Source organism: Alosa pseudoharengus, unplaced genomic scaffold (assembly GCF_046254945.1).
Source record: "Alosa pseudoharengus isolate Yale_2024_CS ecotype anadromous, Long Island Sound unplaced genomic scaffold, YU_APseudo_1.1 YU_APseudo_1.1_scf_11, whole genome shotgun sequence".
NCBI classification, from domain to species: Eukaryota; Metazoa; Chordata; class Actinopteri; order Clupeiformes; family Clupeidae; genus Alosa; species Alosa pseudoharengus.
Window position 1 is genome coordinate 21,655,423 of NW_027468576.1, and position 144,179 is coordinate 21,799,601.

Genomic DNA, 144,179 nt, shown 5'->3' on the forward strand with positions numbered 1-144,179 from the left:
GTCAGAACCAGCTTCCTGAAAAACCGTACACGGTGAGGTCTAATACCTTGTATTTGGAATCCTGAAAGCCCTTGGTTGTCTGAGACAGCAAGGCGAGATGGCTGATCTTCTGACCCCCGGTGACGGGATCCTACTGAAAGGGAATTCTCCTAAGACGTCGGAGTGAGAACCGTGTGAAAGGTGAACGTTCGGTGAGTAAAATAAAAAATAAAATAAATAAATAAAAAAGTGAGTAAAATAAAAAATAAATAAATAAAATTTTCCTCCGTAGGGAGTCAAGGCTATTTTGTAGTAGTAGTCTTTGGATGAAAAGAAAACCAGAGCGAGCAGGCTCAGGGTTGACTCATCCTAAATAGAAAAACTACTAGGAGGGCTATTTGGTAGCAGTAGTCCTGAGATGAAAACAAACCCAAAGCGAAGAGGCTCTATTCATCCTAAATAGAAAAACCTAGATCCTTTTGACATTTATAAGGACCTCTACATAGTGCTCATTGGTGAGGGAAATAACAATTTTGCATGTTATTTGTGATGATCTAAAGTGTATATTTACATGGTTAGCCTCAAATTGCATTGATTTAATCAATGACTAAAATGTCATAGGGTCACAACCTCCTACATCATCCTCCAGTGTTTTATATACATTTTGATATCTGATATCTCCACCTAGGAATATCTGTTTTAACTAAATTTAGTGAAGCTTTGCAGGGAAAATGGCATGCTGTGTGCTGTGCTATAAAGAGTGTTGGATGCCTGGACCAAAGCATCAAGGCCATCCTTGCTCTCCCCAATCCACTACAGGTCACAGGAGCACATAGGCAAGATGATGGGTATTTGAATTATTGAATAATAATTTGAATAATTTTCCATTTGTAAAGGTAATAAAGGCCCCATAGAAAGTATACCATTTTGCTTAAATACAGGCTAATTGTTTCTCCAAGCTTCCTGCTCCCCATGCTACGTGTAGGCCGCAAACACTGGAAGCCATGCGGTTGCTATGTTCCTGCTTCAAGGTAGACACAGATGTGTTTTGACTGTTGATTGGCTAGGTGTGTAGGCCTTGAGCCCTGCCAGGTCCTGCTTTGAGGCCACCATACACTATGGTGAGCGACTGGCTGAATGGGCGACAGTGGAAGACAGACAGGTTCTGAGGGCAGAGAAGGTTCTGGAGAGGGGCACAAGTGGCAGAACTTGTAGCTTGGACATATGTATTAAGCATTGCTCCACAATCTCGTGCTTCTGGCAGTGACAATACTGACAAGAGTTGAAGCATATAAATTCATACTTGGGGGCCAGTTTAGCAAAGTTGTAATCTTACCAACAGCAGTGAATTTATCAAATTGTTGATGCTATGACGCACATAGCTCTTAATAGGACACAGTGTTATAGGCGACAACATTTTAGCTAATGGGATAATCTTGCAGCCCTGCTGCAGATCATAAGGGGGAGTTTGATTAAGAGTAGTCTGATAACATAGACAGCTAGCTCTTGCAGTGTATCAAGTTATTTATAAAGATAGCTTTTTCTTTCATGGAGGATGAAAGGTTGTTGATGTTGACTTCACTGCACTGAACTAATATTGAACTAATAGGTTCATATGTTTATTAACAACACACCCACTGCAGTTATATTGGAATTATTTTTTTTTTCTCTTTATTGACATGGAAAAGGTTTTACAACTGTTTTACAGCTATGCAAATCAGTGTCAATATGATAATGTGGTATGATGACATACATACTAGACCATATTGTTTACAATTATTTTGGGTACAGCAAAAATAAAATAAAATACAAATTCACATTTGTTTCAGACGTTCAGAATATGTTCAGAATAAAGTGCTAACCAAGTTCTTCAAAACACGCCTTTATGCCCGCTTTAAACAATGTCGAAAAAAGTTAAGATAATTTAGCTTTGCTGTATGATAAACAATTCTTGATATGAGGCACACAAAAAGAGTATCCATGAAGATCATGACCATGTGAATTTATATTTCATTGCTAATTACTAATTTGGTGACTGATCATAGTAGTATTGCAATTGAAATCTTTTTAATAATGTTAGCTGAAACTTAGGAAGCATTACTGGGGCCTTGGGCCCATATATATATATATATATATATATATATATATATATATATATATATATATATATATATATATATATATATATATATATATATATATATATATATATATATCTGTGTTTTGTTTCAGGTGCAATCAGTGGTCAAAAGGGGGAGTCTTACAGACTCTATTCCTTTTTCTTTTGTCTATTGTTTTTCCCCCGCCCTTGAACTGTTTGGTTATTACTCTGTGGTCTGTAAACTTTTTTTTACACCTTGTGAGAAATCAAGACAGTCAGGGCCACTTTTATACATGCAAACATGTTGTTTCATTTGATTAATTTCCTTTAACCGAGAAAAGAAGACGTGCTACTATTTACGTGGCTGTTTGTGCTGCCAAAGGTTCTATAGTAGCCTACACCAGCTGCTTGTGCATACGTCAGAATTACTGCAACCACTACCAGAATAAACCTGCAGGCCATTACTCAGCTGTGGAGAAACACCACTTCATTCTCCGGCCAGTAGCGTCTGCAGGTGTGCACAGCAGTGTGCGTAGGCCTACTATCACGGAGTGGGCTACGAGAGACTTACGAGAGATAATTTCCCCTGTGTGTGTATATTCACTCCAAGTTGGCCTACCATAACTCATCACTGCACTGTAGCCTATATTCTCTAAGATAAACAAATGTATTCTTCAATAATTGTATGCATCAGAATTACAGTGGATTGTGCACACAAGCAGCACTTAGGCTTTGTTGCTGACCCAAGTCTCCAAGGCCACCGTGGATATATGAAACTTTGCAAACAGCAAAAACAGAAAGGAAGGAGGCAGCAAAGCTAGGAGTTATTTTAGATGGACAAGAAGGTAGGCTAAATTGGTATGTTTGTCAAAATAATGTTTAAACATTAAAGTCATACGACAGTAGCTATACTAAAACTAAAGGTACATTTGTAGCCTTTTTAGCACTTTATAAAGTTGACTAAATTATTAGGCTACTCTTTAGCTATAAACCTAAGAAACAGCTTCCTTGCACTTGTGTTTTCTGCTCAGATCAGGAGAAACATTTGGTAGGCTACAGTTTGGGACGATTTGGCCAGTGTGTGTGAGACTGATGTCATGCGCATAGCAGATAGAACTAGGCTAATGTAAACATATAGTTACAGAAAACACATTGATGGGCTGGGCATCACGTGTAATAAACATAGGAGAAATGTCGGCGCAATCAGCACAAACGATTGGGTAGGCTATAGGCCTAGGTTTGGACATTGATGGAGGGCCTGGGTGATGAGCTAGGCTACAATTGCTGGACAAGGCCGCTGGACAATTTACATAGTAGCCTACCCTACAAACGTTTATTTAAATGGCACAAATCAGCGGCTATTTTGAGGAGATTTGGACACTGATGATGGGTTGAATGACGTCACACATGTAACAAAGCGTGTTAACTTAAAAAACATAGCTGCACAAATGTTATTTTTAACGACACAAATCAGCACAAACATAGCACAAACGATTGAGACCATTTTGGTGAGTTTTGGACATTGATGGGGGGCTGGTGACCTCACGCGAGTAATAAATAAACCATAATAACTTAGAAAACATAGTAGCACAAATGTTTATTTTAACGGCACAAATCAGCACAAACCTAGCACAAACGATTGAGACCATTTTGGAAAGATTTCGACATTGATGGGGGGCTGAATGACGTCACACGTGTAACAAATAACGTGGAATATCTTAAAAAACATATAGCACAAATGTTACTTTTAACGGCACAAATGAGCACAAACGTAGCACAAACGATTGAGACTATTTTGGGGAAATTTGGACAAGTATGGGGGGCTGAGTGACGTCACTGGCCAGAAAAATGTAAAGTTTAATTACTTAAAACCCTTAACAGCACAAACGATCATTTTTACGGCACAAACCGGCACAAACGTAGCACAAACGAATAGCAGTGTTTTTAATCATTTTTGAGTAACATGTTTCCAATTTTCTTAGTGAATGAATAATGTATCATAATTAAATAAATGTTCTTCCTTAAAATACAGGGGTCATAAGTATTGACACCCCTATGTTAAATTCCCATAGAGACAGGCAGATTTTTATTTTTAAAGGCCAGTTATTTCACGGATCCAGAATACCGCATCCTGTTAAAGTTACCTTGGCCTTTGGAATTAAAATAGCCCCACATCATCACATACCCTTCACCATACCTAGAGATTGGCATGGGTGTTATTTCAGTTAGCCTATTAGCTGGTTTGATTTGCATTGAGCTCAATGAGCATCAAACCAGCTAATAGGCTAACTGAAATAACATAAGAACATTTATTTATTTATGATACATTATTCATTCACTAAGAAAATTGGTGTCCTTAAAGGTTAGATATTTCCTAATTTTTCACTTAAGGCATTAAGATCAATTTCCAAAAGATGATTTTATATTCCTCTTTTCAGTCAACTTTAGCATGGGTGCCAACACTTTTGGCCATCACTGTAGAAATGATATAGACGAGTTTCTGAATAGTTCAGGGGGATTGACCAAATATATTCTTTTTGATTTACTGTGGTTGTTATTGTACACCAATCATGTAGCTATTTTTCATAACTTATGAAGAAATCAGTTAAATCTAGTCATGTACCTGCTTATTTGGATCTGACTAACTTTAATGAAACAATTGTATAATCATTTATATTTTATATAGTGGCAGTATTTGATGAAATGTTCCAGCCATAAAGGCTGAAAAAGTGGGACTGAGAGAAAGTGGAATAGAGCATTATATCCAATATTCCAATATATGGTTTAATGTTCTGCTTTATGTCCAATATTCCAATATATGGTTTAATATTCTGCATTTCTCATTAGTGGGTCACTTTGATACTAAAAGTATGATTCTATGTAATGACTGTATGATATCTGTACTGTCCCTGTGTATATCTTGTGTGTGACTGTATTTAAGCGGGAATATGATGACTTAGCAGTGTTTCACTGTTCTGCATGGCTGCGTCAGTAGCTATCTGCTCCGGATTGCCAGGTTGCCACTAATCAGAGTCTGATTCAGTGTAGTCCATGTGAGATGGGATGACCAACGCCATCTCCCGTCAGCCTGGAAGGATACTTAAACCCTAAATATTTCCTTGTCTAGTGAGAGCAGCTGATGGATCTTTAGGTGAAGTCATGCTGTCTCTCCCTTGATGTGCATCATTGTAAATAAACTCTGTTCCTGATTTTTCATATTATTGGTCTGACTGGGTCTCTATTAAATCTATGGTATCAAAATTACCATCATTTGGAGCACAAGATAGCAAGGGTGGCTGCTGGTGAGAGTGATTTTCGGCCTAGCCAGACAACACAAAGTTACTTGGTTACTATTGGTCAGCTGTGTTGGCAAAGTGTTTGAAGGGATACTATAAGAGATGCTCTTCTGGAAGACACCATCTCTAAAATGGAACCGCAAAAAAAGCAGTTTTTCCTAAATAACTACCTGAACCGTGGCACTGAGGATGAAGAATCTTTTATGGTACGTTGGTCTCAAGGGCCCACATCAACCTGGCCCATAATCACTCATTTGCGATTTGCACCCCCCCGGTAAACAATGAAAATGCAATATTATTCTGCTTTAATCGCCCCTATCTTCAGTTAAGATGTTCAGAACTGCACCATTGACCTGGCATTCTCTGGGGGTATGCCAAGTTTCGTAGAATTTCATCCATGGGGGGGGGTCTAAAAAAATTAGGTTATGTGTACATTTAGTGACTGTACACTCATTGGCCTGTAGATGGCGGTGCACACATATACACATGCACACACACACACAGGCACCCACATACTATCGGTATTAGAACGGCCGATACATAATTACAAATTCAGTAGGATTAAAAGAAAGCCAAAATAAATATTCATCATCATCATCATGGCTGCATTTCCAGTATTGGCGATAAGTAGTCGTTTGTCCACTAGATGGCGCATCGTTGCAGTGAGACGTAATTTTGTTGGAAGTTAAAAGTAGGTTGGAAAAACAAGACGCTTCTACAAGGACTGTAGTTTACCGCAGAGAACGTCTAATAAGGAAAGGACGATGTTCACATGAAATGTAATTCCCATTTCTTCTTGAAGCCGAAATAAATCTGAGGATGTTTATCGGACATGCTTGGTTTTTACTGCAGGTATGTTAATCTTATAATATCAATAAGGACCTAGGTAATGTTACCGTTAGCGTTGGTTGAGTGATGGAGGCCAATTTGATTGATTGCATTTGTAGAAAACTATAAATGCCGTTATACCAAGCAAATTGATAGCAGCACTGTAATTGTATCTTTCGACTATCATTTGTTGCACGTGCTACAAAAATCATTCTGTGCAATGGAAGATTTACCAACTTTACACCGGTCTGATACAGTTTTGCCTATACATGCGTGAGACTGAGACGCCTGTTTATTTTGTTTTAAGTGCGTGCAGGGTGTGAGAGGGGAATCGATGTGCTTTGATTCCAGCTTAGTAGTTGTAGTCTGTGAAATTAAAAAGCACGTGTGTGTGAAGTATCCAAACAATGACACCTTCATGTTATTATGACCGCCGCTAGCGAAGCTAGCGAAGCGGTCATATAGGGATTGTCAAAGTTTTTTTTTTGTTTTTTTGTTTTTTTTCGTCATCTACTTCCTGAAATTTTGGTCAAAGATACCCGGGGCACCGAAACACCGGGGCACATGAAATTTGGTGGGTATGTAGCCCCACTAGACTTTTACGGAAAAATTTCGTTTGGTCCCCGGGGGCAACTCCCCCTCTGCGCTGGGCCCCCCGAAACCCAAAAAATGCAGTTTTTCCTAAATAACTACCTGAACCGTGGCACCGAGGATGACGAAATTTTTATGGTATGTTGGTCTCAAGGGCCCACATCAACCTAGCCCATAATCACTCATTTGTGATTTGCACCCCCCCGGTAAAAAATGAAAATGCAATATCATTCTGCTTTAATCGCCCCTCTCTTCAGTAAAGACGTTCAGAACTGCACCAAATTTTATGTGTATGATTAACCTGACATTCTCTGGGGGTATGCCAAGTTTCGTAGAATTTCATCCATGGGGGGGGGGGTCTAAAAAATTAAGTTATGTGTATATTTAGTGACTGTACACTCATTGGCCTGTAGATGGTGGTGCACACATATACACACGCACACACACACACACAGGCACGTATACCATCAGTATCGGCAATTAGAACGGCCGATACATAATTACAAATTCAGTAGGATTAAAGGAAAACCAAATATTCATCATAATAATAATTTGGCTGCATTTCCAGTATTGGCGTCACGTAGTCGTTTGTCCACTAGATGGCGCATCGTTGCAGTGAGACGTAATTTTGTTGGAAGTTAATCTAAAGTGGGTTGGAAAGACACTACGCTTCCTACAAGGACTACAAAGACTGTAGGCTACAGTAGTTTACCGCAGAGAACGTCTAAGGGTAGGATGATTTCTGCATGACATGTAATTCCCATTTCCTCTTGAAGCCGAAATAAATCTGAGAATGTTTATCGGACATGCTTGTTTTTTACGTTAATCCTATCAATAGCATCAATAGCAGAACGTAGGTAAAATAATGTTACCGTTAGCATGGTTGAGTGATGGAGGCCAATTTGATTATTGATGTATTTGTAGAAAACCATAAATAGGCTACCAAGCAAATTGATAACAGCACTAATTGTATCTTTGAAATCTCATTTGCTTATGACTAACCTAGGCTACTAACAGGAGTGAGTTAGCCACAACACGTTTGCTACGTGATGGTTTTTTAATGGAAAATATATAGGCTACCTGAAAGATAACCTGTCTATGATGCATCCTAAACACCGCTGGGACATTTCTGCTCAAGGTCTCAAAAAGCATCTGAGTCAACGTTCATTCCCAAACACCCATATAGGCTACTTCAATCCTCTATTTTCAAAGGTGATTCAAGTAAGGAAGAGCATGGCTCAAAGTAAAGTAACTGAAACTACATAAATTCGTCAAAGTGAATAATTTGTGTCAACTCGCCGCAATGTAGATTTATTAACGCACCCGTGATGATCTACATCTCCATTTAAACCAGATGTTTTACCAGTAGCAGTAACAGCAAAAAATGTCCTGTCCTGTTAGTACTGTCCTGAGTAGTGTCCCGAGACAGTTAGACACTGTCCCGGGACAGTTAGCCACTGTCCTGTGACCCCCATGACTGTCCTGTAACACCCAGATACTGTCCCGAGACACCCAGACACTGTCCCGTGACACCCATGACTGTCCTGTAACACCCAGACACTGTCCCGGGACAGTTAGCCACTGTCCTGTAACCCCCAGACACTGTCCCGTGACACCCAGATACTGTCCCGAGACACCCAGACACTGTCCTGTGACACCCATGACTGTCCTGTAACACCCAGACACTGTCCCGTGACACCTATGACTGTCCTGTGACACCCAGACACTGTCCCGGGACAGTTAGCCACTGTCCTGTAACACCCATGACTGTCCTGTAACACCCAGACACTGTCCTGTGACACCTATGACTGTCCTGTGATACCTAGACACTGTCCCGTGACACCTATGACTGTCCTGTGACACCCAGACACTGTCCCGTGACACCTATGACTGTCCTGTGACACCTAGACACTGTCCCGTGACACCGACTGTCCTGTAACACCCAGACATTAGACATTTTTATTTGTTTTGTTTTAGATAAAAGATGTAAATTGTACATGTAAAAATCCTTCTTTGCTTTATGATTTTTGAATTTTCAAAGTTGTTTGTTAGAATTTTTAATAAAGATGACTTGTGCTTTAAAGTAGTAGCTCTGGATTTGTGTTTTGTTATCAAGTAATGTTCAAGCACAGCTGACATTCAGCCAACACTCAGTCAGATCAGTTAGTGTGTGGGCCAGTGCATGCTCGGGGACCCAGGCAACCCTCAGCCAACACTTTGATAAACAATAACACCCACACCTGGGCCGACAGATAGATAGATAGATAGATAGATAGATAGATAGATAGATAGACGCTTTATTTGTCATTCACACAACATGGGAGTATGAAGAGAACAAAATATCAACTCAGGTCTCGGTGCAGACCAAGGACTATAGTGAATAATAAATAAATACAATATAACATAACATAAGTGCTTGTTTATGGAAGTCCACAACAACCATCTCCTTGGTCTTGGTGAGTTTGTTTTCCTTGAATAACAAAACATTTTACGGCGTATGGGCCACACTTGGGGCAGAGCAAATCTTTATGTCAGTTTCCACTGATTGGGCCATGGCTGGGCATGGGCAGGGATGGGCAGTATTTCTAATACATGTATTTAAAATATGTATTTCAAATACAAAATACTATTTTGTAATTTGTATTTTATTGAGATGATGAAAATGCCTTCGTATTTTGTATCAAAATACTTCAGTGTTGTGTATTTTTGTATTTTCAAAATACTTTAAAATACTTTCTGTGAAACACTGTGATGACATCTATCTAACTATCTATACTGTAAAGCACGAAATGTCTCTGTCTGTTTGTGGCACCCTTGCATGGTCAAGCTGGAATGATTAACAGGCCCCATAACAACTATAAAATATAAAAATTATTTTAGATATATAAAAAAATAGTCTGAATGCAACACTGTTTGAGAAGTTGTGCTCAAAGGCATCAACTGAGAAGACACGACTAGCTAAGGTTACACACACTCCTTTGCTCACACAAGGACAGCACAAGGACTTGAATTCACAAGTTTATATTGCAACACTTGAGTTTGCTATTTTCCTTTCTTTTTTCAGTTTTAGTTTTTTTTCTAGACTTTAAATTTGTCTATGTTCTCTGACCTGTGAAATATTTCAGTGCTATGGTAACTAAAAAGGTTTAAATAACTTAGAAGGTTAAAATGCTACCTAGTTTAAATTTCTAAATCAGTCATCTATTTGGATTGTTTGTCTTTCAGTTATTGTCACTGATTCATAGTGGGCAATCTATTACACCAACTGGCTGGAAAGTGCAACAGTTGTGGAGTCGGCATTGCATGTCGCTGCAAAACAGTACATCTCCAAACTTATAAACAGTAACTGTCAAATAAGGAATTTGAAGATGACATCCGAAAAGCATTAGATTGCATAGAAAACTGATTGATATGAATACACTTCACAGTTTATGTAGTAATAATGCACTGGTTATGAATAACAACTATTTTAAGTAAACATACAATTAGTAATGCAAAAAGTTTTATAAGATTTATTTCTCTTTTGTGGCCCCAATTAGTCCAGGAAACTGGCAAAAATGATACAGACTGCCATAATCTGTGATGAAGATATCATAGATGTTGACCTTGTGCTCGACGTAATGATGCAAGGAAATGTGAATATAAAAGCCATGCCATATTATGATCAGTGTGGTTTCTCCAGAATAAATAAACCAAACCATACCAAACATGCATATTGTCACTACATTCTCATGCTATTTCCAATTTGAAATCTGTTTGCATTTGAAGGTTTCCATTAACATTGTCACGAACCACGAGGGTTTCTGCAGGTTTCTGGCTGAGAGGTTCATGTCCATGCATCCGGCATTGGAGTAACAAGCATTGCTGTTTTTTCTGTATTTATACATTCTTTTTTAATGTATTAGTTTTTTATTTATTTCTTTATGTCTTATTGGATTTCAATGTATTATCTTCATTTCATTATTATTTACTATATGTGTGTACTAGGGAAATTTGTTTTTTTGGTATTAAGTTAAGTTTATGGTGTATTTTGTTCTGAGAGAGAACATGAGCTTGAACCATGCAAGGTTTTCCGTATTTAGATTTACAAAGCTTTTTTGTTCTTATGTTTAGAATTAAAATGTGTTCTCCAAAACTGTCCAGTTGTCTGTTTTTGTGATCATCTACCCATGGATGGCTACAACATTTGGTTAAGCAAGCCTATGACTTAACAGACTTGGTAAGATGCCTCAATATTTACACATTTGCCTATAATAATTATCTAAACAATTATTATTTATTCTTAAAATTTTGCTGGCACAAGGAGTTTCATTAATTATATTTCCCTTTATGCGTAGCCTACGTGACGATAAACTACTTGAACTTGAACTAATGCTGCTTGTGGAATATCAACAATATACATTAAGTGTTTAATATACGTATGCTATTTGTTGTAAGTAAGAAGTGATTTATATATTTCTTGGTTACAAGTAGCCCTGGCTACAAGTTAATAACAAATAGAACAGAAAGAGGTGGAAGGTAGCCTATAGACCTAGGTGGCATAACAAAACATTTCCAAAGCAACTGAGGTCGACAACGGATACTTGTGTTTTTTTATTTGGCGTTTTACCTAACTTTACACTTTCCACGAGACAACCATCATGACAGCGCTACACACCTAGCACACCTTTACACAAGACAGTTCTGCAAGGCACGTAACTTAAGCAAGACAATGCTGGATAAACAAAAACATGTTTTACAGCAGAATAATATTGGCCAGACGTCGCCCTACATTCAGCGTTGTAAGTTATGAATCCATTTTCTACAAGCCACATGTCTTCCTAACATCCCGACACTGAAATTGTATTTTCCAACGAAACAAATAAATACAAAAATAGCTTTGTTCGTGATCTGTCTAGAATCTTTGATACCACTAGCCAACTTCCGCAAGACAGTACGCAACTTCCGCAAGACGGTGCCGCGAGACACTATGCAACATCCGCAAGACAGAGGACAGGACAAAATTACCGGTGTTACCGGATATACGGTTTCTGAGATTCTGAGTTTCCAGGGCGGAGTTTAGCGTGAATATTTATGAACGGAGGATGTCGTGCGCGAGTGTCTAGACGCCCATTGCTGAAGCGTGAATGAATGGAACTGAAAATGTTGTCAAAGAAAGTAGAAGATCACGGCGTTTTAACACGTTTTTGGATGTTGTCATGTTAATGGAAAGTATGACTATGTCGTGTTCGAGTTTAGATGCAATTTGGCGTCAATGTTGTTATCTTGTGTCACAGCCAGTCAAACAAAACTTTGTGTCAGATTCAGTGGGTGGCTTACCATTAAGGATATTGGCGATTTTTACACAGTAGGCCTTGATGGTAGTCTTAGCCTAGCTAGGCTATTATGTTTTTTATCGTTTTGATTGTAGCCTAGGCTCTGTGCATCTGTAGTGACATGTTAGCCCAGGCAGCAACATAGCCTACATCAAATTGACCCACTGTATAGCCTACAACACAAATGTCTGTGCAATAAATAGCATGTTATACACGCCTGTGTGTGTCCTAACTCTGAACAAATGGCATCCTGTCATGGCTCTAAAGCACATGTGATATGTAATTCTGAGACATAATCTATAGGAATTACTACACATAACTAAACACACAAAAAGTTGTGAAAACAATTTATTGTATTAGTTATTTACAGCCAGGGCATATAAACTGTCCTTCAGTGTCAGGCCAGTTTACACATTCAGTGGTAGGCCTGCCAGCCCTGGCAGCAATCACATTTTATCTTCAAGACAAAAAACATTGAGTTAAGCTTAATACAGATGTCAAGCCAAAGTTGTAAAAATATATATATTACCATACCAAAATACCCACAGAGTATTGTGTGCAAGGATAAGGATATACAAAATAAAGTTTGGGTAATCAGCCTTCAAAGGGCAGAAATGGGGTGCCCTGTCTATCTATTGTAGAGCAGTTTATTCTTTTCCATTTTAATTTTACATAGTAAGAGGGAGTCTGGCCATGTTAGCCTATATTCTTAGGGAATAGAATATAACAGCAGATTTGGTTGAAAATGTAAATTAATAGGCATGCATATAGAACAGCATGATATGAGCCTGTCTGGCAATACACAAGTGGAGTGGTGTGTTTCTCTGTTCCTACCTGAACAGTAAACTTTCAAAGCGATAAGACCTGCTCAAAATGCCATTAACTCTATTAAGAGTTCATGGGCTTTCAAAATGATATTGGAAACGTTATTTTAAGGTAAAAACTCCTCTGGGGTCCTTTATGCATCACATGACTAATTTGGGGTTAGAAGGGCCAGATTACTACCTGTTATAATCAGCCCATATGTAGTCATTCACCTCAATCTGATGACTGATGAACTTTACGTTAAAGCCCCCCCCCCCATCATCCACATTGAGCACATAGGTTCTTGTAAAGTACTACTTAATTTGTAACCATTAGCCATTCATACCCATTCACCACACCATAACTTCATCTTGTGTATCTGAAGGACTTCTCTTACAGAAGGCATCATCCATGTAAAGCTAGACAGTGTTTGTAAGGTAATAAAGCATATTGACTTAATGCAGTTATGACCTTTATGGATAAACATAACCAATATACTGTAAGTGCATGGCCCATATTAATGCCCTGCTTCCCTAATGGTACAATAACAACATGATTGTATAAAACAAGTTTTATTATTTCACAAGACTACTCCAAGATATCAGAATGTCTAATAAAGCATTTTTGGCAACAGAGGTAGCTGGGCATTGTAATGCAGCACAAGTAAATTTGTCAAACTAGGCTAACATGTTTATGTAGGCAGTCAAGCATGCATGACCAAACCTCGAAACTCATTGGACATCACACACAAAAACAGATGATGTACTAACACTTTCAAGACATCTACCATGATGTCCCACTGACATTACAACCTTAAGTGCTAAATAGCCCATTTAAACAGGGCTAAATGAAAGTAATGACAATTTGATAGGCTGTAGTAGGCTAGCCTGTCTAAGCTACACAAGATCAAAACATAGACGCCAAATTGCCTAAATACACTTACTCGACCACCAGTGGTCGTCGAAATTGTCACGTTTTTCCACAATATCCCATATCAACATTTAAAAACGTGTTAAAATTGCTGTAGTCTTCTAGCTTCTTTACCAACATTTTCAGTTCCATTTGAGTCACGCTTCATGAATGCTCTCTAGGCGCGCGCGCACGTCAACCTCCGTTTATAAATATTCACGCTAAACTCCACCCATGGAAACTCAGAATCTCAGAAACCGTATATCTGGTAACACCGGTACAGTACAGTTTCGGCTCTAACCGCCTCTCTGTTTTAGAGCGCACGTTGAGATGTATTCAGGGCAGGGCTGTACCTACACATATTTGTTGCACGTGCTACAAAAATCATTCTTTGCGATGGATGATTTAGTACCAACGTTACACCGGTCAGATACAGTTTTGCCTATGGCTATTCCGTGAGACTGAGGCGCTTTTTGTTTGTTCGAAGTGCGTGTTTAGGGTGTGAGAGGGGAGTCGATGTGATTCCAGCTTGGTAGTTAGTCTATGTGATTAAAAAACACGTGTGTGTGAAGTATCCAAACAATGATAACGCTTTCATTATGGCTGCTTTAGCCACAGACCTTGAGCTACTGTACAGTGGGTTGGGTTCCATTTAGAAGTGTCCACTTCATTCGCCCTTTCCGTGATTCGCCAAGAGGTGGCAGCTTGATACTGTAAGGTGTAAGCCATTGGTTCCAAAGGAGATTTTATTTGGGTCGCTAGCATAGCCTAGTGAAGTGTTGTGTAATAGGCCTAGCATAGGGCCTACCTTATATAGCTTATAGTTTGTTAACAGTCACGGTTTTGTCATAACTCCCTCTATGCATTTTTGCATTTAGCTCTGAAACCGGGGGCCGAACACGTCGCAGGGGGGGCGCCAGTGCGTGGATATCTCAATCGCAAAATTAAACAATATTTCTATCGGGCGCATACCATGGACTAGGCTGGGTGAAAATCAAAAGATTGAGCTTAACCATGGACCTCATAGTTGCAAAATGCAAGGGAACATGAATCAGCATATTATTTGCACAAACAATAACAGACAGCTCTTCAACTTTGCCTGTTAAAATGTGTATGAACAGTCTCGCAACGCATTTCATGAAGGCCCTTTTGGACATGTCAGTTATTTGCACCACTGGGTAAAACGGCATTTTGTTTTAGACTACTGGTATTTAATTTGTGCATTGACAATAAAGCTGAATATCATTTGAACTAGATGACTAAATTTATGCATATGTAGAAGAAGAAACATTCACAAAAATCCATGACATGACCTCTCTTATAGCTGTTGAAAACTGCATGGAACTGACAGGGATTGTTTTGTTTAATAATAAATAAATAAATACATTATGCTGCTATCTTCTGCTTTTCCCAAATAGGCTAATGTAGCCTACAGGTGTACCTTTCATCAGTCCAGTTGCAATGGATGGACTGTGATGAACTGCCCTACTTGTGATTGTTTAGAGATTTTAAAGGTTTTATAATAATGCTACAAATTTTTTGGCCCAGAAACAAATCTATTCACCTTTGCAGCGCCAGTAGGCTACATTGTGTGCGGAATGTGTGCAAACACACATTCCAAACAAGCATACACAAAAGTTTCAAGAGTGGGGGGTGGAGTAGAAGATGGAGACAAATTCATTAATATGATTTATTTTCGCGGAATGGACAGGACTGAGCGGCGGTCATATTTTGTACCGCTATGCGGTACATCTAGTTATGGCTGCTTTAGCAACACACCTTAAGCTACTGTGTAGTGGGTCCCATTTAGAAGTGGCTACTTCATTCGCGCTTTCCTTGACTCGTGGAGCTGCGTGAATTTTATTACAACTTTTCGCCACGATATGGCAGTTTAAGTCCGCTTGATACTGTAAGGCGTGAGCCATTGGTTTCCAAAGGAGATTTTATTTGTGTCGCCAGCATAGCCTATTGACAATTTATGTTTTAAATAGGCCTACCTTATAAGCCTACCTGTAGCTTAGAGAAGCTAACAGCTTTCTATTAGGATCTAGTTTGTTAGTTACAGTTTTGTCATAACTCCCTGATGCATTTTTGCATTTAGAATAGGCAGAGGATATCTCAATCGGAAAATTAAACAATATCGGGTGCCTATGGACTAGGCTGGGTGAACCCAGCCAGCCTGATCTGCCCGCTATTTATTTTTTGATTTCTTAAAAGATTGAGCTTGGTCTGGTGAAAGCCAGACTAGCCATGGACCTCACACAATGCAAGGGAACATGAATCAGCCTATATTTGCACGAACAATAACGGACAACAGCTCTTCAACTTTGGCCCGTTAAGATGTGAACAGTCTAGCGACGCATTTCATCAAGGCCCATTTGGACATGTCAGTTATTTGCACTACTGGTTAGATGTAAAACAGCATTTCGTTTCAGACTACTGTTACTTAATTTGTGCATTAACAATAACGTTTCAGACTACTGTTACTTAATTTGTGCATTGACAATAAAGTATCACATGAACTAAAGATTACTAAAATCTTATGTAGAAGAAGAAACATTCACAAAAAATCCATCCATCCAAAAATGACCTTTGTTTTAGCTGTTGAAAACGGCATGGAACTGACAGAGATGTTTTTGTTTATAAATAAATAAATAAATAAATAAATAACATTATACTGATACCTTTTGCTTTTCCCAAATACAATGTAGCCTACAGGTGTAAGTGACCTTTCATCAATCCAGTTGCAATGGATGAACTGTGATGAACTGCCCTACTTGTGATTGTTTAGAGATTTTAAAGGTTTTATAACAATGCTACATCTTCTTTGGCTATTCTACAATCTATTCACCTTTTCAGCACCAGTAGGCTACTTTCTGTGCAGCCGCACACACACACTCAGGCATGCCAAACAAGCATACACAAAAGTTTCAAGAGTGGGGGATGGAGTAAAATATGGAGACAAATTGAAGTGTGATTTCTTTTCGCGGAACGTACAGGACTGAGCGGCGGTCATATTTTGTACCGCTATGCGGTACATCTAGTTATAGTATTTTTTTTCTTTAAATTTCATGTTTTTGCTGTCTTTTTCCCTCTTGTTTGACACAATTCAGGTTGCATTTTTCTTTTTAAAAAGTTTTAAAACTATTTAAAAAAAACTATGTTGTTGTTGAACCCTGTCATGTCAAACTTTAATAAATTATTCTATTTAAAGGCACAGTTATGGATTTCACAGGAAGTCACGTTTGCTTGTGTTTATGTTTATATTTACATTTATTAGCAGGCACTTTTGTGCAAAAAATAGTACATTGTAGGACATTTTAACCAAAGACCAAACAAAACATGCTAGCCAGATAGCTCGCCCTTACCTTCAGTATTCCTAGAGAAATTCAACACAGGGTTTTGTTTTTGTTTGGATGTCAGGCTGCCCCCATTTTGTTGTTTTTTTTACGCTGTATCTTCAGAAGTTAGGTATCTACTAATTATGTACACAAGTTATCTACATTTCATAAAATGTCTAAATATTTTATCTGCATTTCATAAAATGTCTAAACATTTTATCAACATTTCTGAACATGTAGAATGTGCCCTGTAATTTCTGTGAGTATTTTCCCCAGTGCACACAGAAATTACATGGCACATAAACTTTCAGGTCACTTACCCCGTCATCCTACCACCCACTCAAACTCCACAGGATCCCCTGAATATCCATCCCCTGAATACCCATCCCCACCCAAGCACATGATGTTCCCTGCAAGAATGGAGAGACTGCTACCAGTAGCCATTACAGTAGCCAGTAGAGTTTTACTAGCCCAAGATCTTTAGCACCAAAGAAGCAAAGGGCACCTCCACCCCCTCGCCCTCCCCCTCCAGGTTTAGAAGGATCTCTTAAGCAGCAGCAACCTCTTAGTTCATTTTCTCAGCCGGCATATAGCATGGAATGTGCAGTGGAAAATACAGATGGCAGCAGCAGGGGACAATTATATGATGCCTGTATTGCACGATATTCTCAGGGTCCCTGCAATATAAATGGTACTGACAGTAGTTTTGAGAACATGTCAGGACCCAGTAAGCCCATGACATTCTCTATTCCTGTATTGACAAGAAATAGAACACAAATGCATCGAGCTTATAGGGTAAACCAGTCCAATCTCCTACCCGTACCACATCAACCTCAGATTTCCCCCATGGATCATATTTCCCCAACACTTACAGCAAAACTAGCACTCCTAAATATCAGATCTCTTTCAAACAAATCATTCTTAATTAATGATCTAATTTGCACACACAACCTTGATTTTTTACTTTTAACTGAGACATGGTTAGATCAAGCAAACAGTGCTGCTACTCTCATCAAATCAGCTCCCCCAAATTTCAGTTTTTTGAGTGCTACCAGAGCAAATTAAAGAGGTGGGGGGATAGCCACAATTTTCAAGACGTCTTTTCAGTGCAGTCAATCGTCATTCGGTGACTTTACTTCATTTGAATATCTGTGTGCATGCATTAAGTCTTCTCCTCAGATTTTATTACTGACAATTTACAGGCCTCCAAAACATTTAGCAAAAGTTTTTCTTGAAGAGCTAGGTGAACTGCTATCAGTCGTTTGCATTGCAGTTTGACTGTCTTATTATATCAGGGGATCTAAACTTGCATGTGGATAATGCTGAAAACAATTATGCCAAGGAATTCACTAATAAAAGACAAGGTAGAATAAATATTGCACTAATCGATACTTTCTCCCTAACACAGCATAACAGGGGCCAACACACTCTCTCGGCCATACCCTCGACCTTGTTATCACAAAGGTTCTCGATGTCTCTACAGCTGTTAAAGACCTGGCCTTATCTGATAATTTCTGCGTGTTCTTTGATGTGTCTATGTCCCCACACACTTCCCCAAACACAGCTATGATGGTAAAAAGGAGAATCATAAATTATCAGACAAGTGCTCTTTTTGAGCAAGCACTTTCACCAAAGTCAAGTCAACTGTCAGACTCTGTAGAACACTTATTTGATGCACTTTAAAGGTAAAATTGACAAAATCAGACTCAACATATCTGCTCAATTACAAATTCAACAACCTGAACTTCCAGCAACAAACAGAGGGAAACTAAACTTGATGTCAGAGTTCAGCTTGATAGACTACGAAACACTTGAAAAAACGGTACAGAATCTCAGCTCTTCCACATGTGTCTTAGACACTCTGCCTACCAATTTCTTCAAAACTGTTTTTCACCTCACAGTGGCGGATGTCCTTCAAATTGTAAATGTATCACTGCTGTCTGGCACTTTTCCTAAGTCACTGAAAACAGCTGTTGTAAAGCCACTTCTCAAGAAGAATAACCTGGATGCCTCCATGCTAAACAATTACAGGCCCATATCCAATCTACCTTTTATTGGCAAAATTATTGAAAAAGTAGTCTTTAATCAATGAACCACCTTCCTAACATCAAATGGGTATTTTGATTACTTTCAGTCTGGTTTTTAGGCAAATCACAGCACTGAAACAGCTCTCATTAAAGTTTCCAATGACATCCGCCTCAACACAGATTCAGGTAAATCAGTCCTAGTGCTACTGGACCTTAGTGCAGCATTTGACACTGTTGATCACAATATTTTACTACACAGACTAGAACACTGGGTTGGATTTACAGGCATAGTTATCAGCTGGCTAAAATCATATCTACAAGAAAGGAGCTTCTTTGTTGCCATCGGAAACTGTACCTCAACACCAACGTCCTTGACCTGTGGTGTTCCCCAGGAGTCGATCTTGGGACCACTATTATTCAACCTCTATATGCTCCCACTTGGACAAATCATCCAAAATAATTTAATTTCATATCATAGCTATGCAGATGACACACAAATTTACTTAGCTCTGTCACCAAACGACTATGGTCCTCTTGAATCTATGTGTCAGTGTATAGAACAAATCAACACCTGGATGTGGACAAAGAAAAAACTGAAGTAATTATATTTGGTAAAAAGGAGGAAAGACTTAGGGTTGCCACTCTCCTTGACACAGAAGGGTTGAAGGCAAAGGATACAGTTAAAATCTTGGTGTATTAATTGACAGTGATCTAAATTTCAACAGCCACATGAAAGCGAAAACTAAATCAGCTTTTTACCACCTCAAAAATATTGCCAAACTCAGAGGGCGGATGTCAAAACATGACTTAGAAAAACTCATTCATGCATTTATCTCCAGCAGGGTTGATTACTGCTCACAGGCTTTCCTAAAAAGACTATTAAACAGCTTCAGGTGATACAAAATGCAGCAGCTATCTAACAAAAACTAAAAGAACTGACCACATTACTCCAATTCTTAAGTCCTTGCACTGGCTTCCAGTAAGTCACAGAATTGACTTTAAAGCACTATTGCTTGTTTATAAATCAGTAAATGGAGCAGGACCTAAATACCTGTCAGACATGCTTCAGCAGTACACACCTTCTCGTCCTCTCAGGTCCCAGGTGAAAAACCTGCTAGTAAAACCTACTGTTAGAACTAAACATGGTGAAGCAGCTTTTAGCTGCTATGTGGCTCAGCTGTGGAACCAACTTTCGGATGACATGAAAAAGGCCCCAACTGTAGCCAGTTTTAAATCTAGACTTAAGACCAAACTGTTCTCAGATGCTTTCTGCTAACTGTGCCGAGTTACAAATTCTGAATCTGCCATGGTAATTATTCTACCTTGTCTTTTATTACTTTTTTTACTACTTTTGCCTTTGTTTTTGCTTACTAATTATTCTTTATTTTTAAATGATTTTACCTTTTTATTTTTATTATGATCTTTACCTTGTAACTATTCTTTGACTTTAATGCCTTTCTATGCTTTTATTTGTTATTATTGTTTGGTTTTGTTTATGTAAAGCACATTGAATGACCTCTGTGTATGAAATGCGCTATATAAATAAACTTGACTTGACTTGACTACGGTTTCTGTTGCAGGTATTCTTTCATAATTCATTTGTTATAGACAAATAAGCATTTGTCTTAATTGTTATTCTATGTAATTACTTGTTTGTTTGACATTTGATGTACTTTTGCTCTGCCACCAGCAGGTGGTGCCATCATACATTAAAACGTAGGAGTTTTTCTCCAACAGAACAGTCCTTTGTTCACCCCACTTCAAACAGGATGTAGATCCCACATGAAGGCCTACCTTTCTGAACTCTAAAAGCCAACACTGCAGCTCAGGCTGCTTGTGAGAAACATCAATACCCCATCAATTACTGTCACTTCAAGCCCATAAATGGCATGGGCCCCTAGACCCCATCCCATCACCCGGGGTCACTGCTGAAAAAAAATAAATATACAGCTGGCTAATTATTAGCTTTCCAAAGAGTGCCTAAAAGCTGTAGTTAGCCATTGGCTGCTGAGCAGGTGAGTTAGTGCGCTAGCTACAGGTGTGTGGGGTAGTGTAAGACAGTCTCCCCTTGGGCAGACATTCTGAAGGGATGAGTCAGACAGCCAGGCTTCCCCCCAGGGTCTCTACGTCACTACTGGCAACTATGAATAGGAGGGTCTGATGGCCACTACCACAAGCTAGAGTCAGTGTGGGTGATGGTGTTTCTCTTTCTTTACTTCTCTCTCTCTCTTTCTCTGATTATGCTGCAATTATCCATGAAATTGTTTCCTTAGGGGGAGGACATGACAGTACCACAGCTGTAGATGTTGAAAATTCCTGTTGATCATGCACGCATGATCTTAAGACCTTGATGCGTAACCTTGATGCTACACCTTAATCAACACTACAACGATACCCTCAAGGGATTGTAGCGGGACTTGAAAAGTCTTCCCATTTTTCCTTTGTGAATGTTGCTTACTCTCTGACCTTTCCTAAAGAGAGCAGGAATGTGGTCATATACCAAATATGGCAATGCGGTGCTTGTTTCATGAAAGACACTGATGGCCTTTCAGACTGAACGTCAATATCATGCTATTTAGAAATTTAGGTTTGTGTAACCTACCAAATGAAAAAAGCCTTGGGAGATTATCACCTCTGATACAACAACACGCAGTCTAGCACAGGAAGCTCGATTGTTACCACAGGAAGTGTGTGACTATGGCTGCTGAGTGCTGTGTGTTGTGGTGGAGAAAACCAACAATGGTGGTTACCGTGGTTTCACACAAAGAGGTTTTCACTGCCACAGGGTTCACCAAAATCCCTCACTCAGACTGATCAGTTTTGGTGAACGCACATTCCATGTTCAAATTCCAACCGTTTGTGGTCCAAACATTTAGACAGTTCTCTCTAGCAGTTAACCATTTCTTCTTACCTCTTCAGTTCATCAATGACTTCGGCATTGTTTGAAGCTTAACCATGCTGAAGTCTGTGTGAACATTAGGGGGAAAGTAAACAGGCAAAAGTGACTATGGTAATGGTGTGACCTGTTTGGGGGAAAAAAGGCCTTTCGTGTCAAGAGGGAACTGAGGCGAGCCGCTGACCTGAAGTACACTGACCTTTAAGTAAAAAGGCTTTGTTACAGAATGCAAACACAGGAGCACAAAGGCCACAGCAACATCCACTCAGATCCAAACAGCCACATGTTCACTCTAACTCTGGGCCCACAGCTCTATGTATTCACTCAATAATCACAACACAACTAGAGGTACAAAGCTAGGCATTACTAAAGTAATATTCGACCATATGAACTAAAAACATAGCTGGGAATTCTATGCAGCTGAACAAAAAGCATATTATGACACATCTGACTCGCCCTCAATGTTTTATAAAGGGAATTGAGAAAACGATATTGTGATGATGCCCTCTCCCTTGAAGTGCATGTCAAGCTAAAAACCCATGGACCAAGACATCTCATTTGTTCTAAGGCTTGAGACAATGTGGAGTGTCTGACTTGTCCTTAATCTTCAACAACAGAACGGAGCCTTATCAATGTCTGACTCACGTTTCCAGCAGTGACCAGCCGGTCTGCTTAGGCCTCCAAAAATAAACACCCTCGGGAGTGGACAGAGAGCCACGGTCTACTGATAGCTCATTAAGAGAGGGGCCCTGTCTACTTTGAGTCACTGGCTGATTTCCTCATACTCCACCACAGGGAAGGAGATCATGCAAACTAGACACAGCACAATGTCAGCCTCGTTGTGGCTAAAATTATTCTGATCTCGGGATTGGAAGGCATTTTTGTCTTTCTGTTAGGTAACACGGCCAGTGTGGTGTATTAAACTGCAGCTGAGCACGAGCTCCACCAAATATCTCATAGTAGTGTATTATATACATCCAATTTTAAATATCAACTGTTAATATGAATGGGCTTCTTTGTGCTAGTGGAAAGGAAAACAAATGCCCATTCAAATCAAATAACTGTGTCAAATAGGTCAACAGCGTCTTTAAATCATTCATTAGCCACGTGGATGGCCAGACAAAGGTTAGAAAAAGTCCCACAATACATTTCCTTTTGACATGAATGTCGACAATGTTACTATATATATATATTGGCAAAAAACATACAAATGCAAACATGATTTTATATCATGGTATAGTATATAGGCCTATGTATTATATTACACCCCAAACACCCCAACCATTTAATAAATGCCTTCCCCTTAGACACACATTGACTTATGCCATAAAAACATATTTACAACATATTTAAAGCAGATTATTTTTGCTATTATTATTATTATTATTATTATTATTATTATTATTATTATGCCTACATGTGGATCTTCTTTTCCTGTTTCCATGGGTCTACATCTAAACTTTTTTTACTGCACGATATGAACTGAATAAACAACACATATGAGCACTATATTTGGCACCATACGCGAACTGCTCCTCCTGGGAAAGTGTCTGCCGCATGCTTGCATAGGGTTTATGATCACATGACTAAAAGTGGATGAATTGACTCTAGCTGAGAGAAAAAGCTTTCCAGAGCTGGGCGCTGCGTGTCTCGGGTGGAGTTCCCCGCGAAGACATTTATATCACCAGCACTCCTTCCCAAAGCCTTACTTGTGGACTGTTTGGAAAATAACTTTTTATTTTAACGAGTGTTTATTCTTTATTGTTTTACCTGTTTACATTACTTTTATAAAAGGGATTACTGTGAAGGTATTGTCATGGAAGATCTCAGGATTCTCAGCTGAACCATGGACACGTCGCGGGAAAGCTGATGGTCCCGTTTTTATCATTAAAAGAGGAGCCGAAAGGACTAGTTGGAGAGAAGTTGCAAAGCTGCTACTCTCCTTTGTGACTCACCTCCCATCCACTATCCCGAGTTTGATTCAAAGTTAGAAGGCAAGATGGCGGCCGATTCCGTGCAGGTAAGAAAACAAATTTCTTTCTATAAACAGAGTTTTACACGTTTAACCACGCGAATATGTGCACACGGAACTTATTTGAACTTTAATTGACAGTCGCGTAAGAGGTTTTGTTCATATTTGTGCGCTATTTTAGAGACGGGCTAACCGATACTTCCAGCGCGCAGTTGTGAAGGGTTAACTGGGACGGGGGGATATCTACTTGGGCCTAGGAAATAACCAAACAGCGAACAACTGTTGCTTCACCGCGTTCGCTCGAACAGGCGGAAGAATATAGGGCCTATAGGCTACAATTACATATGTAGACAAAGTAAATCGTTTATTATTCTGCTCTTGAAGATATGTTAGGGCCTACTGTTTGTTTTAGATACGCTCAACAGACATTTAGGTTGGTTAGCTCACCCGATGTTACAGAAACATAACGTAAAGCGTAGGCTATAACGTAATGTTTATGACTTAATGGTATTTCTGGTAGTTTTGGTTAGGCGACTTGTTGTGTTGCAAATAAACTATTTTTTTTGGGGTGTTGGTTAAAAAATGACCATGTCCAGTTTACTTCTCGGGTTGTTTTTGACAGGGCTGTCATGGCACCACGTTTCATGAACGAGGCGATACTTTGTTACTAGCTGAGATTGTTTTCCCTTTCTTGCTCATGCCGAGGAAAAGTATCGCGCAGCGAAACATTTCAAAGGAAATTGTTTGTGGTTGTCGGAAACTTCTTCAAAATATTGTTCAAATGCATAGGCCTATGTTGCCCTGCTCTGTTGTAGAGCAACTGGGCGTTGGTATATTTTTACCCTCTGTCAAACTGATCAATATATTAGTCTGCATTGCAACATGCGTTCGAAATAGCAATAAAGTTGCTTATGGAAATTCAGGTCGGAGATATGTTCAGTCACGCTTAGTTGTGTATGAATACTTCGACCTTGGTGAGAGGAAATCGATGGTCAAGTGGCGTTTCCCTTCCTTTGCGAGGGTATACTGCTGCTGGAATTGGCTAGCAGTCCCCTGCATGTATAGCCTAGCCTACTGTATTGCTCTAGAATTAGCTCTAGAATTTCTCATTTGAGTAGAACAGGCATCTTCAAACAACATTAAAAGTATTAGGCAAGCATTTAATTTCATTTTTTCCCCAGTGTACACCGTCCTTTAGAACCATGTGGTGTAGTCTTAAACAGGCCCAGGTCTGGTATAAAAAGGTCTACCTCTGCATCTGTGCTGGAGTTGTAAACACTGATTCAGGTAAAGTCCACTGCTATTCAGACACCCATCATGTCAGAGATGCAAGTGTTGACTGGGACCTAAATAGAACAGGGCTCGCCTTGTGAAGCTTTTATGGTCCCATTACAATTATGTATTACTCACTTGGTAGTGGTGTTTCTGCCTGGCGTATTTACATTTTGTATGGTGCTTCAACACTGACTCACCCTTTTTTAGTATCAGTTAACTTGTTTGTTGTCCTGTAGCTATTATGGGTTGATTTGATTTCTGCTCAGCAAATCACAGTGCTTCCCCTCTTCATTCACAACTAATTTCTGGTATTTTGTGTTTGGTTTATGGTGTAGATCAAACAGTTGCTGCAAGGGGGCACCTACAGAGGCACAAAAACAACTTACTCTCCTTTTAGCAACTGGTTAACTCCATCCAAAATAGCAACAGAACCAGTCATTAGCGAACACCATGAAATGGCTCTATACAGCAACAAATTCAAAAGCTTGTGTCATCTCATTGACTGGTGGACAGTAATTGCTGTGTTGGAGTGGGTCACTCCACCCCCTCCCCTTCATTCTAATTGCATTGCCATGTTGGGCATATTCCATACCCCAACACATTAGCTGATACTCTTGGCGTAGGTTTTCTCACAGTGAATGTGTGCTTTCTGCCCTCTGGAGCTCTCTTCAGTAGTGGTCCTTATCTGTGGCGGCGATCACCTGGGTTACCTAAAGACTGCGGTTCATTGACTTAAGATGGCCAGACCCTGAGGGTGGGAAGCAGGCGGGTGTAGGATGATTTAGGCTGGGAAGCAGTAGAAGTTCAAGGACAAGGAAATGGCTTGTTAGCCTCTTAGAAATTACATTGGCCAGTCACTGACATGGGAAGGTGTACGTTTTCAGTCTGGCTGTTGTTGCTGGATTTGTTGTGGAGTTTCGTGAAGCAGATGTTTAACAGTGGCTGAACTGACATGGCTCGTGCATGAATTTGTAAAACAGCACTGCGTAATTGTATCATTTGTGACAAACTTTGTATAATTTTAGAACAGCTTTTCCTGAAGCGGAGGCTGACTTCTGTCTGACACTTCCTTTTGTGGAGATTCTTATCTGCATCTTTTTCTTATGATGGCATAGAGAGAAAAAACAGAGGTAATTTCAAGATGGCAGGAGAGAACTCCAACTGGTCATGTGGTGGTGAAAGGTGATCATCAACAGGTCGCTGCCAAAACGTCACCCTATTTTTGAGAACTACATGGCTACATCTTTTTATGGGCTACTACAGTTCAGTGACATAGTGATCCTGAGAGGGAAATGATTGTCCCCAGATGGCTGGTGTAGTCCTCTTAATTCTATGCTAGGGAAACATTGGCATAAGGGCATTACAGTACACACACAGTGCTCTTTTGGGGCAAGATGGGCCTACTTTGTTTACACAGCATGTAATGCAAATTATAGCAGTACCTTTATCTGTATATCAGGACAAAAAAGGTTTCTCTTTTTTTGTCAGGAAGAGTGCCAGAAATGCGTAAGCCTTTTTGATTGGAAGAGTCTATAAGTCGTAAAGAGTGTGTAGAGCTTAAACTCCCTGAGTTCATTCATGCTGTGCTCTTTGCTGTAATTAGCTCATGTGTACGGTGTTTCACTTCACTAGTGTTCAGGGTTGTCACGAAACAGAAACAGCTGCTTAAAGCTGCAGTAATGTTTTGTCAAAAACCAACTCAGCCAAACCTAGCCTAGCCAAAAAACAAGAGTTGTCAATCAAACGGCAACAACAACCCAGTTGGTAAAGTTGATAAAGCTGTATTTGCGCAATATATTTGGTAACATAGTGCTGGAAAAGTTGCTCTTACTCGGATCACAAAACTACACAATAAATAGCCTCGGTAGCTAGAGAGAACAACAGGTGTTTTTAGCTGTCTTTGATCATGTGCCATTACATTTTTTATTTTTATTTAATGCATTATTTCACTCAATACACACAAACTACATGACCTTTCTTTTTTTCTTTCTTTCTCTTGCTTTCTTTCTTTCTTTCTTTCTCTCTCTCTCTCTCTCTTCTTTCCTTCTTTCTTTCTTTCTGTCTTTCTTTCTCTCTCTCTCTCTCTCTCTCTCTCTCTCCCCTACCTACCTCCTCTCTCTCTGTATACTATCCATGTGACTGATTGTCCGTCACCACAGGCATTTGTCACCATGCCACATTCAGTTTGCCACTGGAGAATTACAAACCAAGGTGAAGGTTCTCTCTTGAACGTAGCCGTCCTCTGGCAGGCTGTGGGCTTTATGGTCCGAGTACGTGGCCACCTGTTATCCCTTGTGTGGGAATTAGCCGGTTATGCAATGCTCTGTCCGCTCCGCTCCTGGATCTGTGCGCTGGCCAGGCCGAGTTGCTGGGTGGAGTCGACAGGACTTTTGGGGTTTCTGGATTGGGAGGGAAGCCCTGGCTAACACCATCAGCCCCCCCCCACACACACACACACACACACACCTCATCTGTGCTCTGCTCTCCACTCGGTAAAGAGGAGTGTGAGTCATGGTTGTCTCAGCCTTTCTAAGAGCCCCAGCTAACTGCTGCAGAGGTAGAGAATGTCAGTTTGTCTCATTTCGGATTGTGTCAGCATTGCCCCGTTTGTAGGCATTGTGTTTTTTCCCCCTTTTCTCTCAGGACCTGTGGAGTCACGTATGGCTTAGGGGAAGAGTGACATTCAGGATGAAGGAAGTAAAATGCAAATTAGTCTAAGTGGGATTTACCTTACCTGAGCTGAAAGTTACATTCAGGTTCCTTTCAAACTTCCGCAGGACCATGTTTTGTGTACTGTGTAACAGGTAGCCCAGGGATACCTCTGAATGTGGAACTCTCCCACTTGCTTTAGTAAACCAGACTATATGGACATTTTAGCTAAATACTGGAATGCACAGGAGATATATATTGTTCTCTTGGCATTTATTTAGTAGTGGCAATCAATGCCAAAGAGTTAAATCTAAAAGTTGTTGACTGTTCAAAATTTGTGTCACTTTCCTTGGAAGCTTTCCATGCACCCCCCCCCACACCCTGTGTGTTTATGTGCACAATACAGTACACCTTCTATTCTTGACATCAAGATGGGCCTGGAAAGAGCTTAAGACGCCCTGGAGGGCTTGACGTACACATTGCACGCAGGATGTTCAGACACATGCACACGCAGTCAGTATGCACATGAGGGGTCACAAATGTGCTGTACCATTTCCTCTATGCAGCTGTTATGACACTAATAGCATGGCATCTGCAGGACGAGGGTTGCAAAGGGAGTGTCGTGTTTTTTTTTTCTTCCAAAAACGAAATTGCATTGTGTGAACAGTTACAGAAATAAAAGTCTCCTGGACCTTAAACAGTTCAAAATAATATTCCATATGTTCAAATAAGCCAGTCTTTCAGAAACTCCCAATGTAATATACTTGTTTTAGAAAATTCCCTGCACTTGCAGCTTCGAATCTCAATCTGCTCCATCCCAACCACTAGCCAGAGCCCCCACCGAACAGGAGGGTCACCTATCAGGTGGGCTCTTTGCCAAAAGACACCTTTGTTTACGTCAGGTAAGGAGATAGAAGCCAGGCACGGCCATACATCCGAGGTCTTTGGCTGGTTTTATTTTAAGAGCCGTGTTAACTTTCCAGGTTCTCTCGTCACTGATGTCCTTAACTAGGCCACCGGCCAGAACAGGGGCTTAGGAGGATTTGTGCTCTCTAAACTGTGGTCATTCTGATGTCTAAGGAACAGCCAGTGCGGAAAGCCCAGTGCAAGTCTTCCCTCTTAGTCTGGCACACAGTGGTTTGTATGGGACACTCTGCAGATTCATAGTGAGATCGTGATCCTAAAATCGGATCTTTGCGGAAGCCTAGGAGACGGTTGACTGTTTCAAAGAAGGTTTGGAAAACGACTGAAAATGCGCGACGCTGTTTGTGCAGCTGGAGTAGTGGAGGTGTTGGTAAGCAATCTGACGTATATGCCTTTGTGATCATGCTCTGCTGAGCTGCCCTGGGCCCATTGTTTATGTTTTAAAATAGTTTGATCTTGGAAGTGGAAGTGCGCTATTGTATGCTATTGTATGTTCCAAAACTCTTGGTCAGCTTTGGAAAGCGTATAGAATACTTATTGAACGGTTTCCAACTTTTTATCCCCTATCTTATGCATAATTACAGCATTCAGAGCGTCTGAAATGCTACACTTAGCATGCCTGCGTTGTCTGAACACCTATTATTTTTGAACATAGCAAATTTACCTGTTATTTTTAGTGTGCTGTGGTCGTGCGGGGTCAAGTTTTCTAGTTGGTGTTTTACGCCTGGAGTCAGAAGCCTGAAGCCTGTCTGTGCCGCACCCTATTGATAGCAGAGGCGGTGGATGCCAAGTGGAGTGTTTGCTGTATGCCTGTAAATCAAGCAGAGAGTTGGCTGCTTTAAGGGGGCTCTCTGTGTGTTGTGGAGGTGGGCTGTGCACTCCCAGTTCAAGGAAACTACATGTTTGTGCAAACTGCAGTGGCAGGAGTTGAAGAGGAGAAAGGTTACAGACCAGCAGATGCACTGACAGGAGTTCTAGCTTCTAGCTAGAGATACAGTTGTGCCTAAGTGCTATTAAAGTCAAAGTCTTCAAAACATTACATTTAGTTGTTCCATACAGGTCTTGAAATGAAATAACTGAAAATGTGTTGGGAATGGGATGTTCCAGGTTGAATTACACTGAACCAAACTATTGTTAGGTGACGCACACCTTACGTGTGTGTGTGTGTGTGTGTGTGTGTGTGTGTGTGTGTGTGGTGTGTATGGTGTGGGTGCTTTGGTCATGACGTGTGGAGAGGGACCGCATTCCTTGGCATTGTCTGGTCACTGCTGGCTTTTGTTAAGGTCACCCGGTGTGTTTGTGTGCTCGGCCTAGAGCTCGTTGTGGCACTGACAGAGGCCCCCCTGTGCCTTCCCAGCACACAGATTAGCTGTCCAGCTTTATGCCATTACATAATGGTTCCGTGGCTCCAGACACACGCAAGGCTGCCGTGTCAAGGGCAAAGTCGTCAAGAACCTCTAAAGGGGTCCAGAGACCTGCATAGACTGGCAGCCATGTTGCCCACTCATGAGATCAAACAGAACTACTGTTTGGGTGGGAATTACTTTGCTATGGCCACAAACATTTGTGAAAGATTTAAATGTACACTGACTTCATGTTGTTTTTTTCTTGAAATACTACTTTTGTGTCTACTTTTCCTACCACTTTGTTTGTTTTGTTTCTCTAACATCAGAAGCCTAGTCTAAATGCACTGGCCAAGGACTTCAGCTTTTAGCATTGCAGGTTTATTTTCAGTTGCGGTTATAGGCTAGTTGTTTTGTACATCATTTGGCTCTGTTGACCGTGCAGTGTAATGTGAGTTTAATGTGATTGCATGTGGACAGAAAGTGAAAGCTTAATATAAACTTTAAAAAGCTTTTTCTGGCCTGGATTTGGAGTCATATACAATGTTCTGGAAAGGCAACATTAAATTAAATGTTCATGAAGACGCATTTAGTCGTAGCACAGTTGCTATACTACCTCTTTGCTTGTTTTCAAATGATTAAAATGGATGACTGGTACATCATAAAAAAAATCATTAGTTCCTTGTGGTTTGTTTACGTATATTGTAGCTGTTCAGTTGATATACCTTGTTGTATTTCATAATCCTCAGGGGGACACATTGGGTCACCAAGTGTCCGAGCGCCTCGGCCTGGGCCACAACCTGGACCTGTCCGACACCATGGTGCAGCAGAAGCTGGACGAGATCAAAGACCAGATCAAGCGTGAGATCCGCAAAGAGCTAAAGATCAAAGAGGGTGCCGAGAACCTGCGTAAGGTCACCACTGACAAGAAGAGCCTGGCTTACGTGGACAACATGCTGAAGAAGTCCAGCAAGAAGGTGGAGGAGCTCCACCAGGAGCTGCAGGAGCTCAACGCCCACATTGTGGTGAAGGACCCCGAGGAGCTTCTAGGTAAGGCTGTGGGCTGCGTCACTGCTGATGGTTCAGGTTGATGTGTTCAAATTGCAGGTTTCCAATCACATCTAAGCATGCTCTGCAGGGTGTCCACTAAGTCTTGAGATCATAGTGATGTCAATAACTGTATGTTTTGTTGTTACTTTTTGAATATATTTAAAGGTATGAAAACTGAAATATTTCACTTATGAAAGTGGAAGTATCTTACATTATGAATACACCGTGGGTTTTTCTCAAGTTTGGTTTGCAAGGTCCAGGGGATGTAAAGTGTGCCAGATTGGGGCATCAACAATTAATCGCTTAGTTGTCAACTGTTACATTAATCGGCAGTCATTTTGGTAATTGATTTATCAGTTTGTCATTTTAAGAAAAACACTTAAATTCACTGATTGCACTTTACTGACAGTAAGTGAAATATCTTTTCCATGTGGATAGAAAGCACGAATGTAATTTTTTTTTCACCTTATCGATTAATCGAGAGAATAATCAACAGATTATTTGGCTATGAAAAGAATCGTTAGTTGTAGTCCTATGCCAGATATACGAAAACATGGGTCTAGTTGACTCATTTCTCTTTAACATTTTCACCTTGGCCAAATGGAGCTTTAAAGGCACAATAACAAAACTGTTCCTTTCCACTCATGTGTCAGCTGTCATGACACTATGATCGCAATCACCGTCCAATCTTTTTGATAAATGGTTATGGCATAACTCCTGACCCTTAGAATAGCTACTACAAAGGAGGCTGAGGAGAGGCTCATGTCATTATGCCAAAGGCCAGTAAGTCACTGGATGAGTCTCGACAGGGAAAGGGCTGGAGCTGTTGTTGAAGAACTGAGAGAGAGAGAGAGGGAGAGAGAGAGAGATGCCCCGAGTGTGTTTGTGATCCATTAAGCGAGAGCTGGCTATGGGTGGGGGAGAGTGCTGTGTCTGCTAGACGTAACGAGGGCGTGAGTGAGGAGGATCCCTCTGGGAGTTGCAATCAGTGCCAGAGTGTTATTATCCAGCCCTATATGTTAGTCCATGTGTGTTTGCCTTTCTGGGATTGTATGTTTTGGACACCTTGTGTATATCTTTACTTATTTGTTCACAAGTTCTTTTGGTGTAAATGGATAGCTATTGGACATGCGGTCTGAGGGTGAAGTTTGTATGTGAGTGTCACCTATTAGATCTCTGATGGCCTATTTCTCTGCTAACGTGTGTGTGTGTGTGTGTGTGTGTGTGTGTGTGTGTGTGTGTGTGTGTGTGTGTGTGTGTGTGTGTGTGTGTGTGTGTGTGTGTGTGTGTGTGTAATTACACATATGTCTGAGTTTCCCAGCAATGGTTGCAGTCACAGTGCACAGAAAGGCTGTTGTAATTGGCTGGCTAAAGGCAGGAGTGTACCACTCCTCTCTTCAGCCGGCTGTTTACCAAGAAGAGGAAAAGACTGAGAGGGGGCAGTAAAGAAAAGAGGAGGGGGAGGGTCAAGTCAGGAGGAAGAGGTGGAGAGTTAAAACATGGAGAGAGGTGAGTGAATGAGATAGAAACAGGGCAAGAGAAAGGTAGAGGGAGTATGCCAGAGAGAGCGGGAGAGAGGAGACTTAGGGAGAGGAAGGATTGGGGTTGTTGGCCAGCTGAGGAGATATCTCGCAGTCACAAGGCCTGGCTGGCAGAGAGGGTAAGTCCTGCCTTGGATGTCAGCTGTGTGTGTCAGCCCCGCAAGGCTGGAACCCTGATGAGGAAGTGATTGCATTGACGTGAACAAAGCCATTCCCCCCTGTTGTCCCTTGTCGGTGAGCTGTCATGAAAACCTGAGTGCACCTCATTCGCTATGCGTGCCTTCGTGTCGCCATCTCCACTTCTCAACCGAGTTTCCTTTCAGTTTCTCCTGTTAAAAGAAAAACAATTCCATTTTCTTAAAAATGTAAATGCTTGAAATGAATGCGAAATTTGAATCCAGTATGATGGTTGCAGGTAGTGTCGCAATGGTACATGGAAAGTATAAGCACTGTTTTGTAGTGCTGCCACTAACGACTAATTTTCTAACGACTAATCTTTCGACTAATTTTTCGATTAGTCGACTAATCTAAACGACTATTTTTTTTTAAAATCAAGTGTTTGTTATTTTGTTGTGTACGTTTTATTTTGAACTCAACTAAAGGGAAAACGTAAAATATATATCACCCTACTTTTGTTAGAAGCTGTATTACTGTAAGTAAACTGTTCAAAAACATTATGTATTAAAAAAAAAACACCCATTTAAAATGCTACCTTCAGACCTTTGATAGACTTTATTTGTATGCCAGTGTTGCCATCGACATAGACAACTTCTTTGACCTGAGGCCCGGTCATGGCATACTTTGGGGTCATAGGGCCCACCTACATGAACCCACCCCCCATCAAATTATCATTATATCACATCACAATTATTATTGTTATGCTATATTGTTATACATGCACTTCAAAGCAGCCAGTGTTTAAAGTGCTAACATTGTTCACAAAAAGTTTGAAAACATGCACATCAGAGGACTGCTTTACTAATGTAAAATATAATTAGAATAGTTCTATTGCTTTAGCATGGTTGCATGATAAATACTTCTCAAAACAACAGCAATTATATGGGTGTCATCGTTTTGGGATGTTTCCCTCATGCAAGCATCATATACTGGTAGGCAAATGGAAAGAATATTTACATATTTAATTATGCCACAAGCTTTTGGCCACGTTATTCAAATTTGACTATACAATACTCTAGATAGTGTATTATAGTCTGTGCTCTGTTTTTATGGAAGTTGCATAAATCCACATTGTTCTATTAAATGTAGTTTCATAATTAAATAGCTTTCCAATAGGTTGAATTGGAGATTTGCTACCAACGTTATCAAGTGGTTTCAGTTTCTCTCGCGCATTGAATGAACGTATTACCACCATTTAATTGTATGCCTCTATGTTTGATGACACCAAATTAGCAAGTAATTCATACTGATTGCAGAAAAGTTTGTTTTCTTTTTCTGTCGGTCCGCGGTTCCTTGATCAATTGCGCAGCAAATTATCAGACGAAGCCCCGGGAATAATTTCACTCCGCGGCTCCGGACCAGCAATGTCCACGTTACGGCCGGTGCTGGTTAGGTGCTGGTCCGCGCGGCCCATAGTTTGAGAAACGCTGGACTTTGAAAGGCGACAGGAGTTGAGGACTTTGCAAATGAGCCTAACATCAGCATGTTCAAAACAAGTAGGCTACAGGCACTTTGCGCGTCTTACCACATAGGTTACTTCACTTTATCAGTTGGCTTGAACGCTAAAAAAATATGCGTTGTGACTTATTGACCATGGGAAATGACGCGCACCTTGATTGTTGATATCACGGGCGGCGGCATGTTCGGTTTAACGTTTTTTTGTATGAATGAATTACAGTAATGACACGCCGTTGCGTTGTCAACGTGAGACACTTTATTTCAATTTCCACAATAGGCTACTATATTAGTCAGAGTCTGGACTAGCGTAACCTACTAGCTTAGCTCCCCCCCACTTAGCTCTGTCTAATAATTAATTGCGCTGAAAGCAGGCAGGCACGCAGCTTTGCTGCTGGCATTAACACTTGCGTGCATAGTGGGGTTTAAAACATGCCAAAGTCTTAGTAGCCTGTTTAACATCCAAAGACAGTCATTGTACTTTTCAAGAGTTAATAACATAGAGTTAATATAACATTACAGCCGTGTGAGACCAAAAATAAATAGGCGGTCAATAGTAAAACGACTCTTCGACTAAAAAAAATTGCCGTCGACTAATTTTCATGGTCGATTAGGTCGACTAAGTCGACTAATCGCGGCAGCACTACTGTTTTGAAAAGCACAATTCAAGTTACATGCTGTGGTGTGTGCCCTTTAGCACTTCTTGATGTAAAACTAAGGCCCTATTTCTACCCCCCCCCCCCCCCCATGCAAGTCAGCTGCATTTACATCATGGATTTAATTACTCTAGGCAGTGATTTCAGTGAGTTTGTCTATACTTACAATTGAACTTTAAAAACTGCAAAAGAGTAGTGTAAAATCCTATCCTTGGTGTCGTATGCCAATTTTAAACACACGCACACAGACACAGACACACATGCACACGTATGCTCTCTTTCAAAGGCTGCAGTAGTATGACGAGCTGCTTCTGCATTGGTGTAGTCTGGATGTAGTTAATCCCTCTGCCCACCACAGGGCAAACAGGGTACTTATTAGGGCCACTTTATGGCACACCTGCCCTTTGAACAGCACACGCTTAATTGGGAACTTGTAGCACTTACTTCTCCTAACAGGCTGGCAGACACAAAGCCAAAGCCTCGTCGCCGGGCAGAACACTTCCCAAGCCCACGCCCAGGGGAAGTGTGAAGCAGTGTCATCAGTGCAGAGCCACTCTGAGGAGATGGCTCAAATTCACTTTAGGTTGAGAGAAATCCAAACTTGTTCACAATGTTTTTGTGAATGTGCTGTTCTTGTAAATGATGACACAGACTTAATTTGTAACATTCAGTTGTTACGTGTTCTCAAAACAACAACAAAAAGAAACTACTGGAGCAAAGGTTACTTATTTCAGTGTTAAAGCATGTTTTTTGTTTTTACAGTACGTCTCTGACCCTGACATACTATGCGTTCTCCACTCCGTTGTTTGTCGTTCTGAGCACGGGCTGCCTTTCATTTTATAACCTCCAGTTAAATCACAAGCTGTCAGTCCCTTCCCACTGAAAACGGATTATTAACGGGCGTAATGATGGCTTGGCCTGGAGCTCTCATCCTTCACGCAAGAAAACAGCCAGGCAAACTCTATATAGCCCCTATGCCTTAAACTGTAGGCTCCAGCTTTTTGCCCTACATTTATGTGTTTTCATTTTTTTTATCGTCGCCCAGATTACAGGAAGAAGGTCTGAAGTGTTTAGATTTCAGGGAGGTCTCACGGAGATAACGAAGATGGGTCCCGCTCCATTTATAGTTCACTAAATCTGACTCCGATCTCCCGACGGTGATTGCGGTTAAGTGTGTGAAAGGAAGGAAGGCGCGGGTCCATACACGGTTACTGGTGACGACGGGCAACGTGCTAAAACAGAGGCCGAAACTGCAGCCTTGAGATGATCCATTTCCATTGCGTAGTTAGGCATGGCGACTTGGTCTCCTGGGCTGTGGTGTGGGAGTAGCCGAAAAATGGGAGAGAGAAGGGAGACTCCCATTTCCCTGTCCATGTGAAACTCTGCAGTGGGACACTGACGTGTTCCAAGTTTAACAGGGGACCTAATTGAAGTCTGATCCTTTTTTGTGTGATTTTTGTGGTTGCGGGTAATGAATGATTCATTGCCCGTGTGACACGGTGTGTAAATGTGTGTGTGTGTGTGTGTTTTGCTGGTGCTGGTGTGCCTGTCCTGACACGAGGAGATGATCTCATGCATCAGTACTGCGGCCCCTGCGGAACAAGCTGCTGACTGAAGGTGCGCTGGAAGCCCCGTGAGGGCCGAAAGAGTGCACACACACACACACACACATGAACGCCCTCTCCTCTCGTCTCCCTGAAGACACTCTGTCCCTTGCGTGTCTCAGGACTCACTCCCTGATTTATGACTTCAATACTCTCTGTCCATCTGCGTGAGCTCAGTACAGTACACCACAGTGGCTTAATGGGATTTTTCATGGAGCAATTGTCAGTGCATTGGTTTAATAAGAATTCAGTTTTGCTGTTCCACTGTTATTAATAAAAGTTAATTATTGTGATTATGCTGTGGGTATTCGTGTGAATTATATAAAGGCATGTCTTGTATTATATGAATTTCGTTGGCATGGTGTGTATTTTCTCCCATTGCATCATCACTGCAGTGTTGGGTTGTGTTGCGTTGCGATGAGCATTGTGTGGCGTTCGCAGCAGTTTGTTTGGCTCGAGAAAGTTACTGTTTACCCAACCCTCGCACGAGTCATTCCACCCTGGCCAGGACCAAGGTGGTTGTCGGTTCACATAGAGCGCCTTTCACAAACCGGCTTTGGCTGTCGCCTGCAAAGCCGCACGCGCGGGTCCTGCCTGCACACGTCCACCCCCCCCACCCCTTCCCGACCCGCCATACACACACACGCGCACACACATACACAATATACAGACACGCATACATCACCCCATCCTCCCCTCCCTTGAACACCAGCTTATTAAAGCTGTCACGTATTGTGTTTTTGTTGCGCAACCTCCGTTTTTCTACTTCAAACAACAATGGAGGTGTCGCCCTGAGGAAAGCCCTCTTCTATCTACTGAGGCCCAGGAGGCAATTGTTGGAAGTGAAGGGAGTACGGAGTCGCTGGCTTTAACCGTTTAATGGCCCTGTGGTTTGGTGGTGTTTTGGCAGCTTAACTGTTCAGCTTAACTGTGAAATGTTTTCTTCATTTTTATTGGTGAAGAGCCTCTCTCTCTCTCTCCCCCCCCCCCCCCAGAGGGGGTGGTCTTCATAAAAATGTCCTTGTTGGATGCCTTGTTTAGACTGTGTTTACTTTTGTTTGGACTTAGTTAGAAGACGGCTCATAATGCCGGGCGTTTTCTTTATTACAGTTGATCATAATATAATGTGTGTCCCCATCTATTTGCTTTTTGCATCTCTGGTTTTGATTAGTTCTCTGTATAAAGGCCTTGTTGCTTTGTAGTGTCAAACAAAGCCTTATTGATAATTAGTTCAAATAAGTGAAATAAACAATCTGTGTGAATCATACTGCCTTGGTGGCAGTTTTTTTTTACACAGCTGAGTCTCCGTTCCATTTGTCCTCATTTCCGAGAGCTTTGTTGTAGTTGTCGTTCCAGCTTCATGTGTATCTTCATTAGCTATTTCTGTGTGCAGTAAGTGCTGCTTTCATCAATGTCAAAGTATGCTGCTTTTACCATAGAAAGTTTTTTTTTCTTCTTCTTTTGACTCCTAACGGAGCTCTTGTCTTTGTCCTTGTAGTATCTGAATATCCCATGACCCCCGACACCCTGAGCAGTGAGGCCCGGACCTGCACCAACAGTAGCCGCCTGGCCGCCCTGAAGAGGCAGAATGACATTGAGCTCAAAGTCAAACAGGGGGCTGAGAATATGATCCAGATGTACTCCAACGGCTCCTCCAAGGTAGACTGCCTGGCTTTGTGTATCTCTGGGTTTCTGTGTATGTCTATGTATGTGATGTTTGACTGAGTGTTTTCACTTTGTATATGTGTGTGTGCATGTGTGTCTTCAATTTGTGTATCTGCGTCTTTGTGTCTGCCCATGCATGTGAGGTTATTTGTGTGCGTTTATTTTTCACATGTTTATGTCTATTTATGTCTTTTATGAGTGGTAAAGGGCTACGATCAACTGCAGAGGCAGCATGATTTACATAGAGCAAAATGTCTTTACGGGGAATAAAAAGGATCAGCAGCACTTGAAAGCCATTCTGAGTGCAGAATTGTAAACACACACAGCAGACACTGGAAGGGGGAAAAAAGAAACTCCTATCTAAAATAGCAACCTTAAATGTGAAGAATTCAGTCCAACTCAGGAGCCGTCTGTACAGAGATGAGTCCTTTGAAGTGAAGGGGAGATTGTTTAAGTTCCATCCCAAAGAAATGGAAACAGATGGGAGAGAAAATATCCAATAAACCTGGAGAAGTGGTGGAGGGACCTGGATATGTTGGAGAGATAGCAAGTCATCAGTCTGAGCCTGAAATGCTGTGCTGAAAGTGTCTCCTTGTATTAGAAGTCTCATTAACCCTGTTGTACTCTGTGGTTCCTGCAAAGGAAATCTGAGATGAACCCTATATGTCCTCGTACGTGTCTTAGCGAGTGGATCATGAGTATTTACCTCATTTTTATTTTCAGTGTGCATGGAGCCGATGTTGTTGTTGTTGCTGTCACTGTTGTTTTTGTTGTTGTTTACAGAATGATGACTTGCTCTAGTCCTGTAAAGGGAGGCCACTGTGAGACAAGAAAAATAATATGTGAAGAATTTTCCCAGAGTAAAACCCAGCCTTGACCTGTTGCTTCCTGTAACTGCGACAGCAACCCCCACCCCCTCTGACTGCATCTCACTCTCTCTCTCTTGCTCTGAGCTTTGTTACAGAGTTAAAAAGAGATGGAGAAAAGGCAGCAAGAGTAAGCCCACAGGCCCAGACAGTGGTCTAAAATTAGCCTCTCAGCTTGAACTCAGGACAGAGGAAGTGGAAGAGGACAGGTGATCAGTTAAATCTGTTTACACTCGTTTTTCCCCTCCAGCTTTTCTCTCTCTGTCTTTCTCTCTCTCTTTCTCTCTCTCTCTCTCTATCTCTCTCTATCTCTCTCTCTCTCTCTCTCTCTGTCTATCTTTCTCTCCCTCTCCCTCTCTCTTTCTCTTTCTCTCTGAGGCCCAGAGTTTCTCCAGCGAAGCTGCCAGTGAGGCATGACCAGGGATTAGGGTGGATGCCACTGTCCCAGAACAAAGCAGTGATCACTCAGGCTGGGATATTGAACCAGATCAGTCTGTGGATCCTTTATGACGGATTAGGATTGTGATCGGGGTTAGGGAAGCCAGATTAGCTGCGTATGACATGAGGAAATGTCGGTCAGTAGGCTGTCAAGCAGCCCAGTCGTTCTGTTTTTGTTTTGTCGTCGTATCTTTTTCAAATTAGCTCACTTTCTGTTTTTCTGTGCTCGGCATGTCGGGGCTTTTTCACTCTGTCTTGCCTGCTATCAACAGAGCGTCATTTGTTGAGGAAGTGATATAAGTCAGGAATGTCTGTCATGCGTGGCTCTTGAGCACCAGGAAGAGGGCTGAGGCAACAGGAAGCTCTTTCCTACCTGACTGTGACACGAGCTAAGTGACCCGTGGCCGCTTCAGTCACCGTTGCACCGTCACGCTGTTGACAACACACCTCTCAGTCGCAACAAGTATCTTTCCTCCGTGTCTCTCCCCCCATTATTTCCCTGCAGTTTTGGGTTTCTGAATGGAGGCTGTGGGTGAGGATGTGGGCGCGGGAGCGGGAACATGCGGGCTGCTCTTCCCCTCTCTCTCTCTCTCTCTCTCTCTCTCTCTCTCTCTCTCTCTCTCTCTCTCTCTCTTTCGCTCTCTCTCTCTCACTGCTCCACTGCACGGGCTATTCTAGGTTAGGCCGGTCACATGCTTGGAGAGTTCCTGCAGCGCGTCCTGCAGGAAGTGCCTCCCAGCTGGCGTCAGCAGACAAACGCGCCAGCCTCAGGAAAAGGGCCCACTTGCTTGTTCTCCACTCTACACCCCCCCCCCCCCCCCCCGGCATGCTCCGCTCCACTCTGTGACACCGACCGCTCAGCTCCCAGTCAAAACAGAGATTGGAGGATTGGGCCGGACATGAAATCGGCCACTTCTGCCACTAAATTCCATAAGCTCAATGGCATTGTTCAGCAATGCTGTGCCCGGATTGGAATGTTGACCTTAGTCATGGGTTGGTTCCCAGAAGCGGGTATTTCAGTGCACTGGTGAATAAGAGACAAATGACACATTTTCAGTGTCTTTCCCATCTGTGGACCGTGGGACATGCATTGCCATTGTTTTGAAATGGTGACTTCTCAAAGATGTTTTGTTTGCTTAGATACCATAACACTGCACTAAACATTATGTGGATTAGCCATAATTAAGATGACTGGATGAGTCATCTGTCTCATAACAGTACTTAAAGTTAGTAAACAGTGGTCTTTTAGATATAAGGGATTCATACAGTTTGTAGACAGTGCTATTTTAGATTTAAGGAATTCACAAAATTTGTTGACAGTGGAGTGTTAAATTATGAATCCCTTATATTTATCAGCTTCTACATTAACTTGTCAGTGAGGCCCCATGCAGTAGTTAGCATGACACTTGTTTAGTAATCCATGTTGTTTTTTTGAGTAATTTTATTTTCAAATCAACTTTGAAGTTGAAGTTTTTTTGCTCTGTCTGGTATCAACTCAGTATTTCATGGACACATGCAATTATCATTTCTAGAATATTTGACTGAGGCTCAATGTTGTGTGCACATAAGATTAGATAGTCAAACTAGCATGGCTGACAAAATGGAATATCTTTCAGTAAGTGTTTTTGTCAGAAATTAAAGCAATAGTGTCCCCGCTTTTGTCTTAGGATCGCAAGCTGTTAGCTGCAGCCCAACAGATGCTCCAAGACAGCAAGACGAAGATTGAATTCATCCGCATGCAAATCCTCAAAGCCACCCAGGCTAGTGAAATGGGCTTTGAGAGTAATGATGGTACGTATTAGTCCTCTTGCTTCCTGTTCTCGGGGATCAAGAGAATTGTTGAAATATGAAATTACTTTCTACACTCTGATGCTTTACTCATTAGGATAATTGATCATGATTACTGTGTTGGGATTATCAGAATTATTTCTGAATTTTCTTACAGAATTTTTTTTCTTCAGAAATGCATGCATTCTTGAAACAAAAACATATTTCACAAAAGAACATTGCATTAGCCAGTTATTTAATTACAGCAAAACCAATATCCCACTGTTTCCGTATTGAGAATATTTAATAATGTGTGATACTGCACAATTCAACACTTGATGCAGTAAAACATTCAATAGTATTATGACATTATCAGATAAAGAATAGACTCGGTATGCCTATCTTGTAGCCTGGGAACACCCACACCTTCACAACTGTACAACAGAGTGGGTCTGGAAAAGGTTCATTGACTAACGACTTCCAGTAGGGGCATAACTAGCAGTGAAATTGGTAAATTGGTACATTAAGCTCTTACCAAATCGTTTCAAAAGTGTAGCAATCTTGTAAAGGAAGGTTTTAAATGCAGTTGTTTACGCAGTTCCAAGGTAATACACGTCCATGCCAGATTAGCGATTGTATTTGTGTGCCCGTGTTTTAGGGACATTTGAAATGGGCTTCAATGGCCTCTTGGCCAGACGGACCTGCAGAGCAAATCCCAAATTTGCCAAAAGTTTGTATGGGTATTCCCAGGCTACCTACCGTCGGCTGTGACCGCTCAAGGCCATGGTCACCGCTGCCCCAGGCTCTTTCCCTAGCCTGTATTTAGAATTAATTATCTATGTATACTATTGCGTAGTGCCTGACAACACCCCTTAGTTGTTCTAAAGTCACTGTAAGCTACAGCCTCTTGTGGCTTATTGCTTAAACACACACACATTAACCTAACTGCTGTCTTAATCTCAGTGGTTTCTCAAAACCTCATCTACTTGAAAGAGAGAATCTAGGAGGAATCTAAGGAGAATCTAGAATCTAAAGGAGAAAGTCTGTGAGTGCTTTTGTGTGGGTTAGTGTGAGTTCTTCATGTGTGTCATGTGACCCCTGTGCAGTTCCTGGCACCAAGCCCATCATCAGTCCGCTGGACCTGCGGCTGGAGGAGCTGCGACATCACTTCCGGATAGAGTCGGCCTTGGCAGAGGGCGCCCGCAACGTCATGAAGCTGTTGGACAAGGTGGCCGAGAAGAAGGGACACTCTGAGGTGAGAGGTCATTTGGATCTGCCCTTAATCAGTTCTCTAATCAGTTTAGATCAGCCTCAGTTCTCCGCACTTCTGAAAAAGGGGCCATCCTAGAGAAAGAGAGAGGGAAATATTCAGGAACATTGGGACTGGTAGCTAATAAATGTCATGGAGATATGTAGCTTCAGTATCTACATTATACCAAGTGACCGTTCTCGTGCTTGATGTTTATGAGAAGTAGGAGGTTTTATTTTTGTTTTATGGCGTTACCATTGCTGGGTCTTCCCTTGACCTTTAGGATAATGAAGATGAATATTGCATGTGTGTGTCACAAAAAAACTGTTCCCCACCTTAGTCGGCTGCACTGTTAAGCCACCAGTCAGACTTTGGTCGCAACGCCGTGTGAAATGTTACAGTCAGGCTTGTGTAGGTGGGTGTCGATGTCGCACGCCTCCATGGAATGTTCTAGAGCGAGTGCAGCATACTGCAGCCCTCTGTGTCCCATAGGCTCACCCCAGCCTGCCAGTTCTCTATCTTGGTCTCAGCTGCCCAGTGCAAACGGCCAGGGCAGTCATACGGCCGTGCAGTGTGTGTGAGTTTGCACATGCCAACGTGCCGTGCAGAGGGTGCCTTCAGAACCGTAACTGCAGTGAGATGAGGTTTTGTATGCAGGCCTTGTAGGCTGCTTTCATGGTATCGGTCGATCCAGGTGTGAGGGAGGGGTCATTACTGTTGGCTGCCTGTGGTTGCAGTTTTAGACCTTTGACCATCACTTCATACACACTGTAGGTTGAAGAGATAAAACATTTGACAGACCACAGACGACTGTAGGTGTGTTTGCTTGCCAGCAGGCCTATAAAACAGGCTGCCTTTAGCCATTTCCTAGTGCTTAATTTGTCTAATTACCTATTTGATTTACTTACTATAAGTAGCCAGTATGAAACATAGCCTAAATGTTAATATGGAATTGACCGCTTGGGTATGGCAGGTATATGAGTATGAGTATAACTGTATTAGTGTTGGGTATTAGGAGTGAGTTAGATCTCTCTTTCTCTCTGTATTCACTCTGTTTTTCTTAATTTTTTTCTCTCTTCATCTCTTCCTTTCCTTTCTCTCCTGTCCTCTCCTCAGGCCCAGGCGGTGCTGAATGACTCCAGTCAGAAGCTGGACCTGCTGAAGTACTCCCTGGAGCAGCGGCTGAGCGAGCTGCCCAAGAACCACCCCAAGATCAGCGAGGTCAAGGAGGAGCTGGCCATGGTGGTGTCGCCTCCGCTCAGCCCACGCCAGAGCATCATCTCCACACATACCCAGTACAGCACGGTGGCCAAGCCGGCCGCGCTCACTGGTACGACACGCCAAGCCACCTGCACGGGCCCGTGGGCATGCACACACACACACACACACACACACACACGTACATCCTGTCAGACACCTGTCACACAGCCAAAACTGGCGCCTCTCACCTGTGCAGCAGCACACAGAAGAACACACACGCGTGCACCACACACACAGAGTTTTGAATGGCCAAAGTAAGCTTAGCCATTTTATATCCACCTTTTGAAAGGCAGGGAGTGGAAAGGAGACTTCCTGTTAGTTTTTATCTTATGATCCAGTTATTCATTGAGTTATATAAATGCTAAAGAGTTAAACGTTCAAACTTGACTGGTATTTAGCAGACACCTTTATCCAAAGCGACACAGACTCGCAATGGTGTGTTTGGGAATCAAATCCACCAGGCCTGCTAAAAAAAGAGTGTTAATACCTGTATATAATGCGCTATTCATACACCTGTAAGGCAACACAATAAATCAGACTCCTTTCATTAAGTATTGGATACTGTGTGGGTTTGCACAACAGGTACATTGGATGTGAGGCTCATGGGCTGTCAGGACCTGCTGGAGACCGTTCCGGGCCGCGCCAAGGGAGGGACGATGATGCTGCCGGGCTGGAGCCCCAGCGACGCCCGCTCCTCCTTTATGAGCCGCAGTAACAAAAACCGTGGCAGCAGCAGTCGTAACCTCTCCAAGTCCGACGAGCTGACCAGTTGAGTGACCACCCGTCTTTCTCTCTTTCCCTCTACAGTATTCATTTAGATCATTCTGTCTTTCCTGCATGTCTAGCGTAGAGTATATCTTAACGTTACTCAGTAACTGGGTTTTTAAATAGATTTAAATCATTTTTGTAAGTGCTCAGTGGGAAGGATTTTGTGTTGGGGAAAGTGGTGACGACAGCAAGGCCTGAGGTACACATACTGTAGATGTAGAGGGCTTTGGCGTCCTCTCAGCGTGAGCCCAGGCTTTTCTTAGAGACTGATCCTACCCTCTGCTGCTTTGGGGATGGTTGAACTAAACTGTGTGTCTGTGTGTCTGTGTGTGTGTGTGTGTGTGTGTGTGTGTGTGTGTGTGTCTCATCCAGATGAGATCAGTGCTGTGCTGAAGTTGGATAACACCGTGGTGGGCCAGACCAGCTGGAAGCCTGTCAGTAACCAGGCCTGGGACCAGAAGTTTACCCTCGACCTGGACAGGGTATGCGCACACTCATTCTGCCGTGCATATTGACTCCATTGTACTTTATCTCTCCCTCTTACTCCCTCTTGAGCACTCTTGACTCTTCCGCACACACATAATTACGCACAAGATTTACTACAATACAATCTCTCTGTCTCTGTCTCTCTCTCTCTCTATCTCTCTTTTCCTTTCTCTTTCTCTCTCCTCACTCACTCTCACAAACACACACACATACACACACTACTCTTTCCCTTTGTTCCTCTGACCCATCAACCATGAAAAGCACACTACTACACAAAACTCCCAACACTTTAACTCACACAGTAAGTGGAACAACCACGGGCCCTTCTCCACAATTAACTTTGGCAGTGTTAATCCAGGCTTTGGCTCACCCCTCTCACATCCCACCTTCTGAAGGCAACTTAAAAAGGAGTACCGCCGTCGTCACTCCTAATCTGTTTGTTCTCTCTCCTCACGCCCCGCGCCCCCGCACCCTCCCGACGTTCTTAAATCCTCTGGCTTGGACAACAGTTTGAGTTACCTGAGCGCAGGACTGTAAAAGTAAACTCCCTGGACCTGAGGCAAACCATGTGTTGATATCCTTGTGTTGGAAGAATAGATGCAATTGGCCACCTCCCACCGGTGTGTCTGCTTTGATCAGCTGGCAGGAGACAGGCAGGAGTGAGGGGTTTTAAGCATGGGGGACTGGGTGGTATAATGGAGAGAAAAATACATGGTAATTTTCCATTAAGGTGTCTGCTCCTGGAGAGGGGATGAGTGGGGGGTGGGGGGGTCAGATGACGTCCTGGCTTTTGGATGGGAGAAAAGACGTGAAGGATGAGTTCAGTGGGTTTGCCTTGAAGTTGTTCCAATAGAATGAGCTCATTGCACCGTGTGTGTGTGTGTGTGTGAGTGTGATAATTGACATAGCCAACACACACAGGGTGTCTATCCAGGTCTTCTTCTAGCCCCTGTGTGAGCGAGAGTGTGTGTGTTCTTACTAATTTATTTACCCTGATTAGCTCTTATCAGCTATATACTTATACTGGATATGCTCTGTTAGTGTTAGCCCTTAAGCTAAGTGAAGTTGTGTAATGAGGAGAGACTGGTGTCTGGGACGGCTGACTCCTAGTCCTCTCACAAGCTGTCATGGGTCTAGTGCCAAAGTGTTAAGACGTTGTTATTTTGGTCCACAACCCCACACCTCTGCTAACCTGGTACTTTGCTGTACACTACAGCAAGTGGTATCAAATAGAGTGCAATTTATAATTCTAATAGTCCAACATGAGTTCTGTCGACGACGAGAGTTGTGACGCGAGCAGGGAAACCTGATTTAGGAGTGGTGTTTTGCATGATGACGTTTCTGCTGCTTTTCCTTTTGTATCTGTTTGGCAAGGGCGAACATGCAATCTGAGCCAAATTGTCAATCTGAGCCAACGGTGCTTTTGCTGTATCCATTCACAAGTTACCTAAACTGACCTATCCCTTTAGCTGCAGATGCAAGATGTCTTGGCCAACGTGAACAGTGTTATGGTAACCTGAGCAGCAACTTATTCTACTGCCATGAGGGAACATGGTTGTCCAAAAACTGTTGACCAGGAAGAATACCAGCTGGCATAGGGGACAGGACAGAAATATGATCAAGGCTAGTTGCAAAGGAAGTTGGCACAATGTATTACTCCGTGTATTACTGCCTGATGGCTATAGGTGATTATAATGGAAGTTCCCATTAACTTGTAGCATTCTAAACATTTTAGTTAAGGAGGATATTTTGACCTGTGTCTGTCTGTCTGTTGGTTGGGTTGGTTTGTCACCAGTGTTGCACTTTACTGGCCTGACTTTCATGAAACTTTGTGGAAAGGTGTGGCGTGGGCCAAGGAAGACTCGTGTGGCGCCTACACGAATATGATTAAGCTTCCGCTAACTCCACTAGATGCAACATTAAAGGGGACTGTTGGGCCTCGGGCAGTATTTTGTCTACGGAGTGCTTTTCTAGTTTGGATTTTGGTTATGCTCTCTGTATTTAGTGTCACATGTGATAAAGAGAGTGGACCACAGCTGAGAGGGAATAGTAATTTGATTTCATTAAGTCAGAAGAGGTCATGTGAAACTTAAGCTAAGAGATTTTTCAGCTGAATTCACAATGGCTCTGAACCTGTATATGAGACTAGTTTTTAGAGATTTTATAATGTCCCCTGGGGATAATCATATACACACATCATTCCATGTTTCACAGCAAGAGAGAGTGGGCACAGCACCACATATAACATATAACAGAGGAGCAGCACATATAACATGTATCATAACACCAGTCCACACTCCATACATCGCATCATAACATTCAGGTAGGCACAAGATCCTTTGGAACACAAACCACATAACAGACAGGGGTAACAATTGTCATGCAGAAAGTCAGTAATGTACAATACAAATGTAATATTGAAAAGTCATTGTCCCTTCTAATAGTAGTAGTGTAAGCTACTTCCTCTTGTGTGTTGGTCATGAACCATGTGGTTTTCATCAGTTGTGGACTTCTTTGTTTTTGTGAAATGATCAATAGAGGCATAGTTGCATGTCTTGTTGTTGGATGCTGTTTGTGCTTACATGTTTGTGATTGCGCCCACAGTCACGTGAGCTGGAGATTGCGGTGTACTGGCGCGACTGGCGCTCCCTGTGTGCTGTCAAGTTCTTGCGACTGGAGGACTTCCTGGACAACGAGCGCCATGGCATGTGCCTGTACCTGGAGCCACAGGGCACACTGTTCGCTGAGGTGAGCAATCCACTCTAGGCTGACCCTAGATCAGTACCCGGGAGTAGCTCTCGTATTCATCATGTGCCAATCATCATTTTCATTTCCTAGCATGAGAAGACCATTGTTTGAGTCTATGAGATCAGCCTATAAAGCCTCCTCCGTTTGATCTTGTTTGCTAGGTTACCTTTTTCAACCCAGTTATTGAGAGAAGACCTAAACTACAAAGACAAAAGAAAATCTTCTCCAAGCAGCAAGGTGAGTTAAATTGTCAGGTGTATTGTGTTCTGATAATAAAAGCTCCTGGCCTGCAGAATGTCCACATCAGTCTAAATTAAAAGAAAATTGTCAAAACACACACAAACCTCTGTCTTTCTTTTCACTTTTCCCTCCTTCCACGCTGCAGGAAAAACGTTCCTGCGCGCGCCACAGATGAATATCAACATTGCCACATGGGGTCGGCTGGTCAGGAGGGCCATCCCCTCGGTTAACAACTCCTACAGTCCCCAGGTGCCCGACCTGTCAGAGCTGGGCCCCGAGAACACCCCTATCGGCCCCGCAGACTCCCCCACACTCTCCAGGTACACACACACACACACACACACACACACACACACACACACACACACACATACAGGTATAGCTCAACAGAGTCCCTGATTCACGCTCTCAATTCTGTTAAATGTTCTATTTGCAAGTACTTGTAAATTAGAGGCACATGCACAGAAGGGATTCAGTCCTGCTGTAAAGTGTATGCTGGCGTTCAAATAGTTAAAAAGTAATCACCCACCTGTTTAATCTCCAGCAACACTACAGTGACCAAACTTGACTTTGACAAAGAGGACACCCCTCTACACAAGCGTCACTCGATCGCTGTGGACATGCCCGAGGCGCTGGCAGAGGGCAAGCTTCCGGATGGAAAAGCAGTGCAGGTACACAGACAGTGTCTCATGTGTCTATGCATAACTCTGAAATTGACGTCTGTGTGTACCCTTGCATTGCAGAGTGATTTAGTGTATTTAAAAATGTGCAGTTAAAGGACGTTACTATTTTTGTTATTATTATTATTAATTTCAGGTAGTTTAACTCAATTAGAGTAAATTAACTGTATTTTGTATTTTCTTTGTTTTTGTTTGTGCTTCTTTAATTAGATAGGTAAATGTCAGCTTCCATTACAGTAAATCTAATAAAGAAGCCCATGTGTCCATTCCTGGCCTGTGTAAACTTGTCGTTCCACTGTGTCCCAATCACCCTAACAGAGTCGTGCTGTCCCCTTCCCACAGGATGCACTGGCGACCTTTGACTTCCTGAACGACCGGCGGAGCAGCATGGTGGTGGGGCCCCCAGGCCACGACAGTCTGGTTGAGGACGAGACCCCGCAGCCGGAGCTCGAGCTCACCGCCGTCCAGCCCAAAGCAGAGATCAAGTATGCAAACACACCACTGAGCAGTAGCTCGCAGCAACACACAACATGCTTGTCTGTGTTTTTAAAGATTAAAGGATGCTTGAAATGACATGAGACAGATTGCATGTAGTTCTGGTACATCTGGTAATGTGTGAAATAGTGGTAGAAAGGAGGGGGTTGAGAAAGGGAATGTATATGGAAATGTACAGCAACGTTCTCAGTACATAGTGTGTGTCCCTGTCTGTCTTTGAAATTTGATCCATTCACTGGGCATGGGAATATGGTGAAATATTCTTGCTCTTATGTTGTGTGTGTGTGTGTGTGTGTGTGTCCTGTCTCTAGGGAAGAAGAGGAATTCCAGTTCAGCCTCAACGACTTCAAATGTGTTGCAGTCCTTGGCCGTGGACACTTTGGGAAGGTAACCACCATCAGCTGCAAACCACATTTGTGACGCTTAATTTAATTTTGCTCACTGCTCAGACCTCATGGTTTCTCCTCCCTCTCACCCAGGTCTTACTGGCTGAGTACAGGAGCACGGGGGAAATGTTTGCCATTAAGGCTCTGAAGAAAGGTGACATTGTGGCTCGCGATGAGGTGGACAGGTAATCAGAGTGGACAGTGAAAGTATCAGGTTGAGAATCTGCCCTGTAATCTGTAGCCTTGTGCACATGAAGTTTACTTTCTGGGTATGAAATATGTTCATGCAAAGGTAACACTAACTGACCATCAGTCACTAACTGACCATCAACACAATATTGATAGATGATAGTCTATGATTTATGATATAATTTGAAAGCTGTCATTTAAAGTCATGTACAATGTATTAGAAAATTACCAATACTATTAGTAATTTGTTACTAATTGGAGTCATTGCTGGATACACTTGTGTTTGTGCATTTTGTTAGTAATTTGTTGTTAGTAATTTGTTTAAATTCAAAATGAATAGGATTGAAAAGCATCTGTGTTCACCGTAAAATGTGATGGTCATTTCTTCTTCTCCTTCTCCCACCCCCAACCATTCCCTGTTTAGTCTTATGTGTGAGAAGCGCATCTTTGAGACGGTGAACAGCGTGCGGCACCCATTCCTGGTCAACTTGTTCGCCTGCTTTCAGACCCGAGAGCATGTGTGCTTCGTCATGGAGTATGCTGCTGGAGGCGACCTCATGATGCACATTCACGCTGACGTCTTCTCTGAACCCCGTGCTGTGTAAGTGCCCCACTTCACACACCAATAAAGCTCCCTCCTCATGTTCCATTTCTCTGGCATTCATTTTGCTGGACACACATACACACACACACACACACACACACACACTTTCATTTCTTCATTCATAAACAGGGTTGCTCCAAGTTTTTTAAGTAGATTCCACTTGAAGTCAGATCTGTGAGACCTGTCTGCTGGTGTTCTTTGTTTTTGTGAAAATCTGGTTCTTGGGCCTTATTGACTAACAATGCAATAATGGTTTAACATTTACCATTTTTCGTCTCCAGTTTCTATGCTGCTTGTGTGGTCCTAGGATTGCAGTTCCTTCATGATCATAAGATCGTCTACAGGTAATGTCATCATCATGGAGATTAATTTGATCTCCTTGGCTGAATACTTAAGAGCGAGCTTCCATCAAAGCTTTTTATCATAAAAATATTTGACGCTTATACTGCTTGTGTGTCCTCTTTTAGAGACCTGAAGTTGGATAATCTCTTGCTGGATACAGAAGGCTATGTGAAGATCGCTGACTTTGGCTTGTGTAAAGAAGGTAAGGGGGCCCTCAATTCTAGATGAAAAATGAAGCCAAGATGTGCTGTTTATTTATTTTATTATTATTATTGTAAAAGTATTTTGTGTTTTGGGAAACAAAAAGAGCATGTGACATATAATGGCCAGAGGAATGTGGACACTCATTGTTTCCAAATAAATCTTAATGTTTCAAAATGACATTTCTGAGTGCTGTACAAAAAGAAACAATGGTACAGAATAAATCACCTGCCTCTGAGCAGGTGATTCATTGAACTCCCACACAAACTGTGTAGCTGCAGCACTAAGCAAATGTTGATGTTAGTCAGGTACCTTCTCCCTTCAGCACCCTGAGAGGTGTTCTCCCAGGACTATGAGTCATCGGTGTGCCTTTTGAGGTTTGACCGTTTCGCTCGGCCGGTTTGTTCTCAGGCATGGGGTTCCGTGACCGCACCAGCACGTTCTGTGGCACGCCCGAGTTCCTGGCTCCGGAAGTGTTGACAGAGACGTCGTACACACGGGCAGTGGACTGGTGGGGTCTGGGTGTACTCATCTTCGAGATGCTCGTCGGGGAGGTGAGGTGCTAATTAACAGAGTGGCAATGAATGTAGAGTGTTAGCATAGTAATGTTGAGTTAGCAAACTGTATTTTAAGCAGTGCTGATGGCCCATTAAGAGGGTGTCTGATAAGGCCAAGCAGTTCTGTTGACTTATCTATTTTGTATGTGTGTGTGTCTGTTCATTCAGTCACCATTCCCCGGTGATGATGAAGAGGAGGTGTTTGACAGCATTGTCAACGATGAAGTTCGCTACCCACGATTCCTCTCCACAGAAGCCATCTCTATCATGAGAAGGGTATGTAGGCTGACTAAACCATGCAGATCTGTTATTCCTGAAGCTCCTTTTCTGACAGAAGTTAACATCATTGATACATTATAATTGAATGTGGAATATTGTGTCCACAGTTGTTGAGGCGAAACCCGGAAAGGCGTCTGGGAGCTGGGGAGAAAGATGCAGAGGAAGTGAAGAGGCATCCTTTCTTTAGAGTACGTGCTCCCGCATCCCACATACAGTAGTTGTCTAGTTCAACCTCTTAACCTGTACAGCATTTGAGTTATTTTGCTCTTTTGAGCAAAGGCCATGGCACTACTGCTAGAGTTAGCATGTCAGCAAGACTGCTAACAACATGTTAGCAAGTGATTGACTGAGCGTCTGCCTCTTGTCTTTGCTGTGTCTCCAACAGAGCGTAGACTGGAATGGCCTCCTGACTAAGAAGGTGCGGCCACCCTTCGTCCCCACCATCAAGGGAGCCGAGGACGTCAGCAACTTCGACGACGAGTTCACCTCCGAGGCACCCATCCTGACGCCGCCCCGTGAGCCCAGGATCCTCACCTCCAACGAGCAGGAGATGTTTGGTGACTTCGACTACATCGCTGACTGGTGTTAGCGACTCCCATCCAGCCTTCAATTACAAAACGAAAAAAAAAAAAACACCAAACCAAACGTCAACTCTGCCCCGCCCTCTGTTGTCATGTTCAATACTGTGAACCCCCACTCACTGAACAAGCAAGACTCGCCCATTGCAACGAGCGGTCAGGGTCGTCCACCCACCGCCATCCTACATTTTTATGGATTTGCTCGTTTTCTTCCTCTCCTCCTCTTCCCTGTGCCATTGAAGGGACTCGGTTTTTTAAAGGAGGGACAATTTTTAACTAAAATCAACCGAAAAAAATCTGTACCCACAAATATGAGTATATGTATAGGTGTATGCCCTATATGGTATCCATTTTGTCTTGTCGGAGCACTGGGATTGTTTAAAATGGACTCCTTTTGTATAAGATCTCAACTGGATGACTCATGCTTTTGTGTCATTTTCCCCCTCTTGTTGGTATGCTGAGCTTTGTCAAAGTAATACTTTTTTTTTGTCACTTAATGTAAAACAAATCCTCCACCTTTTTTGTTCATGTAAAAAAAACACTATGCTAATATTTCATCAGCCTCAAAGTCAGAGAAATGTGCCTGTTAATGGAAGAGGCTGAGTGTATCTGAGCGGTTATTGGACTGTAGTCTAGCCTGGTGGGGGGGGGACCGTTTAAGTGCTTCCTCTCTCCACATATGGACTGAAAAAAGACCTCTGTGCACATCTAAGACAATCATTGGCTGTCTCCCCATTCACAACACTACATTTTCCCCTTTTTTATATTTATGTTTTAATTTTTTTTATTCTCTTGTTTTTCTTCACCCCATAATGCCTTAAATTCTCTCATGGATGAAGGGCTTATTAAAACGCTAATAGTCAGGTACTAAAAGAAAACTACCAAAGCTAGCTGCCAAATACTCCTCCCGCTCAAGGTCTTTAGGTAATCAACAAGACATTGGCCAAGATGGAAGTTAATGGATGTGTGCATTTAAAACTTCAAGAAGTTGTTTCACAGTGGTAAAGGAAAAAAATGCATTGGGTTTTCAACTATTTGATGTTTTTTTTTTCCAAACTCTTCCAGATCCCTGTTAACAATCATGTACTCTTACAAAAAAAGTAAGTTATAGTTTTATACTGTATTTTTAGAGTAATAGCATTTTGAATCTGCTGTATGGTATGATCTGTTTTTGTTTTTAATATATGGATGTATGGACATCAAAAAAGGAGAGGGCAGCTCGAACTTGAGAGCGATTCTGAACTTCTCAAAACGGAATGTAAAAATGTATATTCATCAGAATGAAAACAAAGTGTATATTTTTTTTCTTTTGTTTGGCATGCATGTATGCCAAAACAGGCTGTATTTTAAATAGTGTTTTTTAAAGGACCTTTGTAGTCTGGCTCTTTTGAAATATCGCCTGAACTCTGTCCGTTATGGGATGCCATGTGAAGAGGGACTGGCTCTGGTCATCGTTTTTGCAGACTTGGATGTTGACCTCATTATCCTCCCTGGTCCCGTGACATTGTAGCACTTGGGCATTGAAGTATGGAGGCCTGGGGATGCAGATTGTTTAATGATGCTGGCTGGTTGCCCCTCCTTGGACTAGGGCATGTGGACCCACAGTGCATTGGGTGGGCCTGGACTATGAGGACGTCTGAGGTAGCCCCCCACCCTCTCACACACATACAACCAAGGGAACCACACTAACTGGTTCCACTCAGTGGATCACCAAAAAAACACTCAATAGAACTTTCAGCTTGATCCTGGTCGTCTTGTCTACGTCCCATCCACCCCGACCTCTCGTTTTCCTCTACACACCACCCCCCACCCCTTCCAAAGGAGCTTCTGTGAGGAATGTATGCGCTGAATAAATGGATGGAGATCCTGTGTTTTAGAACCTGTTTTCATTGGACTTACTTTTTTATGAGCACACCTGAATGGGAAAGCCTGAACCGAGAGGTGGGATCAGGGAGATGTTAGAAGGGCAGGATTAGACGTAAAAGGTCTAAGCTTAAAGGTCAGAGAGCAGAGATTGGCGGGGGGGGGGGGAAATACTCACCTCACCTCACCTTTCCGATGGCTGGCTTTAACAACAGAGAACAAACACATACAGAGACAGTTAAGGTAAGTACAACCAGCCAAACTTGAAAAACCAGATGGGTACTTGCAAGGCAAATGAGTCAGTGTTGGTTTTCTCCCACGCTTCTGCTGTACCCTGTTTGGAAAGGACAGAAAGGGGAGAACAACATGCATGCACATGAAATGCACACCCCCCTCCTTCCTTCCTCATACACTTACACACATACAGGGTCCCTCAAATTGCTAGTCAGCTCATAGCAATGTCTGGACACATTCCAAAAAGATTTGGTCACCTGTTAACTGCTCTTGAGCAAAAGACAACCTCCCCAATAAAAATGACAAAAGCTTGCTGAACTGGTCTTGTAGCACAGGTGAGTGTGGGATGGTTGAGGCCAAACCATAGTGCAAGTGGGTGGGAACTGCTTAACACCAGATATGGGATGATTTGTAGAAACATTGAACCATCCTTAGACCAGTTGGATGCCCTCCTGGAAAATGTGCCGTCTTACATTCTCTTACTGTTAATAGAAAAAAATGAGTCACTGTACACACCCGGCAATGTAACCCCTGCTAAAGCCTCAAGCATGCAAATTTGGTCAGGACTTAAATATTTATCCGTCCATTGATTTACTCAGAGCTCAAATAGTGTGCTAAAAGGCCACCCGTAGACGGTCTCTCCTCCTCTCAGGTGTTTATTCCAACCATACTTCATCTCACGATTCCAGTCAGCAACATGTGCAGCCAACTAGGAATCACACCAAACTGAACCAGGTGTTTGTAAGGCCTTGGCAGCCACTGCTCAAATCAAATAACCCTCATATGTGGGCTGTACCTAAGAGGCCAGCAATGGTCAACCAGGCCCAATTGGGGAAGGAGGGTTGGGGGGGGGGGGGGTAGGTCTCAGAGGGAGTCTCCATAGCAACACTGACGGACTGGCCCTCTTGGGGAAACTGGGGACACGGGACACGTTTCCCACACAGGAAGAGGAAAGGGAAACTGGGAAGGAGGCTTGCGAGGAGAAAACTCCGCCCTGCTGTGCCCAGCCTTCTGGGAGCACCAGCAACTCCCTCTATCCGGTGGCAGGAAGACCGAGAAAGAGAGAGAGAAGGGGCCACAGGGTCCAAACAGTGGACACCAGAGAGATACAAACGGGAGGAACAAACAGGGCATCTGAAATTAGTCTTATTCAGAGCTGATAATAGAACTCTCTTTCTAAGGCACTCGGCGTTCCCAGTTTTCACTGTTTAAAAGTTGAAGTGTCATTGGCCATGTAGGCCAGATTAATTGTTTGTGCTGACTCAAGTCCCCTTGAATTTCTATACTAGTGCGGCTCTGAGGAAAGGGCCGTTATTTAGCAGCAAGGGGAATGCAGACTGTGAATTCAGATCGATGCCCCAGAGCCAAGACAACCTTGCTTTTCTGTATCTGTCCCCCACAGGGGCAATGAAAAATTCAAATTCCTCACATTTCAACACACACTGAAAATAATGGGTCTTGTTAAATGGCTGTAATTTTCAGAAGATCAACATGTTATTTTCCCATGGCAAACCTGAAGTCAGTATTTCTGATTTGGAGATTTAACGCAACCTGAGATGGCTTGTTTCTAGACTTTCACATCTATCAGTTTTAACAGTGATAACCTGGGCTACTGAGGACCACTTCATAGAGTATGCTTCCATCTAGTGGCAGACTTCCTGCATTAAACTGAAAACCAACCGGACCAAAAAACTAAGATTACCAACTTACATCATTACATTCACTTATCACCACTGAACCACAATATCATTAACATCAGAAAAAGACATTTACCTTAAACTTAATTTTTACACCATATTCTAGTGTTGCAATGTAAGTGTGACATTCACACTAAACTCCTGTTTCTTTATAGGTGTGTCCTTTTGAGTGTGTGAAAAATATATGACCATTTGAAGAGCCAAACCAGAAGCTCAAGTTGACCAACATACCCATGCTAGTTATTTTACCCTCATAAAACTCTTTGTTACACTGAGTGTTATGAGGTTAAAATAACTAGCATGGATATGTTGGTCAACACGAGCTTCTGGTTTGGCTGCTCTTCAAGTGTAATAATTATTAGCCATACATTCTATGGCCCTATGTCCAAGAATTTCGCTGCAATTTTATGTAAAATGTTTTCACATTTTTATTGTCCATTTTGATAAAAAGAAAAAAAGACGTAATGGTGGGCAATTGGTTTGCACTGAGCCCCAACATTAAAGGAACCGTATGTAAGAAATGTAATTCAATTAATCATAAAATGGCCCTGATTTGTCACTAGACATTAGGAAATCATGCTAATTTCAAATACTTATATCACTGACAACAGTAGTCAAGCCAGGATATTGTCATTTAAAAAAGTGAAGTTGCAGCCCTCAACTGATGTTGATGTTTACATATTTGTGTTTTAGCCTGATCCGCCACCCTCCACCTATCTAGTAATCACAAAGTCAGTAGTGTTTCGGCATCTGGGTTGCCAGCTCTGCTCTAGTTACCACATCTGCGGTGTACACCGCTCTACAGTATTTTGAAAGTGATTGTAGTACCACTTTTGGGCAAAATCCTACATACGGTTCCTTTAAACCAGTTTAATCATTTTCAGCATGCAGCTGCTTTATCAATTCAATTAGGCAGGAGTATGACAAATATGTTTTCACAAATTATGATAAAAAGTCAGCACTTTTGGAATTTGTGCCTTTTTTTTTTATTCTTTTGAACTCCTTCTAGAGAGTTCATTGGATTTCCTTGACATTTGGATGGAATAAACTTCAAACATATGTGATGATAAATTACAAAGGAATCATGGATATTTAGAAGACCATAAATGGCAGGAATTTGATTGGCATGAGACGCCACACACCAAAACAGTAAGTGGACATAATTGTTCATATTTGTTTGGATTACCAAATGGTCACTAATAGGCTACTGCTGATTACACCAATGAGTCATTCACATTGGAATAAGTTACTAAGTTCTGCTATGACAACACTGCTCTATGCAGTATTCTCTGCAAAAACATTTAATTTCCCTATCTTTACAAACACATGACACAATAGCCTAGTGATAATTCTATTGACCAATGTCTATCTAAGCCAAAAGTACTCCTTATGTGATTGTATAAATGCTGTTTAAATTGAATAATACAATTAAAACACAAGTGTTAGGAACATTTGTTGTGATTAGATGTATTTTCACTTAATTAAAACAAACCAAATAGTTTGATTGATATTATCTGTAATGCACAATAACATTATGATTTTCGAATATTTCGAATATATCAGACAGCGTCTACTGACTACTTCTGACTAGTGCAGGGGTGTCAAATATCAGGCCCGTCAGCAGGTTTCATACGGCCCACCAGATGTTTTGGGTAGGAAGGGAAAATTAGAAAAAAAGATATTCACATCCAGTTGTCTTCAACGTGTTACAGTATAAGCAATATCTCTATGATATGATAAATTGATTAAACCTAGCACTACAAACCATCCTCAGCAAGGAATAAGCAGAAAAACTAACATGGAAGTAGGGCATTTCAAGAGAGAAAGAGTATATGACAGCAGTATATTATTGTGTACTGCTCATAAGTGATATAATCAAACAATACCCATGCAGAAAAATGACAATGACAGCCCCCTACAAGGTCTCATTACAACAAATCCGGCCGACTACCTAATATGAGTTTGACACCCCTGGACTAGTGTGACTTCAACAAATTGTGAGTTAATGTCTGTGGTACCACAGTGGTATAGAACTTGGACTCAACAAAGCAGGAAAACAGACACAAACACAGATAAAATACCAAGCTAGTTTGTGTTTAATGCTGGAAGATGTAGATAGTGTATTAAAAGTTTCAAGATTTTCTAAATGAAATTAACCATTCTAAATTAATTGCATCTTAAACAAAACCAGTGACTATGTTGCTAAATCAGGTCTAAAAACATTGGTCTCTACAGAGATAAATCAGAGCCAGCTTGGTTTTTTAAATCTTACAGCAACAGAAAATACTAAATAACATCTTCATTAATGAAAACAAGAGGGAATAATAAACTAGGCCTACCTCTGAGTGTTTAACGCCTTGAATTAAGTTTGTCTGGTTTACACTATGAATGTCATCAGTGCTACAGTATACTCTGTTAAGGTCCATGTGTTGTGTCAAAGCTAAATGGTCTTTTTAAATACAAACTGACAGGGCTACAACGGACATGCAACTGAAGTGTTCCATTCGCAGTGTAGGCTATGCTACAACAGTTAGCTTCCGCTATAATTAAAGAAACTGGTTACCCAGACGTGATTGCAGCACTCACTTTCGAAAACCATTTTTAAGCTCCAGTAACAGAACCCATCAGTTGCAAGCCTGGTGTAGCCCGGCTGTAAGGCTTCCTTCAGGCCTTAATGCTCCATGCCACATTCAAAAAATGGCCTCAATCTGATAAAAACATTTTTTTTAACTACATTTCTAAAATCTGATTCAGATCACTTCAGCATGTAGTATGAACGCAGAGCATTGTCCGTTCTGGTCCAGTCAAGCATAACATCTACTTGTTCCAGTTCCTCAGGATAGTCTCGGCTGCATCCAATGTGCTGTCTTGCTGCAGTGGGCATGTAACAACACAACACATGTCAGAAGACAAACTTAAACTAAACAACCTGTTGTATACAAATTATATTAACTAGTCTTTCTAACTCTCAACGGACTTGGAAATATATGTCCACACCTATTTTATACAGTCTATTGTCTCCACCTGTTTGACCATAGTAATAAGAGACTCCCAGTGATCTAGTCTGGATGTTTCCTAATTGTGTAATTGCATGTGCTAATTTTTGTAGCTGTTCTCAGAGCCTTGGAGAGCTCAACGAATTCTCATTAAATGTACATGTACAGTAGATATTTTAGTCATTATAAGTCATCTTTCCAATCATAACACATCCCAGTAGTGGAATTACTGGTACATTTGCCATTTTGATTTGAGGGTGTCTAGTTTAAAGGCAAGATATAGTAGGTTACTAGGCCTACAATGAAGACCATGCAGTTATTTTTTCACTTTCAAGCTGATTTATAAAGAACTGTTCCAGAGATTTAAGTTAAGAATCCTTTACCTTGATGAAACACAGGCGTATATATTTCTCAAACTGCCTCTTTGAGTCATCGCCACAGAAAGCAGTTACTGGAATGGCCGCCAGTTTCTAGATGGGGGGTGGGGGAATTGGGAGAGAGACAAAACAGAAAATAGTTACTCGCTGACGTACTCCTGGGGGAACAGCCTGGGGCATTACTTCACTGCTACGGTAGCTGCTGATATGAGTATAAGACTGATGACAGCATGCTGGGGTTAGGTTTGTGAGCCGACACGCGAAAACTCAAATGGCTTGTTTCACTGCCTCCTCCTCCTCCTCCTTCTCACCTTCTCTTTGATCATCCATTTGATGAACTTGTAGTCATACGCCTCATCGTCCCCCATGTGCGACAGGTCCTTATCTTGAGTGGAACACAGGGAACAGTGGTTACCGTTTTCATAGCTACATTACTAAAATCTGGCTTGTTGGGTTGTGGCTTTGTAATATAGCCCTGAATTTTCTCCAGCATCTTTCAAATTCACACACTGTATAAGGACCGGTTTTGAAATACTGCACATCAAAATACATGATATAAATCTAAATATTAAATTTCATAATAAGGGATAAAAAGTCTCACTGAGTGCCGTAACGTCCACAATCATGAAGTAGCCCCCTTCCGGCACCACGGGCGCCATGCCGACGGAGCGCAGGATGCTGGCCAGGCGGTCCCTCTTCCCCTCCAGCTCGTCGGCCAGCGAGGAGAAGTAGCAGTCGGGCTGGCCCATGCGCTGGTAGTCCATCATCAGGCCCTGAGCCACTGCCTCCTATTGCAGTACCAGCAACAGACAGAGGGGTCAGCAGAGCACACTGAATCAAAGGAGGTGCACCTCTAAATTTGGATGGACGCTGTGTCATTTCCTCTTAATCGCACACGTGGTAACTCACACTACGTTTCAGCCTCTCACGATACAGTGCCCTCCACAAGTATTTTCTCAGAATAAATTTGCTTCTCTTCAATGTATCTGTACGCACACACTGCATGTTCAAACTAGAAAATCACACACTGCATGTTCAAACTAGAAAATCGGGCCAAAATCTTGTCTGACCAGCCTAAAAGTAACTTTTGATGAACATACTGACATTAACATGGGTCTTTTATATCTGCACAATAGCCCCTTAAAGGCTGATTAGCGTGAGGAAATTATTTCATCAGTGTTGTCAGTGTGTTTACCTTGTTCATAAAGCAACACAATCCTCTGCTGATTGTCATTAACATGATTCATCATTCCTCTTGGTGTATAAACTGTAACATGCACCAAATACTTTTACGCGAGGTGCTTAGCACTGGTGAGGGACTTAAAAATAGAAAGGCGGCGCACACTCCATGGATATATATTATTTTATTGATGGCGATGTCTGCCAGGTGTGCTGCTGTTGGGCCTATACACAGATGCCTGCCATTTTCCTGTTTTTGGATCTGAAGAAGGCCTAAGGGTCAAAGCATCATCAATAAAATAATATTTCAATAATTACTCCTTCTAGACACACAACCTAAGCATTTCACTACATATTGTACTTTGTTGTATATGACAAAAATTAACAAACTAACTAACTAACTGAGCCTCAAAAACAGAAGGGTAAACACTAGCCTGTAAGAAGTAGGTCATGGGATAATTCATCGTGCACTTGCCTGTAGTGGAGTAGGACAGGTGTATAGAGTGTTCTGCATGACTGTTTGCAGGTGCTTGATCAGGTGTTCTGGGCCAATAGACCAGCCAAGCTGCAGGACAAGAGGAATAAAAATAGCCTCCACTTTAACCCATTCATGTGATAAGACTTCAGACATGCTACATATTTTAGGGGGAACTGTGACACATTGTTCTGGTTTAAATTCTTCGATACCAAAGACAAGCACTAAGCCTTTCCTGTCTGCAGGCTATGCACCTTGTGAATGAAAAATAAGAGTCAGCTGACACACACCTTCCACCCAGTCACACTGAAGGTCTTGCCTGCACTGCTGATGGTCACCGTCCGGTCCCACATACCTGGCAGAGTGGCTGACAAAGCAAACCAAAGTAAGTATAACAGTGCAACCTTCTTGTCTCATCTTCTCTCAACACTTACTTAGTGTAAGTAGTCCACACGTACCAAAGTAGTCCACACGTACCAAACCGATCCCCCCCCCCCCAAATTCCTTGTTTGTTTACGCAAACCTGGCCAATAGAGCTGATTCTGAATTCTGGTTAGTTATGAGTTATACATACTGACATACTGTTAACATATTAACATATGTTACTGAATATAAATGCCAAAACACATTAACATGTTACTGAATAGAAATGCCAAAACACATTAACATTATGTTACTGAATAGAAATGCCAAAACACATTAACATGTTACTGAATAGAAATGCCAAAACACATTAACATTATGTTACTGAATAGAAATGCCAAAACACATTAACATATGTTACTGAATAGAAATGCCAAAAGAGGGTAACAGTTCAAGCATGCAGAAATCCTCTCCAGACACAATGTTTAAATTGCTTCTGTGCTTCTGACGCAGATGACCCAACACAGTACCTATTTTGATATGCTCATGGCCTTTTTTTTTTTTTTTAAGTGTATTTTTTGGGCTTTTTGCCTTTATTTGGACAGGACAGTGGAGAGTGACAGGAAGCAAGTGGGAGGGAGAGAGAGATGGGGGTGGGATCGGGAAATGACCGCAGGTTGGATTTGAACCTGGGTCCCCGTGGGCACTCGGACCCGTATATGGTACGAGCACTGTAGCCTGCTGCGCCACAGCGCCCCCCCATGCTCATGACCTTTGACCCCACACAGTACCTATTTTGATATGCTCATGGCCTTTGTAGATGAGCCACTCGTACACCTCGTCGCTGAAGCACAGGGTGTCATGTTTGATGCAAAGGTCTGCGATGGCCTGGAGCTCATCTCTGGTGAAAATCTGCCGGGGGAAGTGGTGGATTGTCAGTCAAACATGTTTCTGTCAGCTTAAAGTCAACAACGGGATGCAACCTCAGGGCCCGGAGGAGAACCAAAACGACACTTTTGAACAACAAATTAGAAAGCAGAGGATTTGTCCGAAAACAGTGTTTTGAAAAATTTTGCCAGTATAGAAAGGTTTTTCAGAGCATGTCATATTGAATAAACCAAATTGAATAAGGCTGTAAACATCAGAAAAATCAGTTAACTTTACTTTAAAATGACATGGAATGAAACACTAAATGCTGCAAAGCCTTGAAGTGGCTTGCAGACCCATCCATTCCAGACTTATCTATTCATGGCACAGTTGTCATAGCCTCACCTTTCCTATGGGATTGTTTGGTGTGTTGATGATGATAGCCTTTGTCTTTGAGGTGAATTTGCTGGCAAGTTCATCCTGATCCAAAACCCAGTCTCCGCTGGTGATGTCTGCTTTCTTGCCTGACTTCTGAGTATGGAAACAACCGGGTCAGAGAGTGTCAATTTAGAGACTGTGGTTGACGGTTGATTCTATGTGAAAGAGCTGTTGAAGTTCACTCAGGGGCGCAAACCTACCAGTCTGAGGGGGATCAATACTGGCTTGCCTCCAGCCATTCGTACCATTGGAACATAGCAGTCGAAAAAAGGCTCAATAATGATAACCTGTAATTTCAGATATACACAGGAAATGTATTCAATTCCTTGTGCTATAAGAATAAGATTTCCCACAGTGGCTGATCAACAACCAAGCTTATTTATTATATACAAGCTTATTTATCTTTACACAACATGATGCAGGATACAACAACAATTCAAGTTGGTTAAGTATGCTTTTGCCTAAAGAATGAAACCTAAGGACCACTGCTGAAAGGAAAATAAAATGAAGATTTGCGCATTAAAACAATACATTGATGCAACGGTTCTCAAAATGTGAGGCGGTCCCTACTTGTGGGGAAAAAAATTTGGCAAATTTGGAAAAAGTGGAAAATATCATACACTCAAAACAAAACTACTGCACACAAACAAATGAACTATCAATAGGCTATCTACATAGGACTACAGCTATCTAGCGAATATTTAGACTACAGTATTCTAGCGATTATTTCATCGATTATAATCGGATAAAAAATAAGTTTGCGTTATTAAGTGCAATTTATTAATATGCACAACAATCATGCTGTAGGCCTAAACTAGCCCTAGTCACTTCAAAGTAAATTCATATATTTCATGCATAAGAACTGCAAATATATCCTCCAAAACTGCAGTTTTGAAACTTAAAGTAATGCAGTCTCGCGCGCACGAGAGAGAGAGACGAGATGAGTGTGTGTGCTGAGTTTTTAGTGTATTGCTCACTTGCAATGCTCACTTACATGCATTAGTTTACTACTTAAAATTTCGACAACTTAACATAATTTCGATTCACGACATTAGGCTACAGCCGCTACTAATACCGTACGTTCTAACTAGCTAATACATTAAAGGGAAACTTGGCAGGATTTCCGCCTCTGCTGGAGAAATTGTGCATTATGCTATTTCAAACTGTGGAAAAAGGTAACGATAAAGCACATGGATTTGTTTACAAGCTAGCAAAACGGTTAGCATAAGTTCGGCAGACAATGTGGATGTTGCAAGGGAGTTCCTTGTTTCTCACTTCTCTTTCCGGGACGGTAGTCTCAATGTTGCAAGGTTGGTTTTCCGCCTGGGGACGCTAGGGGCTGCGGGAAAAGTCACCAATATTCACCGGAACAGGTCATTTAACCATCCAAATTATTTCTAAACGGGTTTATTACGTTGAAATAGTTGCCAAGGTCCCCTTTAAATTAGCCAACATCAGTGTTTACGTTGCCTTGTATCGGCGGCTACGCTTGGTGTAAGCTGGTGTTAACAACTGGATGCTTTCGGTTTAGATGTTGAATCATCGTTGTGGTACGCTAGTTCTGCTTGGCAGTGGACATATTGCGCCTTGTCTTCTTTTCTAAGTTTGAAATGATCCCAAAACGTTGGACATTCTCTGCCTTTTACGGACGGTTTCAGTCATTTCGCCCACTTAATTCTGGGGGTGCATGTCAGTAATAACAGTCCGTGTGTGAAACAATAATCCCTAAGCTGAGCAGGCCACGTAACGCAAGTGATAGGAATTAAACGAAGCTTAGAGGCAGAGAATTTTCCTCGATCATTTTTTGTAATCGAATTATTCGAATTACTCGAGTAATCGTTTCAGCCCTAAATTAAAACAACATCAAATCCAGGGGGTCAGGAGGAAAACTTTATGTGGAACCATAGTGGGAAATAATGTTTTAATGTCGTTACCATCTTGTTCACTCCTTTCAAAGTGGGATATGACAGAAAGTTTGAGAAGTTTGACAACCATTGCATTAATGCATGGTCAGGGGCCACCCACAATGGCCTTATGGACCACTGGTTGAAAACCCCTGCTATAAGCATAAGCATTCATAAGTTTCATGTAGTCAGGTTAGTAAAGTTTGGAGTGGCACTATTTGTTCTGAGCTGAAGTAACAGAATCAGATGTATTTGCCTAGTTACTACAAACAAGAAATTTGTTTCCGGCCTATGCCGTCAATCTCACTTCACAGACAATATACAGAAAATATACATAGAACATACAGGCAAAACAGTATAGGCCATATCTGAAATACAATATGGACGATATACAGACCATGTACATATTGTCTAGGACAGAGGTTCCCAACCTTTTTTGGCAGATGACCCTATTTTGAGAGAGAGCGCATCTCTCGCCTGGTTGTTTTGATACTTTGCTTGAGCATTATTACCCATGATGATCTCATGTGGGATGTCTACAGTTAAGAACAAAATTATTCATACCCCTGGCCAATATTGATTTAAAGTTGATTTTCTCTTGACTGATATGTTTGTTCTGACTGAAAATGACACTGCCACATGACAAAAGGTTGTAAGACAATGTCAAAAAAAAAGAAGTGTTTTTGTCTTTTTAAAATTTTTATGAAAAATGGCGTGTCAAAAATTATTCATACCCTTTTTTAACAATCACTGGAACATCTTTATTTGCATTCACAGCTCTCAAAATGGTTCATATAATACCTACCAAGCTTCTCCATGTCTCCACGATGATTCTAGGGCCTGACTCTGGCCTCATGCTCACTTTTTTGACAGATTGAGGTCTGGACTATGGCTGGGCCACTCTAAAATGTTGATATTGTTCTCTGTTAACCATTTCTTGCCTTGTTTGGCTGTATGTTTTGGATCATTGTGTGGTTTAATGGTCAAATGCTGCCTATTGTGGCAGGTCTCTCGGCACACTGCCTGATCTTATCCTCCAGAATCTAGCCTCTTGTTTTAGTGTAAAAGTCACCACTTTTTTTGATTCCATATTTCTCCCATATTGTCTTGCAACCTTTTGGCATGTGACAGTGTGATTTTCAGTCAGGACAAACATATTGGTCAAGAAAAATTATCAATTAAAAAAATATTTGCCAGGGGTATAAATAATTTTGTTCTTAACTGTATGTTTATTTTTACATAGCTAGATTGTAATAAAGGATCTGATTAGTTACTTAACTTATCATGTTTATATTAGGGCTGTCAAAATAACTGATTCATTTCGATTAATCAATTTGAGAAAAAATAACTGATTAAAAAAAAATTGTGGAGATTAATCGATTCCGTATGACCTTTGACCCCGAGCCGTTCTAGTCAGTAACCATTAGACTGTAAAATGAAGGAGAGAGAAGAAAATGTGCTGCCTAGATCATTGATTGGAACATTTACTTTTAAAAAATGGCCTGATGGTGTTGATTAAAATAAAGTGTTGATTAAAATAAAGTCCTCTGCAATGTCTGCAGCAAGGAATTTGCATATCACCGGAATTCGTCAACTCTAAAGTCGCACATCAATGCAAAGAAATAGTGTTGACATTGAGGGGAGTGTCAATTTATTTTCATTGTGTCCCCTAGGTTATATCTGTGGCCTTGTATGTGAAAAAAACTTTATTTCCTTTATTTCCTCAGCATATTGAGTCATACCATAGATTATTATGGCCATTATTTGAACAGTGAAAATAATAATTAAAGAGTTTTTGAACTTTAATGTCACTAATGCTGATTATTCAATGATTCATTTGAATTTAAAATACTTTCACACCAAAAATTATATATGCGATTAATTTAGATTAATTAATCACAGAGTACTGTATGTAATTAATTCGATTACATTTTTTAATAGATTGACAGCCCTAATATATATATATATATATATATATGTAATGTCCTGGTCAATTGTAAGATACCCAATATCTCAGCCGACCCCCTTTAAATTTTGGGTGACGCCACATGGGGTCTCGACCCCAAGGTTGGGAAATGATGGTCTAGGACAGGGGTTTTCAACCAGTGGTCCGCGGCCCACTTGTGACATTGCTGGTGGTCCCTGACCATGGATTCAGTAATGTACAATGTATGTTGTTTGGGTCATTGCAGCTTCACTTGGGAAATATAAATAAAAGAAGCGTGATTCACGCGTGAGGTCACGTGAGAATCACGCATGAAGCCGGACAATTGAAAGTTGTACCCACTGTAGTTGCAATGTGGGAATCAGTATTTTTATTCAGTGGTGGTCCTGGGGTTATGTAATTAGTCAGAATGGTGGTCCCTGGGTCACAATCAGTTGAAAAGCCCTGGTCTAGGACAATATACAAATAATATACAGCCGTTTACAAGACAAACAAACTGCATTGAGTGCAATGTGATAATGCAAACAACAGTAATGTGCATCATAGGAGAATAGAACTGGACTATCAAAAAGGAGCTTGTCCTACCTCATCCCCTTCCTCCACCAGAGCCTGCATACAACTGAATAAGGATCCATAACCCCCGACTGTAACTAGGATCTCTTTGAAGGGATCAATCTGCCGATCATACACTTTACCATACACTTGCGATAGGGCCTTGACCAAAGATGGATGACCCTATTTACACAGTCAAACAGAGGAAAGCAGTAAGTTACTGATAGACATTGGTTATAGTTAAGTTTAGGAAACAAGTGTTAGTCATTAATACATAACTATGTGCAGTGTTTCCCCTAGAAATTTTTCCAGCAGCGGTGCTGTTGATCGTAGGAAGCCCCCCCCCCCCCCCAATATGTTTTTTATTCCTCCCTTTAGTCAATCTCAGCATGGGTGTCTTAACTTTTGCACAGCACTGTATAAACTATAGACTTCTCTTTCATGTCATTACACTGTATTGGTGCTGTGCAAGTCGAATTGAGTGCCTGTCACTTTAATGCCGTGACGGCTTGCTTGATTCTCACGGTTTTAAGCTAAATTAGTAGCGTTGTTGTGCATGGTGCATAAGAATATGTGGATGAAATTAATTATGTTTCCCATGTCATTTGGTAAAATAAATGCTCAAAAACTCGAAGAAAATCTATCTTGGATTATAGCAGATAAGTGTCTTGTATCATATCTATAATTTTGGTGAGCTCTACAGGAATTACAAACTATCTCAGATGTAGGCTAAATGGTTGCGTATCCTATTACTCAAATTCAATTAAACCCACCAATAGGCTAGCTAGACCTTAGTTTCACAGCCTAGGTATGTTAGCAACACGGCTTGAAAGCATTGCCTGTATCACAAACAAAAACGAAACAATGCGTGGAATTTATCTGGGAATAGGCTGCTACTGAAGGTAGGGGCGAGCTATCTCGCTGGTGTGTTTAATTTGGTTCCTTGGTTAACATAATGTAGGCTACGTTTTTTTGCACAAAATTGCGTCTGCTAATAAACTTAAACATAAACACAAACAAGCGTGATCTCCTGTGGAATCCTGACTGCGCCTTCAACGTTAGCCTACTATTATTTGTTGACATGAAACATGAACGAACGGCAGCTGTTCCTGAAGTTCACTTGCGTCTATTTTTTTTTTTTAATTAGGCAACTTTTTTTGCAGTGGCGCTTGATTTCCAGGAGCGCCGCTGATGAATACATTGTAGGGGAAACACTGATGTGTATGTATTAGTGCTCAATAAGATCTCGATTAAAGGAGAAATCCGTTTTCACATAGATCTCCGTTTCTCGAGGTCACCGAGTACTGTCGGTACGAAACAAAACAAAAACAATCGGTTTTACCTAGCACCTGGTTGCTACAACCAGCAGCTAATGCAGCCAGGCAGCTACAGCACACACCATGTACATGCCCACAGAGTATAGGCTGTAGCTGCCGGGCTGCATTAGCTGCTGGTTGTAGCAACTTGACCTAGGTAAAACCGATTGTTTTCGTTTTGTTTTGTACCGACAGTACTCGGTGACCTCGAGAAACAGAGATCTTTGTGAAAAACTCACCGGATTTTCCCCTTTAAGCACAATTACACATGCATTAGGTCTTACTGAATAGGTGATTTATTCTTCGGAGATCGTTGATACGCAACTAGTTATCCTTGATCTAAGGTCTTTGATATATACAGTAGTATGGATCAAAATGGAAACGTTATAGCCTTCTAATGAATTGTCTTAATATGTTACTATTATGTCACTATAAGTCACATATTTAAATAGTGTATTAGGAGCCTTTCTATTTTGGTCCATACTACTTATCAGTGACCTTAGGTCAAGACCAATTAGTCGCTTATGAAGGATTTACCAAGAATAAATGATTCAATGATGCATATTACAAACATTGTTGAGCACTATACATTACCGTAGATATAGCTTATACAGATATTAACAATGTGGACAACGTATTTCCTAAACTAAAGTGTTACTCTCATACATTAATAACAATGTCACATTGAGAATATTGGGAGCAAAAGCTCAAACATCTCCACTCCAGCTCAATCCACATAAACCTATACATCCACAAAAGGATCCAGGATTACAACTATATTAATGAGTCATTCACTATGACGAGGGTCTTGACTGAAAAAACACTGAAGTTATTTTTATTTCATGCCATTATCTTATGACATTAAATGCTCTCTATCTCTATTTTCCCCATAAAGTTGAGATTCCGCTCTCTGTAACCATACCAAAAGGTTGCATTCTGATGACTATTATGAATGGCTTATTATCACAGTCATCAACAACCCTCACCAGATATAACCAGTTCTACCAGGTGCCCCTCCTCCTGTGCATTCTGTCAACTTTTGAATTCCTACAACTATATGAAGAACCTATATTCCATGTGTTAGATCCCGTGAAAGCTGTGTGAGAGAGTTATGTGGGATGTGAGATGAACTATAACCTCAGTCTCCACTCTTATCTCTTCACCAGAGTGTGTGTATGAGAGAGTGAGTGTGTGTGTGTGTGTGTGTGTGTGTGTGTGTGTGTGTGTGTGTGTCTGTTGAGACCTGCTGCATGGAATACTCCTACTTTCCATGGAGGCTAACTCCTACTAGCAGAGGTTGTGAATCAGGACCATTGATTTGATGTAGATCATGTACATTTCTTATGCTTATGCATTACTTTATTATTATATTGTAATCTGTTTTTTTCATATACATGTCCTAGATTTATAATTAGGACCAAATTGACTGATTTCTGCGCATCTCTGCCACCCCCCAGATGTGACTATTTGTGTATGAACACAGCAATGAGAGGCTTTCCAACCTCTTGTCTACTATTTGCTCCAAGTACTCAGAAATTATTCAATTAGCATAACATTTGGCCAGGTGCAAAGCAGGGTCCTCTTGACCAACAACCCTACAGGTTGTAAATAGAAGGACCAAAAGGCCCATCTAGCCAATTTGCACAAAGGGAGTTACCGAAAAGAAAGTATAGCCATAGCTTTTTTAGTGGGTGTTCATAATCATTAAATGTTTTGTATATATTGTATATACAAAAGCCTTGCATACTGTTACTGTATTGTTACATGCTTTGCTACTGCCTATTATGGAATCATTAAATAACTTATTTTGCAACTTTTTTGGAAGCTATCCTTCGTTTTTTCTTATAAGCCAAATAAGTATGGCTGCAAAGGAGGCAATACTAAGAATTTTCTATACGAAGACACTAAGATTCTTACAAAGCCTCGTGTGTACTGGTTCAGTCTGTCCACAGCTGCTGCCTGGGCAAGCCCTTCTTTGACATATGAGGGAGGTGGAATATCAGGGTAGCCCTGTCCAAGGTTGACAATGGTTGGGTCTGCTGCCACAGATGTAAAGGCAACCCTGCATATTATAAAGGTAAAGCACATTATGTCAGAGGTGAAATCATACTATAGAGGCAACTAAAATGGACACTAGCCCATGCTTACCATACATTCTTGTCCAGTCCCTCAATTCTCTTTGCATGTTTATGTCTGGGGTGTGCCATGGTCATCTTGACAAAAAAAAGACATGAATGAGTCACCAATACAAGAAATAAACATATGGTTCTATGGACGGTGTTTGTGAATGCAATACGCTTTCTGAAGGTTGTACAAAGGCAGGCTATATGACTTACTTGTGTGGATGATATAAGTCTGGCAGGGTTAACTCTGAATAGTGGATAAGTAGAGAGGCAGCATCGAAGTGTGAGGTGTGTGATGTTCATATCTGCCCAATTAAATGTAGAAAACAGCAACACGCAATCATCAGAGTTCCTTGAGATGCAACAACATTGAGTATACTCACTATCACCACTATTGGGACGCCAAAAGACACTTCACGTTTATTGTCAAGACATCTTACCCCTTTTTAGGTCGAATGTATGCAGAATCATTTCATGTTAACTGCACATTAAACAAACACAGTAAACGTTATGCATTTCAGGACAACTCGCCAATGTTACCTTGCTACCTACCAGTAAGTGTTCAAAAGACCTTACTTAACGTTGACCAAAGAGGAATGAACCAATGCATTCATTCGCGTAACTGCAATGCCAGGCAACAATAGCTAATGTTTAATTCCCACTAACCTGTTTCACGTTCCGTGCAACCTACAAAGCCGCAAGACTGTTATGTTTGGAGAGATTCCAGAATTACGACGTAATTATATTTCCGCCCATGGATATATATACGTTTCCGCCCCTTAGGTTAGCCAATCGTGTTGGTCACGTATCTTCATTTTTCACGGTCACATAAATTGAATTCATTCAAAAAGAGAGTGCAACTTCAAAAAATAAACAATAATTTACTCCTGTTAGCACGTAGAGAATTTTAAGCATAAAAGTCATTCACTCGCTTGCTTGGTGTGTGTGCACCAAAGAACTCAGAAGACTGTTTGATAACTCTTTGGCTCACAAAATATACTATTCATTTTAATTGGATACTAAGATAATATTTAGGCTACTTACATTTAACAAAGTATTTGCTGAATGAATCTGATAACTTTTAGTTTGTTATGTTATGGAATCCAGAAGACGTACGTCCCACGTGCACAATCCCGGAAAGAGAGTGCAATGCATGCACTGATCTGAGTGCACGCCAACCGTAAAACATGGATCAAAACTGCCTTACCATACGGGATTGTGTACTCAATCGAAAAAAAAGTCAACTTTTCTGCAAAAGTCGTTCAATATAACGTCTGAATTCAACCATTTTAATACACAAATAATGGATGTGACCTATAAGCACTATCTAACTATGCTAGTAGTGTTAGCGCCAGTCTATTAGAAGGCTGAGGTAGCGCTCTCCACATAGCCTTGGTTTCACCAAATATGGTAAACAGGCGGAGCTATATTATGATTAAGTATCTTTCTCCGCCTATCTAGATAATACCGTCCCCCCGTCCCCAGGTGGCGCCAAATACACGATAAAATAAAACAACACAGGATGGGATGGAGCGTGTGCGACTGGCACAACTTCATTTCGAATCTTTGCTAAATGGATAACATCTGCAGAGTGAAATCTCGTTTGAGGGTAATTTTACGTAATGTTCTGGCCAGTTCCATTCCATCCATCCTTTTCACTTGTTATAAACAGTGAACACTAAGTAAAGCTAAGTCACATTGTTGTGATAAAGATCGACATATCCATAAATACTGAGGAGAGGTAAGATTCCCTTTGAAGTTTAAGTAAGGTTAGCTGTTGCACTCCTGGCTAGCTGGATGAATGACAAGTTTGTAGCCTACATCAAATTGTAGTGAAAGCGTGGGTCCTCATCCCACACAACCGTTTTTATTGAACTTTTCTCTACTTTAATAATTTAATATGTATCAGTTGGTAGTTATTCTGCTAATACATACCGATGTGTTTACAGTTACAGAGTGCGTTACAGTGCGTTTTTATGCTAATTACGGCAATCAATGTAGGCCTGGATTAGTAGGACTAACCTAGTGGTGAAAAAGTTCCAATTAAAATGTGATTTTTTTCCACTTAAAATATAATTCAAACAATATTTGTTTCACTTTGTGTGGTGTAGCCTACTGTAAGTGAACGTACAGTAGCCTATCTCACAAAAGTGACTACACTCCTCACATTTTGTAAATATTTTATTATATATTTTCATGGCACAACACTGAAGAAATGACACATTGCTACAATGTAAAGTAGTCAGTGTACAGCTTGTATAACAGTGTACATTTATTGTCCCTTCAAAATAACTCAACACAGGCATTAATGACTAAACCGTGATGTTACAATGTCTCAGGTGTGAATGGGGAGCAGGTGTGTGAAATTTGGTGTTAGTCTCACACGCTCTCATACTGGTCACTGGAAGTTCAACATGGCACCTCATGGCAAAGAACTCTCTGAGGATCTGAAAAAAATAATTGTTGTTCTACATAAAGATGGCCTAGGGCTAGGCTATAAGAAGATTGGCATCACCCTGAAAATGAGCTGCAGCACGGTGGCCAAGACCATATAGCGGTTTAACAAGACAGGTTCCACTCAGAACAGGCCTTGCTATGGTCGACCAAAGAAGTTGTGCGCACATGCTCAGCATCATATCCAGAGGTTGTCTTTGGGAAATAGACGTATGAGTGATGGCAGCATTGTTAGATAGATAGATAGATAGATAGATAGATACTTGATTGATCCCCAAGGGATCCCCAACCTGTTGCAGAGGTTGAAGGGGTGGGGTGAGGGGGTCAGCCTGTCAGTGCTCAGACCACATGCCGCATACTGCATCAAATTGGTCTGCATGGCTGTCGTCCCAGAAGGAAGCCTCTTCTAAAGATGATACACAAGAAAGCCCGCAAACAGTTTGCTGAAGAAAAAAAGCAGACTAAGGACATGGATTACTGGAACCATGTCCTGTGGTCTGATGAGAAACCTTCAGTAACGGCCACAGGGCAGACAACCACTGCCTTGCTAAAGAAGCTGAGGGTAAAGGTGATGGACTGGCCAAGCATGTCTCCAGACTTAAACCCTATTGAGCATCTGTGGGGCATCCTCAAACGGAAGGAGGAGCGCAAGGTCTCTAACATCCATAGCAACCTGTGAAGCTCTGGTGAACTCAATGCCCAAAAGGGTTAAGGCAGAGCTGGAAAATAATGGTGGCCACATAAAATACTGACACGATTTGGACATTTTCACTTAGGGGTGTACTCAGTTTTAATGGCTGTGTGTTGAGTTATTTTAAAGGGGACAGCAAATGTACACTGTTATACAAGCTGTAAACTCACTACTTTACATTATCAAAGTGTCATTTCTTCAGTGTTGTCCCATGAAAAGATATAATTAAATATTTGAAAGAAATGTGAGGGGTGTACTCACTTTTGTGAGATAGGTAGCAACATCTTTACCCCACAAAAGCATACACATTGTTAGGTCCTGGCCTCATGGGACACAGAAGTAACTTTTCTTTTTGCATGTTTAATTCACATTTTCTTTATCATTTTTACCAAATTCACAGTGATATGATCACCTAACTGAATGGAAATGTCACAGTTATATTTCAGTGAAATTAGTAGCCTAGTCTCACCCCGGACAATCCCACTCAGATGCTCTTTTACATGACATTATTGTGTGGAGTGTTTTTTTCCTCTCAGATGTTTGACCCTAAAAATGATTACATGAGGAAATGGGCCACAGGGCAGACTACATGATAAAAATGATTACATGAGGAACTGGGCCACAGGGCAGACAACCACTGCCTTGCTAAAGAAGCTGAGGGTAAAGGTGATGGACTGGCCAAGCATGTCTCCAGACTTAAACCCTATTGAGCATCTGTGGGGCATCCTCAAACGGAAGGAGGAGCGCAAGGTCTCTAACATCCATAGCAACCTGTGAAGCTTTGAATCATCCCTGAATCATTAAGTCCACTGTTTGTATGAAATGGGAAATGCAATTAAACGTCTTTAGCAAATTATGTCATAACAGACATCCCTTAAGCACCATTGAAGGTCAAAACTGCAGAATTGAGAAACGTGATAATGGGGGAGCACTGGGGAGATGTAGACTGCAATCGCTAAGAAAACACAACTTTCAATGTGCTGTTACAAGTAAATCCAAGAGGTTAAGTACACAGGCTGGCCTATCATCCCAATATCATCCCATGCATGCTGTCTAAAACTAAAAGGCATGTTTACCTTGACTGTGAGATGCTGAGATGCTCAATTGCAGTTGAGCTGAACAGAAGAATTATTTTTTTATGTCTAATTTTTAAACTGTCAACACTGATTTGCAGAATTTCAACTGCTCAGGATTAACATCCCATTTAGCTGAATCATTTCACTCAATTTATATTGATTATCCATATATTTCCCCTGTTAAAAGTTATTACCAAGTTAAATGGCCAACTTTTAATTAATGGTGTTCATTTGCAAAGTTCACAACGCTCCTGATTTATTTATGGCCTCAGTAAGGCATTAAATATGAATCCTGAAGGATGAGTTTTCTTAGATTATCTCAGCAGTAAGCGCCTTTTGGGTCTAATTATCTAAATTAAAGTGAATTTGTAATGCCTTATTTTTTCTATGCTCTTTTTGCCACTCTCTTTGGGCTTGAAGTCAGCTCTCAATTGGGAGAGAGAAAAAACAGACTCCACAGAGAGCCGTGAAGATGAGCACAATCAAGAGCCTAGGGCTTTCCTCTGTCGTGTTCTTGTCTTTGGTCTCAAGAAGATTAAGTACATTTTCCTGTCCCCTTTGGTAGTTTCTTTCTCATTAACACTCCATATTTTTATAAATATTGAACAATTATGGCTTAATAGTGCCAGCTTATGAATGTAAGGGCTTGTAGATGTGTTATTTACTCATTATGATGACGCCTGCAGGCCTTGGCCTCAAACTGCACTCACTCACTCACATCTGATGCAATCAACTCAATGCAAATGTGTCCTCTTACTATAACAAAGAAAGTTATTTCACTATAGGCTAATGATGATCAGCAAGATGTAGATGGGATTTTAAGGCCTGTTGCATAATGAAAGCATACTTTTTATTTATGTTGTTGGTTAATAGACTGAGTGTAGTATGCTGAATAAGCACATATCAACAGTTTAATTTCCTCTTCATTGTTCACTAGTAGAGTGTTCTGTGAAATCAGTTCAGCAAGATAAGACCAAATTAAACTTTGACTACAAGACTGTAGGAACTGTGTATATTAGCCTAATCATCAGTTATTCAACATCATCTTATGCTATAATTTAATTTCCATGAAACATTCAGTACCGCATTGTAATATCTTATTCATGTCAAATTAATTAGTTCCAGATTCTTGTCCACTTCAGTAATGTAAATTTAATTAATAAGCTTGCTTTAACCCAGGCTAATCCCTAAATCACATTAAATGAGAAAAAACATGGATCTTTTTTGTCAGGATATTTGAACAGCCTCAGGCTCAATATAATTGTTTCCTGATGTATATCCTGTGTGTGCAATTTATGCATTGTGATTGGGCTTGGACATTTTTGGGCTCTGACTAATGTGTGTACTTTAATTATTTATAATATATATTACTTATCAAACATGTTGCTGGTGAACATGTGATAAAACTATGTACAGATGCACATTTGCCTAAATTTCAAGTTAATTTCCCAAGGCTTTTATCTACTGTGAAAATGAACTTTGCACTTTTAATATATAGACTAACTCACTCTTCACCTAGTAAGTAAGTAAACCAGTGTGTATATGAACATAGAAGGTGTGTTTATGAGAAACCCGAATGTCTAATTGCCCACTATTTTATTTCTTTGCTTCACCTCAGGTGGGTGCAATGCTATCAGAGGGTGAACTGAAGAACTTGACAAATGGCCAGTCTCTGTACCGAGTGCTGCAGCCTTGGTGGGATGTATTCTGTCACTACCTCTCCATCATGATGTTCATGATGGCCACGCTAGGATGTACTCTTCAGGTCACTCTCCGCAGATTCATATGTGTGGCGTGTCAGTTGACCCAAAGTGGCAGCTGTGAAAATGCATATAATCCTGAACAAACATTTACAAATGCCAGTGTTCCTAAGTATTACATCCCCTCTCCCCCTGAGGTCTACCGGCTCGACCTGCAGCAGTATTCCTACATAGATGCAGTGTGTTATGAACATCAGCTGCACTGGTTTGCTAAGTTCTTCCCTTATGTGGTCATGCTCCAGACCCTGGTCCTCGTAATAATCAGCAATTTCTGGTTCCAGTACCCCAGCACCAGTGCCCGACTCATGCACTTTATCTCCATCCTCCACAAGTGTTGTGACTCCCCATGGACCACTCGTGCCCTCTCTGAGACCGTGGTGGAGCAAGGTGGGGGAGCCCAGTCCTCAGCAAGTGTCCTCGATCCTGTAACTAAGGTGTCCACCACCAGTGAAGACAGGAAGCCCATTGGGATGGAGACGATCGGCGTTTTAGACAGGAAAGAGGGAGAGCAGGCTAAAGCCATATTCGAGAAGGTCAAGAAGCTGAAGGTACATGTTGAGGACAAAGATATTATTTACCATCTGTACATGAAGCAGATTGTTGTGAAAATGTTGGTTTTAGCAGTATCTCTGGTATACATTCCTCATGCAGCCTCGCACATTACATTTGAAGTGGACTGTACAGTGGACCTGAGAGCACTTATACCCTATCAGTCTTTTCGCTGTGTTCATGCACTAGCTACCATTTTCTGGTTACTTTCCCTAGTCTACACAGTGATGGTAATTTTGTACAGCCTGACATGCTTCTACAGCTTCTGGTGGATAATCCGTAATTCACTTCGCCACTACTCATTCGATTCGGTTCGGGAAGACAGCATCTACAGTGATGTTCCTGATGTTAAGAATGACTTTGCATTCGTTCTCCATCTGCTTGACCAGTACAACCCACTCTTCTCCAAAAGGTTCTCTGTCTTCCTGTCTGAAGTTAGCGAGAAAAAGCTGAGGCAGCTAAACCTGAACAACTTATGGCCCCGAGAGAAGCTGAGCCAGAAAGTAGTGAGGAACACAAAGGACCAGTTGGAGCTTCACCTCATGCTGCTCAGTGGAATCCCAGATGCTGTATTTGAACTTCAGGACCTGGAGGTGCTGAAGCTGCAACTGATCCCGGAGGCTAGATTCCCCAAGAAACTCACCCAACTGGCTTATCTGACAGAGCTCTGGATAGACCACACCACAACCACTATAGATCCTATGGCCCTGTCCTTCCTCTCACAGAACCTGAGGATCTTGAAACTAAAGTTCACTGAAGTTCAGAACGCACCAACCTGGATCTTCAACTTGCGGAACTTGGCTGAACTCTACCTCTATGGGAATCTGTTTTCAGAGGAGAACTCAGCCTTTGTGAACAGCATACCCAGACTAAAGAACTTAAAGGTTCTCTTCCTGAGATGCAGTGTCTCTATGATGCCCAAGGTGATCTCAGGCTCACTGACCTCACTACAAACACTGATAGTGGACAATGAAGGTACACAGCTCTCGGCCCTCCAGAGTTTAAAAACAATGCAGAACCTAACTTGTCTAAAGATCCTTCACTGCGACCTACAGCGGATTCCAAGCTCCATCTTCAGCCTCACCAACCTTCAGGAGATAGATCTAGAGGGAAATGACCTAAAAACCATAGAAGAGGTTCTGAGTTTCCAGCACCTTCCAAGGCTTTTCACACTTAAGATGAAGCACAACAGCATCACTTACATTCCAGTGCACATTGGTGTTTTGGAGTCATTGGAGCAACTGCACCTCAGTCACAATCACATCAAAACCATCCCCTCCCAGCTGTTCTTGTGCACAAGGTTGTATTATCTAGACCTAAGTCATAACTTCCTGACTGTCATTCCTTGTGAAATACAAGACCTAAAGAGACTGCAATATCTGAATGTCTCCAACAACAATGTAAGTAATGTATCCATTCAGTGGTTGTTTAAATATTGTGAACATAAAATGTATACATGCAAGCATGCAAACATCAGCATTCTTTCCCCTTCCATTTTCATGTAGATTGATGTTATTCCAGAAGAAATGTTCCACTGTAGAACACTGCAGTCTCTTTTGCTGGACCACAACAGTTTATCCGCCATTCCATCACAGGTGAGTGAACTCACCAACCTATCCCTGTTAGATCTGCGTGGAAACCAGCTAGAGAGCCTTCCTCATGAACTGGAGGAGTGTCTGTGTCTCCGGCCTGAGGGACTCCTGGTAGAGGATGGCCTGTTTAACTCTCTGCCTCTCAGCATCAAGGAGGGCTTCCAACGGCCAGAAAGAGAGCACTCCCTCAAGGCCTCGGAGTCAGATGTAGTTGTCAACACCACCAGCTGTAACTTGGTTATCTGTAGCTCAGGACATGGAGACAGTGGACTTACACACTCTGTGTGAATGGTTTCTAAAGAAGATAGATGATGATATGTAAGCATTTTTTCTGTTGGTTTATGAACACGTTCAATCAATCTGTTGTTTAAATGTTCAGTTCAAATCAAAAAAAAGGACAGGATTAAGATGTGGAATTAAATGGATGTTACTTATGAAATGATATGGTCAAAGTTGTGGAATTTTCGATGGTTTCAATGATTTTATTTGTTTCAATAAAACAATTAATGTTCTATGAATGGTGTAAAAGATTAACAGATAAGAGCTTGTTCTGAAGTTTAAATGGACTTAGGTGCGATCTTTTGTATCAATAATTTTATTCACCGATTATTAATATGTTTTCTATGGAAGCATATGTGTAGCTTTATTCAAATGAGAATGCAATCTGCAATATGCAATTCAAAAAGACATTACATTATGCAATTGCCAATTCATTATGCAATTTAATATTGCAATTTGCAATAATTTCCAGCAAATTGTATTTTAATCTGCAAAGTGACAATGCAATCCTAAAATAAATGTGAATAATTTTGGTTAAAAAATAGAATAAACATGGATTGAATTGCATTCCATTTTGCCATGGTACTTCAGTCTCAAAATTCAAATGGCAATTAATTTTGCATTTCAATATTCAGTTTCATAATTTAACTGTCAATTCGTTTTGCAATTTAATATTCAAAGTGCAACGTAGGATTGCATTTTGAAAACATATTTGGCAAAACTGGCAATGCCAGCCTGAAAACAATTTGGATTATTTTGGGCAAAACGTTTTGCCATCGTTTTGAGGCATTTTATTCAAATGGAAAAGAAATAGCGCCTCCCGTGATTGCATTGCACTTTGCCACGCTCTTTGTGTTGCAAAATTCAAATGGAAATTCGATCTGCAATCTGTCAAGTCACTCGTCAAGGCGGGAACTAGGCTACGTCACTTCCGTGTTTACGTCTTACCCAGTTAGGGCTATATTTTGGGTCACCAGCGCATGGCGTAAAGTTCGTTATTCACCGGCGCGAAGTTGAATTCGTTATTTTGCACGTTTATTTTTTAAGCATTGCGCCCAGGGGTGTGGCAATTAACAACCTAGGGAGGGACCTGGCGCATTGTCTAAAAATCGCTATCATACCCCACCTAAACCTGGTCAGAAGTCAATGGCGAGTTGTTCATATGCTATTTTAAGAGCGCATGTCAACAGTCATATTGGCAGGTGCACGCACCATCCTTCTATCATTCATGAACGCACACCAGCGCACGTCCATGCAAAGCATTACAAATTGCACGATTACAATGGGAAAAATAATTAGAATAAAGATATTACGAAATACTGTACATCTCATGATGAGTAGTTATTCACCATCATTTGCAAATTGGTAATGACGCTTAAAAGTGATTAGGGGAGAGGCGAGAGACACGTATGGAGCACAGCTGAAGACGCACTGTCACGAGATATAAGCAACTCCTCTGCAGGATAAATGTTGTTTTATTCAGTCATTTGAGCAACATTAGGGTAAGTGTTGCTTTTTCCAGCCTATGTTTTCGATGGTAACCCATTGTCAGTCAATAGTGAAAGTAACTGCATATAACTGTCTTGTCATTGACTGACTCCTTGGTGAAGTTAGTTTCACTTTGCCAATGAGTTCAAATAATAGACGAGTGCAAATGCGTGAAGGCTATGCTAGGTTTTAGTAAAGCATGGTTTAAGAATGACTATTCCATACGGTCTCGCAAGCAGCCTCCTTCAAATGCGCCGTTGAATGCCAAAATACCGATGCATTTATTTGACATATCGCGCATTGCGCCGTTAAAGGGAATGACAGATGTGATTCTCATTGGTTTAAAATGATGTTACGCCCCAAACACACCCATATGACTGATTAAAAGACCTAGGAACACCTTGTTACGCCATGCGCTCCACTTTTGAGAACGAAACCCCTCCCAATGTGAACTGGACATCCTACTAAATTTGAATAGACTTTTGACGAGTGATGATGCACTTTAGAATGTCATGATAGGGCCCTTAGTGTTTGCTATAGACGAGGAGGAGTTTGCAGCTGCACTAAGGTCTCTGGCCGACAGACCCGGCTGTAGAGTACAGTGACAGAGGGGGCATTTGCGATTTTCAAGGTGGCACATTTTTTAACCGTGACCGCGAGTAGGCCTAGTGTCCGTGTGTGTTCTTTACATTAATACACAGAATTAGATGTTAAAATCCCTTGTGCCAAAATCCAAGGTAAAAACACATTCAGAAGCCCCTGCTCAAGTTTAACTTTAAAAAGCACACTACCCACAAATCCACCAACAAATGGTCACAAACACAATACGAATGGCCCATCCAACAGCAGTATATAGTATGCGGCATGTCATTGGGGTTATCAAGTGGGCACCCTCATTCACCGATGTTTCATTAAGTTAGGCCCACGACACCTCATGAAGGCTTAACAGTGAAACCAGCGTCCTGGAGACACTCCCCTCCATACTGCCACCATATTACCACTTTGAAATATCCAATACCCAAAATACTCTTAACCAGCCCAGGCATGGTCAAGGTTGGCTAGGTTGGTCCGTCCCGTTGATGTGGACTGAACCATAGCCATAAAAACCCGGGCCAACCAACCATCAACCTAGGCACAGCCCATCACAAACACAAAACAAATTAGCCAGTTAGCTTAGCCAGTTAGCTTAGGCCCCATCACAAACACAAAACAAATTAGCCAGTTAGCTTACGCCCCATGCTGCCACCATTTTACCACAACAAACATCCAAATACCCTTAACCAACCTAGGCATGGTCTAAGTTGGCTAGGTTGGTCCGTCCTGTTGATGCGGACTGAACCATAAACCATAAAAAACCTTAGCCAAGTACCATCAACCTAGGCACATCATCACAAACACAAAACAAATGAGGCTCTTATGTTGCTGCTGATAACTTTGCCTGTCTAACCAGCGGCATCATTACCCCCCTCCCCCCAGCAATCACCCCCAGCAATCAGTAGTCTACAAATAAGCATGTATACCACAATTGACCGTTCGCAAAACCCCGCCTATCAAACGCAGATGAGCCAATGGCAGTCCAGGAGCGCCGTGCAGGCAGACATGGCCTGTCAACTTTACCTTACGGCTCCATAGAAATGTATTGGGAGCCTTGATATTTGTCCGGTTTTATGGGATTTTATAGTGATATGAGTTGAAAAGGACAGTCAAATGACATATGTGGGATTAACACAACACCGATACACAGAAAAATGCCTTTCAATCTTGATTACGTTTTCTGTAATTATGTTAAATTAGATGAAATTCTCTCGTCCCAGCTCTCCACTATTTTAAAGCAAAGGGTTACTCCTTAGCAAACCATAACGAAACAGTGCTCCACCACATCTGTGGATTAAGCCACACAGTCAACTCAATGTAAGTAAGATAAATAAGGATGTTAATTGTTTTCAGCATTGCCAGCATTGTATATAAAATGATTGTCACTTAGAGGAGACTTGTAGATAACTAACGTTAGCAGTTAGCTAACCGCTGCTAATAACGTGCTATCTTCGTCACGTCAGAGAAGCATGGGCCTGTGCCACTGATCTTTATAGACAGTGTTGGGCAAGTTACTTCAAAAGCGTAATGCATTATTTATTACTTGTTACTGTCATCTCAAAGTAATTTGTTACATTACAATATTACTGTCTTTGAATTGTAAAGCATTACACTACGTTTACATTACTTTCACCAAAATAACAGGAAATATGGATTTGGTGTTCTCAATAGATCTTCATGTGTTCAATGCAGCTCATTACACGGCAGGAGGTGATGTGGTATGGCATAATGGCTGAGCTAAGCTTAAGGCTAACAAAAGAACAATATAATGGTTGCAGTTATGGCTCATGGGACAATGTAGGCCCCAAAGGCCAAAGGTCACTCACAACTTAATATAGTAAAATATAGCCATAGTGAAATTGTATGTTGACTTTAAATGGTTCTCATCATTGCTGGTTGCCTTTCCTTCCACTTACAGTGGTGTAGACTTGCAAATAGTTTGAGAATAATGGCTATGATCTTTGTCTGTAAAAGCAACATTTTAGTTATTCTCACTGCTTGAAATGAGAAGTATAGCCTAACCATGTTAGATCTGTTGAATGAATGGCAGAGATAACTCAAATTCCCTTTCTACAGTCATCTATACAAGGCAATCAAATTCCAGGACCAGCATAGATTACTTGTTTTAATTCTTGGATAATCTTCTCTGGTGCCAATTGAGCATTTCTCAATTTTGGATTAAAAAGCAAAGTAACTTCAGTTACTGAGAATTGTACCGAGTAAAATATTACTGAAATTGTATTGGTAATGCCTTACATTACTGCATTACAGCAAAAAGCAATGCATTACTGTAATTACATTACTTTTGTAATGCATTACTCCCAACACTGTTTATAGATCAGTGGGCTGTGCACAGTAGTGTAACATTTTTTCATCATATAATAATAAAGTTGAAGTGGCTCTGCAATGTAGGCTATGTTTCCGTTTTTTGCCAGCACCACATGACATGGCCCAGTGTCCTTGTAACATGCATGCAAATCTATCTAGCACAGCTAACGTTAATATTAATATCAGTGTATCACACTCGCCTCCCGTTTGTCACCCAACAAAGCTAGATATGAGTTTTTATACATGTGTCTCCATGTCATACTGCAGTCTTTCAACGGATTGTAAATGATTGTAAATTAATTTAGGTCCGTGGCTCTCTAAAAGAGCCTCTTGTGCTGTAACTTTTACAGAGACTTAACAGCTACTGTACCATTGAATTTCTCCGTTCTGAGTTTGACGGGCGTAGTAACAATAACTAGGGGGGCGTGGCTTTTGCGAACGGTCAATTCAGCGAGATAGATTTGGCCAAACGTGGGCCCCCTTTGCGGTCGTGTCAGCCGTGGGCACGGAGCGACCGCACCCCCCGGTCCGCTTATGAGGCTAGCCAGACCACGGAGGGGAGTCTCTGTTGTGTGTGTGTGTGTGTGTGAGCAGGGCAAGGAGAGGCTGTGTGAGTTTTAGCCTAACTAACGACAATGGACGACAGAGTGGGCGATCTAGCCCTACTTGTCCTGTGGTAACCCTCTATTCCCTCCAGTGGTATATCCACAGAAGGTCTCCCCACCGGCTAACGCCCATTAGTTGTAAGGCCTCAGAAATCTTTGAACGGACCAGGTTGTTGACCTACCAGGTTGACATTAAATCGGACAACTAGGGCTAGATAGCCCACTCTGTCGTCCATTTTCAGTAATCTGTCCGTTGAGTCAGACTCGTTGACACGGTGGTGTTCTACATTATCGGCCAGAGACCTGCAGCTGCAAACTCCTCCATAGACCTCTCCGGAATAAAGGTGTTTGAGTTGTGACTCACTCGGATCTTTCACCCATGTCTTTAAATTAACCCATGAGTCGCGAGTCTCTAGTATCATTAACTCAGATCAGTTGAGTCCTACAATTCACACAAACCTCTTGCAACATTAGCTAGCCTACTAGTCCTAGCCCTAGCCATTGTAGCTGCCAAAAATGTAACAATTTTGTAGGCAACCACAACTCCACAAATCAACTCAAGCGACTGAGTTGTAACCCACAGTTCAAATAGAACCGTAAATAACATTAGTGATATAAATATTTATATGAATAAATAGCAATACATGCTCAAATAGAACCATAAATAAACTTAGTGATATAAATATAATATATAAAATATTTATATGAATAAAGAGCAATAAATATATAAATAAGACAATAAGTTGTTTATGTATACATTTATTAGAACCCACACAATGTGTTAAAATATTGTTTTTATAAAAGTTTCAATGCTTTCAATGATGTTTGAACCATCCCTTTAATTTAATATCACTGACTCTTTAAGACCCTGTCCCAGCTAGACTATGCACAAGCTAGTTTTGAACACAAACAGCAGACGCTAACGGAAAATCAATACGATAGACACGAAATCCAGACACCTTGAATTAATAATTAAAATATTCAAATCAAATACATCTCTAATAAATATCTAATATTGTTCATCAAGAATCAACTCAGTAACATCTAAGCGGTGGTTTTGATGAAGGTGTTTTGAAGACGGTTTTGGCCAGGTTTTTTTTGCTTGACGAGCTTGACGACGGATCGGACCCTTGATGATTCAGCGTATTGCGAGACAGCATACGAACTGAGAGATATTTCAAGTGGACACTAGATGGCGAGCCTACACAAGGAAATCTAACGGCAAGGACTGAAACACCGCATTCGGAAACGGTTTGACCTGAACAAATTGAACTGAGCTATTCTTTGATTCACACTGGATATTGACTGAGCTTTTGAACAAATCAAATTGGACGGATCCTCTGAACTGAAATTATTTAAAGTGTTGCAACACAGTTATTTAAAGATATTGAATAGATTGTGAATGGGTGAATGTATGAATGTGGATTGGTTAATGTGTTGTATTTTTTCTTTTATGTTTTCCTGTTAAAGTGAAACTGAAAAGTGAAGCAATTGCACAAACAAAAGAAACATTTAAAATATTTCCATTATACCTGCAAAGAAAGAGTTAGATTCTGTAAAGTGAAACAATCACACTAACGTAAGGACACTAAAAATACTTACCTGTTACCCTAAAGAAAAAAGAGTTATAACTTGAAAGAAAATATAATAGAATAGAAATAAATAGAAACAAATAGCTCAAAAATAGCTAAAGCAACTGTTCTAAAAAGCTATTTAGAATTGAAAAGACCGGTCTAAAAAGAAAAACTAACCAGAACAAACCCATATTTAAACCCATTTAAACTTATTTAAACAAGAAAAGATTAAACTTAAAGGATTTGACAGTATTTATTACACATCTCGTACTGTAAATATTTATTGATCTATTTATTGACCTACATCTTGTACTGTAATTATTTATTGATCTATTTATTGAACCATTTATATTGATATTATTGAATTGAATTATTGAATCATTGAACCCTACTAACTGACCTATTTAATTTTATTCTTGTTCAGTAAACTGCAGACTTATTTATATAAACGTTCATGTCTCATGTCTCTTCTCTATAATATACACCACTCAACGAACCTAGAACTGGTCCAGTAGCATAATTATTACGGTCACAGTGACACAAGTGCTACAGAGTGAGCAGGCAGTCCGAGATAACTGGTTAATTTCCCGCAGAGCAGGAAACATTGCAGACTCGCAGACCATGGGACTCAGATTGGAGCTGCTGAGTAGCAATCCGGGTTAGTCGGATCAGCCGGCCAGTTAGGCTACGTTGAGTACGAGTCAGTCGAATCAGCCGGCTACGTTGTCATGAGTGGATCTGTAGACAGCGAGTAGCTCCTCCTCAAGGTGAAAAGCAATTCCACAACAAAAGCCATTCTTTCACTTCTGAAATAACATTCAATGTTCTGCATGTAGCCTAGACATTGGTGTATAGATGTAGCATATTAAAATGCAATTAGGTCGTGCAGACAGTCCGAAATTGCACGCTCATGGAGCTGCTTGAGTAGGCTATATCTACCAGGTCAGTCGGATCAGCCAGGCGGACCGGTTATGTTTTTATGAGTGTTAGTCAGCCGAATCAGCCGGCTACGTTGTCATGAGTGGATCTGTAGACGAGCGACTAACTCCTCGTCAAGGTGAAAAGCAAATCCACAACAAAAGCCATGCTTTCACTTCTGAAATAACATATGTTCTGCATGCATAGCCTACTTTAAAATGCAATTAGGTCGCGAAGACAGTCCGAAACATTGCAAGCTCTGTATGGAGCTGCTTGAGTAGGCTAGCCTACCTGGGTCAGTCGGATCAGCCGGGCGGGCCGGTTACGTTATGTTGTTATGAGTGCGAGTCAGCCGAATCAGCCGGCTACATTGTCATGAGTGGTAGGCCTGTCAAACTCGATTCCTTTTAAGGATCCGGGTTATTCTGAGTCACTCACTAAACTGATCCGGGTTGAACGAGTCACTTGAGTCAGTATTGCTAAATCGCAAGGAAATTCAGTCCTACTTCAAGCAGTGCAGTGGGGTGCTTCATTTTTAAGTGCCTTCTCATGTTGGATGTGGATCCTCCATGATTTGAAACCAGGTTTTTGCAGTACTTGCATTTAGCCTTTAGAGTTTTGTTCTCCTGGTCCAAGTGCATCCACACATTGTTCATCTTTCTGGTGCTCATGTTCAGAAACTTCTTGAAATTAACCTCCAAATTGTCTTGACACACTTTTCTTGTCACTTCTCTTTGAGGTGTTTTTGGACTTGGGGGTTGGGGACAATAGGTGGGGGATGGGGACTACCCCCTTACCTCCCAATCAGATAAGCCTGTTACTGGGGTAAGGGGTCAAGGGGGCCGGTCAAGTACATTACCGCGGCAACTTCACTCATGTAGCTTTCCGTGCAGCCACAGGGCAGAGGGTCAAACAGCCAGATATATGACAAAAGAGAAGGGGGGAAGGGCTTTATGACACTACCTGAAAACATGTTGTCAAGTAAGTCTAAAGAAACCTATTTTAATTAATTGATCTTATTGACAGAGAGGGTAGCCTATATTATAATAATTAATTATTTATTGTTGTTTTGTTAACAAAAGAAAAGTTTGCCTAGGTCTAATGCTACTCTGCTACAATGTTTATTACCACTATATACTAATAGTAGGCCTAGGCTACTAGGAATCTATTCTAATAACGTATTAATAGGCTGTTAATATAGGCAACTAATAGTATTATTAATAATAGCTATAGTACTGTTAGGTAGCCTAATATAATATCATATAATATAATACAATATAAAATAGCCTAATATAATAGCATCAAAACCTCCACCCACTCACGGGAAAGAAAGCAGTTTGAGCCAGACTGTGTATTTATTGTCTTAACCTAGTGTAGCCTAAGCAATTGACTTTCAATGTAGACTAGACATAGAAACAGGAACATAGAAATGCCCTGCAGTGAATAAATGATTATTATTATTATTATTACTATTACTACTACTACTACTACTACTACTACTACTATTATTCTCATTAGGCCTATTATTATTATCACCTTGACACGAGTAAAAACTATGCTACTCGCTCGTCTACAGATCTACTCATGACAATGTAGCCGGCTGATTCGACTGACTCGCACTCTGATAATGCACGTAACCGGCCCAGAGGGGTATTCCAGAAAGGAGGTTTAACAAACACTGAGATAAAACTTAACCTCTGGGTTGTCTGAACCTGTGGCAACTAAACCCGAGCTGTCGGACAAAGCACCGGTTACCAGTTAGTTCAATCAACCCTGTGTGAGATAACCCAAAGTCCTTTTAGGCAAGTCCCTCCACTCGGCGGCCATATACCAACGTTTTATGGGCACTCATCGGGCAGAGTCTTTGGGTCAAACTGCGCGTGCGCCAGGCTTCACTACACCAATCTTGCTCCAGCGGCGAGATCACAACACATGATTGGCACGATGTCTTCACAACACACTATATGATTGTCTCAATGTATTCACATCATACCACATGATTGGCTCAATGTATTCACATGTCGACGTTTTGCCGAGGAAGGGGTGGGATATGCACTCTAAAAAATGCTGGGTTGAAAACAACCCAGCCGCTGAGTAAAATGTGGTCCAACACAGCATTGGGTTATCTTAACCAAGCAAATTGGGTTACTAAATTTAACCCAACAACTGGGTTGACATTTAACCAATATGTTGGGTTATGTTGACACAACTGTTTAGTTAAAGTTACGTAACGTTTGGGTTATGTAACCAAATCCCCCCAAAACTACTGGTTGATTTTTAAAATACTCTGCTTGTACAAACTTGTAATAACTCAAAGTTTGTATTTACTTACTTGAAAGTCACACCTTCTGTTAACAGCTTTAGGCCTGATATAGACAGTCTATATTAAATGTCCATCAAAAGCCATGCAATGAAATAAAACAGTTAAACATAATTATTTATTTGATAGTTTTCTTTATTTTTGAATAGATAGCCTAGTATAAAATGCATGTGATACTTCCATGAAGGCAGGCAGATTCCAAAGTCCGTTTTGGGGGTCAGTCCTGTCAATCAAAGAAAAAAAGAGTGCATTTTAATCACGGTTAGCCTACAAAACTTTATATCAAGACGTGCATGAACCATTACCAGTGAATGATGTTGACAGACATAAAAATTCACCAGGAGACAAATTATTAGTGCAACACACTCGGAAACCATGACCACCTTATATTATGGAGTTGTTTTAAACATAATACCGGTAATACAAAACGTGCGTTTTTGTCAGATGAGCTTGATAACACTAGCAGGTAACATTACCATTAACGTTAGCCTAACATTAGGCTGACAGTCAGCAGTGCTAACGTTAGCTAGCTATGTTAACACATTCTTAGTGAATCCAAGTTAATGTTACCACCAAGAACCACCCAGTAAGTTACATGGCTATAATATGAGGCTACCCTGAATAATTTAATAAGATGTTGTTTGGCATGATTATTATCGTAAGTTACGTGTGTTGTGAAGAGACTACTTCGATGGTGTTAGCTAGTTGACAAACGTTAGCCACTAAGCATATTTAATTAGCATAAAGTTTCCAAGTCTGCTAACGTTACCTACCAGCTGCTGGTATGCTAATTGTAGTTCGTTGTAAAAGTTTGTTTTGTTTCTGTTCAGCAGTTCCTACCCAGTGAATACAGAAATATGTTTTATGAGTCTGTCTTTGTGTAGATTTATCATTAACAGTAGCTAATATTAGCTGGAATGAATGACACCTGCTAACCTGCTTGAAGCTGAACGAAATGGCAGGCAGAATATTCCTTGATATCACAAAGGGTATGTCTCTGGGTGGACTTTTAAAATCCGTCTGGATAAAAATAAATAAATAAATAAAAGCAGATACATACCTTCCGAAATCACCTGATTTCCATTGCATGTTGACAGCTGCTGGACTGGACGGTTGAAAGAATATGCCTGCCTGCCGATTTTTTTCTCTCAACCTTCAAATAACTATGCATCTGTGTTGAAGTCACCCTGGTGCTGGGTAGTGTACTCCACGTCAGGTGGGGGACAGGGGGGAGCACAGCCCTAAACTATCAACCCAGCAGTGATAAACTATCAACCCAGCAAGCTGGGTTACAGAAATGACCCAATATGAGTAAAAACAACCAAACAAAACGACCCAACAGCCTCAACCCAGCGTTTGGGTTGAAAAAATAACCCAGCATTTTTTAGAGTGTGTGTAGACAACGGCCATATTGGCGTCACAAACTATAGCCCCATGCATTTCTATGGAGTATTTTTTAAGTGCTGTGTCTCTGGATAACCTAGAGTTGTGCGCGTTCACGGCGAAGGCATCATCTATTGAGAGTCGAAACCATGAGTGAAACCGGCGAAACGAAGAGCACCGTATTTTTCAGAGGCGGAGTAGTCGAGAGAACTGTAATAATAAAAAAGAGACCTTGCTTGGCAGACAATAGCCTAACTCACCGTGTAAATGCGTACGTATTTAATGTCAAAAGCACAATTAAATAATTCACTGGACATCACGTATTGTATTGACTGCTTTGAATGATGCTTTCTTAAACTAGCCTATCTTGTCACAGATTGAGTGGGCCATAGAATTCTTTGAGAATCCCAAATTTAATTTTCTATTTTAACGCGGGTTCTGCAGCTGTGGGCCAAGTTAAACTTTTGCGCTGCAGTGATGCTGACCTGCCAGTTGGTGAAACTAAACTTTAATGATCCTCGTGGGTTTGTGTCCAGGAAAACGAATGAAGTTGCGCAGGAACTGCTTTAGCGCAAGGCAAACTTTACGGACCGACCGACAGCTTGCCGATATGCTTTGCGTCTCCAACACTACAAAAACTCCCAGTCGGAGAGCATGTGTAGCCTATTAAAAAAAATATTTTATCCCAAATGCCATCAGCATTCTTAACCAAACTTAGTGAACATGCATACCCGGCTGAGCTGTACAGCTATATTTAAACTTATTTATGAATTTTCTATAGGCTATGTTTGCCCTTTTTTGTACTGTAATTGTTTTAATTATATCTTCAATGTGTCTGAGATGTTGTTTGTCCATCTGTCTGGTGAGCCAAAGACGTAGGCTAGCTAGCCTAGGCCTACATTATATTTATTTTATTCTATTCTAATCCACCATGCGTAATGTAGGGATGGAGAATGATTTTCAAGTAGCCTACTGTATATTTAGGATTCAGCTGAAAAACTCGAGCGCTCTTGAAAAACTCGTTTGGAAAAGAATGGATAGGCTATCATGTGATGTCGTGGTCTTATTGCCCTCTCACGGTGAATTGCACGGATGAATATTACATGATTTTGTGCTTCTTTGTCAACCGGACCTTCGTCAAAATGAAACGCCATTGTGTGACCTGCCAGTTGGTGAAACTAAACTTTAATGATCCTCGTGGGTTTGTGTCCAGGAAAACGAATGAAGTTGCGCAGGAACTGCTTTAGCGCAAGGCAAACTTTACGGACCGACCGACAGCTTGCCGATATGCTCTGCGTCTCCAACACTACAAAAACTCCCAGTCGGAGAGCGTGTGTAGCCTATTAAAAAAATATTTTATCCCAAATGCCATCAGCATTCTTAACCAAACTTAGTGACAACATGCATACCCGGCTGAGCTGTACAGCTATATTTAAACTTATTTATGAATTTTCTATAGGCTATGTTTCCCCTTTTTTGTACTGTACTTGTTTTAATTATATCTTCAATGTGTCTGAGATATTGTTTGTCCATCTGTCTGGTGAGCCAAAGACGTAGGCTAGCTATAGCCTAGGCCTACATTAAATATTTATTTTATTCTATTCTAATCCACCATGCGTAATGTAGGGATGGAGAATGATTTTCAAGTAGCCTACTGTATATTTAGGATTCAGCTGAAAAACTCGAGCGCTCTTGAAAAACTCGTTTGGAAAAGAATGGATAGGCTATCATGTGATGTCGTGGTCTTATTGCCCTCTCACGGTGAATTGCACGGATGAATATTACATGATTTTGTGCTTCTTTGTCAACCGGACCTTCGTCAAAATGAAACGCCATTGTGTGACAAGTGTAAAAATAGCGGCCTGGTTGAACATGCACTGAAATAACCCAACATAATTGAACATAACCTGAACAAAACCTACCCCCTACCAGGTTAAGTTCAGAGCCTATGTTACCATAGTTACTTACATGGCCTGATCATTTTTGAGCTTTCTGGAACTGAAATCCCAGGTTTTCCGTTTACTCTGGGTTTACATACAAGCAGAGCCTGCAATGTTTCGGACTGTCTTCGCGACCTAATTGCATTTTAAAGTAGGCTATGCCTACGTGCAGAACATTGTATGTTATTTTAGAAGTGAAAGAATGGCTTCTGTTGTGGATTTGCTTTTCACCTTGACGAGGAGTTACTCGCTTGTCTACAGAATAAACGCTAACTGGGTAAGACGTAAACACGGAAGTGACGTAGCCTAGTTCCCGCCTTGACGAGTGACTTGACAGATTACAGATCGAATTGCCATTTGAATTTTGCAACACAAAGAGCGTGGCAAAGTGCAATGCAATCACGGGGGGCGCTATTTCTTTTCCATTTGAATAAAATGCCTCAAAACGATGGCAAAACGTTTTGCCCAAAATAATCCAAATCGTTTTCAGGCTGGCATTGTCAGTTTTGCCAAATATGTTTTCAAAATGCAATCCTACATTGCACTTTGAATATTAAATTGCAAAACGAATTGACAGCTAAATTATGAAACTGAATATTGAAAATTGAAATGCAAAATGAATTGCCATTTGAATTTTGAGACTGAAGTACCATGGCAAAATGGAATGCAATTTAATCCATGTTTATTCTATTTTTTAACCAAAATTATTCAAATTTTAGATTTTAGGATTGCATTGTCACTTTGCAGATTAAAATACAATTTGTTGGAAATTATTGCAAATTGCAATATTAAATTACATAATGAATTGGCAATTGCATAATGTAATGTCTTTTTAAATTGCATATTGCAGATTGCATTCTAATTTGAATTAAGCTACAGATATGCTTCCATAGTTTCCCCCTACATGTACTTGATATTTTATTTATTTACCTAAGCTATATGTTAAACATGTGTCTGTGTTAGTGCTCATATTTGCCAATATTTCAGTTGATTGTGTTCAACGGGTATATGCTCTCCTTACAGCCTTTTACAAGCAGGATGTGGTGGTCCTAAGAATAGGTTGAGAGAATGCTGACCAGCTGTAGAGACATAAGGAAGTGGGTTTAGCTGTCCCACAGAGAAAGGAGGAGGGTGTACTACCAGCCAGAGGTGATGTTTCAAGCACAAATAGAAAGATTCAAGGTCAGAAAATTTCAAAAATAGAAATAAATATATTATGTACACTGTCCAGTTACGGCGTCAACTTCTTGAGAAAAAAAAAACTTGCTACACAATGTATTCGTTGAGCTACCCCAAACTTGTGGTCCCGCCCTTATGCCGTTCGTCAGTGAAGCCTTTGTGAATCAGAGGCACATAACGGTATAGCACTCGGACCATATTCACAGCAGCTACAAGGACATGCCTCCACCTCTGTGTTGGCAACGGCCAAACATCATATAAGAGAGTAAGCTGCCGGGGGAAATATTTTGGGTAAGAACAATGTTTAATTATTGTTATTATGTATAGGTTTTATTTGTATGTTTACCCAGTGAGAAAAGGGCAGTTCGATCAAGTCTTTATCCTGTGTAACCATGCGCTCGGATGATATTGTAACAGCGTGGCATATCCTATGAAACCCTTAAGATAACTTAGACTGCGTAATTGTCGGGGAAGTTGAGAAGAGCGAAATTGTTTCTGTTCTGATCAGATTAGGCTAAATGGTCATTAGGTGAGAACAAACAAAAAAAATAGACAAAAGTATCAGAATAACCTGTTTTGCAGTTGTGTGCATTGGTGGAGCGAGGGGGTGGCTTCGGGGGCTCAAGCCCCGAATCTTTTTTTGTAGCCTATGTGTTTTCAATTTCCAACGATTCTAATTTCTAATTTAACTTTCCCTTGGTTTCTCTATAAATGTTACAAAATGTAGGCTACTATTACTGAGCAAATAGGCTATCCCTTATTTTCAAAGCCCAATATTGACAGATAATCTGATTTCCCACACGATGAGTTTAGGCAATGGCACAGCCGAGATGTAGCGGTTTACGTCATAAACCTGGCAGGAAAGTTCAGAGCGGCGCAGTCAGTTTAAACAGCAAGCGGTAAGAAAAACTATTGTCAAGACATTAGGCAATTAGGCTACTGTAGGCTACCCCGGAATACAAAAATAAACCTCAAAAAGACAGAAAGTTTGTTGTACTGTATTCATAGAGTCTCAATGACCGAATCAGTAGCCTAGATTTACCTGTTGTCAGTTGAGTTCGTTCAATTATGCCATAAGAGATGTAACGTGGCTACCGGCGGGATTTTGAATTTGCATGTTTCATGCATTTTAGGGCAAAGATGCTTCATAGTACCAAAACAACGATCAAACATTATCAAATGTATCATGACGTGTTGTCACAAACTTACTCCAATTAGAAAATCGAAACCAAAATCATGTAAGTGTAAGTGTTCTCTCATTGACGCCTGTAAGGCCTATAAGGAAAATGCGATTTCAGTTTGTAAAATGTATGTAGCCTATCCCACCCCTCCCCAACTGAATTAGTCCCCTATGTGAAGCACTGAAGGAGAGAATTCCCCACATTTTGAAAAATGAGCTTTAAGCCTTGAATTAAACGTAGCTTAACATGTCTCAATGTGTCCATTAGTTTACACAGAATTCACTAGAAGTCATTATTTAAGGGGTTATTTTTCAAAATTTTCTGCCGGGGGTGCATGCCCCCGGACCCCCCTGTGTGACACTGGGCTAAGCCCCCAATGTTTCAAATGTCTGGCTCCGCCCCTGGTTGTGTGGTTAAGTGCTGAATCGTTACAGATGTGGAAATAACACGTGTTGGTATAATATATATTTTTGCTGATGCAGGTTAATTTACACGCTTGAGTGACTGCCAGTAGGCTATCTGGACAGACTGTCGGGACATCGATTAGGTTAGAAGGCTATTCCCAGCACAGCAGAGAGAGCCAAGCAATTTCCATTAGATTCTGATTTAAGGGTTGTATTTCAAACGACGTTACTCTAAGGTCAGTGTGCTAAACTGAAAGTAGCCTACCCCTTCATTCCAAAAATACAGAGTTAGCATCACACAGCCCACGAATGTCACATGGTGGTTAAGTTTATGGCTTGGTGGTTTAGTAGGCCTACTTGCATTTTATTGTCAAAATCATGAATTTGTGTCCAGTGCCATCTTCAAGATTTGCCTTCAACTTGTTTTCTGTATGAGGGTGTGGTGAGGTCAGTTATGTTAAGAGTTCCCTAGGACAAGGAGTAGGCTAGAGTTGCCATGAGTGTAAACTGGACTTGTCCTTCATTCCAAGAGATATATTGCAATAATGCTATCACATGACAATCAGTGAGGGTGAATAGGATTTAGTATTAAAAGCACTAAATAGGCCCTATGTATGTTACAATGGAACATCTGTCTTTACCTTTGGGAAATGGCTGGTATCTCACAAAACAACACCTATTGTCTTGAAGGTCCTTTATTAGGACAGGATTTTGTATCCTTGGGTCTGGAGGTGACTCAGACATACATTGTCTCTGTCAGGCTGTGACTGAGAGAGCTGGACCATTTCCTGCCAGGAAAGGCTCTGTCAGTTGGATAAGGCTGGTCTGGCTCAACAATGTCCCAACAAAAATTAACGCCACAAGGGCATATCTCTTTCAAAGCGATCAAAGGAAGCCTCACTCAGTGAATTTCAGTCCATTTAGTGTTATTACTGGGGAAAGCATGTCACGGCAACAGCCCTTCAGTGTGATCCAACAGAGAATCTCAGCGAGACACGAGTCCTTGGGGACCTAATGGACTTCTTGCAGTCATTTGGATCACATAAACATCCCTTTATCCTGGTGTGCCCTGCATCCTTCCTCATAAGGTACATACTATTTCCACCAAGCTTGCCAAACAGCAGGTTTGGTGTGTTCAGATATTTTTTAAAAACAGTCAGGAAGGCAGTTCCTAAATGAAGGTCACTGTCATGATAGTATCACCAATGTCACTTTGATTGAAGAGGACGGAAGCAGGTTTTTTGATCATTGAATTGATTGTGCTCTTGGTTTCCCGGATGGAAACAGAGACGCGCAAAAAAAAAATCAGAGGCATGTTGCCTCTCCTGCTGACACACAGCATGTTAAGACCATTACTCAGCACAGGATATTCCAGACCTCTTGAACCATTGCAGCTGGCTACAACAGATGTATAAATATTGTTAGAAGCACTTTAAAAAGTGTTTTCATAAGCATGCAGTGCACCGTTCAAATCAACCAGTCAGGACTTCAGAGCATGTGGTAGACAGAGCTACGATGCTGGAGACTGATAAAAAAAACAGTTTCCATCTTAGTGAGAGTGCAAGGTCGAAGATGTTGATGACAGAATGATTACGGCAAAGACTGTAGTGGAGTCTCGTGTAATGCCGAGGGGATTCTCCGGGGAGGATGAGTCATTGAGGAGATTAAGTTATTGGAGGTCAGACCAGTACGGCCTCCAGAGTCGCCACCGCACTAGTACATTGAGGCAAAAATTCATGTCCAGTAAGAGTTTGGTCAAATTAATATTCAGCATCATTCAAGAAATATGTAACTTGGATAGGACATACTCTCATTCTAGCCAACACGTGAGTAAATGGAAGCTTAAAAAAGGTCCAAATGTTGAAATCTAAACTGTTATGGTTTATTATGTTATTGGAAAATCAATTATTTATTTTGTGGACTTGAAGTATTTACTTCCATGTTTAGTGAAGAGTTCAAGTTTACTCAACACCAGGATCTCCTCTGAGTATAGCATGGCCCATGTTTTTGTACTCCACAGCATTTCAAGCATGAAACCCCAATTAGAGCTGAACAGATTTTTCAGTTAGAATACAGTGGAATTCAGGCTAGTGTTGTGAGTTGTGTGCTTGTGAGTAATTGCCCAGAACATCCCAGCAGGGAGTGGGAGTCTGCTGGCATGCCTTCTTTTGCAGACAGAGGGCGACCTCCCACCACACTGTTACCTCTGCTAGCCTGCCCTGACCCCACAGACATGGCTGATATCAGGATGAGAGGCATATCAAATAAAGCCATTGTGTTGATAATTGGGAAAGATGCTGATTCAGTTTATGTGTTTGGAAAAAATATCACCTTGTCAGAGTGAAAGGACAACCTAGGTTTAAGCAAATTGATTGAATTGAAGCAGTTACTGCAGGCCCAATACATGTACTGTAAAGAGGAAATGAAACATAACAAATATTTCAGAACCCGTAACAACATGTGAAATTCCTTGTGTTATTGGTTGGGGACTTTCCACCGCAGCCAGACCTGTCAACACCACATGCAAGTAATCATACTGAAACAACCTAAACTAGCACATCAGGGTGCACTGCAGCTACCATATGAATACATGCAAATTCTAACCGGCAGCATTTGCCGGGGGTTGTCAACCTTAGTTCATTTGTGTGCTGTAAATTTAGGCCCACAAGAAATCCAGTTCAGCGGTGGTGTTTGGCATCCCAAACCTACCCCTTCCATCACGCTTAAGATGCATGATACCAGAAACAACCATACCGTAGACTTCAGGACACACCGCAAGCATTACTGAGATTCTTCCACAATAACCATTAACATTATAAAAATATGAATTAATTGTAAATTGAATTTAACTAACTTGACTAGTTTGTCAGTCTTGATTTATTCACTAACATAGGCCTTGATTTATTCATTAACATAGGCCTGTCTTTAAACTTCAATTGAGTTATCATCAGAGCATGGCACTGAATGAGCTGTATCGGGCCGTCAGTGAACAACAAAGTGAACACCCGGATGCCTTCACAATCATCGCTGGAGATTTCAATCACGCCAATCTCAAAACTGTACTACCAAAATTTCACCAACATGTAAACTTCCCAACAAGAGGACAAAATACCCTGGACCTTGTTTACACCCCACAGAAAGAAGCCTACAAAGCCAAACCCCTCCCCAACATCGGACAGTCAGACCATTAGCATCCTGCTGCTGCCCCGATACAGACAAAGAGCAAAAGTCACCAAACCAGTTCTGAAGGAGGTGAGAGTGTGGCCGGAGGGGCCGCAGGGGGCCGTCTCACAACTTCAGGACTGCCACCCACAACAACCACATTGACATTGAGGAATACACAGACACTGTGACCTCCTACATCACCAAATGCATCGATGATGTTACAGAAATAAAACACATCACCACTCAAGCCAACCAGAAGCCATGGCTGACAGGAGACGTCCACAGACTGCTGAGGGCCAGAGACAAAGCCTTCAGAGCTGGAGATGTAGCTGGCCTAAGAACAGCGAGGGCTAACCTGTCCCAGGGCATCAGGAAGGCAAAAAAGGATTACACAGACAAAATAACAACACACTTCAAAGACAGCAGAGACGCACAGAGCCCTTGGCAGGGCATACAGGCCATCACTGACTACAAGCCTGCGCCATGAAGCTGTGAGAACAACACCTCTCTGCTAAATGACCTGAACAGTTTTTTCGCTCGTTTTGAAGCACAAAATGACACTCACCCACAGAAAACCCCACCTCCCCCCCACGACCAACCCCTGTACCTGTCCTCTGCCAGCGTGAAGAGGACACTAGCCACCATTAACCCACGCAAAGCAGCAGGCCCAGACAACATACCAGGCCGAGTGTTGAAGGACTGTGCAGAAGAGCTGAAGGATGTTTTTACAGACATTTTCAACACCTCTCTGGAGCAAGCAGTCATCCCATCACTTTTCAAAGCTGCCACCATCATACCCGTGCCAAAGAAATCATCACCATCATGCTTCAATGACTACCGTCCTGTAGCACTCACGCCCATAATCATGAAGTGCTTCGAACGGCTAGTCATGTCACACATCAAAGCCACCCTACCCCCCACCCTGGACCACATCCAGTTTGCATACCGAGCCAAACGATCCACGGAGGATGCAATCTGCTCTGCCCTCCATCCAGCCCTCACCCACTTGGACAATAAAGACTCATATGTGAGAATGCTGTTCATAGACTTCAGTTCAGCATTCAATACCATAATACCACAACAACTCATCAGCAAACTGGACAGGCTAGGATTCAGCACCTCCCTCTGCAACTGGCTGCTGGACTTCCTGTTGCAGAGACCACAAGCAGTATGTGTCGGGAACAACACCTCAAGCACTCTGACCCTGAGCACGGGGGCCCCGCAAGGGTGTGTGCTCAGCCCCCTGCTCTTCACACTGTTAACACATGACTGTACAACCACTCACAGCTCCAACCATCTGGTGAAGTTTGCGGACGACACAACACTGGTGGGCCTCATCACTAAGGGCGATGAGGCTCACTACAGAGAAGAAGTAGACCTGCTGGCTAAATGGTGCAAAGACAACAACCTCCTGCTGAATGTCAGCAAGACCAAGAAGGAGGCCACAAACAACTGCCACCACTGTCCATCGACGGAGATGCTGTGGAGAGAGTGAGCAGCACAAAATTCCTGGGGGTGCACATCAGCGACGACCTCTCCTGGACTACCAACACAGAATCACTGGCGAAGAAAACCCAGCAGCGCCTCTACTTCTTGCGCAAATTGAAGAAGGCAAGTGCCACGCCTCCCGTCATGACCACATTCTACAGAGGGACCATCGAGAGCATCGTGTCCAGCTGCATCACAGTGTGGGGCGGAAGCTGCACAGATCAGAACAGGAAGACCCTCCAGCGCATTGTTAACACAGCTAAGAGGATCATTGGAGCACCACTCCCCTCCCTGCAGGACATTTACACCACCCACCTCACACGCAAAGCACTAATGATTGTCAAGGACACAACCCACCCTGCACACGAACTGTTAAGCCTCCTGCCCTCTGGAAAGAGGTGCAGGAGCCTCCCCTCCCACACCACCAGACTTGCAAGTAGCTTCATCCACCAAGCAATCAGGATGCTGAACACTCTACCCACTCTCCCATCACTGACAGCCCCCCCCACCCACCAGCCAGCCAGGACCCTAGGATCCTGTCTACCCCAACCCCCCCCCCCCCCAAGGACCGCCCTGTGGAACTGCACTGTGACTGCGCAGCCTAACGTGTTGCTGCTTCATATCAAGCCTGATATACTTGAAATGACTGCATATCAATGTAAATATACAGTACACACAAGCACAAGTTTAAACTTCATGTAAATGTTATCAATGTTATTTATCACTCTGCCACAATGCTACTGCTACTACTACTCTGTCAGAAGGTTACGCTAGGACTATGTAAATATACAACACAACTATGTTTTTGATATACGTTCTATATTTCTATATTTTGATATATGTTCTATATTTCAGTCTCGCACTTTAATGTCTGTATGTGGTATGTCTGTATATTTTTATTTTTTATTGTCTATGGCTATGTCTAAAGTATGTCTATGTCTGTATTTAAAGTATGTCTATGTCTGCATGGGAAAGTAAGAAACGAAATTTCAATTCTTTGTATGACCAGTGCATGTAAAGAAATTGACAATAAAGCCGACTTGACTTGACTTGATCATTTGAAAGATGTCGCATAATGGATGAGAGGGAGATATAAACCACTTTAGTAAGGACAAAGTTAAAGGTCAGACAAAACAGACCAGGGAAATCTCAATAATACGATTCTCCACCACAGATGTGCATACCCTGATATGATGAGGGAAGTGCACTTGCATGCCGCAACCACTGTCATTAAAACCTGCTTTCTCATGGACTTACTGTATTAACGCCTTTTCATTCGTACAACCATGATGCAAATATTCCATATCCTCTTCAGTGCATTTGAATTAACTGACTTTGAGTGTTGATACCTTTTCAGTTGGTAGTTATGTCAAACGGGAAGTTTTAACATATATTCCTATGTTCAAGTATTGACAGACTTCGTCAGTCACAGGTGCACAATTTCTGCAACAGAGTATTCAAGTAATGGCTGTGTGTGTTAAAAATAATACTCTCATCCCTTAATACTACTAACTAACTAATAAGTATTTTTGTAAATATGCATTCCAGTAATGTCCATAATGACACAGAGAGTACTGATATTAACAAGCAAATTAGATCAAGTGCCTCAGCTGGACAAACACTGTGTGCCTAATTATATTTATTAGTTCATTGATTGACTTCCTTTGTCGCCTCCTCTGCATTACCACTGCAACGCATAAGCAGCATTAGGCAACCACAGGAAGGAATGCATCATTAATGTGGGCCAATGATGGGTATTGTGGGAGACCTTTCATTTCCTGTGTGGCTTTGGTTCAGATTTGCTTGTTCTTAAGCTGCATTAGTGCAGCAGCCTGCAGGTGCTTGTGAAACGCCTCAGCAGAGATGACTAATGTTGATGTTTTTAAACATAAAGGACTTGACGGATGACTATCTTACTGCATGTACTGCGTAATGTTGTAATCAGGACTCAATAATGTACCCACAAGTTGCAATTGCCCTCCGTGCATATGTCTCAGGGATGTGCATCAGTGCAGATGAGATGTGTGCACCTTTACAAAATTAACATGAACTCTTCAGAAGTTCCACAGCTTAGAATCTCATCTTGTAGGAACTGTGATGTGGGAGGCTATGATATTGTATTATGTGGACTGTATGTTTAAGGATGCATTCAGGCTTATTATGAATATGTCTGTCAAGAATGGAAGAAATAATCACATGTTTGAACAGACAGGGTTAATTGAGACTAACTTGAAAGTAGTTTTCACGGCACTTGATTAATATCTGAATGAATTAGACAGAAACTTATTTGTGATTAAAAAGTCAGTACCCTTGATGATCCCTGCGGAGCATAAATACTGCCATTCCTAGATAGCTGGTGGCTTAGCTCCAGAGGTTTGTTTGACAAGAAGAGACACAGAAAAATGGATTGCTGTTAACAAAAGATGGAGACATCACTACAGGGATGGTGGGAAGTTCTCCAGAGGCATGTCTAATCCTAACAGTGCTCTCCGGTCAGCAACCACAGACCAAACTAAGGCCCTCAGCTGAGGGCTATACAAATAGCATGGTGGGGGTGCTGGGATGAGGGTTGTGGTTCTCTGAGGGGCTCAATGATGTTGATTTTAGACATGTATGACTTTTTGGCCTGCATAAAATGACATATTGGCAAAAACAAGAGGTTAATGTAAGTTCGCTCCACATGACCATTCTCTACCCTTTTCCTTATCAGAATGCATAATCTAATATAAATGGAGCACAGTATCAGATAGCAAATGCTTGTTCCAGAGTTCATTGTACAGGAATTGTAATGTAGTTTTCTTATCAGCAGCTGTTGTTCTGGAGACTTATTTTCCACACTTGTGTGTCTTTTGTCCTGATAGGAATTATGATTCCTGTGACGGAGTTTCGGCAGTTCTCAGAGCAGCAGCCAGCTTTCCGTGTGCTGAAGCCATGGTGGGACGTGTTTACAGAATACCTCTCCGTGATCATGCTCATGATTGGGGTGTTTGGATGCACCCTTCAGGTTGGTGTCATAGCAACAACAGAAGCAGTGCCTTTAAGCACGTTCGTAACCTTCCAGAGTGGTCTTTATTGTTACATCTATGACTATGCCCTCATACAACATACACAAGGTCATAATATCCATGCACAATATATCTGTTTTAGTGCAATGCATACAACCCCAAAACAGAAAAAGTTGGGACGTTGTGTAAAATGTGAATAAAAACAGAATGTAATAATCTGCAAATCTCTTAAACTCATATTTAGTTGCAAAAATGACACAGACAACATATCAAATGTTCAAAATGACAAATTTGACGGTACGGGGGTAACGAAATGCTGGGAAAGTTGTGTAATGATAAAGAAAACAAAAGGAGGAATGTTTGACAACTAATTAGGGTAACTGGTAACACAATTGGGTATGAAAAAGAGCATCCCAGTGAGGCAGGGTCTCTTAGAAGTAAAGATGTAGGGGTATTCAGAGAATCCAGAGAAAACAAATTGGATAGCCATGGTTGATTTCATGGTTGATCAGCCACCTGATTTATTCACCTGTGGAAAGGAAGGGGGGATGGTACAGAGCGAACCTGATGAAGCGCTAGGCGAAACACGTTGTTCGTTCTAAAATAAATATTAAGTTAACAGTGATCAGTGTGCGGTGATTTTTGATCTTTCACTCTTGGATTATACTTACCTGCCTCACCTGCACCTGTTCAACTGAAGGTTTGTGCACAGGGACACCTATGGACTTGGATAGCCATGGTCTTTTGGACCTCAGACCTGTCATTGTATGGGCTCAGGAAAACCTCTGGTAACCATTATCTATGTTCCTCTATGTGCTCAGTTATATACTCAATTCAAAAACTGCAGCCAAAATTGTAACAGCCAAAATTGTATTGAGACATGATACAGAAAATACCACTGTCTTATCTGGGCCTGAGCTTGTTTAAAATAGACTGAGGTAACATGTAAAAAGGTCCTGTGGTTAGACCAATCAAAATGTGCCATTCGTTTTGGAAATCATGGACTCTTCTGGGCTAAAGAGGAGAGGACCTATCCAAGTATCCAACCTATCCAACGTTTCAGTGCTCAGTTCCAAACCCAACATCTATGACATTGTGGAGGAGCATTGTGCCTACAGCATGGACATCTTGTACATTTGGCAAAGCACAATCAATTCTGAATGATGTATACAGGTTTTGAGCAACATATACTGCCATCCAGGCAATGTCTATTCCAGGGAAGACCTTAAATATTTCAGGAAAAAAATGGCGAAATAGATTCTGCACATATTTAAAGTATTTCTCCTTAGAGGAAGAGTCCAGGTGCTAAAATGGCCTGTCTGCAGTCCAGATTTTCTCAAATGAGGTGCATAATGGAATGAAAAACATGACTAAGAATACCACATACTGTTGAGCAACTGAAATCCTGTATCGGGGAGTAATGGGACAGCATTTCATTTTCAACACTCTAGCAAATGGTCTCCTCAGTTCCTAAACATTTACAGAATTTTGTTAAATGAAGAGGAGAAACAGCATAGTGGTAAACATGCTCCTATCCCAACTTTTTTTAAAACATGTTGCTGGCATCAAATTCAAAATTAACAGATATTTTCCATTAAATAGTCAAAATGTTGGCATTTGATATGTTGTCTGTGTCTATGTCCTTTTTGCTGCTAAATATGGGTTTACGAGACTTGTACATTCAGTTTTATTTGCATTTTACTAAACGTCCCAACTTTTTCTGTTTTGGGGTTGTAGTTAATACAAATGGAATGGAGTGTTTTCTGGACATTTTTGAAGGATCTAGAGTATTTTCCCACAGAAAAGTTTCAAGTACATTTACATTTTTTATTAGATGCAAGAACCTGTCCATGCAATTGTCCCATGAGTCATTCTTTCGTCTCATAGTCATTATCACAAGCCCTGGCTGTTTTAAAGCTCACCTGCTGGACAGCTTTCCAGGATATGAAAACTGGAGGGCTACAAACCTCCTATGTGTCAAAGTGGCATAAAGCTCTGTGTTGGGTTGTGTGTAGTCCACACAGGCTGTGGTGGGTGTTCACAGGACAAATAAGGCAAAATTCCAGCACCTCTGTGTGAAATATATAGACCCCCATTCCTTTGTCTTTCTCCATTCCCCATAAACTCAGAGGAAAGAGTCTTCACTATTATGACCTCAGTTCTGGCAGACCAGCTGAAGACTGGTATTTACAGCCAACACCGCCCAGTTTGTCCTCTGTGTGTAAATTCCTGTCGATAATTCCCAATTATTTTTAGATAGGACAAACACCCCTGACAGGAACTCCATGAGTGGGTGGGAACATCCCCCCTCACCTCCCCAGAGGAACAAGTTCAAAGGCAGAACCTTTTAAAAAAAAAAAAAAAAAAAAAACTTTGCTTGGTTACCGTATGGAAAACTGTGTGGGTATGGTAAATGTTAGCCATCTGATGACTCCCAAAGTTTACACTCGTAACGTCAGCCTCGTCCATGGCAGCCATTATGGTGCCTAATTGACACGCTTCCTGCCATTACGTAGGTGCCTCGTGCTGTAGAATGGGAGAGGTATTCACACTCCGTGCCAAAAGGGCCCCATCTGAATCGAGGGGGAGTGTGAGCCGGCTGGGAGCACATAATGCCGGGTGAAAGGATCTTTAGAGCAGTGCAGTGGACAAAATTAGAAAAGGGCGGGTGAAATAGACAGAGGGAGTGCACAGGGACGGACTGGGACTAAAAAAAGGCCCTGGACTTTCATACAAAAAGGTCCACTACCATTCGCACTCGCACACACATTAGGTGTAGAACTTTTCCAGAATGTCCAGATTGCCAGTCCGCCCCTGGGAGTGCAGTGTGTGTGTGCGTGCGCGTGTGTGTGCGTGTGTGTGTGTGTGTGTGTGTGTGTGTGTGTGTGTGTGTGCGTGTGTGTGTGATTGTGTAAGAGAGAGAGGGAGAGACAGAGACAGTGTGACAGAATAAGTGGTAGTGTGTGCACAGTTGGGCTGATCCCTCTTTCCTCAGGGGGCCCGACTCAGCAAAATTAGCCTCTGGTTCTCACCGTCAGCCTTGTGATGTGTCTTCCTCCTTTTCCCCCCTCAGCTGATGCAGCAGTAGGTTTTCAGATTTTCCCACTGAGACTGTACCCAGACAGGCCACATCCGGCCCAGAAGCTAGGATGTAATTATGTCACTGGATGTTACCGTGCCATCCCACAAGAAGGGAGGCGGAGAAGCACAGCATTAAGAATTATGACTCAGACCCTGACTTTCCAAACTCATTTGTCTGTGATAATACATTCGCTCAGGCAGCTACATCCAGGAACATCCAATAAAGTGATCTATCATCTGTCAGCTGTGGAGGAGGATTTGGGAAAGGTTGCGTGAAACAACACAGGGCAGGCTCTAGGCTCTTTTATTTATTTATTTTGAAACATTTCAGTGAGTATGTCTCCCTCTGGAGTACACTGGGGTGAATGCAGCAAGTGGACACTTCCTGTCTGAGTCATACCTCTGGTAGGCATATTACAGTAGATCTGTAGTATGCAATACAACAACACGTGCCTCAGGCAAAATAGTATAAATGTCTATTCAAATGTGTTTTGCACTGTCCATCTCAGAAAGTGTTGACTGAAAGACTGACTGAAATGACTGAAAATCATCTTTCTTCCACGTATTTTTCACAGTGTATACTTTGAATCATGTTGGCATCATGCATATTTCCAAAGTGCATCAATAGCTTTCCTTATTTTACTTTGTACATTTTATAAATGGGGCAAACTTTAAGAGGTATACTTTTAGATGTACAATTTCTAAACTGTCTGTGTCTTTTCTTCTGCAGGTAATGCAAGACAAAATCATCTGCCTTCCTCAGAGGAGTTCTCCAGTTCCTCCACTTCCTCCGACAAATCAGACAGGGATTTTGCCAAATCAAACAGAACCAACAAATGAGCCTGCACTCCCCTCTCCCACCTCAGTCTCACCTGTGCCTCCAGTGCAGGAGATGAGGGGCCTGAAGACTAATCTGGACTGGCAGCAGTACAGCTTCATCAACCAAATGTGCTACGAGAAGGCCCTTCACTGGTACGCCAAGTACTTCCCATACCTGGTGCTGATACACACGCTCATCTTCATGGTGTGCAGCAACTTCTGGTTCAAGTTCCCTGGCTCCAGCTCCAAAATTGAGCTCTTCATCTCCATTTTGGGAAAGTGCTTTGACTCGCCATGGACTACCCGAGCCCTGTCTGAGGTGTCGGGGGAGAACCCTGAGGACCGGGAGACCAAGAAGCACTTCTCCAGCCGGCCGGTTCCCAGTAGCGCCTGCCCAGGAGAGGGCAACCTGGTTAAGACTCAGTCTCTTCGGTCCATCCCAGAAAAGATTGTGGTGGACAAACCAGCAGCAGCAAGTGTGCTGGACAAAAAGGAGGGGGAGCAGGCGAAGGCACTCTTCGAGAAAGTCAAAAAGTTCCGAATACACGTGGAAGAAGGAGACATTCTCTATGTGATGTACGTTCGCCAGACTATCCTCAAAGTGCTCAAGTTTGTCCTCATCATTGCTTATAACAGCGTTTTGGTCTCCAAGGTCCAGATTACTGTCACATGCAATGTGGACATTCAGAACATGACTGGTTACAAACACTTTTCCTGCAACCATACCATGGCGCATCTGTTCTCTAAGCTCTCCTACTGCTACCTGTGCTTTGTGGTCGTGTACGGACTCACGTGCTTGTATACCTCCTACTGGCTCTTCTACCGCTCTCTCAAAGAATACTCCTTCGAGTATGTGCGACAAGAGACAGGAATCAGTGACATTCCAGACGTGAAGAACGATTTTGCTTTCATGCTGCATATGATCGACCAGTACGACCCACTCTACTCCAAGCGCTTTGCTGTCTTCCTCTCCGAGGTCAGCGAGAACAAGCTGAAGCAGCTCAACCTGAATCACGCCTGGACGGCGGAAAAGCTCCGCCAGCGTCTGCAGACCAACAGTAGCAACCGTCTCGAACTGCAGCTCTTCATGCTCTCGGGCCTACCGGACACCATCTTTGAGCTGTCTGAGCTGCAGTCCCTAAAGCTGGAGATCATCAACAACGTTACCATCCCAGCTGCCATTGCGCAGCTCGAGGATCTCCAGGAGTTGTCCCTCTCCCAGTGTTCGATGAAGATCCACACGGCAGCCGTATCCTACCTGAAGGAGAACCTGAAGGTTCTGCGGGTGAAGTTCGATGACGCCCGTGAGTTGCCCCATTGGCTGTATGTGCTGAGGAACCTGGAGGAGCTCCATCTCACCGGTTCCCTGAGTCCGGACGTCTCCAAGAACATCACCCTAGAATCCCTACGGGAGCTGAAGTGTCTGAAGACGCTCTCTCTGAAGAGCAACTTCACCAAGATCCCACAGGCCATCGTGGATGTCTCCAGCCACCTCCAGCGGCTGTATATCTACAACGACGGCACCAAGCTGGTGATGCTTAACAACTTGAAGAAGATGGTGAATCTCACAGAACTGGAGCTGTTGCACTGTGACCTAGAGCGTATCCCACACGCCATCTTTAGTCTGGTCAACCTGCAGGAATTGGACCTGAAGGAAAACAACCTGCGCTCCATTGAGGAAATCATCAGCTTCCAGCATCTGCGCAAGCTCACCAGCCTCAAGCTGTGGCACAACAGCATCTCTCAAATCCCTGAGCACATCAAGAAACTGGGCAGCTTGGAGAGGCTGTACTTCTGCTACAACAAGATCGAGATCCTGCCCTCGCACCTGTTCCTCTGCAACAAGCTGCGCTACCTGGATCTCTCCAATAATGACATTCGCTTCATTCCACCCGAGGTCGGTGTTCTGCAGAGCCTCCAGTACTTCTCGGTCACATGCAACAAGATCGAGAACCTTCCAGATGAGCTCTTCTTCTGCAAGAAGCTGAAGACGCTCAAGCTGGGCAAAAACACCCTGTCCCTGCTCTCGCCAAAGATTTCCTACCTGGTGCTGTTGACTCACCTGGAGCTAAAGGGGAATCATTTCGAGGCTTTGCCCCCTGAGCTAGGTGTCTGTCGGTCTTTAAAGCGCAGTGGCCTTGTGGTGGAGGATGCTCTTTTCGAGACATTGCCCTCTGATGTCAGGGAACAAATGAAAGCCGAGTAAATGGCTTTGAAATTAACTTGACTCTTCATATTATACCAAAAAAATCTTAAAGTGCATAATATGGTCTCTGTCCTTTCCAGGCGTGGTATTTCCGTCCATTTGTTATCCAGCCTGTGTGTATTAGATTTCATATGTTATGATGGATATTGCAATACTAATGGGTGAGTACATCATTTTATACTCCTACGCTTGGAATAGAAGGGAAAACCTTAAGATTATCTTTGTAAAGCAAACTATTTGGAAAAAAGACTTAATAATTATACACACATGTGTTCTTATTATTAGAACGTACTGTATTACTATTGATGCATCACAGAATAAGATAATGCCTTATTGAGTGTCTATGCAGGTCTGCCATTTGCTCATGGCACTGAGAAACTTGTTACACTGGATAGAGTGTATACCCCATACATTTGTAGCCTTCTTTTGAAAGATTGTAGTGCTTTTTTTGGCTACAACATTCACCCCTGGAATCACAATTAATGATAGCCCTTGCTAGGATGCATTTGTTGATGTCAAATCAAATTGCTCACAACATTGCAGTGAGAAATTGTTTATGTCATATTTCTATTTCATGTCCATGTCCTCAGTGACATAGTTGGGTAGTAATGCAGTATTATCTGTAAACATTTTGAAGCCTTGCATCACCTCTGACATGCATCACCTTATTTGCCCTGGAAAAAGTGACATTCCATTCTTCTCTATTATATTGCATTGTATCAATTATATAGCTGGTCAGCTGAAGTAAAATGTAAGCATTTGCAACTGACTAGTGGCTATATTCAGGTACACAAATACAGTAGGCACAAGATAAGTTGAACAGACTGTTTTAATGCCAAATTCTTTAGCTGCTACCACAATTGACCAAACTTCAGATGGCTACAATTGTGTGCTTCTTATGTACGGTATGCAAGCTTCCTATGATGCCATTGCACAGTTCCAACGTGCCATTGCACAGTTTCCTGACATCATTACTTTCCATTGTGAAACATGATCACAGATGTCGATATGCTTGTCCAGGGCAGTGAGCGGCTGCTTCTCAGGATATTGGAAATTTGATCATGTGAGATTTATACAATATGTACTTTGAGTACTAAGCAAAACAAAAATGCTCGCTGCATCCATCCCACCACTAGCATTATGCATGCGGAGACACTCTCTGGTCAGGCAGATTACATTAGTCCAACCCATGACACAGCAATACTGTGACTGTGAGTGCTTACGCCCTCAGCTAGGGCGCAGTGCAGTCGCTGCTTGGCACGACACCAGCAGCAGAGGGTGGTGTAGGATGTGAGGTTGTAACCGCGCCAGAGGAGGTCAGAGAGACAAGCTAGAGCTTGTGTCATGCTCGTGGAGATGGAGACGAGATTGAGTGGTGCCACCCACAGGACCCCGGGAATCAGAACATCAACGTCCTGTGTGCGGGATTACTGTAATCTTCAGGGGTTTGGTTTCTGTGGTGCTCTACGGGTCAGGTGATGCTTCATGTGTCAACAGTTGGTTGCAATGTGGACATGATTTGAGTTAATTCTAACTATTGCATTTGCATTTAACAAACACTATCTACAGCAGTCTGTTCAGACACACTGGACTTGATCCTATTAGCTCTCCATTAGTTAGGTTCTGGTGGAAATACGGTAGTTGGATTATTTTCATGAACAAAAAATAAAAAATATTTCACCATTGCTGCCTCTAAATGTAATGCCTTGTCAACATGACACTTTTTCTACTACGTATTTGATCATGCTGTACTGTATGAAATCCACAAGTAAATAAATATTTATTTAGTTTTACCCATTCTGTTCCCTTGGGCGAATTGATTTGCTCAGCTGTTGGTTTAATGTTTAATTTTATGACTGCCAATTTGTATACAGTATATTGTCTAGTCTTTACATCAACACTAATAGGTATTAAGATAATCGTGATCCCTGATGTTTGATTTGATATAGATATTTCTAATTAAATCTTGTAGGTGGAGAATATGCAGTGATTCTGCACATCCTCAGTGTTTCATGTCCTCCATGCACATTAAGAAGAATGAACTCTCTTTGTATGGCATATGCCTTCTGCTAATAAAGGATTAACTTAGAGCAAATTAATTTGGGCATGTCAACATGATTAAATGTGCCTGGTCGGGGCCTGTGACATCCTGTCGACTGAGGAGAGGAAATGGTCTCAGGCCAGACTGCCTACTATAGATCTCCATATTCTTGAGATCTAAATGAACTTCTTGTAGTCCCCTAGGTGATTGCACTGCACTGAATCTCACAAATGTACCCTTTCCAAGTAAGAGCCATAAGACCCAGCTTCCATAGACTCAGAATGAATCCAGTCCATAATTTGAAACAGCTTCTTGCAAATGTATGCAAGCCAGCAGAAAATCCATCAGTTTCTTGAGGCCTTTAACCATCAGTTCCTTGAATAAGCAGAACACATGGAAACCATTATGTGCAACATTGCTCAACGTGTTTCCTCATGCAATGCAACATTGCTCAAGAAGTTGCCTTATGTATCATCCATTGGTGTCAATATACCGGTAACCCATTTAGTGCTTACACAGTACCAAGTTAGTTAGAAACCAACCAAAAGGTTCATGAGCCTATCTGATCTACAACTTTACACAGCAATATCATTTTGGGCATGCTCTGACAGACTTCATTGATGTCAGAGAGTTCATTCTCTGTCAGTGTACCGTGAGTTATAGAAGCCGTTATTTTAAGGCAATAGAACTGCATTTGGTTGCTTTAAGCCCACATTCTGTGATCCTCAGTAGATTCGGTGGTTAGTTTGTACTACTTCACAAGTTCAGTTATGACTTCTTGAGTACATCTCTGATACAGTAGATAGGCTATGAGATGTTACAGGGAGGGCACCATAGATGATCTGTTGACTGCGGCAGATTTTGGGCATTTCTCGTAGGAGAAAAGCTGTTGCCCTCAAACACTGCCCACTTTATCAACAGAGTCAGTGCAGTGATGAAGGAATAGACAGATGTGGAAGGTTTACAAAGTGATTTCATGCTCCCTTTAAAGAGTAGCCTATTTTTCAGTATTTTCAAAATACAAAATTACAGTATACAGTATTTTATTTGAAAATACATTTTAATGTATTTTTGCCCATCCCTGTCTAATGTTACTCTATGTTTTAAGGATTTCAATGACACCACATACACAACATCATAAACACCTCAAGAATCACTATGGCAACCTTTCCCACCATAACCGAATTAGCCTATGCTTTTTACATTACATCTCTTGAACCAAACATAAAAACACTGAAAAGGTGATGTCTACTCCTGTGTTTGTATTGTATTGGCCCACATCCATGGACAGATTATGAGTCACTGAGCCCCTGGGCAGAGACGTGAAAAAGCGGTACACAGGTTGAGCTAAATAGGGCTCTACATATCACACATAGCGAAAACCTGTGCTATTTGACTGAAGGGGCCCCTTTCAGATATGAGGGGTGAATAAATTTTGCTCTTGACGAAGGCTGTCTCTTGCAAATGTGACCTTGCCAACATGGACAGACCTATAGTCTGGATGTCACCAGTTGATCCATAGCCTGCTCTGTGCTTTCAGCTTTGCGCATGTGATAATTCCCCCTGTTACTATGCATAGCCTGCGCAACATTGTTGGCTATATAAGATTAAAACCCAGTGCCAGCAAGCTACCAGTGTTCATTGACCCTGAGTCCTGAATGTGCTTGTCCATATGCTTGTGTATGCTTAAAAAACCCTAATTTTAACATATTTCCACTAACTGGATTTTTATGGACTTTAACTATAGTGTTTAGATCAGCAATTAAAAAATAAAAATGTGGCCAATTCAGTGCTTGCCAGATAAGCACTGAGTACTGCTGTTTTTCCTTTTGAATGTTTGGCATGATCATGTTCTTGTGATTGTTTAGATGTTGTCAGACCAATGATATTACAATATAATAACTTATAATTAAGTCAATATCAAATAATAACTAAATTCTAAAGACAATTTGTAAGAAAAAGATACAAAATGTATACTGTGCTTTCAAAAAGAGTTCTCACTGAGGTCTGAGCTCACTGAGTCAGTGGCAGGAAGTGATGCTGTGAGGTGTCATTTATCATTGTTAGATATCATCCCACACACACACACCTTTTTTTGAGTGGGTCAATGTGACCATTGACACATAAGAGGCGGTTTAACACTCAACACAATCACTGTCATGCACCTCTCTCTGCCATCTCTCTCTATTTTGTTATTTGTATAAAAAATATTATTATTTTTCTCATTATTTTAATTAAGGTTAACCGTCAAGTAAATGAAGAAGCATTCAAGATGTTTTATTGTAATTGGTACTCTACCTTTTTCCCATGACAATAAACTTTGAACCTTTCAAAAATAAGTTTCCTCCAAATCTTACTCAGGAGCCTATAGGGGGCAGTATTAAGCAGCTGTATGACCGACGTAAACATTAACCTTACATGCAATGTTACATTACTGGAATGTCTTATTTCCACTGTTCACCGACGGTTAATGCTATGTCATGACTGACTGACAAACCCAGAAAAAAATGGTCATTGTGTTGCTTAGTAGTTAATATAAAAGTAAAATGTCATGCAGACATTACAAAACATGAACAGGCCAGCCTACAAAACAGAGAACTAAATGATTTATAAACAATAATCCTTATCCTGTTTAAATGGCGATGACAAGATCATCTGGGCATGTGATGTTATCAGTGGAATATCCAACCTATTCATGAGTGAAATTCTAGGCTTTAGCCCCAAGGGTGTGTGTGCTCTAGACAAGGCTCTTTTGCCTGAGGTGTGTGAGAGATGTGTCTCACAGAGTGATTGACAGCTGCTGGTGCCAGGCCTGCAGGGCTTCATTGCCAGTAACTCTGTTGTAAAGTGTCTCTCAGCTCATTCACCTGTCCACGGGCCCTTACAGATCTTCACTCCTGTCACCAGACAGATCCCAGAAAAAGCGGATTACCTCATCTGTTTGTATTCTTTGTATTCTGTCTGTGTGTGTGTGTGAAAAAGAGGAAGAGTCTATGTGTGTGTGTGTGTGTGTCTGGTTGTATGTATGGGCTCTTACGAGGAAATCTTGGTTTCTTGGTTATCCTATAGATGCTCTTTAACACCATGTTTCTGTGAAACCACACTGATGGAGGAGACGGAACTGCCAGAGATAAGGCGATGGCATGTGCTAAGAACATAGGGTGAGGGGAGAGGAGAAGGAAAGCTGTCGGAAGGAGCAGGTCAGGGTTGGCTGATGAAAGACGATTTGAAGCGGGTGGTGTCACTGCCAACCGCAGGCTTTCATCCCTTACCTGTCAGGTGTTGTGTTGGGCATGTATGGGTAGAGAAAGAAAGAGACGAAAGCACAAGGAATGAGAAGTTAAGAAGAGGCCTGTGAAGGAAGCTATGGCCATTTCCTTTCCCTTTCAAAAATAGAATTAGATATGTGGTAACATTCTATTTATGTAGCACGCCTTAGGGGATGATCCATTTAGCCAAAGGGTTATTACAGTAAGTTCACACATTGTCAAAGTTTGGATCCTCACAAATAGAAAGCAAAAACAACAACAACAAATAGATATTACTACACGTTCCATATCATTTAAAGAAATAGCTTTTTAGATTAGCCTTTTCTAATTGAGCTAGAGAGTTTTGAACCTTCCACCACTCTATCCCTCTTCCTCTCTCTGCCTTGTCCAGTTCAACACCTGCTACCACCTAATACACTATATATATATATATATATATATATATATATATATATATATATATTACATATACACTACCAGTCAAAAAAGCTGAGATCGTTTGCATTGGGTTTTTTTTAATCAGGGTAGCAGTTTTCAGATTACATTATGTGCTTACATAATTCCAAAGGGTTCTCGACTGTTGTTGTAGAAAGAAATGGCTGATCTTTAATGCAATATCTACGTTGCCCATTATCAGCAACCATTCATCCAAAGTTGCAAAGACACATTCTGTTTATTAATCTGATATCATTTTAAAAGGCTAACTGAGAAAACATTGGAGAACCCTTTTGCAATTATGTAAGCACATAATGTAATCTGAAAACTGCTGCCCTGAGTAAATAAACAATGCAAATGATCTCAGCTGGTATTCTGTCTATAATGGAGTGGAATGGACATTTCTAAGTGTCTCCAAATGTTTGACTGGTAGTGTGTATGTATATATATATATCCGTCAGGAATTCTGCATGCTTTGTTAATTGCATGGCTGGTCTCCAGGTGCTCGATGGGCATTGCTAACAGTGTCATCAAAAGTTCATTCTGGCTCATGAAAATTCACTGCTTATATAATGCACAACAAGAAAATTTAACTCCATTTGGAAATAACATTCTGCAGTACAATTCACTGACACTACATTGGAATCTTTTAAGTTAGAGTTCAGAAAATTAAAATGAGTGAGCACATAGTCTATGTTTGACTCTAGAAAGGCGTGTGCTGGTCTCTTTTTATAGAAGATGAACAGCCTGGCTAAACCCAAATGTAAAAGCACTGAATCAAAGTGCTAAGAATGAGCAATGGTGACAAAATGATCAGAGCTGCACACTGTCCAAGTCAATATTCTAGTTTTGTACATTTTATAACAGTTGTAAAAAGTATTTAATTACATCTTACAGACCCCACATGAAAGATGGAGATTTAAATATGGTACATTGTCTCAGTCTGCTATTTAAGAGAAATAAATTATGTCATAAACCGCATTCAAACAAATCCAGCGTCTCTTTGAAATTTTCCTTCAGTCCCTTAACCACTGCCCTTGTGCAAACCTTCAGAGTTCTCTGTGTTGCTTGTGTCTCTATCTTGCTTGCCCCCACTAGTGTCTCCCCCAGGCTGGGAGGAGGGTGTAACAAGGTGAAGGACTCAAGGCCTGTGCATTATTTATCATCCAACAGCTTGGAGAGCGCTGCAGCGGACAGCCCTGGCCCTGCCCTCTCCGAGCATGAGAGCACAACATGCAGATGGCTGTCGGAGACGGCCCATTTGATCTTGAAGAATCGACCCTCCCTGGAGCAGGAAATGTGCGTTTAAGCACAACTCAGTGGAGAGCACACGGTGGTTTAGAAGCCATCAGTCAATGCTGGAAAACATCCTGATGTGGATGTGGTGAGTGTGTCACTGTGGTGGGGTACTTGGGCACAAGTGAGACACTGCAATTGGGAAGTCAAAACTGACTGATGCTATGATGATGGAGTGAGTGATAAGCTGGAACTAAATTACAGATGGTCAAGTCTTTCTTTTATTTAAGTGCGTAGATAAACACAGAGAAAAAAGTGTAAGACTTGATAAAAAGTACATCCTGTTCCGGACCATTTTTGTTCACGGGCCCCTTTACACCATTAAGAGGAAGTGTTCCAATGCTTTGGTGCTTCCTTTGTGAGTCCAACCACAAGTGCTTTGCTTTTGTTAGCATCTACATAAAATAACTTAAGTTATTTTTATACATCTTATAGTTATTACTATGATACTACACACCTTCCTATTTCCTGAATAAGTGATGCAACGTAACACTGATTTCTGCATTTTCTAAATCTACCATTTTCATGGCTCAATCAGAAACATGGGCGTCTACTTGATTTAAAGTCTGCACTGTAGACAGGCATTTGGGCGAGCTATTAGTGAGACTGTTAGATCTCCTTCTCTAGTCTCTACTTTCACAAAGACAGACATTTGACTTTTTTGACCAAAGTTCATGTGCTTATCATAACACAAGGTGGTGAAAAGGCATCTACACTATGAAAAGAAGGAAACTTTTTAGGGCACAACACAACTGAACACAACTGAGCACAACACAACTGACAACCAAGGGTATCTATGCAACAAGCAATGCAACAGTTTGTGGTTTTCTAGTTTTGCACACACATTCCTATGATTGACATGCTAGACAGCCAGTTGGAGTGGACCAAAATGGATTCCCACAAGCCAGTTTGTCAGCTTAGATAGCAGCATGCATAAGATGGTTCGCAACACTTTGTGGGCGGGCCAATAGCATCCTGCCTGACTAGCCTTATCTCTTCCTAAACAGAGGATCAAACTAGACTTATCCCACCCCAGCCAGTGGGCCAATGATATAAAGATATAAATGGGGGAATGTCTTGTGGGCGGCGGGTGACCATCCCCCAAAGTACTCTCTGATGACCCGTTGATGTGGGTTGGTTGTGAAAATACAGCTAGAGCAAATGGTGCTTAAAATCTGGATATGGTTCAGATGGCATATAAAAAACACAGGGACAAGACAGCCTTCCTGACTGCTGTGTGGAAATGCCTGACTAAGTCAAGTCCATGACAAAGTCACAATCTATATAAAGGAACACATGTTGTACACACATGCCAGAGGGCTTCTTCTTTCTCTTCACCGGGTCTACCAGTGGGAGAAACTTCTTTGGAGAAACCTCTTGTTTACCTGTACAGACCCTGCCCCTGTTATTATACACCAACCATGTAACCACAAATATTTTACTCATTTTACTCTGCTCCTATTATAGGCAGTTTCCACAGATTATGATTTCTTTGGAAATGACTGTTTTGTGACACTATGATGTAGTTATAATGTACATTTTTACACAAAATGTAATTAGTGAAAGAAAGGTTGCTTACTTGCTACTCAGGTGTTTTAGTTAAAGTAAGCCAATGCCACTGCATGTCTAGCTTTCTGTCTATACAAACTACTAGTGTGGTGCCCTATACAAATAGGGTGAATAGTGTCTGCACACTCATTCATTAACCATTAATAATGGGCTTCCTCACGCCCACAGCAAGCTTCTTCAGACGATTCGAGGGACTTCCCTTTTATTTTCACTCCTTGAATTTACATTTCCCTCTGGGGTTGAACCAAGGCAGGGCCCTGGTTGTATCTCATCTAGTTTGAACTGGCTGGAACCTGCCTGTTCTCTCCCTGCACAGGCAGAGGCTGTGCTCAAATGCCAAGAAATCTCCCCATGTATGCCACAGCAACAGCCAATAGCATACATTTGGAGGTGGGATGTAGGATTCACCTTGTCAGTGTACATTTTCAAGCTTTCATCTGAAGAGATTGTGTGTGTGTGTGTGTGTGTGTTAGGAATAGAGTGAAATGGGGGTCTGTGGTTCTTCACAGTAACACAGAACAGCGGTTCTTCAGTGCTTTTCAGTGTCAGTTCACCTGAACTTCTACATACCACATACCTACATACCACATGTCACTCACATAATTTTTTTCTAGAGACAGCTAATTACTTGTCCCATGAGAGAAATGTGATGAGGATGCCAAAGTCTAATAGATATGTATTTATCTAAATTGAATAAGCTAGGAAACTGACCTTTCACATTCACATAGAAATGTTATTGATATTGGCTTACCAACGTCATATTCCTTCAGGGAAGATGTGGGCTACCTGCAGCCTCTGCCCATATGACAGTATGGTGTCCCAGAAGGACAAGCAAGGCAAAAGCTTTAATCTTCTTATTTGCTGCCATATGGTTGACTCCATGTTATGTGCTGTTGGAAAAGCATGGCATATACCAAGAGGACATATTCTATTACATAAATGCTGATGGACTGGAGTTGAAGGTTTGTATACTATCGATGACCTGCTGTTGCCTTCATAACATTGTATCTTTACCAATTTCCAGCGCAGCGTGTTGATGTGATCAACATTGTGACAGAGGCCGCCTGATCTGGCCTAGCCTGCTGAGAATATGTAGGGTAATTTGCCTAAAGGCTTCTACATTGTAGGCTACATAAGTGACTGTTACCTTAAAACATTTGTAGCATAATATGGCTTATTGTTTGGGGTTTGTTCTACTGACACCCGTCGTAGAAGATGGACAAAGACGTTATTAAGTGTATTAACTATGTGACTATGTGTTCGCTCTGATAGGCCTACACGTGTGGGTGTATATGCTACATTATTATTCATTAATTGCTGTATTAGGGCCTACGCTATGTCATAGGCAGTATTTCACCAAAGTAGCCTAGGGTAATTAAACTGCTTAGGCTACTTCAACCGTAGCCTGAACACGATCGGCTGCTGTTTACAGCTGAACTAGCTATTTACTGCCAAAGGCAAAGTTCATTTTGTGATACATTAATAGACCGTCTGACTTTCTTAAGGCGATGGGTCATGGCAACACCCACATTACTATGCAATGTAGCCAACCAGACATGGTTTCCTCACTGACACTGACCTCCTCGATCCTGCAGGTACAAACGCGTCTCTCACTTTTAAGAAACTTCAGTGCCGCCCTCTGCTACTTCCTGTTACCTACAATAAACTGTAGTTTCGGATATCTTCACTCGAATAAGAAAATCAAAGACGATGGTTAGGCTACACTAATAAATTTGACTGGAACATTACCCTTCTAGATTGAGGTATGGTATGGTGATTTAGTTATATTTCCTATTATATTTCATGTCCATCATATGCAGTGCGTGAACGAGGCGCAGCTGGCAAATTGTTAGGAAAACTGGTGCAGACTGGTTAGCTGTACCGGGCGCACAGCACTACAGTAGCCTACAAGACTCAGCATGTCTCAGTAAAATGGGACAAAATATGGTTACGCTTAGCCCACGACGTAACAAGACGACGATCGACACTTAAAATAGTAGAACATTTGCTCTTCACTTGCTGTTCTAGCTATATTTCTCTCGACTGGTGAATCTACCGGTAGATAATTTCCAGTTGGCTCCTCGACTGCAGAGGAGAAAAACTTGGAGACACGAAGGCGGATGTAAATAGCACACGCCGGATTTCTTTTGACCGATGAAGCACGCGAATGGTGTGGATGAGGTTTTAATTAACAGTTGATATTGTACTAATGGTAGAACTGGCCCATAGAAATGCTGTGTCACAACGGCTCAAGCCTACTTTCTTCCACGCGCACTGTAAACACGGTGCTGGACCACAATGGCGCTGATGCTTTCTACCGTAGCAGCCTGAAACACGGACCAAAATTGACGGCTCCCGAATCGCGGAGTGGATCTTGAAGAGAACCTGTGTTAACAGTGATGTCCACATAATCAACCTACATAGGCTACAGCTGCTGGACATTTCATGTAACCTCCGTGCACCAAACCGTATTCTGTACCGTTATATGGTGAGGGTGGTGGTAGCAGTTCATGATGTCTATGTAGATGCCGACTAACAACACAGTAAGTAGGCTAACGTTATGTTGTTTTATGTCACAGATCTGCGAGAATGTGCGATCTTTTGTGGTGTGATTTTGACTCATAGGTGGGCTATTCTACTGATCCGTACAGCAGCAGAGCTAGCGCTGGCTGTTGCTGAGTTTGTGCTCGTTTTACAACTGCCATGCAGTCTCCACGCTGGACTTGAATGCAACACAGTAACTATTTGTAATGGCTTCGGCACTTTGATCGTAGGTGGTCGCAGTACAAAGAAACTTGGTTACTGCAACCCGGCTCTTTGTATCTGACAGAGAATTCCATTGTTCTTTCTCTGTGTGACTACATTTCAACAGATGTCAATGAAGTGGTGTGTATGTTTGGAATACGCTAATGTGTCTAGTAGGCTAGCCTGCCTGCTCTATGAAGTTTAGGCCGTATGCTACTGTGGATGTGTTCACGTTTTGTTAGAACATATTAGCCGTCATCCATTTTATTTTAAAGTGTAGGCCTACCCTAAACAGTGTCAGATTAACTGTTTTACAATATGCAACGAAAGCCTGTATGAAATATGGAATTTATATACATATAAATATTCTCTTTACTTTGTCTCCTCCCTCCATAGGTGGCCACTGTCCTTGTAGACATCTGTGGTCCATTATAATACCATTAAATACACTTATTAACATACTATTGGAGTATTTGCATGTTTTAGACAAACTTTATTATTGGGACCCTCTGTGAGCCTACCTTATTGGCAATAATATTTCAGATTGCTGTTTAGCATTCGGGTAGGCTATATCTTATGGCAGCTGTGACCAATTGCAGTCAGGCGCCATGTAGGCTACTGTAGGCTACACCAACTATTAAGAGACATATGGTGGTCCCAGTGTCAATACAATCTGCCTGGGTGCACACAGAACTCCCATTGGTTGCTTGCAATGTCAGTTTAGTCATGCTGTTTGACCACTGACAAATGAGAGTGTTTTTGCATTGCTCTTCTGCTTGTGACCTACTTTGTAAGAAAAAAAATAACCAGATTGAGGTTGAATGAGGTTACCCATGAACGCAATTGGTTTAGTGTGTTGGTGGTATTGTGTTACCAGCGTGATTGTAAAATTGGTTTCTGAACCCCACAGACAGGGTGTGGTCTGTTGTTTCACACTGGTCCATGGTGTACACTAATGGATATGATGCGTAGTTGTCTGTGTCCATTCCTTGTGTGCATGTTAATTCCTCACACTACATCTTCAGATATAACATGCATTCAGTTTCAATTGTAACTCAGAGGTATGGGTGTAGGCAGGCTTGGAATTTCACCATTTTAGGGGCAAGGCCACTTGGCCTTCAGTTGGCCATATTTGGTGGGGGGCACAAAGGCCACATGTCAGGGCACCAAGGCCAAAGTTAACTATACAGTAGTATGCTTTAAAAATGATCAAAGTTGTATTCACTGCAGTAGACCTGCATTACTGTATGAAACATTACAAAAACATAAAACATGACATTATATATAACTGTAAATCATCTGATCATCTAATATTTTCAGATATCTAGGCTATATTTAACATTTATTTTATATTTGGCCTGTTATGAAATCATGTATTGAACAATTTAAGCACAGCTCAGCTTTAAGAAACTCAAATAGCCTAGATGCATGGTTAGCATTTTGTGATCATTAAGGCTACTTTCACAAACTCTTATAGTCAGCCTCTGATTTACCGATATCTAGGCGACATTTGTAATATTTATTTTGTATTTGGCCCGTTATGAAATAATGTGGAACAATTTAAACACAGTGTAAAACTTAAATCCCACATTTGGAGACATCCATGTATGTTGAAATTTACTGCAAATTCAAAACGGGATTAGTCTGGAACGGCTAACTGTACAGTGGACTGCTTTACACCTTTCTGTTCGGTAAGGTCTGCTGTTTATTCTGATATATGGTTTGTCATATGTTAAACGAAGGGTTCGTGAAGTATTCCACCGATATGAATGGGTAGGGAGATGGACGCAAAACCTTCAGTAGAATGTATGATTAAATTGAATGATATTATTTACTTTTCTCGCGAACCGTTCACCACAGCAATTACTGCCTAACATCGTTTAAAAGCTGAGAAAAAGCTCTTTCATGTGATACTTGTGATGTCTGTGTGATGAGTAGGCTACTTCGCGAGTAGTTCAACTGAGAATAATGGGTTAATTTGGACGCACTTTCTTTCTTGCACTGTCACTTTCTCCACTGCGTAATTTGCGCTGTGAATGCTAAGATTATTTTGACAGGCCATAGGCTAAATATATATCGTATTAGTAGGACGCAAAGCAGAATATTTAAAGGGGCCACCAAGGCCACCGTGGCCTGTAAACCTTTGATTTTCAAAGGGGCGTCACGGCCAACGCAAGGGGCTACGACGGCCATGGCCGTCGTGGCCGCCGTGAAATTCCTACCCTGGGTGTAGGTGTACTTATTTTATCCTATTCACTTTATGAATCATGCTCAGTCGCTGGCCAGTTTAATTCTTTTTTGTATACTTTGCATTACTGTGTAACAATCTCCTTGGAATAAATGACTAAGAGAGGAGATTCTGGGCACATGGGGGGAAAAAACCCTGGAAAGTTAATTTGCCCCAGGGTATCTTGGGTATGTGGATTGTCATCATTGTGGTACACACTGAGTTAGTTGAGTGAGTCAGCTGTGGAAAATTACGTTGTTTCAGCGAGTCAACGGGGGTGTGACAGAGGGGTCATACAGGTCCTGTAACATCTATTGTCATGTTGATTTTGTGGATTTAAGCCCTTGTTTGAGCCTATTTGGGCAAGTGCAAATGACCTAGCCCAAATACCCATACAACTCTGCATGCAGTGTGAGAGTGTGTTGTGTAGAAATCATTGCTGATTAGTGGCTGTTTCAGCAGAAAACTTCCTTCTTTCCTTTGGCATGTTAATGATTTCCACATGTAGTTGTGACTACACACCTCAAATGGAAGGGTAGATTGTGTATAAGTTGCTTCAAAGTAAACAGTGTAAATGAATGCACTAAGACACACACACACAAACAAACACACACACACACACAAACTCTCTCACACAGACACACACACACACACACACACACTTTGGTTCCTCAGAATCACTGGGTGTGTTACTTCTGTCACTGCTGTCGTTGTCAACAACCCCCCAGTCTGGAAAGAATGGCATGAGCCCTCACATGATTAATTGTAAGCAGTGCTGACTTCATGTGTCTGATGTAGATCCCATGTCTGCATGTGCAGTGAGTGCATCAGACCTTTCAAAGGGCCTGACGTAAGTGAGTTTCACATTGAAATTGTTGTACTGCTTTTATGGCATGGAAGATACTCAAAGACTAAAGTCTTTGGAGTAAGCAGAAACAGAACTTTAAGCACATTAGTTCTCTGTCTAGAGTGGTTTTATGCAGGGAAGTTTTACCACAAATTAACAGTAGATATAAGTGTTCTTTGAAATCATGCTGTTTCTTTCTTTCTGTCTGGCCCAATTTCCCTGTCAGTCTTCCTTCCTGTCACACTGTCATTACACAGCAGTAATGCTGATAGGTCACTCCACTCACTGAGAGGTCTAGTGATATGGGCCCCCAGACGGCCTAGGATACTGAGCAGAGAGTTATATCAATATTAATGAGTGCTCATGCTAGAGAAGCTTCAGGATATGGCATACACTGTAAAAAAGGGAAAGTCAGGGCTGTCCAATTTATCAAACCATACTATCTTACTATTAGAACCAGTGTAGTTTCGTATGAAACACAACCTTATTATCTTCATAGTCATTCCAATTAATATTTGATATTTCAGTGTATCTGATTGAATCATGTAAGGTTAGCTATACTAGCCGGACGTAGTCATATTCAATCCTATTCAGAATGTTAGTCTGATACTGCACCATTGAGACACGATTGTGGGGAGTATGTCAACTGATACAGGGGAAAAATGCCTCTACACACAATTTGAAAAGACCTAACCAATTGGAGCAACGAAATAGGGAGAACAGCCAAAACATCTTTCTTCTCGACAAATGCCTTAATTGCTGTTTTCTGTTTGTTTTTAAACGTTTTACAACAGACACAATAGCGACATCTAAACGTATAGCTTCTTTAGCAAACAAGATTTTGTAAACAAAATCAACTGACGAGCGCTCAGGTTACGTGAATAAATAGGCACCGTTGCTCATCTGTCCAACATTGTATAAAGCCCGCCCGGACGATTTGATTGGTTGGCGAGTTTTCAAACTGTCATATACCTTGTCAATGGTGCAAGTCTAGACCGAAATTCCCAAACTCAAATGTTATGGCATCCAGGCTACTTATAGCCTACTGTAAAAAAAGGAAAAGAAGGGTTGTCACAGTTAGGCTACTAAACCACAAAACATGGAATTATACAAACTTAATGTTTCTTTTTACAACCCCAAAACAGAAAAAGTTGGGACGTTTTGTAAAATGCAAATAAAACAGAATGTGATAATATACAAGTCTCATAAACCCATATTTAGCAACAAAAGGACATAGACAACATATCAAATGTTGAAAATGAAAATGTGGACTATTTCATGGAAAATATATGTTAATTTTGAATTTGATGCCAGCTACATGTTTCGAAAAAAAGTTGGGACAGGAGCATGTTTACCACTGTGCTGCTTTACCTCTTCATTTAACAAAATTCTGTAAATGTTTAGGAACTGAGGAGACCATTTGCATTACTCCTCGATACAGGATTTCAGTTGCTCAACAGTATGGGGTATTCTTAGTTGTGTTTTTCATTCCGTTATGCACCTAATTTGAGGAAATCTGGACTGTAGACAGGCCATTTTAGCACCTGGACTCCTCTATGGAGAAATACCATTTAAATATGTGCAGAATTTATTTTGCCATTGTTGTCCTGAAATTTTCAAGGTCTTCCCTGGAATAGACATTGTCTGGATGGCTGTATATGTTGCTCAAAACCTATATACATAATTCATAATTGATTGTGCTTTGCCAAATGTACAAGATGCCCATGCTGTAGGCACAATGCTCCTCCACACCATCGTAGATGTTGGGTTTGGAACTAAGCACTAAAACAAGTTGGATAGGTTGGAAACTTGGATAGGCCCTCTCCTCTTTAGCCCAGATGAGTCCATGATTTCCAAAAAGAATGGCCAATTTTGATTAGACCACCTGACCTTTTTTCCATATTATCTCAATCCAATTTAAACAAGCTCAGGCCCAAATAAGACAGTGGTATTGTCTGTATGATGTCTCAATACAATTTTGGCTGTTACAATTTTGACTGCCGTTTTTGAATTGTGTATGAAACTATGCATATAGACGATGGTTATCAGAGGTTTTCCTGAGCCCATACAATGACAGGTCTGGAAACAGGTCTGGTGTTGATGCAGTGCCATCTGAAGTCCAAAAGACCACGGCCATCCAATTTATTTTTCAGCTCTTTCCCTTGTTTGCAAAGATTTCTCTGGATTCTCTGAATGTTTTAATAATATTATGTCCTGTAGATGATGAACTCCCCAAATACTTCACAATTTCATGTTAAGAAGCATTAAAAATACATTGTTTCATAATTTGTGCACACAGGTTTACACAGAGTGATGAATACCCCTACATCTTTACTTCTAAGAGACCCTGCCTCTCTGGGATGCTCTTTTTCAAACCTAATAGTGTTGCCAATTACCCTAATTAGTTGACGAACATTCCTCCTTTTGTTTTCTTTTATCATTAAACAACTTTTCCAGCATTTTTTGTTACTCTCATCCCAACTTTTTTTGAAACATGTTGCTGGTATAAAATTCAAAATTAGCATATATTAGCACTATTATGTTAAACATATTTTGCCACAGCAATGAATGTATCCAACAGAATCATGTAAGATGAATGAGAAGGCAAGTGATCACATGGGGTCCCTTGTGCCACCACTTCATTGTGTTCCCATAAGCCTAAGGCATAAAAAAAAAAAAGGTTTGGTTCCTGTTGGTTGTCAGTTGAGGCCATGGGTCGGTAGGGAATTTTTTTTTTTTTTTTTTTTTTTTTTTTTTTTTTCCCAGTGGCAGTAAGGGATAGGTAGAAAATCAATCCCTCCAGGATTTCGCGAGGTTTTTTGAGACTGTTGCGACCTAATATGCCTGGATGGAAGTTGCGGTGATTTTAGCTGTTTCTTGTGGAGAAATTGAAAATTGCAAAAATAGTTTAAATTTAAGGCAATTAAGGTTAGTAAGACCAAAATCACACTGATAATCTTGATGCTTATTAAAAAGGATAATCCAAGGTAAACAGTAAGGATTACAGAAAATCAAAGTAGAAAATCAAACCAAGAGATGGCATCATGTCATATGTTTCAATACATTCATATATTTTGTAATTCATATTAAGTTCATATCTTTTTAATAAATCATAGACTGTGGCCTGCATAATTACTAATATGCAAGTAAGTATCTAGTAATTTCATATTGATTTAAACTATTTGACTACACTTCTGTTTAATGTCATTACATTGGTGGTGTATGTCTAATTCACTGCCTGCCCCTTTAAGGACGTGAGAGTAGCCTAATTACATTTCTGAGTGGATTGGAAGGCTTGCATCTCACTGTTCGGCTACGAGTGTAAATCACTTTTTGCATAGTGCATTACCATATGTGGATGCAATTGGGAATGTCTTCTATGTCATTAGTTAAAATAAATGTAAAAAAAAACAACTCGAATGAAATCATTCTTGGATCATAGAAGAGGTAAATGTCTTGCAATTTTATTAATTTCTATGATTTTGGTAGCACTACTCAAACTAAGCCCACAAGCTAGCAAACATAAGCTTGACATAAACATGACATAAGCTAAAAGGACATATCCAGGTAAACATTTGCCAATGGGTTGCATAGCCTACTCAAATGTCAGTAAACCAAGTAGGCCTTAATTAACTTACTTTCATAGCCTAGGTAGGTTAGCAACACCAGGTTGAGAGATGCAAGTAAGCAGATCGTTAACGTTAGCCTTCTATTTATAGTCATCAAAACTGCAGAGGAACGAACACTTAGGGCAGTCTTTGGTGTCATATGCAGAAGGTGCAGAAGTAAGTGTGCCACCTGGCTTAATATTCTGCGCGAGGGACTGTTGCGGTAGGTGACGTTTCACAGTGAAACTACGATGATTGGTCAAATTTGCGAAAAAGTTGCGGTGTTTGGACAAAATTGTGAGTGCCTTGGTAAGTGACGAAAACAATCGTCTTCGTGAACAGCTGTGCATAGGCTACTTTGTAACAGAGAGAATACGCTTATCCCTATACACAACGCAAGGGGTAATTAATGTAATTATAGTTCGCCTTTTATTTGTGGATTTATTTAATGTAGCCTAGACTATTTAGTGTTATTTCTTCCCCAAGCTCATAAAATAAATTTGGGTCGCACATAAATTGACAGGGTCGGTCGGAAACCGGAACCCAAGAAATTTTTTTTTTATGCCTAAACAAGAAAGATATAATCAAGCAGCTGTCAGTGTTGCCAAACGTGTTCACATGGGTTTTCGTAATGTTAGTTATGCTTAGAAACCAGTAACATTTTGGAGCTGGGTTGTATCTTATGTTATGAGATGAACCATGCTTTGCCCCCACCATGAGTGTGATAGGTTTTGAACATGCACATATCAGTAGTTCCAAATGACATGTTCCCAATCACAATGAGAGCATCTGAATACTGTGGCACAATCTCAAGAAGCAGCAGCGTTGCAATTTATCTTCTAAAAGCATTGACACTACAATATTAATTGTCAACATCATGTACATGTCATGTAAACTTATTTTAAACTATTTCATTAGAATTGGTTGGTCAATTTGGGTCACCATGGCATGAATCATTTTTGTAAACCGAACAATAACAATAGCAACAACAATTAACAATAGGATCGAATGTGTGAATGAAGTTGACCAGCAAGATTGAATCGGCAATCACTCCACCTTCGACCTAGTAAAATACAGAGGTTTCTGCTCACATGCTGTAGTGTGAAAACCAGCCAATTGATTAGCGGGTTTGAGAATGGCAAGGGGAAAGGGGGTTGATCATAAACAAAAATTTCTCTCAGAATTATTTAATGTCTTTGTGCAGCCGCAAGTGGTTGTGATCATGGCACATTTCTTGGTTGCTGTTCACTGAACATTAACCTAGTTGAACACTTCAGTTTAGGGAACACATGTTAACCATTTATGCATATGTACTAATATGTGTATGTATTAGTGCTCATCAACGTCTGTAAGCATAATTGCACATTTAGGATATTTATTAAACCATTTCTTTTTCTTAATCAATAGGTCATTAATTGGTGATAAATCCTGAACAAGCAACTAGTTGGTCTTGATACAAGGTTACTAGTATATAGCATGAAGGCTATAACGTTATTGATATCTATTTTGATCCATACTATATATCAATAACCTTAGATCAAGACCAATTAATTGGTTATTAAGGATTTACCAAGAATAAATCACCTATTCAGTGAGAATGACGCTGAATACAGATCTTATTGAGCATTGATACATACGATAGTTATATACAGGGTTCCCATGGGTCATGGAATTTCTGGAATATCATCATTTTGTAAAGTTAGGCTATTCCAGACATGGAAAGTCAGGGAATTTTATCATTTTGGGGGCAAAGTCATAGAATATCAGGAAATTTTGTTGTAGCAGTTTACAATTTACTTGTTAAAATACAAATATGTTTCCACTCAGAATTGGTGTATATCTGGTAATTAGCTTTACTGCTTGTTTGGTAGTTGTGGTTAGTTTAACTTTGTTTATTCTATGCCCATTTATTCATCTCCCACTCTAAAAAATAAAACATTCTTGAACGCTATGTGACTATTCTGAAATCTTTGGTCGGTATATTGTACCCTTCATTATATAGTAGGTCATGGAAATTCAAATTTTTTTTGTCAGGGAAAAGTCATGGAATTTTACATTATAATCCTATGGAGTAGACCGTGTTTTCAAATAAGTCCTTGGCTTCTAAAAAAAAAAAAATGTGATTGTCTTTTTCTGCAGCTCAGAGCTGTTTTTATAGTTACGAAATGTTCAACATCTAGCGGAAAAACGCCCTGTCACACTGTTTTTTGACAGCTGACCAATCACAAGCGGATACTTTGCATATCACAAAAAGACGCTTCAGGCTGCTTTAAGGAACAAAAATGATGACAGATTTTTTAAAAACTGAAAAAGCGGTCTCCACAACTTCTCTTGTCAGAAAAAGAAGCCAAGTTGGAATGTACCCATAGTTATTATGCTAACTGCTTGTTAGTTTGCATTGTTACCTGGTTTGAAACTTATGAATACACCATGAAAAGCAGAGCTTAGATTACAGTGTGTAAAACACAACACATAAGGAATGGGTTGAAAGGATGCTCATGCAGCTTTGCTGCTTGGCCAGTTCATAAACACTAGCAAGACTGCAACTGGTTAAGAGATATCTAGCAAAGATTAGAGATAGATAGCAAAGATGAAGCCTTTCAGTAAGGGCAGTAATAGCTAGGACAGTTCATAGCAACCTGACCTTGCATGTTCGCTCTCAAAATGTATGTGAGCATAGAGGAGACCTGCTTTATCTTCACGGGAGAGTGTGTGTGAATGCAAAGAAGTTGTCTAACCCTTTTTCTGTACTGGGAGTCTGGGACTTACTCGGGATTCTTGTGTGAATGAGTCTCTAGAGGAGTGTGGAGAGTGGTGTGCTCTGCTGCACTAATGTAGAATCAGAATATTTTTGGCTTTCAGGCCTCAGTAGCCAGTTTAGTTGTGATGCTGCCTTCTTATGATCTTCCTGCTCCCCCTCCACCCTTTGTTTTCCAAATGTGTCCTCATTAGTGTTCATTCATTAGCCGCATTCAACCATTATTTCTCACACAACCATTACGTAACATTTATAAAATGCCGAGTTAGCAACATTCTCCCTGGGTTGGTCTGGATCCTTCAGGGGGGAATTGTTTAACACTCTGTAAAGCGCCATGAGACATGTGCAATGTTTTGGCACTCTATAAGTGAAATTAAATTGAAATTGAAATTGTAGAACTCCCAAATGAATCAAATTCAAGGTATTCTATAAGCATGCACCATTATGTAATGTTTATCAGCTCATTTAGAGTAGATGGAACTTGGCCACAAAGCACTGATTGATAATTTTCCCTGTCTGATTGTCCTCCCATGATGGCTGAAGAGGGATTGGATGAAGCCATATGATTCAGAAATCTCTCTGGAACCTAACTTGCTCTGTCTCTTGTGTGTATCATGCACAAGAGTCCTTGTTCAAAGATCAGACATGGATTGACTTGGATTCCACTGCCTGTGTCTGCATTGCGAAAATATACTCCAGGGTTTAATTTGTATTGCTTTTATGGCACGACATACCACAAGGCTTTAATTTGTCATATTGGTTGACCATGACAGGGGTGATGGACTATGCAGACCAGGAGTGGGAGAAACAGATGTTTTCGGGAACTAATGAGCAGTCAGGCAGATGGCCTCAATAAGGACCACCATGGAGAAGCACACCATGAAAAACATTTGCTATTGATGTAAATAGAGTCTAGACTAACTGATTCCCCTCTTGTCCGCCTGCTGTTACTCCTCCCCCCCTCTCTCTTTTTCTCTCTTAAGTGAAAGACATTACTTAGCCTACATCAACATTGACACCTTCTCTCTTGCTCCTACCAAGGTAGCAAGAAATGTAGGTCTCATGATTGATGACAAGCTAACCTTCTTTGTTGTTCATGTTGCCTTTTGCCGCCCAGTTGTGCCACTTTTAACTATTTAACTAATCAGGCCGAACCTAACAAAAAAAACACACTAGCTATACACAACCTGAATACGCTTTTTTAAAACTTGGTTTATTAGTTTCAATCTTAACTTTTTGGTATGTATACTCCTTCATTCAATAGATGTAAATAAAATACAGCAATAAAATAATTAAAACCAAAGTCTCTATTAACATTTACATCTTTTAACAGTTGCAGTGCAGAGAGGAGTAATGCATTTACCAAAACAGAAAATGCTGTTGCATGCCACATTTAGGCTGTTCTAATGTCAAAGAAGAGTATGTGTTTGAACTGTGTGTGTGCAGTGCCGCTGCTGGCTATTTTGGTGCCCAAAGCACAAAAAAAATGATATTGTAATATATATTATTTAAGTGATAACAATGACAGTCATTTTAGTTTAAAATATTTCTTAAGAAATACTACTTATTTGATGCAGTTTAACTCATTTAGAAATGGTGCGCTGTCACTTTAAGAGCGTCTACACAACTCTCATAATGATCAGCTCCATTCAAATATAAGCCAGTGGGGTATACTACGAAGCACGTTAGACATATCTAGGCTATGTAGACATATCGAGGCTTGACAAAGCCTTGACTCAGGGGTATACGTTAAGTGATACTACGATAGCAGTTATGTGATATATTTGTCAAACTAGGCTTTCAGCTCAGATCTGTGCGCGTTCTCGGTGTTGGGATGACTTTGGCCAATCGTGTAACGTGGAGACGCACAAGACCGCCTCTATTTAAAAACAATTACTTCCGCATTCATGAGCGATAGCTTAATCTACACTGCGGTGATTTTTTGTGTCTAACCTATAACATCAAATAAATCAATTGTCATCAGTTGTTGTATGGTATGCCCCTCCATAGTGGGATATTTGCACGCACAGCACTATTAAAGCGCATTCGAGATCCAAAATGTTAGTAGAGGCGGAGCTCCACCTGTAAGATATATGACAGAATCCTACACGTGAGATAACTTCGTTTTTTAAGACAGTTGATTGGTCAGTGTGCGGTAGATTACACGATTTGAGCTATAACTTAGCACATAACCTCCCCCCGACCAGGTTTGGTTGACAGCATAAGATACCATGGTGATATAGCGACACTAAAACAGATCCACTTTCGTGTCACAGTATACCCTGGCTTTGAGCGCAACATACCTCGCTAACCCACTAATCGAGATTCGTAGTACACCCCACTCGCTAGTCCACAAACTCCACATTTATCACAATATTAGCAATAATGATGACGATATTAAGTTGGTATAAACATCTAGCTAGACATTTTTTTTTAGTTTGCAATTAAAAGTGATAGCTATCTGAGTGGAATGTCTTTCAATGGCATATAGGCTACAGTGCTTCATGTAAATGAAGTTTAAGGGAAACGAATTATTGAACCGGCGACGTCCTCTTGAGTCTATTTTCACCTGTTGCAGCATGTCGGGATTTGGGGGTGTCTTAATGAGTTTCACATTCCTGTGCCGGCTTGCTAGGTGCTTGCTCAGATTTGAGGTGGAATTTTTCGCTGTAGACAACATTTTTCTTCCCACGCAAAGTGTAGCCTACAGCGTTAATGTTTTTTTCGTAATGTCTGAACTGCAATGATTTAAATGCTCCATGTTCGCGCTCTCTCCTGCACTCCATGGGCCTGTACTACGAAGGGAGCTTAACCAACCCAGATGTAACCCAAGATTACTTTGTTAAACCGGGATTGACAAAACCTGGTTATCTTAAGTGGTGTTAATCGGTACTACGACGCTGATTATGAAGTTGATTTGTTGAGCTGGGGTTAACCTCATTGGAGTTTGTGCGCGTTCACATAAAAGGGGCGGGTTGCAGCGCAAATCACCACTTTCAGTGATGACGCGTTCACCTTATTTTACGGATGAGGAATGCCAATTATTATGACAAATACGTCGGCAGTGAACAAAGCATGCTGGCAAGGCTGTTGGCAACGTATTGCAGATCCTAAATGCCTAAAAGTAAAGTTTTATTTCCACATTTTCTTCAAATACGGAGGAGTAATAGCTTGCGGAATGTATTTAATGAGTTGAAATAATTAAATTACTTATTTTGAGTTCATAGAAATGCCTACAGATGCAACACAATTTAGAAGTGGGCATATAGATTACAGAACTAAGGATAATTGAATGTTTAAGTAGCCCCATTGACTGATTTAGTGTATGCCTAATCCTGTGAACATTTCAGATGAAACACCATTGTCAAGCGCACATGGCAGCAGGTGAAAATGAAACACAAACACATTATTCAGAATAGTGGTTTATATAGTCATAGCTTGCATTAATATTTCTTAATTATGAAAACATGTAGGCCTATGCTTATAGCCTTCACTTGGCCTCTGTTTTACAGCTAACAAGAAAAAGGTGTCTTTGAACACTACTGTAAGGCACCAGAGTGTTTTACAGTAGCAGAGGAGTTGGCCATCGCAAATAATAGTGGAAGGCCTATTATGTAGGGGGTTGAGGGAGGCATTCGGTCGGATTCTGGTGCTGTGGAAATGTGTAGCCTTTATGTGCAGGGTACAGTAATATGACATTCAATTCAACAAGTTTGTTAAAATGGTGATTTTTATTTATTAGGCCTACTGTAGGCTATGTCCGACTTATTTTAGGCTATTCTTGCTCAGATGTTCAGCATACTGTAGGCCTATGTCCGATTTATTTTAGGACATACAGTATTCTTGCATCACCGATTGAATACATGAATGTCCACGTACGGGCATTGCTATGAGACGTCTTCCTAGATCATCTGACAAAGATAACGAATTCCCTCGGCTGACAATCTATATCTTCACAGAGAATATCGTCCGGGTAGGCTATATATATTTTCTGGCGGTCTCTAAAACCCCTCGCCCTGCGAAGAGAGTCCCTCACGATTTGCGCTCCAATGTCGTATGGATCATCCAGGTACGCCGACATGTCTCGGGAGAAATTGTTAGTGGAGGGGTGGTACTTATAAAGGGTGTGGTTAACGGAAACCTCGGGTTAACCAAGAACATAACCTGGTCGGAGCAGGTTTGAGATGCAGCGTAAATTGCCATGGCAGCATACCTCGGTTAAAACCTATCCACCTTTCATAGTACGGGTTAATCGGGAAGTTACGCCACACGTGATCAAGTTACTCTCGAAGTTACCCAGATAAGCCAGAAACCCCGCTTCGTAGTACAGGCCCCATGTCTTGCACACGTGTGTCTGTTTACATCTATGTCGCGCAGCTACGTCATTGTCATGAGTTAGTCTCACAAAGTCAAGTCAAGTGAAGTCAGATTTATTTATAAAGCGCATTTAACATGCACATAGTGCAATCCAAAGCGCTCCACAAACAAGACACATAACAACAAGACAAAAGATGCCGGATGGAGCGGCGTAGTCGCCAGCCTACCCATGACATCAAGACAAGACAAAGACACACAAAGCAAAATCCATACAGCAAAATCCCAAATTCTTTTACTGTCTATGGAAAAATCACGGTTTAGTAACGCAGTAACGCAGGCTGCTTGCAGGAAAGTAAAGTAATCTCATTAATGTTTTTGCAATCCCTTACTTTACTCGTTATTTGAAAAAAGTAATGGGATTACAGTAACGCGTTAGGCTACTTCTAACGCGTTTACTTAATTTGGATATAAGCATCTGCTAGATAAATAAATGTAAATGTAAATAAATGTACTTAAAGGTTGTATCAGCGATTTCAGGCCCAAAAAAGGCCCAAACATAAATGATCACATTCATCTAATCTTTCCTAACAATCCCCTAGCTGTCTGCTCCATAAGCAGGCCGTCAAAAAAACGTGTCTCTGTAGGCAGCCTAGGCTCCGAGATTTGTACACAAAAACAATTGCTATCAACAAGGGTTAGCAACCCACTCAAAAGCAAAATAAAGTGTTTCAACCAATAACCGACGAGATGCGCTTTTAGGAGAGTTTTAATTGCACGGGAGGGAGGAGGAGGGAGTAGCTAGCTCTCTGTTTTCTTTGAACAACAACAGAAGTGACGTATCCCCGCCATCGCTGATACAACCTTTAATGGTACTCTTTCGAAGACCAGTAAACAGACTGTATATTGACAGGTTTGTCCAAGTCTGTTAAAAGGGAATATTCATTATCAAGGAATAAATGCAATTTGGATGTGTTTATCATCAAGTATGCAGTGTAGGCCAAACATGTTTCAGTGGATCTATAATTAAGTTAATTGTGCTAAATTACAGAAGAGGAACCATTGGTGTGTGCTTTTTCCTGCTAAGATTTTAAACCCCATTATTTGGTAGACAGAGAAGCATATCATTCTGGTCTCCACTCTCCCACTCTGTTTCATTGATCAGATGTTTTTTCACAGTGCTGTCAAAATTCACTGCTAAATTCCACACTAGAATCATGATCTTCTGTAGAACCAGACATTCCAAATTTAGCGACCAATGGCACATCTGAAATAAACCCCTTTTGACTGGCCTTTACAGTTGATATGTTGACATCAAAGCTAAAATGACCTTTCCTTTCAGGATGAGGATGAAGTTTGAGAGGGAAAAATGGGATAAGCAAAGTGAAAGAACAAAGCAACGACTTGAAAGACCTTGTTAAAATGAAGGAAAGGAATGTGGCTGTTAAGCAAGCACCAGAATATCAGTGTGGTATATCACTCCCTGTTGATACCAGGTGGATGAGTTCAGGCATGCATGAGTTTATTGCTTCACAAAACAGACAAGACAAATAGCTTTCTAATATTTCTCATGTCTTCATAGTATAATCTGTATGTTAAGACTTGATGAGAACAATATCAACATGTTTGGTCTAGAATGTAACTTGTGACTGTACTTTAATCCTATTTTTTCAACAACACATAGTCACATACAGTTATACCATACACATACACATACACCACACATAAAATGGAAAATTCATGGAATATTTTGTGTTTCTTGTATTTGTTTCTTTATCTCACATGCTCCATATTTTTTTAATTCCACATACAGACAAAGTCTAGCCTGTTTTTGTTTTTCCTATCGGGCCATCTAAGTGTTCCGTATAATACTAGAAAGGAATGCACTCCTACTCAGGACATTGTGTCATCACCACCCAATCTTCCTCTTACACTGGTTGAATTAGCTTTGGTTCTCTGGCTAATGTGTTATTTCTCAGAGAGCGAGAAGGTCACCTATTGTCGATGATTTGTTTCCGTCTGTAGTGCTCTTGAACAAGACCCCGCAGTGTGAAAGATGAGCTGCTATAGTCAATACGGGCCAATGGAAATGGCAATCAGGACAGGCCAGGAAGACTTCATAAAACATTATTTTTGGCTTCATTTCACATCTTGATCGATATCAGTTTTCATGTGGTCATATTTGTACCCGCAGTGATAGATAATTTAATCAGGAAGAATAGAGTTCTGTGTGAATACTGATTCAAACGAGCTTCAGAGGGAACACATCATGTGGTGTGATGAACAGAAAGACAGGCCACTTTCTCCTTCCTCTCCTCTGAGGATTAAGAAAAAAGTTCAAGAAGCTTCCTCTATTAATTAATAATTTGAATATAACACATGATGGAACATTTTTTTTCTGTTTTGAAGGATCTGTTCTAGTATCTAAGAGTCCTTATAATCATTTTGGTCCTGAGCATTATTACGATGTTTTGACGATGACATATATTTTCTCTGTTTTTGCAGGAATGTTTACCCTCACAGAAGTTGCCTCTCTCAATGACATCCAGCCGACCTACCGAATCCTGAAACCATGGTGGGACGTATTTATGGATTACCTGGGCATTGTCATGCTGATGTTGGCAATTTTTGCTGGGACGATGCAGTTAACCAAAGACCAAGTAGCATGCCTTCCCGTCCTGGAGTCCTGGGACGAGTCCGACCCTTCCCCAACACCGCGGCCTGACGAGTTCTCCGACTGGGTGGGGACGGGAGAGGGAGCAGGAGTGGGAGCGGGAACGAGCAGAGTGACCCTTTCAGCGGCGCCCCTTGCCTCAAAGGACCAACCTGATAGCGTTGTCCACCAAATCCCCTTCCTGCACACAAGTGCTGTAGGGCAGCCTGAGCCCACAGGGGTCAAAACGAACTTGGACTTCCAGCAGTATGTTTTCATCAATCAGATGTGTTACCATGTTGCTCTCCCATGGTATTCAAAATATTTCCCATACCTAGCTCTCATTCACACCATTATACTCATGGTTAGCAGCAACTTCTGGTTCAAGTATCCAAAGACCAGCTCGAAAATTGAGCATTTTGTCTCAATTCTGGGAAAATGTTTTGAGTCGCCCTGGACCACCAAGGCTTTGTCAGAGACAGCCTGTGAGGACTCTGAGGAAAACAAACAGAGACTGACTGGAGCTTCATTGTTACCAAAGCATGTCTCTACGAGCAGTGAAGAGGGAAGTCCAAATCAGTCAACACCTATGCTTGCTAAGACTGGTGTAAAGTTCTCTGCTGAAAAGCCTGTTTTCGAGTTTCCAAGTATGACCATTTTAGATAAGAAAGATGGTGAACAGGCCAAGGCACTTTTTGAGAAAGTGAGGAAGTTCCGTGCACATGTAGAGGACAGCGACATGATCTACAAGATGTATGTTGCTCAGACAATAATCAAAACAGTGAAATTCATTTTAATTCTTTGCTACACAATGACATTTGTTGCCTCAATTAATTTCAGACATGAGTGCATACCTGATATCAAGCACTTGACTGGTTATGCAAGATTTCACTGCACTCATAACATGGCTTTCATGTTAAGGAAACTGCTTGTAAGCTATATTGCCCTAATATGTGTCTATGGCATGGTTTGCATATACACCCTTTTCTGGTTGTTCCGACGACCACTAAAAGAGTACTCCTTTGAAAAGGTTAGGGAAGAGAGCAGTTTCAGTGACATACCAGATGTTAAGAATGACTTTGCTTTTCTACTGCACATGGTGGACCAGTATGACCAGCTATACTCAAAGCGTTTTGGCGTCTTTCTCTCAGAGGTGAGTGAGAACAAGCTGCGAGAGATAAGCCTTAACCACGAGTGGACGTTTGAGAAACTACGACAGCATGTCACTCGAAACACACAAGACAAGCTGGAGCTCCATCTTTTTATGCTCTCGGGAGTCCCCGATGCTGTCTTTGACCTCACTGACTTGGAGGTCCTAAAGTTGGAGCTGATCCCTGAAGCAAGGATCACAGCGAAGGTATCACAGATGATAAACCTCCAAGAGCTGCACTTTTACCATTGTCCTGCAAAGGTGGAGCAAACAGCGTTCAGTTTCCTTCGTGACCACCTTCGGTGCCTTCATGTCAAGTTCACAGATGTCGCTGAGATCCCGACCTGGGTATATTTGCTGAAGAGTTTGAGGGAACTCTACCTGGTGGGGAACTTGAACTCTGAGAACAACAAGATGATTGGTTTGGAGTCCCTCAGAGATCTGCGGCATCTGAAGATCTTGCATCTCAAAAGCAACCTCACCAAAATCCCAACCAACATCACAGACCTGTCGCCACATCTCATCAAGCTGGTGGTGCACAATGACGGTACAAAACTTTTGGTACTTAACAGTCTGAAAAAGATGATCAACCTGGCAGAGCTGGAACTGCACAATTGTGAACTGGAAAGGATCCCCCATGCTATCTTTAGCTTGACCAACCTCCAAGAGCTGGACTTGAAATCCAACAACATCCGCACCATTGAAGAGATCATTAGCTTTCAGCACCTTAAGAGGCTAATTTGCCTCAAACTATGGCACAACAAAATTATTAGCATTCCGCTCTCCATAAGCCATGTCAAAAATCTCGAGTCACTCTATCTCTCACACAACAAGCTAGATGCTTTACCCAGCCCTCTGTTCAATCTGCTAAAGCTGAGGTACCTGGACGTCAGCCACAACACCGTGGCAATAATCCCACCTGAAGTGGGCTTCCTCCAGAACCTCCAATATTTTGCCATCACGGGCAACAAGGTGGAATTGGTTCCCAAACAGCTCTTCAAGTGCACCAAGCTAAGGACTTTATGTCTGGGTCACAATTGCATCTCCACCTTGCCAGAGAAAGTGGGTCAGCTGATGCAGTTGACTCACCTGGAGCTCAAGGGAAACTGTTTGGACCGCCTGCCGGCCCAGCTTGGCCAGTGCCACCTGCTGCGCAAGAGTGGCCTCATCATAGAGGACCATCTCTTTGACACACTTCCCCTGGAGGTTAAAGAGAGTGTTAATCAGGAATAGGGATACACCAATTAGCCACTAAATCACAAATTTGATTCTACTGTCTTAAGTGTTAACCAGTACTAATCATGATCCAGCCCCGAGATAACAAATGGGAGGAAAGCACGCCCTGGGCTTGAATTCAGACAAAGGTTGACAGTGAGCTCAGACTATGAAATAAGTCTCCAGTCATTTCATTTTTCATAAAAGAACGCACATTCTGCAGACAATATATCATATGATATATTATATTATTAACAGACAATAACAATGTTACTGTCACTTGCTCAATTGACAAGTCTCAATCTAGTGTTTACTTTTGCTGTGCTGCGGAGGCTGTCTGTCTGTCACAAAAAATGTGCTATGGCATGGTTTTTTTTTGTTTTTTTTTGTTTTTTTTTTTAAATCTCATTGAATCTCCCAAGCACATATTATTGTGGCAGCCACACATGCTCACAACAAGCTCTCAAGTGATTGGCATCAACATATTGATCTGATCTAACATCATTCCAACATTTCAGGCTGGCATTGGTGTCTGCTACCAATTGTCAGTATTGAATTGGTGCATCCTTAATCAGGAACAGGATTAATCTTGCTGTTTGGTTATGAGTGCATCTGGAGTGGATGAGTTTGAGTGCATGAGTGCACAGATGACAAACTACCCTCTCTACCGGCGAGTCTCCAGCCACGTTACCAGTGTGAATGGAGTATGGACTGTAGGGCATAGGGCACAGCAGAAATGAATGTTTTCCTTACTGCTGGTCAGGTTTTAATGAAAGCATGTCATCCGTATGAAGTTCAGCTCAGGGCTGATTTGATTTTACTTTAAGGAAGATGTGGGTGTGTGTTTGAGCTTTTAGAATGAACCCTGATAGAATGCTACTCACCAGGCATTCCTTCAGAAACTGGGAAGTAATGTGCTTTCAATAGCGCGTCTGCCAGTGACATAGCATTGGTACCCTGTCTCAGTGGTTTAACAGAAAAAAATCATTTATGAGTGAAAACAAACAAAAAATAGATGTAGTACAAGTAGGTGCCAGGGATTTCCCATTGTTCTGCTTTTTTTATGCAGCCTTTTTTCATAATCACTTTTTTCCCTGCCATATTACTTGACCATGTTCAACTAGTTCTGTAAACATGTAGCAATTTAGAGGTACTTTATTACATTCTGAACATTTTTGTTTCAATCAAAATTTGTGTCCTATGCATGATAGCAAAAATTAAACATGCCATGGAAACCACCAAACATTTTAAGCGATCAAGTCTATGTTTTTGAGCTCCTTGCTACAGTACGCACTGTTCCTATTGTGGTGGAGTTATTGATTGTATCTTGTAATTTCGTTCAGATGTAACCAGGGAAGACAAATGCACAACATCATAAACCATCAACCAGCAATGACTGATGTGCACACATTTGTATATACTGTATTGTATACCAAGTGAAAAAGGAGATACCACCCTTCCTCCTCTCCTACACCAACATGGCATGGTCTTTGCTGCTTACAGGGCCCCAATGTATGTGGACCTTTGCTATCCTGATATTTACTCCTTTTATATGACAGCTGCCCGAGCTCAGTCAGTAAACATGCATTAAGCATCTTTCTTAAACTCCCAGCTCACCTGACACCCTTAAGGCTGTTTCGAACTATGAATCACACTTTATACAGCATGCTGAAACCATGTTGCCATTTACTCTGCTTTCAAAGGCCAAGCATTGGAATGTGTGTTTTTAGTTAACAGTTAAAGTGACGTATACAACTGTTTGGCCTTATTATCCATCTTCTCCCCAATCTTGTCCTCCTGTATCTGAAATACTACAGACTAATTCCAAACCTCTACCACAGGAGGGTATAGACATAGGATGGGTGTAGAAATACAATATTTATGTGGTGTCTTTGAAGCAATGTCAATGTCATAACATGTTACAGTTAAGGGAACGACTATATTTAATCATTTTAAATCATTTTCATCACACACACACACACACTCCCCTCTTGTACTACATGTCTTGGCACAATTTGGTGCATCTATACTTTGTCCTGAAAAAAAAAATGCATTGGATGAAAAACAGGAGAAAATGGTACTCACTCAAAGTATTGCATGCCAAGCCATAATCAAGGGATGTTTCACTTTAGTGTTTAACATTAAATAATACATTTAAATAGACAGATGTTTTTGTCACACTGCCACCTCTGAATGCTGCAAAGGTAAAAGGTCATTGTGATTGCATTTCATTTTGTTAAAGACGTGTCTCCCCTTACGAGGTCTGTTAGAAATGAAACTGACCTTCGGAAATGCTAAAACAAAAGGTATACTTATATTTTGGAAAATGTTTTAATATAGAGGAATGTTGCAAAAAAATGCTCTTAGGTAGGATATTTGGTAAATTGTTATTTACATGCATATTTTCAAGTATTGTTTTCATGTATGTTTTTTTTCTCCCCTTTATTAAGTTAATGTCTCCACTTTTTTTTAACTAAGCTGCCTCTTTTTAACTTTCTTTTATAATGTAAATTTATTCATTTCTAAGCCAATGTTTTAACTTTCAGTTGTACACCTAAATTAAATCAATAAAAGCATATGTTGTAACATCGATCCCAACTGATACATTCTGATATGAGTTTTGCTGATGTGGAATGAGATTCCAAAAAATGATTGTTGCCTGCATTGCACGCAGCTGCTTGTATGGTTGTATGAGACTTATGCGCTTAGTAGGGTATTGGATTCTGTTTGTTTTGAGTCCAGCTGTGAAGTGTGTCTAGTAGACATACCAAGACCGTGGGGAATGGGAGTGTGACATGACATTACAGTAGTAACAAGTGAATGTCATATGACTGTAAAAAGTAGAGCAGTGTCACATTTTACATTCACCTTGGAACGTTTGAGATGATCATGTGGTTTATTATTATATATTACTGGCATATTTTGAAATAAATGCCAATAGATAATAAGCTGCTGTATTTCCTTTTCTGATATCGGGTGTACATCTACTTATTGGGGGAATGCATTTTGAGGGATTACCCAATTTCAACAGTTATACTGCAGGTGTTCTTTAATAGATTTTCAGATAAATTATAGCATTGTTCAATATTCTCCTGCAACTTTGTTAAGGCAACATTTTAGTCACTGACATATAACAAGGCTTATGCAGTTCATTTGAAAAAAAAAATTAAGTCTTACACCATGCTCCAGTTACAAGGGAAATTATGGCTTTCTCAGAAACTGAACTGTTGCCAAATTTCAGTTCTCTAAAGTGCTTGACATAACCTTTCTATTGTGTAATTTCCTTAATCTAACTGTGGATGAATCAGGGGAGATTGCATTTCCTCAACAAACGAGATGAATGGATGAATGAGTTATCCATGTTTAGTTTGACATCAGCTGTAGGCCTAGTTCTAATTGTTGCTCAGGCAGGGCGGTTTTGCTGGTTTTAGAGCTGTCTTTAAAGGGTGGGTTGATGCTGGAGCACCCTCTGCTGGTAACATTTAGATGGTTTACAAAAATATTGTTGGTCCTTCACATATATACCAAAATGATTTATCAAAATTGTTTAGTAATTTAATTCGATCAAATGCTTCATTCGATCTAATGTTGTACCAATATTTGAGCTCTCCACAAATAATTGGCTTGAAGATTGTAAGGATTAAACAAAGGGATGTCGTGTTTTTCGGTCATTTTCATAGGATGAAAATGGTATGCGGGGTAGTTAGCATGCACTTAAAATTTATGTGAAAGTAGCTCAGTGTATATACATTTAGTGTACAAAGTGCCAATGTTGTACCATAGATAAATAAATCCAAATCATCGTTTTGCCTCGGGGACAAGAATGAAAACGCATTGTTATACAGCAGTGGTCCCCAAACTACGGCCCGCCAACTCATTTTGGGAGGCCCCCCAAAACATCTTCGTGTATAGCATCTGGCCCGCACGGGAGTACATCGTCAAACTATAACCTCCGTAATTTCCCCATTCATTCTCTATGGCGAGTCTTAACAGTACACATGTAATACTCCTTTTGTCCACTGGTGGTTGTTTTGGCGATGTTTCGCGTTTGCCATCGAAAACGGAATGAAATATAGGCCTACCTGTAAACAATGTAAGAGGCCTATGCTGACTGCATCAGTGCTCAAAGTATTCTAAACGTTTATCAATTATTTGTTAATAACTAACTAACTTCTATTCAAGTCATATTTCTGGGACTTTCTGGGATAATTATTTCTATTTTTTATTCACACGTTCAAATGTTCATACAGAGTTCAAAGTTCTCATCAGGTGAGTGAAAGTTAGAATGGTGGTCATTTCAGATGTGTTTGCCAGCACTTCATAAAACTGTCTAGTTTGATAACTTTAAATTATTTGTAGGATATTGCTTGTTCACAACTTGAGCTATGTATGCAAAGAAACAAACAGTCTTTTTATTAGTATTATTTCATTTGAGCTACATTTTACACTGATATGGCATGGTGGCAACATAAACACAGCTTGCAATGGTATTAAATTGCAGTAGCCTATGATTAAATGTAATGGAATATTCAACTAAGGTAGACTGCTGTTGTTCACAGCACTAAGCTATTTATGGTTGATATACTCCGAGTCTCTAGCCCTCTCTTAGAGCCAGGCATAGTGAGATGGCCCTCGGAAGAAAAAGTTTGGGGAGCACTGTTATACAGTGTAACCAAGTAAGTGTATTTATGTATGAATGAAACATTGTACATCATTGGCACTTTATACACAAAATGACTAAAAACTGTCACGCTGATTTTCGTGTTCTTACTTGCTACCCCACATACCATTTTAATGCTATGAACATTACCAAAAAATGCAATCACACCTTGTTTTATCCTTAATATCCTCATGTGCATTTGTTACAGAGACCTCAAACATTGACTCAATATTAATAAAGTATTATATTTGCAGACAAAATAATGATTGGTGTTGTGTGGATACATTAAAAATTTTTTTTAAAGTACCCTCAATGTCACCAGTTTTGCATTTTGTTCCATATCTAGGGCCTTATATAAAACTAATGGATATGACGTGCAAACTTGTAATGGTCCAGTCATACTGAGAACATGTCTGTCTTCCATCCTACAAAGTTTGAGCAGGCTGGGAATAA

General features: G+C 41.1%; 5 protein-coding genes across 10 annotated transcripts; 4 read left to right on the forward strand and 1 right to left on the reverse strand.

Annotated features, from left to right (window-relative positions):
- Positions 1-23,716: 23,716 nt before the first annotated feature.
- pkn2b (protein kinase N2b) lies at positions 23,717-54,410 on the forward strand. 2 transcript variants are annotated; one of them, XM_076278411.1, is made up of 22 exons: positions 23,717-24,107; positions 31,000-31,300; positions 38,232-38,392; positions 41,370-41,493; positions 42,576-42,724; positions 43,835-44,048; positions 44,561-44,746; positions 45,119-45,228; positions 47,837-47,980; positions 48,142-48,217; positions 48,366-48,540; positions 48,765-48,891; positions 49,219-49,385; positions 49,707-49,782; positions 49,875-49,966; positions 50,395-50,571; positions 50,856-50,918; positions 51,042-51,118; positions 51,529-51,671; positions 51,843-51,950; positions 52,061-52,141; positions 52,339-54,410. In XM_076278411.1, exons 1-22 carry the CDS (start codon positions 24,087-24,089, stop codon positions 52,540-52,542), a joined length of 2,976 nt encoding a protein of 991 aa, XP_076134526.1. In that variant the 5' UTR covers positions 23,717-24,086; the 3' UTR covers positions 52,543-54,410. The 2 variants fall into 2 exon arrangements, with proteins under 2 accessions (XP_076134526.1, XP_076134527.1); XM_076278412.1 differs by having other exon boundaries at positions 49,243-49,385.
- A 3,988-nt stretch (positions 54,411-58,398) lies between these two features.
- Positions 58,399-72,154, reverse strand: LOC143116992 (kynurenine--oxoglutarate transaminase 3-like). Of its 4 annotated transcripts, none has more exons than XM_076278414.1 (14): positions 71,905-72,154; positions 71,074-71,165; positions 70,886-70,950; positions 70,655-70,799; positions 67,455-67,604; positions 63,221-63,307; positions 62,988-63,113; positions 62,507-62,627; positions 61,643-61,719; positions 61,353-61,442; positions 60,300-60,486; positions 60,010-60,083; positions 59,705-59,791; positions 58,399-59,196 (listed from the first exon to the last, which is right to left on the reverse strand). In XM_076278414.1, exons 2-14 carry the CDS (start codon positions 71,161-71,163, stop codon positions 59,143-59,145), a joined length of 1,353 nt encoding a protein of 450 aa, XP_076134529.1. In that variant the 5' UTR covers positions 71,164-71,165; positions 71,905-72,154; the 3' UTR covers positions 58,399-59,142. The 4 variants fall into 4 exon arrangements, with proteins under 4 accessions (XP_076134529.1, XP_076134530.1, XP_076134532.1 ...); XM_076278415.1 differs by lacking the exon at positions 71,905-72,154 and adding an exon at positions 71,527-71,895; XM_076278417.1 differs by lacking the exon at positions 71,905-72,154 and adding an exon at positions 71,413-71,499.
- Positions 72,155-76,708: 4,554 nt separating this feature from the next.
- Positions 76,709-79,270, forward strand: LOC143113090 (volume-regulated anion channel subunit LRRC8A-like). The gene is made up of 2 exons (XM_076275402.1): positions 76,709-78,790; positions 78,896-79,270. The coding sequence occupies exons 1-2, from the start codon at positions 76,709-76,711 to the stop codon at positions 79,268-79,270; spliced, it is 2,457 nt and encodes an 818-aa protein (XP_076131517.1).
- Positions 79,271-93,731: 14,461 nt separating this feature from the next.
- Positions 93,732-110,732, forward strand: lrrc8c (leucine rich repeat containing 8 VRAC subunit C). Its single transcript, XM_076278420.1, has 3 exons — positions 93,732-93,881; positions 102,690-102,832; positions 106,645-110,732. Exons 2-3 carry the CDS (start codon positions 102,695-102,697, stop codon positions 108,937-108,939), a joined length of 2,433 nt encoding a protein of 810 aa, XP_076134535.1. The 5' UTR covers positions 93,732-93,881; positions 102,690-102,694; the 3' UTR covers positions 108,940-110,732.
- Positions 110,733-119,164: 8,432 nt separating this feature from the next.
- On the forward strand, positions 119,165-141,658 carry lrrc8db (leucine rich repeat containing 8 VRAC subunit Db). Of its 2 annotated transcripts, none has more exons than XM_076278418.1 (2): positions 119,165-119,312; positions 136,554-141,658. In XM_076278418.1, the coding sequence occupies exon 2, from the start codon at positions 136,556-136,558 to the stop codon at positions 139,082-139,084; it is 2,529 nt and encodes an 842-aa protein (XP_076134533.1). In that variant the 5' UTR covers positions 119,165-119,312; positions 136,554-136,555; the 3' UTR covers positions 139,085-141,658. The 2 variants fall into 2 exon arrangements, with proteins under 2 accessions (XP_076134533.1, XP_076134534.1); XM_076278419.1 differs by lacking the exon at positions 119,165-119,312 and adding an exon at positions 119,332-120,092.
- Positions 141,659-144,179: the final 2,521 nt, after the last annotated feature.

Coding starts and splice junctions, on each gene's coding strand:
- pkn2b (XM_076278411.1), top strand. CDS start 24,087: ATGGCGGCCGATTCCGTGCAG. Junction 47,981..48,141: donor AGGGCACACTGTTCGCTGAG/GTGAGCAATCCA, acceptor CTTGTTTGCTAG/GTTACCTTTTTCAACCCAGT. Junction 51,951..52,060: donor CCATCTCTATCATGAGAAGG/GTATGTAGGCTG, acceptor TTGTGTCCACAG/TTGTTGAGGCGAAACCCGGA.
- LOC143116992 (XM_076278413.1), bottom strand. CDS start 71,331: ATGATTCTGCATACATTCGACCTAAAAAGGG. Junction 70,800..70,885: donor GGACTGGACAAGAATGTATG/GTAAGCATGGGC, acceptor TATAATATGCAG/GGTTGCCTTTACATCTGTGG. Junction 62,628..62,987: donor CAAACAATCCCATAGGAAAG/GTGAGGCTATGA, acceptor TTCCCCCGGCAG/ATTTTCACCAGAGATGAGCT.
- LOC143113090 (XM_076275402.1), top strand. CDS start 76,709: ATGCTATCAGAGGGTGAACTGAAGAACTTGACAAATGGCCAGTCTCTG. Junction 78,791..78,895: donor TGAATGTCTCCAACAACAAT/GTAAGTAATGTA, acceptor ATTTTCATGTAG/ATTGATGTTATTCCAGAAGA.
- lrrc8c (XM_076278420.1), top strand. CDS start 102,695: ATGATTCCTGTGACGGAGTTTCGGCAGTTCTCAGAGCAGCAGCCAGCT. Junction 102,833..106,644: donor TGTTTGGATGCACCCTTCAG/GTTGGTGTCATA, acceptor TTTCTTCTGCAG/GTAATGCAAGACAAAATCAT.
- lrrc8db (XM_076278418.1), top strand. CDS start 136,556: ATGTTTACCCTCACAGAAGTTGCCTCTCTCAATGACATCCAGCCGACC.